Source organism: Melozone crissalis, unplaced genomic scaffold (assembly GCF_028551555.1).
Source record: "Melozone crissalis strain CALT ecotype California unplaced genomic scaffold, PUWL_Pcris_2 ptg000005l_1, whole genome shotgun sequence".
Taxonomy (NCBI): Eukaryota; Metazoa; Chordata; class Aves; order Passeriformes; family Passerellidae; genus Melozone; species Melozone crissalis.
Window position 1 is genome coordinate 46,037,735 of NW_026535783.1, and position 144,179 is coordinate 46,181,913.

Here is a 144,179-nt window from a genome sequence, read left to right on the forward strand (position 1 = left end):
TTCATCACTGTTTATTTTTAGTCAAAACTGAATGTTCTTCTGAAGATAGTGTTCTAGTTCTTTTGTCCTAAGTAGCTGATGGTGGCCTTAGCGTATAAAACATTTATATGTGTAGTTTTCCATAAAGAAAGAATGCTAACTTGCTATGACTTAACTTACTTTTGCTACTTAACTAGAAAATAAATCCCACCCATAGTCCTTATCGATAAGGAATTGTCTTTTTACTTTTTCTGCTTAAAACAAGGTTTACAAGTATAATTAATGTTCAGTGAACATGTTTTTTCCTCTTTTGTGAGCTGACAAAATAAGCCAGCTTGGATTGCAAGATACTAGGTTAAACACCAGCCTTCTTGACATAAAGTCAAACTGAATTTATGCTGAATAATTTGATTGGAAATCAGATCTAATTATCTTAAATTGGTCATTCCAGACTAACAGAGCAATAAAGGGCACTGTGTTTGTTGATGAATTTGACCCTGATATTACAGTCATGTCAAAACATGTAAGCACTGTAGTTCCAGCCTAATTCATACCCCACAGTGTCCTCCCAAATGCTGTGCTCAGAACAGAAGATAAAAGGGCTGTGCTCTTTCAAACATACAAAGTCTTTCTGATTGAAAGCAGAAAATGACTTCCAAATTTTGAATTGACAGAATTTAAAAAATTTTTTTGATCTCTAAGAATATGACTGTTACAAAAATTAGTATGTTCAAGACGTTTTCTTAACAAGGGGTGGTTTAATGTTTAAATATTGCCCAAAAAATAAAAGGAGAATTATAAGGAAAACAATGAAATTTTTCTACAGTTCCAATCCTCATGTACACCTAGAGCCAAAAGAAAGAGCTACACATCAAGAAATGATGTGTAACTCCTACTTCTCAAACTGTGCATAATGCTTCAGATCAATAATGTAGGCATAGTAAAACTGATGCAAAACAAAATATGTTGCTGGAGAGCTACTGGCCCTGCTTGGGAGTGGTGCCCCCCCAGTATTTCAACACTGATGATAGGCTTTAAATCAAAATAAGAGATGAAAGTCTGAATTTGATTCCTTGATTGTCTTCTCTATATGACTTCAAGACCTACACAAGAATTTCAAAGGATAAATAAAGACCTACATTCAATAGCAGGCCTGTCTTTCTTTAAAACCATATTTTATTAAGTATATTCATAGTAGTAAACATCATACAGGTTATTAATATGACATTGTCAAAGGGCAGTTTCCATTCCATGACATATTGGGGGGTCACATTTGATTTGTTTTGTTTTGTTTTGATTTATTTTGTTATTTGTGTTGCAAATCTTTCACTGGACTAATTCTGCACTGGTAACTTTTCAAATATTTTTTAAAAATTTGAAAAAAATTATATTGGAATTTTTCATAGTAGTTTCCAATGTAACATCTACTTTTGAGAACATAACCTGTAGGAATGTCTGTTTGTGAAGGGAGAGGTAACATAGGTAAGTGAGACAAAAGCAGAAAGGAAGAAAAACTGAACAAAACAGAATAAACCAAGTCTCTCAGCCTAGAACTATGTTACTGGGTCATAGCATAATTGGGAGTTGCAAATCATAAATCATCCCTAATAATCTTGTCTGTACTGAGGATGCAGTGAAGCAAATCAGAAAACTCGCTAAGCCTGAGTATGGAAATTTCCTAAAGAACCTGGGGTGTGCAAAGAGCATAGTCATCACCTTTCAGTGCACCACTTTTTTCAGACTTTTTAATTCCAAAGAGTATTGCAAATCCTATTAGTGTTCATATGCCAACAAAGGCAGGGTAGAAAGGAGCAGTGTTCAGTGTTTATCTGCACCACTGGATTTATTGAAAATGCCATTTCTTTAGATCATTACATATTTTGTTTCCAGATTACATCACAAAGCAGCAAAAAGTAGGTATCTTTTAGGATATCTTCAAAAATGGTGAAGAACACTGGAAAGCAGTATGACAAACAAAATGACCACAAACAGTGGTCATCTTCTGTGCCATCACTCAAAGGTAGTGTCAGAGCAGGAGGAAGTGTTCTCTCCCAAGGAGAACCAGTGCTGCATGAGTGACGGTCCTTGTCACTGCTCGGGCCCCATCCTCGCGGGTGCTCTCCTTGGCAGAAGTTCACTCGAAGCCACTATTCACTAGTACCTCTTGGCACTATTGCTCTGCACCCCAGCCTACCTGAGCTCCAGCCTGGGGGCTGCTACAACTATGAAATGCCAAAGATATAATGCAGTGGAGAGTGAAACCCTGCAAGAACCACCAGTGCTGTTACGTTTTTTAGGGTGGAGGCTAGGGTTGAGGCACTTTGCTGCTCCCCTACATGGCACCACTGTTACTTCTGTGAACTGTGAACTTTCCTTTCTGCTTTAACAAAAACAAAACCAACTAACCAATTAAAACAACGAAGGCAAGAAATTAGGGAGAGCCTTGCACACCTTTGTGAGCAAGGTGATGCAGCACGTAGCGCATGGGGCAGTCTTTGGTCAGGTGCAGGGTTAGGTGGATGCTCCCCCTGGAGCTGTGGCTGCACAGAGGGCCCAGGGCTTCACCTCTGCCAGGCCACCACTTCCATGGACAGCCACTGCTGAGGGCATCCCAGCCTCAGCGTGCAGCCAAACCAGGCCCAGCTGCACTGGCTGTGCCCAGTTACGGGCTCCGGAGGACAGGAGAGACATGGAGCTCCTGGAGCAGGTCTGACAGAGAGCAACTAAGGTAGCTAAAGAATTGGAGCATCTCTTTCATGAGGAAAGGCTGAGAGAGTTGGGCCTGTTCAGCCTCGAAAAAATATGTCTGTGAGATGGCCTTATCAACGTAAGTCTCTGAAGGGAGGGTGCGAAGAGGGTGGACCTGGCTCTTCTTAGCAGCTCTGAGCAACAGGACACGAGGGCAGGAGACAAGAGGACAATGGGCCGAAAATTATGCACAGGAGGTTACACCTGAGCGTGAGGAAGAAACCTGCATCTTTATAGTGCAGTTGACTGAGCACTGGAACAGACTGCCCAGAGAGGCTGTGGACTTTCCCTCATTAGGAATATTCAAGAACAGCATGGACAAATCCTGCGCCATGTGCCCGGGGATCACCCTGCTTGAGCAGGATGGATGCACCAGGTGCCTTGCAGTTGCCCTCTAACCCGACCGGCGCGGCGGCGCGGCGAGAGCAGCAGAGCGAGCGCCACCGCCGGGCCCTGCGCCGGGCCACGTGAGCGGCGGGCGGGGCCGGGCCGGGCCGCGCTCTGACCCTCGCCCGTGCCCGTACGGCGGCTGCGCGGCGGGCGGGAGGACGGCGCGGCCATGGAGCGCGGCAGCGACGCGGGCGGGTGGCGGCTCCGCGCCACCGCCGCACAGCGCGACCGCCGCCGGCCGCCGCCGCGAGAGGACGGCGACCCCGGCGCGGGCGGCAAGAAGCGGGGCGGGCGGCGGCCGCTGCTGCCGCTGCCCGAGGCGCGGGGGGCGCCGCTGGTGCTGCTGTACTTGCTGGGGCTGCGGGCGCTGGCGCAGGTGTCGCACCGGCAGCTGCTGAGCCGCCCGCCCGCCGCCGCCGGGCCCCGCGACTTCAGCGCCTCCCGCGCCAGGTACGGCGGGGCGCCGGGCGGGAGGCGGCCGGGGTGGGTGGCGGTCCCTGGCAGAGGGGTCGTGTCGCGCTGTGCCCTGGCGAGAGCTCGGAGCTGATGGAGCAGCGCCTCCCCATAGTTTAGTTCCAGTAGTTTCGTGTAGTGCTCAGTGTCTTCAAGTTTTCAGTTGTTATGTCACCGAGACGTCGGCAAGACTAAAACTATCACTTTAATTTCAGTTTTGGAGTGTTAGCGTCAGGTGTATATCTTGATAAAAGTGTGCTTTTTCAGACATTCGGAAAAAGACATATATGCATATACAGAACCTCGCTAAAGGTAAAGTCTTTAGCTTCTTCATTCACTCTTCTGTTTCTTTTTAAATTGATATGTTCAGATCAGAAAACCAATACCATGGCTTACTATCATGGTAAAAAGAGGGAGTCCTAATCAGGGCTATATTCCCATTACAAGTTATCATCTAACTGGCTTTAGTCTCTTCTGCCTACCTTGAGTTTTGAAATAGAACCGTCTACAAAAATGTTACAGTTGTAGATAAGTTACATACTAAATGTATTGATGCTTAAGTTTTAATTTATGTCTTACAGGGGATATCTGGACAACATTACAGCAATTGGGCCCAGAACAGTTGGAAGTCCAGAAAATGAAGTTCTTACAGTTAACTACCTCTTAGAACAAATCAGGGGAATAGAAAGAGAAAGCACGGATGCTCACAAGATATCTGTGGACATACAGAGGCCCACAGGCTCCTTCAGCATTGACTTTTTAGGGGGCTTTACTAGTTACTATGCAAACATAACCAATGTGGTAGTGAAGCTGGAACCTCGCAATGGAGCTGAGCATGCAGTGTTATCGAATTGTCACTTTGATTCCGTACCAAATACGCCAGGTAGGCTTGTGTGTTTGTTCCATGTTTCTGTGTGTGACATGAGCTGCAGGGCTTGGCTCATGAATTTCTCCTACCAAGTAGCCACCCTAGAATAATGCACGTGCCAGCTAGTCAGCTTGGTCTCAGTGAAACTCATTGTTTAGAGTGACAGATTGATCCTAGTTAAACTCAGGATTTCACTCTCATTTTCTGGTAGGCAGTGATTTACAGATGCTTATCTAGATTCCTGGGAAGTTTGGATATATCTGCCTTTCTTGTACTTCACTGCTTATGCATATTGTTTTTGTGCTGTTTCCACCCATCGTCCAGGTCTTTTCATATTTCTGTACTGATTTAATCCTGGTTTTCCTTTCACAGGATGCTTTGTGCCAGAGATTATGCCCACACACATTAATGAGTCTGTTTTCCCCTCCTTCTACTGGTATCTCAGATTTTCAGTCTGATATGCATAAAATATGCCAGGTTTTTTTTTCTTTCCACATTCAAAGCTTCTGTCTCAAAAGACTGTAGTGATCAAAGGCTAGAGTACTATTACCTTGATAGTGTGTATATGTTTTACTGCTAGTTTGATTGTCGTTTTTGCGTACTCTCTTATTCTTGTTCCTCTACATTTTTAAAATCTAATCCTTTAAAATTGTTGTTGCAGCAATGGTGTAAACTGCTTTGTAAATTTGTGGGTTTAACAAAGCCAGGAAGGTATGGATCTAAAACACAAAATCTGTTGTAACACTCAGCCACAGGTGTGTGGCTGTTATTACAGTTAAAAAACACCCACAGATGGCACTCACCAATGATACAGCTTTTACTGAAATTTCTTCATTTACATCCCATGCAATGTTTTATTGGTGATGAGCCTTCTGTTCTGTAGCACATGTGATTAGTCTTCATTATTAAGGGAACAGTTGAGTGTTAGCTAGAGAAACAAAGCTTTTGCTGGACTCCTTCTGCCTTTTTTCTGAACATAAATTGTGTATAGAACTTCTCTTTCTCAATCATATTTCTACAACATGAGCTTCTAAATTTAGCTTAATAAATGCATGATTATTATACATGCTGTGTGACTGAGGAACTGCAGAGATGCTAATTACTGCATGTATGTCTACCAAGACTTAGAGTATTTCACAAGCACAGTACTATGATAATTAAAACTTGTTTTCCAATTGATGTCCTATGTAAATTGTGTGTCGATTTCTGTGGATTATAAAATAGGATTATGTTTACATCAGTTATTTTCTTTACAGTTACTCAGACACTAAAATATTTCACCAGCCTTGCACGGAAGTGCCAAAAACATAGGAGTGGTTTGTATAGGATTTTAGAGAAAACTGCAGAGGAGCCAGAAATCATCCTGTGTGCTTGTTATTAATCACAAAGCAGCCTAGCCCTTTACAGCAGCAAGGAGCTGCTCTGCCTTTTGTTTTCTTAGTGTGTCATTTGCACATTACCTAAGCAAGAATTTTTTGGTTTTTTCCCATATTCTCTTAGCTATTTGCTTACAGCCCTTTTTTTCATTATCAGAAAGGTGGGCTTTTAACCAGAATCAGCATGACTCAAAGATCAGTGAGTAATACATTTGAAAATCAGGTAATAAAATATAATCTGCTTGTGGTGCTTATAGACACAAAATATGTGAAGCAAATCTCAGTAAATCATTTATTTAAAAAAAAAAAAACATAAACTTTGAAGTCCTAAAATATGTCTCTTTTTCTGATTCTACTGCTCTTCAGTTTATATGGCCTATTTGATTATTCTCTGATAAACTTGACAGCAAAAACGTTCTTGAAATATCGTTGCAGACATGATGTGGGTTTTCTTAGGCCGTAATTTCTGAGAAATAGGGTAGAGAATTGTGTATTGGAAAAATTTCAAATTTACTTATTCTATGCAATAAACTAAAGCTAAAACCTAGACTAAGATTTATGTTTATATTAGGAATATGTTGTTTTCATAGCAGATACTTCTTAAGTTTTGCCTGGTGATAAGCTTTGGAAAAGCTGCTCTTTTTTTTCTTTAGTGTGTAAATTGAACATTTTGAGCAGCTAGCAAGTGTACCTAAATATCATGCTGACTCCTGAACACACCATTGTTGGCATCTCAGTGCATGTCAGCAACATGCGTGCAACCCAGGCCCACAGGAATGAGGTTTATATTTCTGTTTTCTCCCAAGTTTTATTTATTAGAGCAGGATAGGGAGGTGCTACAGCCTGCACCAAAGTGAGGGAAGTGGGAAAATGGGAGGCCTTGACTAAAAGATGGCTGCTTAATCAAGATAAAAAACCAGTGGGGTGTGGGAGGTGTGAGATTGTAGTTGGATGAGAAACTCAAAGACAACAGAGATTAGAGTGAAAGGGGTTTCTGCAAAGAAAGAAGGGTGTTGAAAAGCATCTGATCATGAAAATCTTTTATTATAATGTATACCTTATGGAGATTTTAAAGGTGTGAATTCTGGTATTTACTTAGCTTTATTTTGCAGTCTTAGCTTTGTGTTACTTTGAGGTTTTGTCCTCCTAATTGAATGCATTGTAATAATGTAGAGCACTTCAGGGTGACTTTTGTGGGAATGTTTATTTCTTGAAATTTGAGAGTGCTGTCAATGAAAATGACATCCTTATTTGTTCATGTTGTATTTAGGAAAATAGATAATTATCACATTGCTTTCCTAGCAGCCTGGTTAGTCTGTTTCTCTTGAACAGTGGTGTTGAATCTGATATCTTGTCATTCACTTGCCCAACTTCTGAATTTATTTTTTCTTTCAGCTGTTGCTTTCAACTGGTGTAGACAGAGGGTACAAGCAGCACCAAAAATATTCTAAAGCTTAACACAATTGTACTGCAGTTATATTAAAACTGCAATAGCATAAACCATTTTCTCTCTCTTGTTTCTGTTACAAATCTGTGTGTTTGTTGTAAGCCTTATTATTTTGCTGATTATTTTAAGGTGCCAGCGATGATGCTGTTAGCTGTGCGGTGATGCTTGAAATACTTAACACACTTTCAAAGTCATCACAGTCCCTGCAGCATGCTGTCATATTCTTATTTAATGGTGCAGAAGAAAATATTTTACAGGTGAGAATGTGCCAGAATTAAAAATTATACATCAAAGCAGTATATTAAAGCTCTTAACAAATGAAAGATATAGCTTGTGTTTAATCTCTTGAAATATTCATTGATTACCTGTCTTTTCTGAGGAGAATGTGTATAATTTCAAAGGAAAGTATGCAGTTGGATTAAGGGTATTGTATATATTAGTTTAAATAGAAGACTTGCATTTTCTGCATCTGTTTGTGTTTTCTGCCTTGTGCCTTGAGTTATATGCCGTCTTGAATGATGGAAAATAACATTTAGGCTTGTCTGGTAGATGTTTGACCTATATATTTTTGTTTCCCCATCAAGGCTAGTCATGGCTTCATTACACAACATGAGTGGGCCAAGTCAATCAGAGCTTTTATTAACCTGGAGGCAGCAGGTGTAGGAGGAAAAGAACTTGTTTTTCAAACAGGTATGAACTTGCATTGTGTCCAATTTCTGCACTAGGATAATTTGATAATAAATTATGCAGACTTGAAGGAATATTGAAAATGACTCATAAGCAAAAGACAAGAGAACATCTGTGCCTTTTTCCCAGTCCTGTGCACCAGTTAAATTTTTCTTAGTCTTTAGGTAGTTACAGGCTAAAGCTCTGCCACAGAAGTTCCTTCGTAGGTGGGAAGCCTGTGGAGGGCAGAACAACAGAATTGTGTTTCTCTTTAACTTAAATATAAAAAGGAGAAAAGTGTTTTGGTAGTACATATATCTTAACACTCATACTTTCACATGTTCTATTTATTTTTCACAGAAGTTCTTGTAAAATCAGGAAGATGTTGGCATTAGAACTCCATTTCATGCTCAGGAAGCAGCAAAACTTCTGTGTTTTGTAGGCTACAGTTAGACCTGTACCCCATCCTAGCTGGACTGCAGACATTCTTGTCCTGATGAAGCCCTTAGGTGTTTGCTGGCTCTGAATGCTTTAGGGGGTCAGACTTTTTCTAAACAGCACTACTGATGTATGATACATGATGGATTGGAAGCTTGGCTAAAGGTTGTGACTTCTTCATTAACACTAGGTCTTTTTGGGACATGGCTTGTCTGCTCTGCCACTGTTGCTCTCCAACACGGGAGGCAACAGTGGCTTAGTTTTTTTCCCCTCAGGTGTAGCCAATTCTTTCTCTCAAGTGTGAGTCATTCATCCAACACAATTGTACTTACTATATGCTCTGCAGGGCAAGAGTGTTAAATCTCAGTGAGTTACTTTGTGTTATTTGTTACCATGAGAATGCATAGCCTAACTGAAGTTCAAAAAATATTTGTTGTGAGTTTTCTGCTCATCTTTTGTCAGGACCTGAGAATCCTTGGTTGGTACAAGCATATGTAGTTGCAGCCAAACATCCCTTTGCCTCTGTGGTGGCACAGGAAATATTTCAGAGTGGCATTATCCCGGCAGATACTGACTTCCGTATCTACAGGGATTTTGGCAATGTTCCAGGTATGTTATCAAAAGGCATGTCAATACACATTACATTTTTATAACAAGGACACTTGTCTCTGGTTGACTATGTGAACACTTTCACATTTGATCTGTCACACTGGGAGGGAATTTTCCTGTTCCTTTCCTAAGGAAAGAGTTTTTAGATTGTCATATAGTTGCTAAGGATGTTTTAGATGACTGGTGTTTTCCAGAAAGAAGCTTCATGGTAGAAAAGTTTCTGAAAATCAGGGAAATAATCCAGGAATTAACAGTACTCTATTAAATATTCTGGTTTGAAACATTTTGGTACATGATGTTAATAACCTACTTGCAGGAATGAAATGTCTGTATCTAATAGATTAAGCAAAATCGTCTTTAGAGATAGTGACATAGTCATTAATGTATTTAATTTTCCTTGGGTTTTGTTTGGTTGGGGATTTTTATTGTTGTTCTTGTTTTGTTTTGTTGTTGTTTTTGTTAGGTTGTTGTGGGTTGTTTTTTTCCTTATTGGTGGTGGTGTTTTGTTTGGGGAATTTGATTGTTGGTTTTTAGGGGGCTTTGGCGGGTTTTGTTTGTTTTTTTCCATAATCAAGGACTGGACAGAAGCTTTTTTGTTTTGCTAATCTGTTTACAGCTTGCTATCCTTTCTGTGGAGAATGAACAGTGGGAAAGAAATGTTAAATGTTCACTCAATGAACACAGTTCAAAAGACTGTAAACTTCTGTAAAGTCCTTGTTGTCCAGGACAGGTTGTCATTGGAGTCAAGAAAAGTGATATTTTTGAATTGATTATTGGTACAAAGCAGTTGTTCTGACATATTCTGTACTGTTCTGAAGTATGCTTCTAGTCTGAAAATAAAGTAGCTGATTTTGTACAATGTCTTCTTTGTTCAGAACCATACCTGGGTGGTAAATGATTTCTTACTGACCTCTGGGGATTTTTTTATAAACCAATAAAGAAATAATTAAATTTAACAATTGGTTTGTTCCTTAGAATTGAGACCTAATTTGCTAAAAACTGTGAGAATTCAGATTGCAGGTACCAGCTTTTTGCATATGCAGCTGAACAGGTGAATGGGATACGCTGAATGTATAACTTATTAAGCAGAGGGTTTAACCTTTGGGTTTTGGTAAATACTTTTGTGTACACGTTAGAAGTACAAAGAGCGCACCTGGTATTTTGAGGAGGTGCTCTGTAGTTTCACAGTGCTGCTTTTTATTACTTTTCAACATGAACATTTATTGAAGTGTTGCAAGTAAGCATTTGGCAAGCACCTTGTACATCTTGTACATGAGGCTGAGATGATCTGGTGTTTTTTATGTGTTCCTCTAGTTGGGTACAGATGTCCTGGGAATGGGTACATGCAAAATGACAGATACTTTAAAATATTTTAAAACTGTTCTCTTTTAAAGACACTGGAAGTCCAGTTAGTTTTCCTTCTGTAAAGAAGACTACTTTCTTCATCTCTAAGGATGATGGCTGGGTTACAAAGTAGAGCAGCATTTTCTGTAAAGAATATGGGAGGCTTTCATGTATTTGTTTTGGGGTTTTAGGATTGTATAGATTTTAAAAATGCTGCTTTTCTTTTTGTAGGAATAGATTTGGCTTTTATTGAAAATGGCTACATTTATCATACAAAATATGACACATCAGACAGAATTTTGACAGATTCCATTCAGAGAGCAGGTTGGTATTTTAAGGATTCAATAATTTACCAAAGAGTGGTATTGTAGCTGCTTTTTCATTTTGCTGTAGGACTGCTGTAGTATAAATTGATAATTTTAATGACACATTTAGTACATGTTGGTTGTGTTCTCAAGAACACAAAGAAAGAATTAACTGAATACATACATTTTAAATAATAAAAGAAATATATTTGGTCAGCTTGGGAAGATAAACTTCACCAGCATCCAGTGACGTTAGATTCCACAGTTGCTTTCAAATCAGAGTTATTGTCTCTCCATTGATACCTGATTATTCAGCATTCTGTGTTCCTTTTATCTCACTAAGTCCCAATATTGGTTAATGTTTTTCATCAGAAGCTTTTGAGTAGTTTGGTGGCATATAGACTGATCTACCAACAGAGAATTTTGGATTAGAATGGACCTCAGGCAAACTTATGTGGTAGTACACAGACTGGGTAAATAGGATTTATTTTCAACAACAGGTTGTGCTCATAGCGGGCTGTTTGACAGAATGCAGTAAAGAAAATGATGAAAACCTTTAATTTCCCAGGAAAATTAGCATAATCCTAAATGCCTCCAGGATTTTGACTATTTATTCTTCAAGTTTATACAAAAGCCAGCTTAGATGACCAGCATGAATTAGGGTTTTAAACACTTCCTTGCACCAATTTAGCTGCAGGACAGAAAGTAACGCTTTTAAATTCCTGTAGGAAAGATGATTTTACTGGTCATGATGGTTATATGTAGAACTTGTCCCATTAAATATATGACAGGTTAAAAAAAAAAAAAGACAAACTTTACAGCCAGTAAGCACTTCTAATGGTCTAATAAAAGCAAAATCAAAGTTTAGAATGATTGCTCTCATTGGGTTACCTGTGTTTTGACTGTACTGTGTAAAAGCAAAAGGTGATTGATTCCTGGAAGCTACAGAATAAAATAGTGGTCTTGTCTTTACAGTCATGTAGGGAAGGAAAGGCAGGTAATTCATAGTCATGGAAACCTGGAGGGGTCACTTAGTAGTGAGGAAAGGATGAAGATTAGGAAATTATAAACTCTTCCATGGGTTAGCCTTCAAGTCCAGTGTGAAATATCAGAAGTGAAGAAGAGTTTGTGGGCTGAAAGTCTGACTGTTGCCTTCACTGAGGTGATGTCTAAGTGCATGAGACTTCCCAGGTATACTTATTTTGACAGCTGGATAGAATAACTCATGAAGATACTATTTGTATACTGTCAAATACCTGTTTGAGTATAATCATTTGTGTATTCATGCCTTTGTTGAGGATATTTCTATACAATTTTTCAGAATGGTTATATTAAAAATGCTGTGTGATAATTTATTAACCTTGATATAATTATACTGTGCCTCTGCTCCTTTAATAGGTGACAATATTCTGGCTGTCCTAAAATACCTAGCTACATCAGAAAAGTTGGCTAAATCTTTTGAGTATCGACATGGAAATGTTGTGTTCTTTGATATACTTGGTTTATTTGTCCTGGCTTATCCTGCTCGTGTTGGCACAATTATGAACTATATTACATCAGCAATTGCTTTTTTTTATTTAAGCAAAAAAGTATTACAGCCAAAACCCAGAGGTAAGTCTAGGTGATTTTGGGGTGGGGTTTGTTTGTTTGTTTGTGTTTGGAGTTTTTTGGGTGTGGTTTTTTTTTTTAGCTTTTTTGTTTTTTTTAATTGCATTACTCTTTAACAAATAGTAATTACTCGATGCAAAAGTGCAGGTGAAAAAGTGTTCAGACCATTACAGCATCTGGTTAGTTGAACTTCAGAAATAAATTTTAGGTGTGCAGCATGCCATAGGAGTTGCTTTGTGCTTAAATCTTGCATCTGAATATTAATAATGGTGAAAGAATATGATAGGCCTAGATGTGTAGCATTTATGAATCATGATTTTGTCTCTTATCATTTCATGAAGGTTAAAATTTAATATTTTAAAGATTTGGAAATTGAAAAAAAATAGCCGAGTATCCATATTATGTTTTTTATTTTGTTAATTCAGATATGGTGTCAGAACCATGTTTCTATGACACCTGTCTGTAGACAGGAGCAAGTACGGAAAAAAATAGGGAAAATGACAGAAAAATTTAATAGAATGTAAACCAACTTAAATCTAGTTAGACCTTCTTAGGTCATGTGTAGGAGCATGCCTGTTTAAAAGAAATAAGGCTCAAGAAATCACGCCCATCTCAAAATCCAGAAAACATTTTTGGAGTAAGAAAATGTTACAAGAAAAGCAATTCAATTTTTTTGTTGTTCTTGGGGGGAACGAGGAGAGGGACTTGTGGGTGTTTTTGGTGGTTTGTTGGTTTTGTTTAGTTTTGTATTTTTTCAGGGGAGAGTTTTTATTTTGGTTTGGAGTTTTTGTGGTTCGTTTTTTGTTGGGTTTCTTGTTGGGCTTTTCTGTATGCTTAAAAGTGGAACCGTGGCTCCACTGGCCCCCTAGTAAAATTCTTGCTAGAAAATTAAGAAAGCTGTAATCTGCAAAATGCACCAGTATTCTGGGAATAAACATTGCAGCAGGGATGTGTGCAAAGAACATGCAAAGAATTAGGCTAAGAGATGCAAACTGTGCTGTTGAGATATCTTCACAGGGGATCCCTTTATTTTGGTCATTAAAGTAGTTACACTATGGGGTAATTAAAATGTTGATGATAGTCTGCAGTAGAATACACAAGTATTGAATGAAACTTCTTTTTTCTTCTTCATAGCTGTTCACAACCTGAAGAAGTTACTGACTGCATTCAGCTTAACGCTGACGAGCTGGGTGTGTGCACTGGTGGCAGTCCTCATGGTAGCAGTGTTTGTCTCCTTCATTGGACGGGCTCTTTCTTGGTACACCCATTTCTATGTTTCTGTGTCTCTCTATGGCACTGCAGCTGCAGCTAAGCTCATTCTTGTGCACATGCTAGCCAAGAAGTTCTTCTACAAGGTAGGCAAGGCTTTGTTGTTATTGTTGAAGGGCAATGAGGTGTTTAATCTGTGGAAGATAGATTTGAGCTGCTTAAAAAAAAAAGCAAAAAGTGTTTAGTATTTTAGGTGTCACTGTGAAAAATTGCTTCATCTAAACATAGAGATTGTTCTGCTAAACCAGAGAGGTAAGAGCTATGTGATTTAAGGCAGCTTTGACCTTTAGGAGATGTTTCGAAAAAAAGGCAGGAGCCTTTGTGACTTGGGTCACAGCAACCCCAGGCAGTGCCACAGGCTGGGGCAGAGTGGCTGCAAAGCTGCCACAGGAAAAGGCCCTGGGGGTGCTGGTGACAGCAGCTGAGCGTGAGCCAGCAGTGCCCAGGTGGCCAAGAAGGCCAATGGCATCCTGGCCTGTGCCAGCAATGGTGTGGCCAGCAGGGGCAGGGCAGGGACTGACCCCCTGTACTTGGCACTGCTGAGGCCACACCTCAAATCCTGCGCTCAGTTCTGGACCCCTCAGTACAAGAAAGTAACTTTGGTGCTGGAGCAGGTCCAGAGAAGGGCAGTGGAGCTGGGGAAGGGTCTGGAGCACAAGTTCTGTGAGGAGCAGCTGAGGGAGCTGAGGTTGTTTAGGCTGGTGAGAAGGAGGCTCAGGGGGATCTTTTGACTCTACAACTGCCTGAAAGGAGGGTATAGCCAGGTGAGATTTGGTCTTTTCTCCCAGACAACCAGCAACAGGACAAGAGGAAATGTTAAGTTATGCCAGGTTGGGTCACCATCCTTGGAGGTATTTAAAAGATGTGTAGATCTGGCACTTAGGGACATGGTTTACCAGTGGTCTTGGCAGTGCAAGGCTTAGATCAAATGATCTCAAAGGTATTTTCTAACTTAAAACAATTCTGTGATTATTCTGATTTATAGTTGTTTTGACCACAGCTGGAGATGTAACAGAGTTCTGTCTGTGTTCTTCTCTGCAATAGGTAAAAGTCATTTAGGCCCCTGCAAAGCTCAGTAAGGATTTGGTGTGTTACTTTTCCATTGCTGTAATTTGTCATGATTACTGTCTGTTTACCTGTTTTGCTTAGGATTCTTTTTATGGACTAATCAATGTGATTTAACATGTGTAATAATTTCATAATTATGGATTATAACAGTCTCATGTGATTTTGTGTTAAATATGAATAATCTTGAGGTATCTGATAGATATGACACTCCTCCAGGGCAGAAGTTGACTATTCAGGCCTGCTAGGTTGAGGTTTTAGGTGCAGTAATATTTAGTCATTCAGCTTGCTGTTACTTATATTATCTCAGCCACGTGGGTAGGTTTTGGACAAGGGAATTTAGGAAGCCTTAGTTGTCATCCAAATACAAATGTTTGGAAAAGTTTTAAGAACTTCATGCCATTTGATTGTATGAAAAGTTCTGAGTGGATCCATTGTGTCTTTCTCTGGAAGTAGGTTTTTTGAATGTTTTTAGGGAAGGGGAGCGTTAAGTGGTACGTGTATCTTACTGAATGTATGTATTTTGTGTTTTCCCTCTGTGGAAAAGATGAGCCATTTATTAAATAGATACAATGTTACCGTTTTCCAGTCGTCTGGATGAGCTGGTTGTTACTTTCATTAGCTGTTAGGACATTTCAGGCTCTAGATCTACATCATGGCTACTGATTGCCTAATCATCAGATTAACCATCTGAAAATCAGAAGTGTTGCATGCTGTAGCTTGCACCACGCTGTACAGTTAATGTTGCTTGCATTTGACTTAAAAGTTGCATAAAAATTTTGGAAGCCAGTTTCTTCCTTGGCTGTCAGAGGCAGATTCATGGCTCAACAACTTCTGAGTTGATAAGCTTTATGTTTTGAAATAGTTTGGCAACTTTTATGTTTCTTCACTCTCCTCTTTTTTTCTTCCTCACCCTGAAACTGAAGTAGGTGCTTTCTGATAACCATTGTTCATGCAAACAGTCCCTTGTGCTACTAGCAGGATTTGCAGTTAGGAATCGTGCCATGCATACAGTGCAGAATTGCCCATGTAATTTAAAAAAACCCCAAACCCAAAGCAAATAATATTTTTGATGGTTAAGTTTCTTCTTTCCGCCCCCACGCCCCCTGAAACATATCTGCTGTTGTCTCACATATTATGTCTTTTATTCAAAACAAGTAATATATTTTAATAAACAGACTTCTGAGGTGACAGCTTGTGGCATGACCTAAAGAGGGACCAATATAATATTTGTGCATTAATAAGAGTGCTTGTGTAAGAAGTTTGTTAATATGCTGTGTTACTTTTTTTAAAAAAAGACCCTATTTGCCTGAAACACTGGAAAATTGTGTGTATTCTTTGGTATTGTTATTTGTACATTGCCTTCCTCCTTCTTCCCCAGCCTATGTAATCTCTTTTTCAAGTTATGTCAGCAGATTTAGAAAAATAATAAAAAACATGTACGGTCATGGATAATTCTGTATGGTAAGAGGATGGTGAGATGATGCTATTCAAAATTGTTTTGCCCAAGGAAAACAATTGTTTACAAGGAATGTGGATTTTTTTATGTGTTCTCATGAGATGGGACCTATGGAATGTGCACAGTAATGAAATGTTTTTACTTCTTTTTATTACAGAATGTGAATGAGCAGTTCCTGGGAGATGTTTTTTTTGATGCCTCATTGATGATTTGGTCAATAGTATTGGCTGTGATGACTCAGATGGGCCTTTGTTCAGCATTCATTTGTACACTGTGGGTAGCATTTCCTTTACTCACTAAGCTGATGATCCACAAGGAATTCAGCCAAAAAGGTATGGATTTTGAGGGGTAGATATTGTGTTTCTAAACGTGTACCCCTACTCTTACTTAAGCAAAAGAAATCGCAAACATTGACTTTGAGTAATCAAATTAACTAAGTCACATTTTTGTCATGAAAAAAGTGTTCTTGAACTAAAGACAAGTTTGTAAGTGTGAGAAGCTTTAAAAAAATATGCTGAAAAACATCCCAGGTCTCAGGCTATAAGAACAGTAAGTGAGTATATTAATAAGTGATCAGAATTTTGATGAACAGTAAGATTCATAAAAATATAATAATATTTAAATGATGCTTGGGACAGTAAAGATGTTTCAGGTTTTTTTTTGTAGTACAAGATTAATTTTGTGGTGGTTTTGAAAATTATACTGGTGTTAGCTGTGCAAAATGAGATCTTCCCATATCCATGTTAGGGATGAGGACCAGTATTGTGTATTGGGACTTGCAGCAGTATATTCTTGTGGATATTTCAATAAAGCTGTGTGTTTATGTCCTTCTAAGCTTCTACTTTTTTGTCTTTTGTTTTTTCCTGTTCTGTATAGGTGCCACAATAAAGTTTATTGCGATGTACATGCTGGGGATGTTTGTTCCCTATTTGTATATGCTGTATCTTAGTTGGACTGTGTTTGAAATGTTTACACCTGTCATGGGACGAAGTGGTTCAGAAATTCCACCAGATATGGTGTTGGCAGGATTTATTGTCATCTTCACTGTGATCCTATCTTCCTATTTTGTAAGTAGAATTTGCAAATGTTGTTTAAAACCCTTAAGCTTTCCCTATAGTTTAGAATAAGATGTGGTTCTTGATTAATACTGGAAGTTAGTGATAATTTTACAGTCTCTTAAACATTACAGGAAAATTCTAGAACATATGTCAAAGATTCCACAGTTTGTGTTAGTCCAAGAAAGATCATTGAAGCAGAGCTTATATTGCTGTATGGTGGTGTAGTACAGGCTGATGTAAAATACAAAATGTAATGCTAAATTTTGAGTAGAGATGGAGTAGAGATTTGATTTAGGTTTAATATATGACTGAACAATACATATACAAACTTCAAAAAGAATACTCAGATTTGTGGGCTTTTTATGCTGCCATAGAACCTGGAAAAATTTGGTTTTTGGGTTTTTTTGTTGTTTTTGTTTTTGTTGGTTTTGTTTGTTTGTTTGTTTTGGCAGATGTTTTGAAAACAAGAAAATTTTGAAAGTTCCAGGAACTACTCATTTTGTTTCTTTTTAAAAAAGAAATCATCTTAAAAATACTAGTTCTAAATACTGAGATTAAAAAGACACAATTGCAAGTACCACCTCACACAAGACACTTCCTTTTAGTGTACCTTCAGTTCCATAATTGAATTTTAGAATTATACAAATAGTGTTTTATATTTATGTGTTGCAGTTTTATAACTGGACTGTTTTTTCATTCTCTAGATTAACTTCATTTACCTTGTCAAAAGTACCAAAACGACGCTAGTAACTTTAACTACTGTGTTTGTAGTCACTCTGATTCTCGTTTGTAGTGGAATCTTCTTTCCTTACAGTTCTGATGCAGCTAATCCAAAGCCTAAGCGAGTCTTTCTCCAGGTAAGAAAAGCTTTGCATGTTGTATGGCCTCTTTTGGTTGCAAGAATGTTTAGTTTTTTCAAGGCTTAATATCCCCTTTCTTTCTTGGTTTAAAAGCTCTAACGGTTATTCTTGGATTTGAAACAATTGATGTTTCCCTTGTTCACTCCCAGTGTTCAGCTCACCTGTGTCAGAAGAGCAGGGTGTTTTAGGGGGGTTTAAGCAGGTGAATTGTGTAACCAGTGGTAATTTAAAAAGTGAATGTGGTTTGAGGTGGGCTAAAACAGTCATCTTCTGATAGTGTTTTTATGATATGTTTTCATCTGAATAATTCTTGCATTTATATTCATAAATACTCAGATATGTGTTCAGTGCTGAAAAGCCTACTGAAAATGCAGTAGACCTTAAGGTATTTCAGACCTTAAGGATATTTCAGAATCACCTCTGACTCTTGCAAACTCCAGAGGCTCCATTATCTTTTTGTGTTTGTTGTTTTTTTTCCTTCTAGCATACGAGCAGAAGATTTCATGATCTAGATGGAAATGTGGTTAAAAGTGACTCTGGTATATGGATCAATGGGTTTGATTATAATGGAATATCTCACATAACTCCCCATGTACCTGAAATCAATGACACCATTAGAACTCCGTGTGAGGAGCAGGCTCCCTTCTGTGGCCTTCCTTGGATTCTGCCAGTCCATTTCATGTTCCGGTTTGTGTGAACTCTGCCTCACTTGAGCACTTTACTGCAAAGTACAGCAGTCGTTTATGCAATTTCACTTACATAAGGGAGGAAAAACTAAGGATAATCTTGGTCTAAAAGTACATAATCCTTCATCTGTGTCTTCTGCCATGGGTCTGCTGCAGGAGCTGTAGAAGTTGATGTGTGGAAATTAGATGTAGGCACCAGAGGAGAAAAAGGTGAAGGGGGGCCTTCTAAAGGGCAGTTCAGAAGAGGAGAATATATGTCTTCTCCCTTCTTCCCTTCCTTCACTGCAGCTGACAGCAGAGGATGTTTAGAGTAGGAGGTCTCTACAGAAGGAATCCAGCTGCTGTGGCTGTTTCTCACACCACAAGAATCTTGAGAGCCAAAGTTTATCTGTTTGAAGGTGAAAATGTTCTCACTTGTTTGTTTTGTAATTTAAGGCAGATGAAGGTAATGAATTGACACACTAGTGACAATTTTTCTATTAATATGCCCTTTAAATATTTGTCTGGCCAAAAGCTGATTTTTCCTGTCTCCTGCTAGAATCAGCATCTTTTGAATATTTCATGTAGCAGCAGCACAGTCAGCTGTGCTATGGAGAAACTTCTTGTCTTCTGACCTCAGGGTGTTGCATTGAAAATAACTTGAAACTTTTTTTTCTCCACAGGAAAAACTGGTATCTTCCTGCTCCAGAAGTTTTGCCAAGAAGCCCCATTCAGTTTAAACTTCTGTCCAAGAAGCTGATGCCTTGGAATTCTGTGAGGTTAAGCTTTGAAGTATCTGGTGAGTGACTGAAGCTTCTGGTTTATGATTTGTGTTTATTTTTATGCCCATAATAAATCAGGCTTTGACTCCAGTACTGCAGGTTGCAGTGCTGTTCCCAAGATAGTGAGCTTTCTGAGATTAGCATGAATTAATTCAGTTTCATAGCACACTAGAAGCTGTGAGTAGTGTCTTGCAGTTCTTATATCTGGGACTGGTAACTTCATCTGTCTTGAGTAAGTCTTGATTTTACAGAAGTTCCTTTCTAAGCTGGATCTTGTAGCATTTTATGTGTTAGTATGTAGAAGTATTTTTTATATTTATTATTATAAAATGTCCTGTGTTCCTCTGTTCCCTTAATATCACACTTATCCCAGTGCTTAGGAAAAATTGGAGCATCTTCTGTAGAGAAGACGTTTCTGTCGTGCTTTGGAAGACATGAATAGTAGCTCAAGGATGCCCTGCTGTTCCAAGGGACAGCAGGTGGTTCCTCTGCCTGTTGATCCATGTAGACACATCTCTGTCCCTGCAGGCCCGAGCCACATGTCCCTGTACGTGCGGCCGCGCGCGGGCTCCGCGCTGTCCCGCTGGTCCCTTGGGGATGGAATGCCGGTCGCCAGCCTGGGGGGAGACTACTTTGTGTTCTACTCCCGTGGGCTGCAGGCAGCTCCCTGGCACTTCTGGGTGGAACTGACGGTGAGTGCGGCACTGCTGGAAACTGGTGATGCCTTGGTCCACCCTCTTCCCACCATGGCTGCATTCCTGTGTGAAAAGTGTCACTGTAACTTCCTAATGCTTTGCTTTATTTGGTAGATCTTAATTCTAGTATCCTTCTTTTGATAGGTCAGCTTTATAGATCAGCTCCCATGTATTTCCCATGACAGTCCACCAACTTTCAAACAGCCAAGGGAAAAATACTTTTCTTGTCTGCATGGTCTTTGATCATAAGTTTTGATTTCTCTGATCTTCCCCTCACAGTTCCCGAAATCTTATCTTTACTACTGTTATTTCAGAGTTGATTTTTATTATTATGAGTAGTTCTCTTTCTCTTCTTTTGTTTGCTTGGTGTTGGGGAATTATAGAATCCTTGGTGGAAAATGTACCTGTCCTGAAGCTGAAGAGAGCTGTAAAAGCTTTGTTTTCTAAATTTTCTTTTGCATTATTATCAGCTAGAAGCAAGGCTTCCAGCCTTCCTGTTTGAGTGGGATTCAACTCAACAAATTATAGCTCTCATCCTATAACTTTCTTTATGCCCTGCCTCCACCTAAGCTTCTACTCAGCCTTCACCCTAAGCAGCCCAGGCCTAGCCTTCCACCAAACCCTCCTAATCTCAGCCCTACTATGTTTAGAGAGCATAATGCTGTCCATCTATTATCTGTCTGCCTCCCCACCTTCCAACTTGCAAAGGAATAATTTTTTGCAGACCCATATGTTTTTAGTATAAGTTTAGCAGTATGTTTTTACTATAGGTTAGTACTTATCCTATGAGTAAATATTACAAGTATCTTTGAAAAGTCAGAAAGCCCATTTTTCCTTCCTGCACCAGGCAGTCTAAACACAAATAATCCTCAAAGGGTACTCGATAAGGCAGATTGGAGTCTCAAGTGTGACAAGCCTTGCAAGTCTGATAGAGGCAAAGCTAGGCAGAATGGGATTTGCCGTAGAAGGATCAGTGTAAACACTGTGTTGGAGTCCGTATCTTGATTTGTCAGCAAAACGGGCAGATACTAACACTGAAGTAGGAGCACGTGGAAGTTGTGTAACACATCAGAGGCACTGTGATCCAAAAATGTGGTTGCCAGTTTGTTTCAAATTGAACTTGTCATGTAATCAGACTGATACGTTGAAGATAAGGGAGTGTTTTAACATAGAGAACAAAGAACTGCAGGACAGATACTGTCTGTAGAAAACTGCATCTGAATTGATGTATGTTCAAGTATCAGGAACAATCATAAAGACTGTGTTGTCCTTTTTTCATTTTCAGGCCCCAGAGAAGCATTCTGATGGGATAGTCTCCCTCGCCATAGCAGCACATTACTTTTTTGGGGAAGATCAAAAGTCACCTCAACTCTATGCCTTACTGGAGAGGTTTCCAAACTGGACGTTTTCTTCTGGCTGGTCCTGTACCTATGACCTTTTTGTCTTTTAATTTTTTCAGCAATGCTGCAGGGCTGATAGGGTTATCTCTGATGCAGCATGCCCTTATGGCAAGCACTTTCTAACAAGATGCCAGAGACTTCAACAAGAACTTAAAATACTTCAGCAAATGGTGTTTCTTTGGCAGTTTGACTGTTTAAAGACTACTGCTGTCTTGGGGATATAATGATACTTTTCTGAATGCAGTTCACCTTGGCTCTTCCACTGAAGTGGCAGTTTGGCTAGTGGGTTTGTTAAAATGAAAACTGCACTTGACGAGGTAATGTTAGTACAATAAATAGTGGCAATTGTAATGGGAGGGCTTTGTGGAATTATTTTGATACTGTGTAAAATACAACTGTATTGACTGATACATGGAGTATCACCCACCAATCCTATCCGTCCTATTCAAGTCTGATCTCCAGCTAGAAGGTGTTTGTTCCTGTGGGAGCACGGCAGAGGTGGCAAAGTCCCAGGCATTACTTTTGTCACTGGAGGAAGTCGCTGAAAGCTGTGGTACTCATGTTGGTTGCGTTGAGTCCTTGGCAAATGCACAATGCAGAGAAATCAATATTGTGATGGGACGTGGTAATTGTTTATCCAAATTGTATGTTTCTGTTAAAAAACTTAGTTCTACCCCTTTTCCTGTCTCTCTGGTGTTACAGCATGAGTGGCTAAGTTTAACCTAACTACCATCTTGTGGGCTTGTTCCTGTTGGGATCTTTCACTATCAGCACATGAGCATGTGACTTGCTCTCTCATACATAAGAGTGCTAAGTCCTTACTCCTTTAAGTGGATGTCTTATAATTAACCTACTCTAAATTTTTAGTTTCCTTCCAATTTATTAGAATTGGCTAATTTTGGTATCTCCTCTGGAGAAACTTTTGGTAGTGTGTCAGTATTGCACTTGCTAATACATTTTACTATTTCTTAAAATAAGGTTTCCTTTCCTTAAGGAAAAGCACCTAAAAGAGTAATCTTGAAAAGATGTCTAATATTCTGGATTGCTCTTATTTTATTTTCATAGGATGGATTTTTATAAATGTCTGTGTTTTAGAGTATCTTCCAATTTTAATTGGCAAGCTTTGAAATCAGAAGCTACTGACCTCTTTTTTTGTACTTACCATATTTTGGGGGTTTTTAGTGCAGTGGTTAATAGTTAAGGGTAATTTTTGAAATTCAAAGAGCTTGATATATCTAAAGGAATGTTTTTTTCCAAATTACATATAAAAAATTTGGCTATATCAATATCACACTACAAATTTAAATAGTTAATCTCATGAGTATTGCCTAATGTCATACAGAGCAGATTTTGTGCAGGCATCATCATTTCGAGTAGAAACATGCTAGTACTGGTAAGTTTGCAGAGCACATGAAAGAAAATTGTGTGACAGTTAATTTGTGTGAGCTGTGATGGATAACAGCTCTTCAGTCAGGTATTTTTCCTTTAGACTGTTCTGTAGTAGCGTGTAATAGTGGAAAGAACCAGTGTCATTGGTTGGCCAAGGGACATTAACAAAGATTGTCAACTCACTCATGGACTAGGGTAAGAGGTTTAACTACTGTAATCATAATGAACTGGCCATCAGTATCTTAAAACTTGGGGGTTTATACATTAATGTGCATTAATCATCACTTGATTGTATCTGATTTGAAAGTACAATCCCTATATTATTTAAAAGTGCTATTAATGATTTGAAAATCAGAGTTATGAACTAAAACTCCTGTGTCTTGAATCTCAACGAATGTTGTACTGTACTCTAGCTGATGCACAGCTAGTTAACTAAAGCTGCACTGATATTTACCATCTTTCTCAGTTTTGAGTTTTGTGTTTTGCTTATGATTTAAAGCTTTGGAAGTGCTGTGTGAAGAATTCATATGGGGAGCCAAAAATATAAAAATGCCTGTCGGCATAAGTGAAGCAATAACTTCTGCTGTCTCAGGATTTAATCCTTGTTAAATAAATTTATTATGAGGTATATCTGGTTTGTTGCAAGTTTCTGTCTTTGTAAATAAAAGCAAAACTTGATTGGTGACACTTGATTTTTAGCATGATTAAAGGCTATATATTTGAGTTCCATTCATTGCAGTAATGTTTTACTTGAATTTGGGGTAGAAATACTGCTAAGAGCAGTATAATACTGCTGGGTCAGACAGCTGGTGTTAGAGCTGTGTGGAAGATAAGCTTGGCCAAAGAATGCAAAAATCATCTGAGTTGAGAAAAGTCAGAATGGGAATTCTGGGTGGTTTCCTGGACAGGAGGGTGGTTTTTGAAGATGTGATACAGAGGAGTCACTGGTAGCCAAGCTAAGTATTCTTTGCAAAATTGATGGTTGAGACCAGTTTTATTGTTAATCTAAGACAAAAAAAAGGATGGAAAAATTCTTTGTTTGTGTCCATCTGCCTCCCTATTCAACTACAAGCAGATGAGTCTTCTGCTACTGTGGGTTACTATTTCTCCTAAAAAAAGCTATGTGTGATTTACTCTCTGAAATGTATTAAATGCAAGCAGCTAGTAACTTTAAGGATACAAGGGCATAGAGTAGAAACATTATTTATTCTTAATAGAGGCAGTAAACAGTTGGTTAAAATTACCTTATGCTCTTTGGAAACAATTTATATCCACAGCATTTTCTCAATTGCTTTCTTCTGGTTTTCCCCTCATTTTGATGGCATTGAGAATCTACTGTGTTTTCTATTAAAATATGTATTTCTGAAGCTGAGTACTAAGCACTTTATCAATTTTAGCAAAGGAGGCCCCTACATGTTGTTGTTATGTAATCTAGTGCATCCTTACAGTGTGTCACCATACCTTCAAGATTATCTTTCAAGTAGAAGCATGCAATTGAAGAAAGAAGTGTTGGGATAGGTGCAATGAACAGGAAAATTTCATACAGAATCATACACAAACTGTTGAGCTGACTGGGGCTGTTCTGTGCTAGTAAGGCCTGTCTTTGATGTCTGTCAGTCTGTGTTGGATTGCAGTTCTCCTGGAGAAACAATAATCAAATAGACAAGATCTAACAAGTCTGTACAGAGGTAGTTGTAGCAGGTGGGATGCAGCTGAAGAACAGTTTGTCTACATGGCAAAGCTGTTCCATACTTTTCTCCCTTGAGGGCTAAACATAATCTGACTTTCGATAATTGTCCGGAAGGGACCTGCAGGATGACCCATTTTAGAACTTGGTATGTGGTCTTGGTGGAGAATGGTAGGAAGACATGCAAGATCAGTAAACCTGCGTTCTGTGGTTAGTGTTAATTTATGTAACTGGCTTCCATTTTAAACACAGAACATTCATTCTCAACCTTCATGTAAATCCCTTTCAGTCTCGGGGAAATAAATTGATCCTAGAAATTAGCCAGGCTTTCCTGTTCACTGTGAAAGAGTTTCTGTTGGGCTGCAACTCTTCATGGTTCTGTCAAAGCTGTGGGTGCAGCTTAAGAACATGCTAAGCATTAAAGCAGAGTCTTGAGCAGGAAGTATAAGCCTGTTTAGGGAGATCTGTATTTCAAGCAGGGTGTCAAGCATCAGTGTTCCTCAGCAAACATGTTTTTAAAAAAATTCAGTTGCAGAAAGATGAAATAATCAGCCTTAAAACTAGCAGTGATTCATGTAAAAAGGAATAGTTCTTTCGATCTGTTCTGAGAATGGAACAAATAGAAGCTTCAAAGCCAATAAGTGCACAGGTGAATTTAAGTAACCATCTTAGAAGGCTGCCCATGCAGAGTTTATTTGGAGATGGTTTTTTCAAGGGAGAAGGCGGTGGTTTGTTCTGTTTGGGTGGTTTTGTTTTGTTTCGAGGTTTTTGTTTTGCATTGTTTGGTGAAGTTTTTTTTGTTTTATTCTTTTGTATTTGTTGGGGGTTTTTTTGGGGTTTGGATTTTTTTGGATAAAAAAGGAAAGAGTAGTTAGGTGCTTTGTGTCTGCTATGTAATAACTTTAGGCTCCAGCTTTGGACTCTTAAAGCCTTCTCTCAGTGCTCTCTGAATAAGTAAGCCCAAAGAATTTCCCATTTCAGGGGCCACATGATAAACAGAACACTCAACAAGTTTGTATCTCTGTTTTCTCTGCTTAAACACTGGGATGACTTACACCACTCACCCTGTGCTGCCATTCCTGTCCCTGCCTACTAGAGTACTTCAGCAGTGTTCAGCTCTAGGACAGGAGATGAAGCTGAAACAGTAGATTGTGTCAGTTGCCTTTATGTTCCCTCTTACTTGTGGGAAATCCATCCAGCTGAACTCAGCTTACCACCCTCAGCAAGTTACCCATCATCTTTTATAATATCATTATAGCCACACACAACTTCTCCCCTCAGTTTATTATGAAAAGGACCTCCTTTGTACAGCTTCTGGCTAGATTATGAATTCAGGTATTTCTGCTTACTTAACAGCAGGTCTCAAGCCTGTAGCTTAGAGACACCGCGGCTTGAAAACCATTTGAAATGGTTTCTTTGACCTAAAACATGCTGAGGAAAAATTAGCTTACTTGGGTTGACAAAAATGATAGTGAAAAATTACCTTCAGAAATGCAATTTGATTCAAGCAGTTTTGTAGGCATACCTGGTGTGAAAGGATCTAATAGCAAAGAATACAAAGCATTCCTGTTTTTCTGGGAGTTTTGCACAGGATGAGAAACAGATCAAGAAAACTTGATGATGTGCAAATTGTTGTGAAGGAGATCTTACATCAGCCAGTTTTATGTGAGCTGAATACACAAAGTGAAAAGAGTGTCAACATGTTGGAATTTCATAAAAAGATGTTTATCCTCAACTGTTTAAGTGGCCCATTTTTCCTATCTTTAGTTAAATAGTGCACATTTGTGGATGACTAGACCTTTTGTGGAGGGTTAACCCTGGGTAGCTGATGGGTACCTATCAAACAGCTGCCCCTCCCCTCAGCAGTCCAGGAGAAAATGGGATGAGAAAATTCATGGGTTGAGGCAGGGACATTACTCACTGGTACCCACAACAGATGAAACAAAATGGTCTTGGGAAAATTATTTTATTACCAATTAAAATTAAAATATAATAACCAAACACTTTCCCCCAACCTCCCCTTCCTTCCCAGATTCATTCTTCTGCCTTCTCTCTCACAGTGGTGTAGAAGAACTGGGTTAACTCAGTTAAGAGTCAGGTCATGGTCAGTCTGAAAAATTTCCTCTCTGCTTCTTTCCTTTCCTCACTATTGCCCTGCTCCAGCATGGGGTCCACTCCATGGGATACCATCTCTCATAAACTGCTTCAGAGTGGATTCTCCTCTTGCTGGGGTGGTCCTTCAGGAAGAGACTGTTCCAACATGGATCCCTGTGGGCCACAGTTACTGCCAGAAATGTGCTCTTGTGTGGGCTCTTTGGGCTGCAGCTTCCTTCAGGGTTCATCCATCCACCTGCTTAGTGTGGGTGCTCCAAGGCTGCCACTGTGGGTATCTGCTCCAGCATGCTCCACAGTGGGCTGCAGGTGTAGAGCCTCTTCCTCATCATTTAAAGGAATGAGCTGCTGAGCAGTACCACACCAGTAAGAGGCTAATTAGCAAGACTGTTAGTATATAATTTAATGTGTGTATTTACTTGCACTGAGCCACAGGCTGCAGGGAATCTCTGTTCCAGTGCCTGGACTATCTCCGCCTGCTCCTCCATTATGGGCCTGGCTGCCTGCAGGACTCTTCCTCACACATATTCCACAGCATTTTTACTCCTCATTAAATACATTATAGAGAGGAGGCACCAGCTTATGTTTGTTGGAACTGGCTCTGTCTGACACAGCCCTCCCTTGCCACCACACCCTTGCCACCTAAACCCACTACATCTCTCTTCACAGCAGCAGATGGATGTAACTTCAAAGATGCACTAATAAGGCAAAGGCTTGGTTCCTTCATCCTGTAAAAAACAAGCTGCAGGAGTATAAAAAACAATTTCATCAGGTGGTTTCTCTGAGAGCTTTGTCTCTCTCAGATGGCCTACCTGAATGGCTTGCAGTCAGAAATAGTTCTTTTTCACAGGAGTAACTTCAAGTAAAGTTGAATACATTTGTCTTTTAATTACAAGTATAACAGCAGTGAAATCAAAATACAAAATCAGCATGTAAGATTTGCATAGAGATAATTACTACTAAAGAAGTACAAACTTCTAAAATTTCACAACTAAAAAGATTTACCTGCTAAACAACAGTAGCACAGTAGTAAGATATGAATATTAAGAATGTTAATATATAAGTTAATGTTTTACTTGCACAGATCCAAAACCTGAACAGCACAACGCTGACCAGGATGGGCTTGGCTACATCATTACCACAGAGCCACAGAAAAATATTAACTTGAAGCACAGTTTTTATTTCTTTTAACATAGATTAAGCAGGTTTCTTTATAATAAAAAAAGCTTTAAGTATTATCCCCTTAAACAATAATGAATTTTGACGTCAGGTCACAACAGGCTTGTAGGTATGATAGACATTATCTGTAACCAGTAGCTACAATGCAGAATAAGCTTCATGCTGGAACTCAGACTGCATTTCTTTCATCTAACTTCAGTCTCAAGTTTAACCCTTAAAATGAAGTTCAAGTTGCATTCATTAATAGCTCCAGCTTTCCATGTAATACTCGCAATTATTGCACTTGTACTGGTTGTATTGGCTTAGAAAAGCCATTCTAAAGCAACAGTTTAATATCTGTACATTTTAAAGCACTTGATCTTATCTACAAAGGAAATAAAGATGATGAAACCACAATTCATTTAAAACTTAATTGTGAATAGTCTTTCAGGGTTTAAATGGATGTGCATTTAGTAACTACACTAGAAAAGCAACAGATGCTGTAACTAACTACAATGACTAGTTTGGTCCATGTCAGTAATCAAATGATGTTATAAAAAATAAACTAGTTTATCGTGTATAAAATGAGCAATGTTGCATTTTGTTCAGATTGCACAGTACAAACAAGCTAATATCTAAATTAATACTGTTACAGGTAGTTATTACATAGGGACAGCAGCTAGAAAAAATAAGTACCTCAAAGCAACAGACTTCTGCAGCCAGGTTTTCATAACATTGTATGAAAGTTAAATATGTCTTAGTTAGAAGTATGCATATTATAAAATGTTTGAAAAATGTTTAAGTATGAGCTGTTAAACTAGTTTTCCATAGTAAGAGTATATGATGATTATTTACATTTTAAAAATCCATTTATCAGAAAAGAATTTACAATTAAATAAATAACCTTCAGCAGTCCCTTAACCCAACTACAAGATCTGTTAAGTGGCAGTAAAAAAACAGGTAAGCCACCTTGTGTCAGTGTTAGGTCAGTAAAGTATGCCTCATCCAGAAAGAAGTGCAACTCTGCTTTAACTTTACTAGTCATCTAGAAACATGCAAACACACATAGGTACCTCCAAATATGGTACAGTCTTGAGTATTTGTACAAGATTATTCACAAAAACATACAATATATTTTACAGTCCTTTAATACAAAATACCGGTATCAAACCAATCTGAACTGCATTGATCAGACATTTATTAGGCAGGCAAGCTGCAAAGAAAACAGTTTTTATATTTAATCCCCTCTTCGCCTTTTAAACTCAAGCAAGATGTAAGTAGTTCATTCGGAACGTGTTGGTGACGTAAAGGTACTGATGAACATTGCCTGAATCTGTCTCCATGTGTGTTCACTCTCCAACACTATTTAAAGTATCAAAATGTAAAGCTGCAGTCTGGCCATTGCATCAAAAAAGAGTCATGCCTCCTTTTGAAATTATCTGATGAAACTGGTGTTTAGTTATCCCCACTAAAAATTTCAAAGATTGAAATATTAAAAAACTAAAACAAACAAACAAAATTAAAAAAAGAGTTCAAATCCAAAACACAGAAGCAGATCTAAGAGCTGGTTTGCTTCTTTTCACACCTGAACAAATGGAAGTTGTTCACCTTCCATTAAGACACAACACAGTCATAACTGCCTTCTTGGAATGAATCCTCATCCTCTGTCTTAGCCTTGTCCTCTTCATGTCTGCTTGCACTGCTGCTTCCAGCATCACTCTGAGGATTAGTGCCATGGCTAGATGAAGTCCTGCTTTCCTCAGCTCTTGGGTTTGCTTGTTCAGGAACCTTAGATGGATTCACTGGCTGAAATGCTTCTGGTTGTACTTGCTCTTCTACTATTTCATTTAGTTTCTGGATCTGTGGTTTGATGATACTTAGAAATGGCTTGTACCCAGGGCTAGGAGGAGAATGGGATGAAACACCACAAATGAATTAAAATTAGTACTTCTGTCATGTGCCTGAAAAGCAGAAATGTTTATAAATAAAGAGAAAAAGGCAACCCTGATCAAACAATAAAAGTTGGAAAGCTGGTTCCTCTGGGTTTGGTTTGGTTTGGTTTGTGTTTTGGGTATTTTTTTCCCAGTTTCATTATAACTCTCTGAAGTGAAGTTTCAGATAAGGCTAAGGTAATAACTTTTGTTACTTTTTAGGTAACAAAATATCTACAGCTCAAATGAAAATGAAAATAGAAAGTAACACTTACCAATCTGTAGAAGCCCACTTGTCAACAGCATCTAGGCCAGTCTTAATATTCTGACAGATTTCTCCATCAATATCAGAGGACTGCATGATACTGAAAACCTGGTTGATAACTGAAGATTCTCTGAGAATAAGGCCTATGACAACACACCAATCCAGACATCCTGCTTCCATGAAGATATGTAGCAAATACCTATGTGGAGAGAAAGGCTGTTTATTTTTCTACTCCCAAGAAAAAAATTGCAGTGTGATTGTGTAGATTGTTTCTTTCTCCAAATGCTGCAAGCCAGCAATTCTCAGTCTCAAAGGTGTCATTACTTACCGGAGCTGCACCTGTGACTTGTGTGGCCCTTTACTTGCCAGCTCTAGAGAGAGCTGCTCAAGCTCTGACTGAGTTAAACTTAGACTGGAGAAGTTTTCATCCACCATGGTCCAGTCTCCATCCACCATGGAACTTGTTTCAGTCAGGTCCGTTGCTGAACCAATGCTGCATTCATCACCTATCAAAAACACTCAGAAACATAAGGGAAAAAAGAAACTACTTACTTTAGTAAGATTCAGAATTTCTGAACTACTTCCTATAAAAATTGACAAAAATTGACAAAATGCTTTACGGTGCATCACAGTTACTTCAGGGATATTGTCCATCCCGCTTCAGCATTCTTCTTGTCACACTGGATGGTAGAACTAATGTTGCAGGAATGCAATAGTTTTTCTATCCAGTAAAAATAATTCAGGAGAATTATTATCAGTAAGGCATCCTAGGTATCTGCGGGCAGTCACCATAAAAGCACCAATACAGCATCTTGCATACTGCAGTCCTAGAATTAAGTCCAGGAAGGGTTACAGTCTGTCTAAAATTCTGCTTATTTAACTTTAAATTTTGCTAAAATGAAGTTTCAATATCAAATTATTTTCTTCACACAAAACCATGAAGATTTCAAATGTTTTGTAATGTAAATATTTACCAGCACAAAATACAAAAATAAGTATTTCCAGTAAAAACATGAAGAGCAGATGCAGTAACAGAATTTTCAGAGGAAAAGTAGCAAAGCTAAAAACATTACAGTGGTGAGTCATGAAGGCACCTACTCTTGAGAACTATTTCCATATTAAAGCATATGCATCTTTTCTTGGAAAAAGTTCAGGAAGTCAAAAGGTTATTTGATTATCTTCTTGCCCATAAATACCAGTGCTGGATTAGTAATTTATGAAATTTTTATTAGAATTGAGCTTGCAATGTTTTGAAGGCTATTAATTTAGTTTCTTTAGAAATAAACTGCTTCAAAACGTGTAGCAAAGTACATTCAACTCAAAGGTCTTCATCCAGCTCAGAAAAAACCCCTACATATACCTGTTTATATAAAGACCAGTAGTGGCAGACAGCAGTAAAGTCAATGCAATGAAAAAAGGTAACTATTTTCTTGCAGTCTCCAGATTTAAAAAACAAGAGAAATACGAGTGAAAATAAAATGAGACCATGCCCAAGCAGACAGAAAACATCTCCAAATGCCCTGAATCTCATAGAAGGCTCTACAGTTGTAAAAATTAAGGGAAAAAACTGCAGCTCACACTATGTACTCAGATCTTTGCCCTGTTGGAGTGGAAATCACATGATTTAGATACTGTTGAAAATGCTCTATGCTCAAGGACAAGAGGAAGTATACAAAATTTTAAAAAGACTACAATGGTCTAACAAACTTTTCCCATATCCTTCTGTGTTCAGAAAAAAGTATATACAAAGTACACTTTCTATTTTAGTAAGCTCATCATACATTGCACCTTTTAATAAGCAATTTACATAAAGCCTTAGGAAAAAATACAACTATGTGGATCTCTAATTTCCTCAACTTCCTCAATAAGTAATATATCTAATATCATTCTTAGGAAACCCAAAAGCACAAAGTTCATGCAATTAGAGCTGTTCCAACACCTGCAAGAGGCTGATTTATGCAAGAGACAAGAAAACAAAAAACCACAATGTAGGACACTCTTCCTATCCAGAGTGAAAAAATACTGAACTTCAAGTTATCACCACAGACAGAAAGTTCAGTAAATATCTATTCCACATTCAACTTCATGTACTTAGAGATGTACAACATGGGCATTACCTTTTTGTTGTAAAAAATTCAGTTCACTTTTCAGTAAGTCCCTTCTTTTTTTTTCCTGAATTTTTCTTATCAGTAGTTGAGAAGGGACAACACAACAGTGACACGCAAATATCAAAATATAACCATAGACTTCACATTGTCCCAATGAGCAGACAGAAGGAAGAGTGACTAACCTTTACTTAGCAAAGGAGAAAGGAATGCATCTTGCATGTGTGGTCCATGGGATGAAACAGTATCAATTTCTCTCTGAGAAGAGCTGATAGTACCAAGCCAGCTACGACTGCGAGGTGTGTTTGAAATCCCTGTGTCCATTTCCATGTTTACAAAGGTGTCTGTAGACTGAGATTTTAGTAGTTGTTCCCCCACAGCTAGAAAATCAAAACACACCATAGAAAAATCATGCAAGTATCCAGAAGGAAATTTAGACAGTTCTCTCCAGGCATTTCAGGAAGCTAAAACTTGCATCTAAGTCAATATTCAGGGGACCAATCAAATTCAAGGGAATGCAGCAAGTTTAGGCATTTCAGGAATTTCTGACCAGCTTTTTATGATAGCACTGGCATAAAAGAAGCATGATGTAATAAAGTGTTAGCATCAACAGAAGTAAATAAGGATGCTGTTACTAAAAAGAGGAAGACTTGGCAGCAATGTCAGCCTTGCCATATGGAGATATGGTAGCAAATGTCAACTTTGCTGTAAGGAGGTAAGGTAGTGAACTGAGAGACCAGTAACATAAAGGAGGCTTCAAAGTTCTTACCATCTAACTTTCAAATATTAGGAACATTACTATTTATTTTTTAAGAAGTTAATCAAAAGCTCATCCAGAGACTACAAAAGAATATTGATTTTAGTAATTTTCTGCAGCAGAATTTACACTGAAGTAATTTCCATGTTGAGTTCAACATCTACAGTGATGTCCAATTCAGTACACCTGAGAAAGCAGGAGATTTCAACAGAAATGGTAGTCACACGAGAGGTACCATCTATGCTAAACATAATCTCTTCAAAAAATACACTCTGTGTGAGAAAGCTGTGCAGGTGGCAAGCCTCAGCCTGTTCTTATCTTGGCTAAACAGGGGCAGAACAGACTGAGATTCACAGATGTAGCATTGCAGGAAGGAAATCTGAGTTTGAAATCTATCAAACTCAGATGCTACTGTACCTGTCTTGTACTTTCCATTCTTGAAAGGTGAATTAATGGATGAAGCTGGTATAACTGGAAATGGCCAGAGGAAATCCTTGTGTAGCTTTTTCAAAGCACACACAAAATCCTCCACACGGGCAGCTCTGGCTCGCTCCTTGCACAACCAGCCGATCAGCTCAAAGCCCAGCTGTGCAGCAAAGCAGCCAAGGTCTTTCAGCTTGATTTCCTCCAGCAGACGCCGAGCATGCCGCCAGAGCATCATGTCAATGTACATGTTCTCAGCACAGTCACTGTCTTTACTCCACCTACACACACAGCACAGAACAGCCTAGTGAACACTGATAAAGCTGAGTCACAAAGGCCACAACTGCAGAACATCAAGTCACCAGAGTAGTAGAAGGGGAGCTTTCTATAATACAGCAGAAGCAGTTTCCCTAGTTCCTTGCTGTTTATATTCTCTAAAAGATCCCACTGCCTCAACAGGTAGGTGAAATAAAGGATTTAACTTACAACAGCAGCAGTTTTTATAGAACATTAAACTATTAACAATGCAGAAAAAGTAAAGTAGGAGATAAAAGGCAGATGACATTGCAAAGTTTAGAGAAATAGTCAAGTATTGGCCCACAGTCCTTCCTATCCAAACCTTTAGGACAGTACTCTCTATTAAAAATTCCTAAATTCAGAATTTATACTAGGATGGTTTTAGAAATCAGGATGGGGAAAAATGCCAAAGCAAAGACAATAATTTCAATTCAATCCTACTTTTGAACTGTAATACCTATCAATATCAAGTCGGTATACAACAGCTTTAGAGGGGTTCACCCCAAGGCATAAAAGGTTCTATTTGTAGCTTGGAAACACAGTGCCAGATCAAGATGTGCATGGTAGCAGAGCAGTACACTGTGATGCTGTGAACTGTGAGCAGTTCAAAATGTATTTTTCAGAAAAACAGGTCCTTTAAATATGAGGCACGTGATCTCACTAGTCACTTAAATTACTACACATGCAATATGTACCACATCCAGTGGTTTCAGAGTCTTTGGGTCAGCAATATCCATATACCTGTGCATACATATAAACATAAATACATGTATTTACATGTGTGAGAATATATTTTCCCAAGAATGTTAGGAGACACAAATGGTACAAAAGTTGTGAAATTATAAATGCAAAAAATGTAGAAGGAGATTAGGATATATCCATCAAATAATTTTTTTCTATAACTTAAATTAGTAAGAAGTTAGTCCTCTACCTAATAAAGTGGGCAATGAGAAGACATTACCTTTTCCCAGATGGGCCAGAGGGCATACTCAGTGTTTTTGTCAGATTAAATTTGCTATGGAGATTCTCCGCTGATTGGGATAAACTAATGCTGCGATGCCTGAAGAATTCAAAACCACTACTTGAACTAGGTTCCTAAAAGCAAGAAAACCAAAACATACACTGAAAGGACCAAACATGATATGTAATATGAAGATTAATCATACAAGACTTGATGCACAGTATTTACTTTTCTCATCACAAACCTGAGTTGTTGGTGTAGCTGGGGGTGTTTCTGTTTCTCCAGAGCCAATGGCTTTAAGAAATCTAATCATATGACGACAGAGATCCCACTTTCCCTGCTCTAAGGCAGTATTAAACAGGAGAGTAGCGTGTTGTCTGCTAACTGCTGGAACTTCCATATTCTGCAAGCAACAAAGCATAATTAAGTGATTTACTTTTACTATAGAAGATCTGAAGTTCTAATAAGTCAAGTCACACTACTTCACATTCGAGTATACCAAAGATTATAAACAATAAATTTCATGCTATAATTTTCCCATTTAAAACAGTAAACTAACTACTTACACTGCATGATCTTACCACCCTTCATAACTGGACATAATATCAACAGGAAACTGTTACATTAAAGATCTATTGAACATGCATAACTTTGATATGACATTATTTTTAAAATACTGCAATATTAGTAAATATCAGTACTCTTGCAATATATCTGGTGCTGTTACCTGTAGGATAATAAGGTAAGAGGCAGCTGTGTCCAAGTCCTGGGCCATTAAGCACTCTTCAAATAAGTCCTTCGGGTTTCCAACAGCAGCAAAAAGGTAATTCCACAGGGCATATTCTGTCTTCCTAGCACAATGAACAACTGTCTGCAGGAAGAGGGGGAATTCTGTAATGAACTTCGCCACAGTGGGAAGGAGAGGGTCGGGAATAGGTTCCCGCGAGGTAGCTTCTTCTTCCAGCACTTCATGAAGCATCAGTTCTAGTACATGAGGGAAGTATGGTAATGTGGCACAGGAGTGGGCCAAAAGCAAGGCTTGTTCACCGAGGTTCCTAACCAAGAGCTGGCGTAAAATGTGATGGAGGTAGATCTGAGAGGTTCTCTCAACAATGGAGAACGGAAAGAGAACCTCTAAGTGTTCTCTAGCACTGGTTTGAGTGTATAAACAGTCATAGAGCACAGTGTCATTAACAGCACCAAGAACCAAGGCATCTTCAAACAAAACAGCCAATGGGTATATGTTGATGTGGAAAGGCAGCATGATCCGTCTTGACAGAAAGGAATGCGGTTTTCGATGATCTCTGGGAAACAGGGGAAGCCAGACTTTCATACCTGCCCCACCACAGCTGAGCCACAGAGCCTCCAGTAAGTGGCGTTTCTGTTTATTAATCCTGCAAGTAGTCCATACATTTTCAACAGACTGGGCTAGGACAACTGGAGCACAAAAAGGCAGCTATTTAAAATGAAAAAAAAAAAAGTATCCATTACTCCTTTTATTTTTACCCTATTCACAAGAACTCTATTTTTCAGCTAAGTACTATCTTCAAACATGTTATTCTTCTAACAAAGAAGAAACAAATTTGCTTTTCTCTGATCTGCACACTAGCATGTGACAAAACACCACTTAATACCTATATTAACTCAAGACACTTTTTTTTTTAACCTCCTTAATACTTAGTCAGGAAGCAGAGAGATAAGAATATAGGTGAAAAGTAAAAACCTGTTCTCTGCTTCTTCAGGTAGCCCCCAAGTCCAACCTAGAATTGACAAATCTATCTGAATTTTCCAAATTTCACTCTCCCAATGTGCTTGTTTCACATAGAATTGGTTTTCATCAGCTCAGAAGAATTGAGAGTTCAGTAATTGATTTCTATTGTTGTTATTGCCAAGAACTCTGTAAATATACTCTGCAAAAAATGGTAACGTTCCATAAGCATACAAAACAGTTCTGAACAGACTAGAGATTTTCTGTTATTGGTGCATATGAAATTTTGGGCAGTATCTTTACTCTTAAAACTTGTCTATTTCTTTTCAATATAACTAGTGAACACAAGCAAATGCTAATATACTTCCAGCCCACAATTTCGTCAGTAAGCATAAATACTGCCTTGCTTATAGTCTTATTCTCTTTATGTCTGGACCACTCTCTTGCACAGCTTCTTCCATCACTGCCATCTTTGAAGCCATACACAATACTCCACATATATGTACTCACATGCTTTCTTTGATTAGGATTGTTATCTTTATCTCGTATCTGGGGTCCAGATCGATCCCTTTGCAACATGATAAGTTGTCCTGCTAAGTTAAGCATAATACTTTCAGCTTCACAAGCCTAAGGACAGAAAGAATATTATGCAAATTATTTAAGCTTTTTGAATTATAATTTTACTCATAACCACATTAAAAACCCAGAAAAAATGTAAATTAAATGTCCCACTTTACAGAGATGACTAACAGCTGAATTCAATATAGAAGGACTCAGAAAAATCAAGAACAAGTTCTTGTGCAAAGGAGTAAATACTGGAAGGTTTCTTATTCACCAAACTCATTCCATGTGTTTAATATGGACTTTTTCCAACCATGTGTCTTAAAATGGGCAATCCACCAGCATTCTAAGAAAAATAAAACTCTGTATTCTTATCAGTATCATCACAGTATGATTGCCAGTATCTGACTGCAAAGACTACACTGGTACACAACCCAAGAGCTGAGCCAAAAAGAGCTGAGCCACACTTGTACAGCATCTTGAACTTTTATTTAGCTGCAGTTAGAGAAAAATTGTTTTAGTAAGGTGTGTCGAGAAAGCAAAGTATTCTGCTCAGTTAAGTCTACTCTGTTTTTATTTACAACAAAAATCCAAGTTCTCTTTGCATGTAGAAATTCTTTCAGTGCCCTGACAAAATTATGATGTTAAGACAGGGACCTTCACATCTTAAGTTATTGTTTGGCTGTTGCAGAATTGACAAAGAGTGCCTCATAGAGACATATGAGGCACAGAATGCCATCTTTTCATTTTTTCTATTTATTCTTTGAGTAATGGACATGTTGTTGCAAGAAAGGTAATTCCTGATGCCATGGATTGCTCTGGTTTTTGACTGTTAATACATGATAGAGCAACATACCCTTGATAGAGTTAAATTTAATTTGTTCACCAAGACTTGGTCTCAAACTTTGCAAGTTAAGAAGAGAGGGTATGAAATAAAATCTAAACTCTTATGTCTCTATCCACCCCCTTACCCCCAATTCCCACATAGCATGTCTACATAGTGAACTTCAGAAAAAACCACGTTCTGGATTTTACCATATACAAGAGTCATAGATTCATGACTGATTTATCAGCCATGTAACCTTTAAGGAGTAAGCTAACGAATTCAGGCACCAATTCTATCAAATTTCAAGATCTGTTACCTGCTGAGGCATCTTCAAGGTGATGCCAGTCTCTGTTCTCACTGATGTCAACGTAACAGATACTACAAGAAAAGGATGAGGAATGTACCGAGACATGGATACTTCTTGAAGAATTTGGATACTGGCAGTAGGATTAAGACTGAAAGGAAAATGACATTTAGACATTTTACAACAGTACTTAACACGAAATAACTACCTTAAAGTAAACCTAATGAAAATAAGCAACTTACCCTTAGCAAACAATTTACTCTATGGAACAAATGACATTCCTTTAATCAGGAATCAGCAGAAATGCCCACATATCTACTCTATATAAAGTTACCAAACAAACCTAAAATGGGCTACTGATCTCGATACTTTGGGAAATACAGATATGCGTGGATAGAAGACAATATCAGATCCTTCAGAATATGACTCTGTTGACCATTCAATGAGACAGTTTCCAGGTTTGGATTCTGCTGAGAGCTTTTTTAAAAGCATTAAAAATATTTTTCTCTGAAGTTCACCAACAACTTGCTTTTTTCTACCACAAAAAGGTCCTTTCTTGCTAAAAAGAAGATACCATAACTGTAAGAAACATCACCTACATAGGGACTTAAACCCCCAATCTCTGAATCTTCATCTCCTCCTTGGATTCACTAATCTTTATTGTCTGAAAGCACCTGGCATATTTTACATTGCTACTCCTTTTGTACTAAAACAATTCCTCAACACCTCACCAAGACCAAACCTTTTCATCTTTGCAAGCCTACTGCCACCTTCCCTTCAGTAATTAGTGCTTCTAATATCACAAACATGTTTTTATTTTAAAATATTCAAATATGTGGGTGTTTTTTAGTCCCTTTTTGTCCTATTCATATTCAGTTTTCAAGTTCCCACAATTTAGGAACATGTTTGCTCAGACAGCTGGAAATGTGCATACACCAGCCACTACCTACTTCTGCCTTGCACGGGCCTATCAGTATGTGTGCAAATGAAAACACTCATGAACTTGTGCATAAAGATAACATCACTCTGTATTTTAAAAATCTGACTCCACCAGCTATTAAATACCTTTGTATTATTGTAGGAATTTACTCAGACTGAAAGCAGGTCTACAGGTACCTTACTGCAAAAGCATTCAAATAGTGACACTCACCCCTCAGACCTTCTCTCAATACTGTAAAGGCAAATGGAACAATCTGCTCTGAACAATATCACAATGTCCCGGAAGACACTCAGTAGTAATGTGTTTGCCTGCACTTTGGTGATATGGGCAAACGCGTTGTCAAGGTTAGACGTTCGCAGGTAGATTCTCAGCTGCAAGGAAAAGGAGTAGTTTGTAAACATGTTCTGTTTACCAAGAAGGTAATAGTAATTCCACTTCTGGTTATTTTCTTTATTGTGGAATGGCTGTCAAGAATTTCTACCAAGACACACTACTGAGTTTTTATTTCATCAAGTATTTTATCCATTGCATCCATTTTATTATTACAACTGAAGCAGTTAAAGCACAGTATAGCCAAAGCTGAAGTACTGAACAGCAATCATAAGGAAGGAATTTTATTCACCAGTTTTAAAGAGCAAAGAGTAAGAAAATCTCCTCTGCCCATATAGTTTAAAAGCTTGCAAAATTGTCCCAAAACACTGTACACAAGTATCTCAGAACACACTTCATGCTAATATGCAAAAGTGTCACAAAGTTTTCAGAACAACAAGTAGATTCACTGTAGTCAGCAGTAAACAGTTTTTAATAACAACAACAAAAATTTTCTGCAAAGAATTATTTATATATTAACATATAAACTCTGAATGTAACCAAAAGCCACCAAAGTTTATCGTGTATAAACATGTTCACAATATCACAATAAATTTCATGCTTATAATACTATTGTCATACAGATCAGATAATTTAATCATTATATGTTTACTTTGAAGAAAAGTATCTCACCTCTTCCTGGTGATCATTTAAATTATAACATGCAAGAACAATGAAGTCATTCCACCATGCTAAGCCACCTGTTACCATCATAGTTTGCTCCTGAAAAGAAAAAAGCAAGCAGATGACATATAGATATGTATTTTTATACACTTACACACACAGACATGTACATTATATGGGTAATTTCTTAAAGCCATGCATTATCTCTATAAGCTTTATGCATAGTGCCAAGACTATGAATAAGAAGTTTTTAATGTTTAAAATAACCACAGTACTAAAGAGTAGTATGTGAAGGACAAACCTCATCCTACAAAATATAGTTCCATAGTTCTTCATGCTACTGGCATCCCTGGACTCTCTCAAATGTGTTTCTAGCCTGAATTTATAAGCTTTACATCCAAATCTACATCACATGAACTCTCAGATAAAACAAATGGAATTAAGTGACTGACTATACGCATGCAAAACTGGAACACTCTGCTAATATTCAGACACAAATTAGTGTGGCAAAACCACAAGACCTGTGTTTCAGACACTTTATGAGTAACACATGTATAACCAGCAAACCTAATCCCAAATGTGTCTACAAGCTGTTCCCTTGAAAATGATACTCTTTAATTTTCTCCAGGTCTCACATCCCAACAAATAAAATCTTCCCTGTGCACCAGAATAAAATTCCATAACCTCTCACCTGGGTAATGTTTCCAAACAGCTTCCATTTTTTGGTGAGTAAAGAATAATGTGCAAAACCAAACTTGCCAACAACAGCTACATTCTGTCCAAGCTTGTCAATAGCTGAAAACTGTAAAAAAGAAATAAAAGCCACCAGAACCTCAGATGGGAACTTATTTAAACTATATATCCTATCCAAATATGCACAAGGCAACAACATCAGACTCAAAATGTGTAAAGTATCTTCATGTTTCATACTTTACTAACACAGTTTTCTCTCTGTAATGTAAACTAATGATTTCATTTTCAGAGTTCAGTCAATCCTAAGGATAACCCTCCAATATCTTCAAATACGCATGAAGATATTCTTAAAATAACTCACCCTTATAGGCCAGTTGCTCTCTAGATATGTACTATGAATCTAAAAAATGAAAGAGAGAAAATGAAAACCACATGAGTATACCAACTACCATTAAAGTATCAATTAATTGCCACATCCTACAGGAATTTGGACAATGTCAGTGGTTTCTTTTCAAAACACTATCATAAAGGTATTTAATGTTGGAAATCTGTTTTCAAATAAAATTACTGCCCACACACCAAAAGTTACTGATGCCTAAATGTTACCCTGTTTTGAATACACAAAACATCGAAATGTACTGACAACATATACCAATGAATACTACATTACAAATCAATAGTCACGATTTGCTCATCTCTCCTCCCAGCTACTTCCCTCTCTAAGAGAATTTTTCAAGGAACATAAAGATTTTGATAAATACAGTCTTCAGACACGACTTTCAGTGTAGGGATGAAATTTCTAATCCTGTCACAAATACACACCAGCATATCCAAAAGCCTTCCTATGAGAGAACCTTACTGGAATATGTCAGATCAAATCTCAATCTGGTATTCTTCACCTCACATGGGATGATACAAAATCAGCCTAGAACTCCATTCTCCGATCTGACACAAGGCAGGCAGGTACTCTTGAGACCTAGGCACTGTCCTTTTTCAAGGATATGCTGCTCTGCACAGTAATTCTAATTGTTTCAGCTTTACTTTTACCAGAGAACAAAGATATCTCCTTCCTACACCCCAGTTTTAGAAGACAGAAGAGCTACTTGGCCAGCTAAAGTGGAAATCCAACAGTATCTAGAACCTGCCTGATATGCATAGAATCAAATACTTTTTAATACTACTGATTCATGTGCTATGTGAATAACAAAATACTGGGGATCTTTCAGAAATCTTGTTTTAAAAGTGTCACCAATTCAACCATCAAAGAATACACATCAGAATCACAGATTAAAATTTATCTTTTTATTTATATTACAGGAAAAATAGAAGTCCCATTACTACCCTGGAAACAACTTCTTCTTTGAAAGCCTGATATTGTGAAGTTTCAGTTATATGCTTAAATAGATGCCATTTTTTATGTTTGAAAATATAGATAGAGTCGGAAGACTATATACATCAGCTGAATATGGTTTAAAGCATTTTGCATAAATAACAAAACAAACACCTAAATTATTTCTTGCATGTTGCACTTATTCTCTCTTTCAAAGCCCAGGAAACTAATTAACTACTCCTTCCCAAAGTCATAAAAGCTTTAAGACTATTTATTGGCTAGGAGGCAAACCATACCCACAAGGCTGATAGGATCAACGCTGCTCTACCTTTTGTCAATGAGAAAAAGCTGTACCATGGCAAACCCCCGGAGACAATAAAAAGGCAATGATCTCATACCAGAGGAAAAAGGTCTGGCAGAGAGTGAGGAGATCAGCTGCATATTCTATTCCTACAAATTCTTGCAAGCACAAAGCACATATGGGCAACCAGGATCAATTACCTGCACAACATGCCAATGCCGGTGTCCTAGTAAAGTGCTTAAACCCTGAGAATCTAAACTGCCATCTGAAAAAGGGCCTCTTTCCCTGGTGTGGTTATGTTCAGAGTGTGCCAAAGTATTTCTGGGACTCTGAGTCTGTGCTGCATCTCCACAGTTCAAATATAAGCGATCTTCTCCTTGAAGGAGGACTTGCTCCTGGTTACTCTATATTAAAACCAAACAAAAACAAAACAAAAGAAAAAAAAGCAACTTTGAACTCCACATACAGAAGACAAAGGAAAAACACATGATCAATATATTAAGAGATTCTAAGTAAACAATATGAAATATTGCATAGCAATATTTTCATAGTACCATTTTAAAGGTTCTATGACAAAAAAGAAAGACAACTCTAATAGCAGCAGAACAGACTTAAAACCTGAGAGAACAACCCAGAGGTCACCTAAAACTGGAAGTATGATCTAAAATAAGGATATATTTATCAACAAATAAACTTACCATACAAGGATTAACAGTGAGTGCACTCTTGATGAACTGAAACTGCAGAATACCAAACTGCTGAGCTTCATTATTTGCATTTCTTTCAGGTTTCATGTTTGAAGAAGAACTCCCATCAATAACCCAGAGATGATACCCTTCTGATCCCCAGGTCTGAAGGTAAAAGAATAACAATAATAAAATTTGCAGCCCAACACTACATACACATATATAAATGTAATACTATATATTCTCATAAAACAAGAACTACAGAAACTTATTGCAACTGATCTTATGATATACATGAGCCTGGAAAAAAACCACACATTCTATTGTTCTAAACCATATCATTATAGGAATCAAACAGTAAAATTCACAAGGTACAGTAAGAATCTAGCTTGAATTATTTCCTGTCTTATGTTAAAAAAGTAATTATTAAATGAAGTGTAACTGTGCAAAGACACTCACATAAGTAATGAATACTGTTTAGTTCACAGTTTAGGGCAACAAACAAAAATTCAAACAAAGAGCCAGGTATGAAACAATCTTGATTTCCAAAATTACACTGGCTGCTGCTCATCAAATTCAATGATACCAGAATTTCAATTTTTGAAATTTTTTAAGAGGTAAATTTAAAAGGTACTGTCATTGCATATATGTACCTCCACTTGGGATGCATGTTTAGAATTGTCAATCTTCATAGCAACTATGTCATGATGAATAAACCAAATTGTTTTAGAAATACTGCAAAAAATTCATCATGGTTTGTACAATGTAGGATGTGTTTGAAATTTGTTCTAATTTAAAATTTACTCTAATTTATTCTATTTATTTATTGATTTCACAGACTAGCAGGATTGGATTTAATGTTAACTAGTTTGTATTAAAAAAAAGCAGTTCAGTTTCTCTGGAATTAATAATCTTAGTAAAGTTACTTTGAGCGTCAAAGGCCAGCTAGTAAATTTAGAGAAATAAGGGAGTCTACAATTAATGTTGATCTGTGTCTGATTGCACTTTGAAATATAGACCAGAGAAAAAAGCAAAATTAAGAAAAAATCGCAAGTGTTCACTCTTAATATTAAAAGCAAAGGCAAGAAAAGGCATGTCATGCATACTTCATGAAAAAAATTCATCAGTTATCCTTTTGTCCTTCAATAAAACATTGTAGTAAAGGCATCTTACTATAAAAACTAATTAGGCAAAAGAAAGACAGTTTGATTTTCTGAAAACCTGTTATACTGAAAACAATTAAAAACATTAAAAGTCATCCTATTACAGTGTTTTTACACTCCTGCTTACCATGGAACGGATTTTTAGAGGGTCCTTTTTGGCACCATCAGATTGATACCTTAAAAACAAAACAGAACAAGTTTGAGTTTGCAAATGACCTCATCAGAATAATAAATTAAATTCCTATCTTTGTGTTTTCATATGGTTCTACATTGAATCTCATCTCAAATGGTACAGCCTGTTTGATCCACGACACTACAAAAAAGGCAATGCAATTGTCAGATGTCTAGCATAAACTATTTGAAATACAGGCACTGAGGGAATTTTAATATTTGCTTGCTCAAGCTTGTTCCTAGAGTAATTTTCTTTCACAGACAAAAAGACCATTACAAAATAAAAATAATATCTTTTTCTTTATATTTAAATGATCCCCTCCTAAATATTTGCCAAGATATCTCAATATCTAAGAAATCATAAAGGAAAAAGACAATTTTAAAAAGCTAATTTAGTGAATTAATTTCTAATTAGATGTTTTCAATTATAAAAACAAACACTTCTAATACACTCTTTACAATGTAAATTAAAAATACTCACGCAAAATCGCCTCCTAAAGTACAGATAAGCTGAGCACCAAAAACACTCCATAAGGACAAACCTCCACATTCCCAAGTCACCATCACAACACAGCTATCGGGTGACCATCTGATTAGTTTAACGGGTCCTGTTTTATTCCAAATATCTGTTTAAAAGTAGACAACAAAGCAAGCAAAAACAGTGAAAGTCCTTCAACTGGTTTCACCATAAAATATAAACAAAAATATATGGAAGTAAATATTTGATTTTTCAATTAACTGATGCATTTATCAAACTGACCATCTCAACGTGAATAAGTAGCAAACAAAAAATAGTTCCTTTCCAATGCATGCTTGGTTTCATAAGAAACTAATAATACAGGAAAACGTGCCAGAAATACACTGCTATAAGACAACCACACAACCACAATTCTATTAAAATAACTTTTCGGACAATAGAGGCACTTAACACAACTGTAAAACTTACTTATGGACTTGTTTTTTAACTGAAAACCAATAGACACATATATTTTCAGTTGAGGATGCAATTTACCCACTTGGTATGCTCCTTACTCTTAAGCACAGAATACTACATGAAAAAATACACTGCAGTGCTGGAAGGAAGCTGCATTACTCAGTATTTTTCTGTACTCTGTATATCAGTCACTTCAAATTAATTCACACTTCTATTATACTCATTATCAGTTTTGGCAATAACCTTTAATTTCCTGAAGTAATTGAAAATTAATTTCAAGACTAAGAATTAGTTTAAAAACCCCACAAAAACACAAACCGGCCACCTGAACGCTCACATACACAAAACATATCCAAAAGTTAATTAAAAAGCAAGCTGCTAAAAGTGCAAAGACACAAGAGTTAATTATTATAAACAGACAGGAGTAAATACTATTCACATCAGTGATTATGCAAACAAACAGAGGTTAACTAGCCAATGATAAAAAATATAGCATAACCTAAAAGCAGCTGGAAAATTCTAGCAATAAAAGTAGCTCACCAGGATATTGTTTTGGTGTCAGTTCCAATTTATGAGAAAACTGCATGGCGCCAGTGGTGGTATCTATTGTATAAACCTGCACAGAGCCACTGGAAGACATTACACATGCTTTAGACTACGGATCATTTGGATTTCTTATCAGTTTCAAGAGGCTAAGAAAAGATGCTATTTCTCTCACCAGTAACAAATTTATCTAGAACAGAGATGTTGAATCAAGTAATAGTCGAAGAACTTTGTGAAACAAATTACTAAGATGCTTTCCAGAAAGCATCAGAGGACCCAAACCACCAGCCCTAGAATAATCCATGTACTGAAAAGACTTCATTCTCCCAAGATACATATGTACATACTGTCCACATACATTTATGGCTTCCAACTGCCAGACAATCCATGAGGGAAGGCAGTAGTTACTCAGTGCCACAGTTTCATCAGGGATGTACTAAGGCACACTATGATCAGTTAATCAAAGTAACTATTCCTGTTTCTGATGTATTGTTACTACAAACAAGAATACTAGTTCTTAAGAGGACAGATGAAAAATAAACCAGATTTTCAAAAATGTTATAAAACAAAACCTAAGTAAAATACAATCAAAGAAAATAAAAAGCTGCACTCTAAGTCCAGCTTAAGCACTATTATACAGGGGGGACTTGAAGGAGCAGTATGCAAAATACCACAACTAAAAGTACTTCCGCAACATTTAATTTACAAATATTCACAGTTACTCTAACAGGCAATGTTTTTCTTGACCAAATCATGACTGCACAGAGCATCTTCTCAGCTGACTGCCAAGTGCTGATTCTTGTCCAATATTACTATGACTAACTACTTAAAACTGACTTTATAATCCTGCTTTGACATTAGCTGGGATTGCAGCACTTTCCAATCCTTGCTACTGGTTGAGCCACCTTTTAATTTTTTTTCCCCGAGACCTGAACAGCAAACATAAATCTCAATTGCAGTTCAACCAAGCAACCATTTCTTTCCACCTCTCTCCTGACTCCTTGACAGCACATTATGTAATCTCCAGGCAGACTGATTATTTTCATCTTTACAGTTCCTGCAACCCAACTTAGTAAGAAGTAACTACTAATTCAGATTTATAATGAAACAATCTTCCCCTGCTCTGAACCAGCCTTAAAAAACTTACTTGGCACATCCAAATGCCATTAGCCTGTATTTGTTATTCACTGCCACACAAGTTCCATCAACTACATCTTGTGCCCAAACACCATGGAGTTGCTGTAGAGAAAGGAATTCAGAAGATTTTTTGTTAAACAGTGCTTTTATTAACAGCAGTCAGCTTCTATCCATGTCCACCATATTACACATCTGTCAGTTGACCTTTATGATCTCAACATTTCTATTAATGTCAAGATCAAATTACATGGCTCAAACAAATAAAATCCAGTAAATGCAAAACTGGTTTCATTCTTCTTAATATAAATTACAGAGAGATATCAGTATGTAAGAAAACTGTTTATAAGATCTCTTATTAACAAAATAAGTCAATACCTGTAAGGCAAAAAAGTTCCTAACTCTGCCTGGGGGAAAAAAAATTGGTAGATGGTACTAAGAATGAAGAAAGAAAGAAAAACATAAAAGTAAGTTTTCATCTGCAACAGCTGAGATCACAAGTGCTTTAAGTGGGTGAAGGAATCTGATATAGATCTACTCTTTTTGGTATTCTGTAATTAAAACACAGATATGTAACAACAAATTGTAATAGTATTTAGGCCAAATTACAGGTGAGAAAATTTGGAAAAGATTCCTGTTAAAGAAATTCTGAAGTATGCCTGTCACTATGAGAAAGAGATGGACTTGATAAGTACTAAGTCCTAGACATAGTACTTATATTTAGGAGATACCACTTCCTGTCATCCCACTTGTAACTTCTAACAGGAAGGCTGTTGGTCTGACACAATAAGACACAGTCTGTAATGACAATTTCAATGAATAAATGGAAGTTATTATCAATTATGGCCTCCCAGCGCTATCAACCCTATAAAAATCTAGCTCAAATTATGCTACAAAATGCAGCCTTGTTCTTATGTCATGTCTTAAGCAGATGTCAAATTTTAGTTTCTTTGTAGCTGAACAGAATTTAAAGTAAAAAGCCAACTGAAATGCAGAAACCAAGGAAAACACATTTATTGTGCATGATATAAATGCTAAAGGAAACATACCTCAGCAGTGAATCTACTTGACATCGGTGTAATGAAACCAACTCTGCCATCATTAAAAACAACAGCAAAGCCATCAAGCGTGGCACAGTATTCCATATCTCTGATGTAAACATCTTCAAATCCTGTAAGTGAACCTGCTGAGAAAGTATGAGTAATTTAAAAATAAGTGAACACAGAAATATTGCAAGCTAACAGACATTTCAGATGTTCACTTATTACCTCAATGAGAAAACCTAATTTAAACAGGCTATTTCATTCCCATTTACAAATGGCAAATTTTTCCCATCTCTGCTTAAGAACAGAGAATATTTTATATCAGATCGTATGTCACTAAGAAGTAACTGTTATAAGCAATAGAATCCCTAAAACCTACCTCGAGAAGACTGCAGATCTACAGAAAATGGAACTGTACATAGGTTGATGGCCTTCCTCCCATTGGTCATCCCATCCCAGTGAATGAGATGGAGAAATCCATCAGCAGTAGCAACAAGTAGATCTTCTAACATGGACTGCAAACTAATAGAAGATATTTGTTAATCCCTAAAAACACTTTGTATCAAATCAATGTCACAGAAGTATCAACTAATATCATAAACACTGTATTACTGCCTTTTGTACCAGCAACTGCATTGTAAAGTTACAAACATGTACCACGCTGACAAAATATGGTATACACCTCAACTTCTCTCCAGCAATCACGTTCATGAACAGGTCTGTACTGTTAGAGTAATTGCTTAACTGGGATACTAACTGCTGAAGATCTTTTCAATACTTTTGACTAACCATAAGACATTGCTGACAACAATCAATTATTCATCCATCCCAGAAAATTAACAATACTGCCTAGGCTGTAAATAATTCACAATACATTTTAATCTGTGGTTGGAATGAACTGGTGAAGGAGAAATTAGACTCCTCCTAAATCCTTTCTTAAACATTTCCCAACTCCTGACAACTACTGTTAATATACTTGCATACAAACCTTTTTCCAGTATATACTGCATTTCTTCCAACAGCCATTTTGTCCTAAGGAGCCTCTTCCCAAACTTCACTTTGTTACTTTCCCACCTCCTCAAATGCTATGAAGTTTCAGCAACTTTTCACGCATACTAATTTATCATGTTCAAAATTTCTTTACAGGACAGGCCATCACCACAAAAAAGCAAGAGGTAAAGAAAAAGGACAAAGGTGGACTCTCTGCAGGCATCTGGAGAAATGCTGGTATCCTGCATATAGTTTTTCTCTAACTGACCAACACCTCCATGAAATCTCTAATACACACTTGGATCTGAAGGACAAACTTATTTATAGTATTACACAGTAATACTGAGCATACTACATACTTCTGTATGCTGAAAATATCAGTACTGCCAAGCACAGAAAGAATTCTTAAACAGCAATTCACTTTTTCATCTCCTCAGACTTACTAGCTGCTAATAGTAACTTACTAATACTAGTCATTAGTATTAATAAGCGTAAAAACTTACTAGAAGCCTTTTCTTCCATCCGGTTTTCCCTTCACTTTTTAAAAAGTATCGATACATATGGAAAAATTCTCAAGACCCAATTAATGAGCATACCTTGTGATAGAGGCTTGCAAGTCCAGCACTTTCTTCATTTCTAGATTTAATGAAGGAGCACATTGCTCTTCCTTATAATGTGGGGTCCCCTTCAGATGAGGGCTTCCTCTAAAATACAAGAGAAATGTTTTAATTGAAACAGGTTGTCCTTCAAAAGACACAAGAGTTACGGACTTACATTCCTGTGGTCTTTTTTTCCCCATATTTATATGTGTGTGTATATATATGTATATCTATGTATACACCCACACCCCCACAACCAGCACTGAATATCTAGGATGTAATTTTGATGCTAAAAGTTTAGTCTAGTATGTAGACAAAATAAGACAATGAATAGAGAATGAACATTACAATAGCTGTGTGGCCTGCCTTAATACTCCTAAAATAAGGGATATGTATCAGTGAAAAATCTGATTTAATAAATTGTTATTCAACTGTTTACAGTAATTAAATTGCTGAATTATTAAGTATCTCCAATTTATTACTTTTCAAGATGCATTACAGGTATTACAGACTTCAAAATGTTTATGTTTCTTCCATTCCTTTTGCCGGATCAATGTTTATAATATAAATTCAGTAGGCATAATACAAGTAGACATCTATCACAGTATTTCATAGGAATATTTCTCCTTGAAGCAAATTAACTAGTTTTTAACCTAAGACCTACTAAGAAGAGCTGACCGAACACTGATTCCATCCCTTTAAACAGACCATTACAAAGTATCAACTTCTAGATGTAGAATTCCATTGATTACGTCACAACATCATTATACATGACCATACAGCATCATTAAGGTATTCCTTATTTATCTGGGTTATCAGACATGCCATGTGCTTTTTAAACTTTTTTTAAACTAACCTACAGTCATAAGTAACATGTCATTCAGCTCAGTTATCTAATGAGCATTATGGTAGTAAGCAAAGTAAACTATGAATGCAACAGGCATTGCAGACAAGTTAGAATTTGTAGTAACTTCAACAGTCAGAAACAATAGATAAGTACACAGATTCACGTAATCTTTACCTGTATTTTAACTGACAGAACATTTATTTTAATTTACATCAGGGTAGCAAATATAACTGCCTAAGACATGGCAGAAACTAAAGCAGATGCTTTGGAGAAGTTTAAAAGCACAAGGATGCATAAATCTCTTTCCTGTCTTTTTTATCTCAGTAGATATCAAGTTCCTTAATTCATTACCATTTTATAGCAATGCCATATTCATATCTGGTATTCTTCAATGGGGATTATACCTTTCCTTGTGTAGCAAGGACAAAGATATATGCCAGCTAAGGTAAGACCAAGGTAACTTTTGTCAATCTGGATTTAGCAGATGAAAGTAGTATCATTTTTCCAGAACGAAACTATGGTGGCTGTGAAGAATTACATCGAAAAATGAGAAAAAATTATTTTAAGGTTAGTTAATCCACCACCAAAAGATGTGCAACTTGTTCAAATTATTAGAATGTTTGGTTTGCATTTTGAACAAAAATTAATTCTAAAAGACAGCTGTCTTAGGAAAGATCTAGGCCTTCATGTAAGCTAGCTATCATGGACTGACAGGAACCCTGAAAAAAGCAGTAATTTCTCTTTTTAATAATACTAGCATGGTGGGGTTGTTGTGGTATTTTTTAAAATGCACAAAGCCCCAGGTGTTTGGAGATAGGCTTTTCAACACATGCGAACATACAGTTCCAGAAAGTATACTCCCAAACTAGATGAAATTACTCTGGTTTATCAACAATCAGTGGTACAACTGAATTGTGCAAGCAAGTGACTAAAACTGAGATGAAAGGGTTGAGAAATGTTGCTGTTAGGTAGGTATAAGATACAACTTAACATGTGTGTTTTAACTGACCGAAGTATATAACCAAGTGTAAACTCAGTGTTTCTGCACAGCACAAGCTACAAAGCCAGAATGGTAACAACATAGTTTACAAGACATGTTTTGCAGGAAGAAAAATTTCAAGTCTCCACGTAGGCTGGCTTTTTTTCCCTTCAACACCTTTGATAAAAAAATAGCTTGCAAGAATATTTGAATATTTTCAGTTTCACAAGCTAGTTTTAGTGAATTGGTCACCATCTGTGGTACCTTACCTTTTCCACTGGGGCACTATCATTCCTGTCCCAAAAAGGCTTCTTTTACCCACCTTGCAGGGCACAATCCACACAGAGTTGCGGTACATCACCTTGACTGAAACTCCAAAAATGCCGCTATTTCAACTCATTGCCTATGATTTTGTCTAATTTATCAATTCAAAAAGAAGCCCCTAGTATGGGTGCAAAGGAGGTGCTACTGAAAGTACACCATGTTCATACAGTCCACATCTGCATGAGTCAGCCTTACTGGCTGAGTTCCTTTGACCTTTAAACGAAGAATGTGCACAGATGACTGAAGCAGAAAAGAATGTTTGGTCTGGGTTGCCACATCAGCATCTGCTATGGCTGCAGCCAAACTTGAAGTTTTGAACAAGAATTGAGAGGAATATATTCCAGTGACTGACCAGCTGCATGTCAAATCAAATATAATCATTGCTATTTGCATGGCATCTGTTAATGTAACTAAGCCTGTGAATAAATATCTTAAAATTCAGAATTGAGGAAAATCTGCAACCCAATAAAAACTGAAACAGGGAAAGATTAGGGATGCAGTTTTTAAAAGCCCCAACACACCAAACTTAAAAGCATCCTAAATTCAAGAAAGAGGCAGCACCGTGCAAAAGCAGAGTCAGATAGCCTCTTCTGGTAGGAAGAATTTCTTGAAGTTTGTTATCTGAAATGGTGAGAAGTTCAGGGAGCAAACAGGACACCAGCCAGCTAATTTTTCTAGGTGCACAGTACTGCATTTATGGCCTCCACTAACTGCACAGCAGTTAAGTCATACAACGTGATGCACAGACAAATTTGTCACTGCTACCAAAAGTATCTAAGAAATACTTAAGAAGTTAATTATAGCAGAATCTGAAATGTAGAAACTTAGGGAGTTTCTTTATAATTGCAATTAAGATACGCAACACATATTATATTTAAGTCTGTTCTAGTATTTTAAAATAAAGTCCACTGCTTTCTGCTTAGTAATGGAGAATTCTAACTTGGAGACAGAATTAGCAATAAATTCATATTAAAGTTTCCACTGTACTATTTGGGGTAATCATAGTAATATAGTTGGCAGTTATTGTTGGATAATAATTTAGAAAAATTCAGAAACACTCTCAGAGTAAAAAAATACAGTACTTCAAAAAAATACTGTGGCTAATGGCAAACAATGTATTACTTAAAAAGCCAAACAAACAACAAACAAGGCAGTAGCATCCATTCTCACTAGCTAAACCGTGCAAGTAATGAGAAGTAATGGAGACATTTCACTGAAAAAAATAAGAAAGACTGCAGACACTTAAAAATCATTTCTAGAACAATTGTTTGATACAAACAAGGTAAAATACTTTTATACCAGTTTTGGGCTATGATCTTCTTAGTTGTTCCGGATAAAATTACTTCTTCAGTAGTACTTAGAGTGGGAAGGAAGGGACAAGAAGAAGATTGAAAATCATGATGGTTCATCTATTAACGGCAATATTCATAAGACAAAAGCAGGGCAATGTTTCTAAAACAATTTACAACACCAACAAGTTGTTCTTCTCAAAGTCAAGAAGGAAGAAACCTGACAACAGCCATTATCTTGGCATTAGCACAATTACACAATTTTCCTAACCATTTTGCAATGGTTCATGTGAACAGTTCAGTTAATGTTCACACTGAAAAGCTGAGGACTTCATTTTTTTTACACCTGATTCAAAAAGGCTGCATCATCACCTGTGAGATTTGGTTTTCATGCATCTAGCATCTTTCGACTCCTTAAACCTGCATCTCTGCACCACACACTGCAGGCAACCACCAGCTGAGGATTAAATACATCTGACTGGATGCAGAGATGTATTCATACAGACTGGCAATAGCTGCACCAACAAAATTAAAGTGAGTTTATGGTAACAACTATGAAGAACAAATGCTTAGAAAAGTAGTTCTTAGTATAGCCTTTACAATACAATTAGGTAGTAGCACATTTCTGCAGTTTAAGAAACAACTAGCTAGCATATTAATCAACTATACATATAAAAAGGCTAAATGGTTTACTAAATGATTATTTCTGTTGCAAAGATTTCTTAACAACAGTTACAGAACCACAAAATCACTGGGTTGGAAGAGACCTTTAAGATCATCGAATCCAGTCCATACCCTAACTAACCATGACACTGAGTGCCACATCTTTTTTACAACGCATCCAGGAATGGTGACTCCACCACCTCCATGGGCAGACCATTCCAGTACTTTATCACTCTTTCTGTAAAAAACTTTTTCCTGATATCCAACCTGTGTTTCCCTTTAATTAAAAGGTTAAAACATCTCAAACCACCATCAAGAGTTTGCAAGTGCCATAATGGTTAATAGAAGTTCCATATGGTTCCAATGGTTGCAAAGGTTAATAAAAGTTCTTCAGCTAATCTAGTTTTAAATACATATTTTTCAAACAGTCCTAAAATCTTACAGGGAAAACCACAATGGTAAAGTTCAGCAGAAGCTTAATGCTGAGCACAAATTACCTAGTAAGTTAATTCACTGTACACCTCACTTATTACCCTTGCAGAGTTTGAAGTTCAAAACCTTTGTACATAGTAATCTTCAGTCATTGAATCAGGAAGAAAATGTCCACTGATGAGGTAATTTATGGTACCTTTAAATCATCAGGCTATAGAAAAGGAGACAGATAGCTTTTAAAAATGCCAGAAAGACATGAGTAGAGTAACCAGGTATATAAGCAACAATACAGCTTTGAAAACCATCATATGAACTAGTTTCTTCAAAAATTCACACTGGTTAGATAACAACTAATTTTCAAAGCATTTTCAGAGACTTAATAACCTACACCATTGAGGTCTCATTCTAAATTTACACAACATTCTTATCACTCCCCAAATGCAGGCTCCACTTGAGGATATGAAGAAACCTGACACAAAACACTCTCCAATTACCACATTTAGTTAATTAGCCATGTGAAATTTTTAGATTTTGTCTTTTTTGAAAGGCAAAAATATCCTCAGCACTAAGTCATACATGCTCTTCAAGCAAAAAAACTTCAGTTACTCTCCTTGGCAAACCTCTAAACAGAAACAACAACCAGATCAGTACTAGAGAAGCCCCCACTCTGATGGTGTTACTCACCTCTTTACTGTCAAGCATAAGAATAACTATACAAATTCATTTGGAAAATCCTCAAAAAATTTCCACTGTACCTTGCCACAGCTTACAAAGCTGCAAATTTGCTTCTATGCACTGTTACTTTCCTTAAGCAATCAAAGACAGAGATGAATTTTATTTTAAAATGCTACAATCTTACCTTATTTACAATATTTTTCATTTTTTGTCTTGTAGTTACCTTAGGAATTGGTGGTAAAACCAGACCGAACTAATTGAAGCAGGACTTTGTACTTGTGCTCACTGTAAGAAAATACCCCAGAATGTGGGCTAATGGCCAATACTGATTCTCTTCCAAATCTGTTCTGAACTGGAGCAAAGCATCCAAGAGCTGGAATAAAACTGCAGGGTACTCTGGCTCAATTTTAAAAAACTAAATACCATACAATTACTGCTTTCTTCCCCCTGTTTTCAGTCTCACAAATTAAGCAGGATACTGTAAGTTTTCATTAAGCATGAATGACAGTTCACTCCAAGAACAGACTGGCAATTCCTAGCAAAACAGCAACAGTGCCAGAAAAATTTTCTTTGACAGAAAAACTACATTCCTAAAATATCACGATATGACAAAAAAACCCAATAGATTCCAGCAAGAAAAATGAAAAATTTACTTTTTTATATATAAATACTCATATCTTGCACTTATGGCATGAGCACCTGTTTTATCATGTAAGTCTAGTAATAGGTTTTTACATATAATATGCATAATACTGAACAGGTTAGTTGACTAACTCTTACCATACCTACATGAGTAGATTTCATATAGATTAAATCTCTAAAGGTATAAAATAGTGTTTAAGAAGTATTTCCCACTAAACCTTCTTTAAGTATTTAACATATTCTAAATTTCGTAAGAGATATTGTCCTCAGTTACTAATACAACAAGCTTCAACAGATTTGTGGGCTCCAGCAACAAATTTTAATTTTGGATTTTAGTACTTCCATTAAAACACTGGATTTCAGAATATAAAGACCATTACAACTGGGTGATTTGAAAAGGAGACAATCATGTGAAATGTGCATTTTTAAACAGGAAATCAATTTTCCTAGGCTCTGATTCCGTCTGGTTTAATACAAACAACAGCAGGGTGCAAGAGAAGTTCACTCAACCTTACTTTCCAAAATCTCTGTATTTCATAACACTGAAAGATAAGGAAAAGCAAAGACTCTGGTATTCAAACAGGATGGCATCTTAGCCTCAATTCACACTTTAGCTCTTTTACTAAACGTGTGCTGATTAGAGTGAGAAAAAAAGAGAGACTTGGCCCTGAAAAAAAATCATGCTGCGCTTAGACATACTAGAACGCATACTGAGCTACAAACAGCCCAAGTGTTTCTGTCACTTCTCATAGAGTTTTGTTTTGCTTTCCACCTTGAAGCATTTTGTTTGAGCTGGACCAATAAAAATCTTTCATAAATGCAATTACAGTTTACACAACAGCTGCATGCTAGAATAGCTGCTAACACACCAGACACAGGCAAGCTCTTCTGGTCCATGTTGCTCAAAGGCTACATACAGTAACAACTCTGTATAAAAGTAACTATCAATTGGAGGAACATTTTCTCCACAAACATCCCTCTCCCATACAGATAACTGATGAGCAATTTTGACTTTCAGCAACTCATTTGATCCTTTTCTTCAAATCAAAGCTAAACCATTATCAAGCAAATTTTAAAGCAGTTATTTAAAATGTACCAATACCACATGACGTTACTTTACTTCAGTGTCCCAATCTTGCAAAAAACTACTGAAATCAAGAAATGATCTACCATATACCCAGTACCTCCTTTTCTGACTAACCACTTTTTCTTTCATTTATGGTAAAATATGCACAGTTTGTTTAAACGAGAGCTAAGCTGACAAAAGGATCTAAACACAACCATTCTCAGTATTTTCACCTGCATGTTAACAAACCTAGGTGCAATTTCAACTTCAGGATATTGAATAAACTAGGAAATTTTGCACTAGACCAGTATTTTGGAGCAGCTGAGGATTTTACTGGTGTGTATTCCCAGCGCACAACCATCTTGTTACATTGACATGCACAGCTTAAGAAATCTGTTCAAGAAAAAGTTGTATTAAGAGGGTATCCCTTTCTCATTGTAGTCATGACAGTGAAGTTTTGTATTTCTGCCAGAACTGGCCACTATTATTTAAAGAAAGGCTACTGAAGAACAGGCTTCATTCTGTTTACAAAAAGTTAGTAGATATGGGCACTTAATAAACATCAACAATTAGTAATAATAAAGTACAACATGACTGAACATTCATCTCAGTTTTTACTAACTAGTTTGCAGCAGATGTCACTTCACTAATGCAAGGATTCCCTCATACTTTTTCCAAAAGTAATCGCCCTCTCTCACTTTGCCTGGCATAGGTAAATAACCACACAAGACAGAGCTGGAAGAGTCCTAATTAATATCACCATGACTGCCAAAATGTTCCGAGCAATTGCTTTACCATGAATCATAAGACTTAAACAAGCATCACTGAACAGTCACTTCATGCTTTTCAACTTCCAGTGTAGCTACTCAGTGTACTACTTCAAAGTCACCATTTTCTAATGCCAGCCTTTTATTAAATGCCAACTTGCAAAATAAGCTACTAGAATCCAGGGCAGGGGACAGGGAGAGTTAAAAAAGGGAGATAGGCAGGTTTAGTTTCCCCATCAGGTCAACAACCCGACTTTACTTAAGGCACAGCTGCATAATCACTGCTGCCAACACAGAGGAAGGAGCCAAGAACACACTGTTACAGGGGGAGAAAACAGTAAGACATCCCCTTTCAAGCATGAGGCAAGCCACATACAAGGCCCTTCACTGATCTGTAAGGGCTTCAAAGTGAAGAAAACTAATTTGGTATTGTTCAGCCCAGCATGTGAAATCCAACCATTTCAATTAAATAATGCCTTTGGAAAATAAATATATGCCAAAAGAAAGATAAAAGTTTCAATTCTAGCTTTTGGTCCCATTTGTCTGTTTGTTCATTTTAGATTGGAGGGTTTTTGTTTGATTAACCCCTGCCAAGTATTTGCTCTACAATGTAAATTAGTGAGAATGCCTACGGGCAGCACACTGTATCTGCACCTGCAAACGAAGTTCATTCAATCTCAATAACTTAAAGAATCATTTTACATTAATCACAGGAGGCACAATTCACTCACAAATACCTGTGTCTTTCTTTTGATCTAATATAATCAGAGCAGTAGTAGTTTAGGTTTTCAAAATTGAGGGTTAAGTATAGACAAGCTAGTAATCCCAGTGAATTCAGTGAGATCATTCATCTTCTTAAAGGTAAGCACACACAATAAATAGTCTTAGGAGACTGTAAGCAACCTATTATAAACACACAAACACCTTGTTCTACTGAACAGAATTTGCATTATAGTCCTTTTTGTGCTATACAAATGTATTTTAAAACCCTGATTGGTCAACACACAACTAACAACTAAAACATGCATTTTCAGGTCAACAATTCATATCAATTACTAAACTTTTATAAAAGTTTTATGTAAGTTTATAAAAGTTAGACAGGTTAGTCACTGATGGCTTAATAGGTATTTTCAAGCCTTCCTACAAGTTATATTCTAAGCAAACTTGACAAAGCTTCTTTTTCAACTTTTATTGTGTGTTTTATATATATTTCCGTAAGTTTTCAGATTTTGCCAATTAAAACACCCCCCAAACTTTTCAAAAAGAACAAGAAAAACTCACAATAAACTACTGCTTAGTTTTCTGCATTATGTAATGTACAGACAAGGATCTACTATTCCTTTATTTATTTGGACAAGTTGCAGCAGCAGGCTGTCTGCCTGCTCCCCTGAAGACAGTAAGCCACATGTGAAGAGTCAGTTTGAAAACTGCTATTCAGTTCTTCAAAGAGGCAAGTAAAGTAATATAACTTGTCTACATTAGTCTTAAGTTTCTGGAAAAAAGAAAAGTAAATATCAACAATAAATTCCAGTTAATTCCAGAGCTTTGAGTGCTATTTCACAGGTCAAAAGATGGACTACAGCCATAACACACAAAAAATTTTCTAGTCAATAAAGGAATTTTCAGTTTTAAATCATTTACTACCTGCTAAGTAATTTCTTCCTACACATATTTGTGAAAGAAGACAGATTTTGAATTTAAGTACTTTTGAAAACCCCCTTTCTTTCCTTTTAATGTTCATGGTTTAACAGTTACACTGAAAAGAAAAAGAAGTCAAAATATATTTCTCTTATATGACATCTTAGGTATTCCAATACTCCTCAGAGATGACCATGTGGAGAGATCCATGACTCAACTTTAACTCTTTTTATGAATGTGAAAAAAAAATAAAATAAACTGACTAGTACTATCATAATGATGAAGATATATAGAGAGATATATTAAAAAAAAAGAAAAAGTTTCTAGCCAATTAGAAATTGAGAGTGTGCTATTACGTGCATGGACAAATTCAATCCAACCCATGATTACAGATTCTGCCTATCTAAACACACAGACACGTACACATATACTCCTTGAAGTTTTAATTTGTCCTGGGCATTTCCCAATTTTGTAAAATCCAAAATCAACTAATCCAAAATCAACTACAAACACACCCAAAATACATTCGCAATTTAAATGCATAAGATGTATTCTGTCATTCACAATAAGGAAAATAAGATGAAGCTGACAACATAACATACTGCACCAAAAATACTTGCACACTCTTACTAAAAAGTATCCATTTGCTTTCAAAAATACTGGGATTTTATTCCCCATTTCTTTTAAAAAATCCCTCTGAGTTATGAAAACATAGGATCTATTTTTGAATTGTACCTTAACAGTTCCTAAGACATCATTTTTTCAACTGAGTTATTCAAAAGGCATCATTAAATCTTGTTGCAGATCATGAACACAACATACTACCTCAAATTATAAAATTAGACTATACCTGCTATTAAGGCTTTTGAGAGCTTGTAAGAAGGACTTAAGGAATCACACCAGCACACAGCAATCTACTTGAACTGACTCTGACTCTACCCTACACTGACTCTAACTCATAGGAATGATGGTTCATATACTCATCAAGTGTTAAAACATACTCTGTAATGAAGTATCTTTTGTCATAAAAACTGCTTAGAAGTTGTCTAGTCAGATTTTTTCACACTGTGAGGATCCAAAGTTTAAAATACTTACTTAGGATATATTGGCTCATAAAGATACTTGTCTCTTGCTGATGGGATTTCAAAAAATAAGATGTATCCATTTGCAGTCTGAAAGAGAAATACTGATAAGATAAATATCTAGTCTCAGCGTGAGTAAAATCTGCTAGTCTTATGTGATTTCCATGTATGTCTCATATATTGAACTCAAATATACATTAATTCAGACATTTAAAATACTGTGTGTTTATATTAATTCCAGATAAAATCCATACCTACCCTTAAAGTCAAGTGAATAGATTAGGCAGGAGATCAAAAAACGGAAAAACAATCCTGTTTATGCATCAGTCCATCAGAAATTTTCCTCCAACTAATACAAATCTATAAAACCTGACAACTATTTCAGATAGGTAGAAATATCTGAATATTTCTAAATAATTCCTATCAACTACATGAATTAGTGTAGAAAACAAAGTAGAAGGTGGGAAGTACCTGAATAAACTCTCCAAGTGCTTGAACACAAACGGACACTACTGAATGCAAAGAGTTTAGCACTGCCTCTCAGTGTTGGTCATCCAGGTAGTTTTCAAAAATCCTCATATCACTTATCTTTAGCTACCACAAAACCTGTAATAATTCAATCCCAAGCCATGTTCTGTCATTCTGGAAGAATGACTTCATACTATATACAGGGAACAAATAATTTAGTTACCTGATGTTCCAGTCATACCAGAAGCTGCTTGCATAAGCTTGAAACAAGTAGATGACCAATAATGTTATGTGTTCAAAGTGTCATTTGTTTACAGCATGAATTTATTTTCTGGGCAAACTGGTAAACGCATTTTGGTTAAATAGCATTTCCATCCAATTATTTTAATATGGGCTGGGCATGTATCCAAAGCACTGGAGACAAAAAGCACTGAAATGAATGGTTTCACATTTCTTGGCAAGATTGGTTTCCTTTTCTTTGAATAAAGCAACGCTCTTGTTAGCTTAGTGTATCATTTCATAGATGATATTCACATTTCAGTCAAACATTTTGCTTTAGAAAATTTGTGTTTTGGCTTTGAATTCCAAGAAATACTATTATTCTCATTCAAAGTGAGTATATTTTTCAAGCAAGAATAAAATCTGAACAATAATAGTGAGCTTGAGACAGGGTAGCAATAAATGGAAGCTTTTCTGTGTGCTGTAATATCATGTTCAGGTATTATGTGGTAAAGAACCGTCTTCATTTCTAACATCTTTACAGGCTCGTTCCATTACATCATTAAATATTTAACCCTTAAGTTACCTTATCCTGGAAAGAAGAGTAAAACAATACTGTGAAGTATCTTTATACTGATATTAAGGTACAAAGGGCCTTACTGAACACTATTCAAAGCACAAAGTTGCTATTGTTACAGGTTCATTTCTAAATAGAACCTCAAATTCCATGAAGAGGGGGAAGAAGTGTAGAAGCATTCAAGCACAGAATTCTGGCAAATGGATCATATTCATTTACAGAGGTTTCATTGCTTTAAAAACATTTGAGTGAAACTTACTAAATAAGTAACCATCACTGTCATCCATTCCCTGATCATTCTAATCTTTGACAGTCAGAAGTACAAACACTGGGAATCTTGCCAGGAATTTCATAACATGGTTTCTTGCTACCATGTTTAATAAAGCTCTGCCTTATCTATGGGAATGCATGCTGAAGAGCAGTCTGTATTGAAGGACTGCCTGTAACATGGGAGGGACCAAAATGCCTCCTATACTTCTCCATAATGAAGCATCTTGACCCAATTCCCAAGTTGGATTTACTACTAGAATTAGCTACCTGGATATATGTACTAATCCAAACAAGAAAAAGTATTTCCCAGTAACACTGGAAAAATCACAAAGGCAGCAATATGAAAGAAGAAACCACAAAACATAAGGGGCAAAAATAAGATCTGTCTAGGAAATGTGCCAACAGTTTAACAACAGAAGCCACTAGCGGAAAAAGAAGTTACAATTTCTAGGGGATGGTGACACTGAAAATTGCTTAAGCTTGTTTAACTACCTGCTTCTACAGTTACTTGAGGTATGTTATAAAGCTTGATATGCTGGCCCAAAGTCTGCCTGCAGTACAAATAAAATTTACCTCAAAGCATATGCTGTTAAGTGATTTGTTTTCATAAAAATACTTTGAATATTTGGGCTGTCAGAAACAAAAAACATGGTATATCACTGTTAGGGTGAACATAAAATTCAGACTACATTCCATAGATGATGTCATTTAAAAAAAAAAAGGAAAAAAAAGAAAGAATGTACCACTTCACTAATAAGTATGTACTAAGCCTTATTTCACCTTCTTAAAAACAAAGATTTATTACAGAAAATTACTACAACCAAGTACTCATGATCGCAGGTAGTAATGGGTGATAAACATCACCTAACTCAGCTTTCAAACTGAAGTGTTCAGGTGTTGCACAGGACTTCAGTAATTAAGTGATGCTAATTCAGTTCAAAATCACTGGGTTTTTCATTAAAAACTTGCTTTGCCATTGCTCCTTCATTTGACTGTGTTAGTTAAGAAAAAAGAGAAAACTATTCACTTGGACAGAATTCTTCTTGGGGTTGAGAGTATCACACATCTGCAGGAACACCTTCTTCATTAAAGCTCCAAAAACTGACTTTCTGTCCTGTCTCACTACAACAAAACCAGCAATACTATAAATGTGGTCTTTCAGTAGGACTCCATAACTGTTCCAAATAAAACTATATCCTTTTTTTAAAGTATACTGCAAAACAGCTTATGTTAAGACCACCATAACAAACATGCTTGACTATATAATTTGTATACATACACCCAGGGATGAAATATCATCCTATGAAACACAAAGAATATTAGAAATCTTATTACACTCATTATTTCATAAACTATGTTAATTTAGAATTTTAATTCACAGAACTTTAGCTTACAAAATGAGACTTTATGCGCATTTACATTCTGACACTATCTGCCAAAAAGAGCACTGTACTTTAGTTGCAGAAAAACTTTAAAGTTCAGTACTGAAGTGGGAAAAACTAAAGCTAATCTGACAGCTGAACCACAAGGTCTCTAGAGCAAATGGATCACAACATCTCAGAAAAAAACCCCCATGATATGCAAAGTAATTAAATATAAGAATTCAAATTTCCTCTGAACCACTACATAAAGGTTTAATTAAAATGTGTTTGGTGCAATATAAAATTGAAGAATTCTTTTTGATCCACAACAAAAATTACAGAAATCTTTCTGACTTTATTGATAATTATTAGTACTCGCGGAGAATATAATCTGCCACTAACAGAAATACTTAACTTCATTGATTTCATAAGATACTTCTAGGCCATTTTAATATTTTAGACTAACTATTTACTTGCATTAACTTGCATTATGCAACAGAAAACCGGACCATGGGAAGCTTAGCTGATTTATGATTATCATGATATTGCTAGAGAGAATAACTACTCCATAAATCATCTGGTGTTTTCCACTAAGATAACAATATCTAATTTAAGATCTGGTCATAATGTTAAGACCTGACCAAAAGACACCAAGAGGATTATCCCATATTGCAACTCTTATAAACTGCACTCCCACCTTTCTTGTGTTCACCTTGCACCTCAAACTTCAAATACTGCTGCTGAAATAGTCCAAAGTACTGTGAACACAGCAGCAGCTATGAAACAAGACTTTATTTCCATATGAGACAAGATCTCATCTCTAAGATTCCAAACAGAAGAGTTCACATATCACTTGTCACAGCCCTTGTTTCTGTGTTCTCAGTGACTTGCAATATTTTTGAACCACCAAAAGCCAGTAATAAGTTTCATCTCTTAAGACTCACCTTTAAACTCTATTTATCAAGTTAAACATAATTATGTTACATAAGTCCACAACTATTTCTTTCATTCACATAACTTTACATTACTGTACTATGTTACCAGATTACTAAAGTAATAAGGTGTTGTATCACCCCCTGCCAATACATCTAACCACTGTTTTAAGACAAAGAACTGCAGTTCATTCTCACAAGGAAAAATTAATGAATACTATAAAAGAAAGCTTCTATTGTCTAAACAGTCATTGGTATCATTATATATTTTCACAAGACAAGTATCAATTAAAAGTATTTACAGTCTGCAAGGTTCTATAAGCACAGAAATTGGTAACACAAACTTTTGTTTGCAATAGTTTACCCAGAGCAAGAAGGAAAAATTCTACTTACCGAAACAGCTATCATTGAGCTGTCAGGCCGCCATTCTGCTTGTTTGTAAGGTCCAAACTGAGAAGCTGCTTTTGGAAGTTCCTTGTAGCTTACGATTAATACACTTGGCTGGAGGAAAAAAAATTAAATAATTATATCTCCTATCTAGTAGGAATGGAATGCTTTATATGTTGCGCTATACCTGTAAAGAACTATGTCTCCTTAAACAGCTACAACATGTTTCCCTTGAAGGAGGTTAAAAAGGAACTTAAAAGAAACTTCATGGAGAACTGTTGCCACACTGTCATTCCTAATCTCACTCTTTCATATCCAGGACGTTTGAATAAAATACTTAATTGCACAGTAAGGAGTCATTACAGAATACAGCAATAGTTTCAATTTAGATAAAAGGTAACTGATGCTTAAGATGAACAGATACACCTCAAACACACTCCTATAACGACATGGACTGTCAAATGAATTAGGATGAAATATTCTATAGAATATTTGCTACAGACAATTTTCTTAGTTTCTACTAAATGGGCAGGCCGTTGTATTAAAGAGAATGATAATCAGGAAATTTGTTTTCTAGAACAGGTAGTCAGAACCTGCTGAAAATCCACCTCTACAGTTAGCTGGAAGGATTTTGCAAGTAATGAGGTGCCCCCATTAGCACCTTTCCTTCTGGGAAGGGAGAAAAGCTTTGGGGTGATGAAGACCAGACAAAGCTACCATGGGCACTAAGCCTTCATTCCCTTTCATGAATGCAGCGGAGAGCTGCAACACAAAAAACCTAATGCAAAGTTGCCCTTCCTTGCTCTAGTGCTTAGAAATGTTCATTCTCCTTAAATATATTGCGCAACTGTTTCTATTTTCTTGTTCTTGAATCAGTAATAGTTTTCAGCTTAGATGGGTATTTCTCTTTCCATTATCCTCCAGCACTTAAAGGACACAAAAGTTAACTTAAGCAGGATGTACTTTTTGTTTTGTCAAAGAAGTTACCCCTCATCTTCATACCTAACTTTATCAATTTCAGTTGTCATTCAGATTTGGAGCATCAAACATTGTACCAAAAAAGTACACTGAAAAGGAACCAAGAGGGTACAGAATAACCACTCATTTTACTGAAATTTACCACAATACCACTAAGCAAAGCTCCCCATTACAACCAGAGGTGACAGAAGTTTAGTACTGTTCTTTGCTTACTTGATGGACCAGCAGAATCAGTACAATAAATACAACACATTCATTCTATCCACAAATCTTGTGAGTGTCCATCACTCCAGAATTTGGTAATCCTAGTTAGAATTCCATCCTATTTGAAATCACTTCCTTCAGTTTCCTTTCAGAAAAAGTAGAGTTGCAAACAACCTAATTTTAAAGTATGAATGTTAATTTTAAAGAGTATAAAACAAAGCAATGAAATGTTATCCTCATGCATGTAAACAACAAGCTGAATTAGTGTCACATGGGCAGCCTTAGCCTTTGTAAATTCACAGTATGACTCAGTGTGCCACTAATTGCATTATTCTTTAAATTTCATACCCACACAGAACTGAATTATCACAAATAAACTCAAACATTTATGAAGTATAACAAGCACATTAATCTTTACCCTAAGAACTATTTGAACCAGCTTTTTCAATTTGAGTGGCTTCTTTTGCCTCAAATTATTTAACATTGAATAGATAACTAATTATTCTTACTAGCAGATTCTAGTTGATTGTACTACACAGCCTTTCATGATTGTCTTAGAACCACCCTAACTGCCTTAGATATACTGAGAAAAATCAGTGCCTTGGTAATCTGCATCATTACTGCAAACCTGGAGATCATTCTTAAAGCACTTCCATGCCTGAAGCATTTTAGCTGCTGGCCAAATTAGCAACTCAGTAATACACAATTTTCTTTCTGTATTACTATTCTTACAGAATATAATTTCAGTATTTATAGTGTAGAATTCTTGTGACACTAATTCACAAGAAAGCTGCTATTACAGCTTTAATAGCAGCTGGAAGAACATTCTATATACACACCAGCTACAGGATATATACAAATTTATTTTTAGACTTTGTGACTCACAGATGAGGACTTAAGCAGTTAAAAATTATTGCTTGCACTCAAACTGTAATCTTTTTGTAGTTTAAGTAGCTTCTTGTTAGAAAGCAGACTCACTTCGAATTAAATAGGTCACAAATGCTACCTAGTGAGAGGTCAAATGAGGAAATATAGCACTAATACTATTAATTTACACATACTCCAGAATTCAAAAGCATGAATTCAGACATGAAGAAAATTCTAACCCTGTTTAAAAGCTTTCCACAGAGGTGTGAATGCTCTGGATTAACAAAGATAGAAGGAGAGCTCAAGATCCTGCTCTTCTTATGCATGAGAAACAGTAATTTTACATCTGAAGTCATTTATTATATCTAAAGTGACTGAAAACGTATATTGGCACAGGAATATTTCTGTAAACAGGAATATATGTCAACCTAACTACTTGACCCAAGCACAGCAAGCCACTGAACATTCATTTTGACAAATAAAACCAAAACCAAAGCAAACAAAAACAAAACAAAAAAACCCCACCAAAAAACACAAAAAAATAAAAGTAGGGGGGAAGGGTAGTTAGTTAGATACTCTCCTCTTTTTAGTTTTATATATTTAATTCATACCCTGTATAGAAATAGTACGGGTTTAGATTAATTAGAATTTTTCCTAAATCTTTACCTTTTTCCTGTTAAAAAAACCCCCATATCTCCATATAAGCTTCATTACAATTCCAGGTCTTTTGCTCTTCTCACTTCTGCATGCAGCTACTAACATTATGAAGCTATGTAGTTAAGCTCAACTAACAAATTATGCCCACTGTCTCAAAAAAATCAATATAATAATCCTTCTTCTTTAAAATGCTTAAAATCCACTTGCTGGAATATTAATGGTAGAGCCACAGCTTTGGGAGAAACTGGATTCTAGAAAATAGCAAAGGACCCAACAAATAAAGACTTGTTTAAAAAGAAGTAAAAAATTTATTTAGAGGAAGAAGTAAACACCTTCAGTTGTTAAGGAAGAAAGAAGTGAGTAAGCAAGTCATAGTTGCAATTTAACATTAAAAAAAGCTTCCCAAAATAGATAAGAAGCATATCTACCATTTTAAAATCTGCTGCAAAGAAAATCTAGCATTTTGATATGGTACTTTTGTCTCTCAGGAGGAATGTAAGGTCAGGCAAAACAGAAGCTGACACTAATTTACAAAAGGAACTGTGGCAGTGGATGTTTACAGGATAACAAAAATGGTGAAAAGAAAAATAAGAAATGCAATCTTAAAAACAATATAGCACTACTATTACTAACGTGTAAACAAACTCTCCAGTACACTAGTTAACAATACTGAAAATAAAGAGAACTTGTTGTTCTCACAGCTAAACTTTATCTCCTTCCATCAGTCAGCTACCTTGGCTATCACTTGACAAGAACATGTTCCACAGTTCTTACTCAGAAGTTTTCATGCTTCACAACAATGTCTTTCTAGAATTAAACATGCCTCTTTTTACTGGTGTGTGATTAGAACATGAAAGCAAATCTGGTTTGCATTACCAGAAATTAATTGCACTATTTAGTAAAACAGCAAGGTAGCAAGAAAGCTCCATCCACAAAGCCACCTAAATTCAAACTACCTAAAAACTCACAGGCGCTTTATTGTCAGTTGTACATTAAAAATCCCTCTGGACTTTCCACTATGAAATACAAGCTCTGTATCAACATCTATGCAAGCAATTAAAAAAACTACAACATAAAACACCACAGCCAAACCCATGATGAAATAATCCCTAATTGTTACTGTTTAACTTAATTCTACCTGACCTAATACAGCAGCTTGCTCACTTACCAAGTATTAGCACCACAATCCATGTCAGAACATTTAGCCATGTATAACATTATTTTTATTAAAAAATCTGTTAAGGTATACAAACCCTGCAGCAAATTCTCTCAGCAAGTTTAGATATGGGAAATTACCAATTCACTTACCTTAACACAAGCATTCTACAACATTTGATGAAAATGCAAATCAAACTGACATGAACCAACTGGAAAAAGGTACAATCATTTGACAGAATATAAAGTAACGAAAAAAATTAGTTTCCTTAAACCAGATTCTCTGGTTTGACTGCAGGTTCATGACAAACTGTGTGTATTGTTGATTTTACTAGTAGGTCGGCAAATACAGTAGAAAACTATTAAGTCCAAAAAGCAAACACATGGCCTGACAGCACATATGCAACATGGTCTTATGTACAAGTTTGGGTTTCTTAATGTAACTTCAATCCAAGAACCTGCATGGCTCCGGATAATTGTTAAAACCTAATATTCTCATCCCCCGACCATGTATTACTCTAGACATCAAAAATCCATCCCATCGAGGGTAAAGAAGCCATTTCTTTGACAAACACCAATGTTCTGTTTAGTTTTATATGGCAAACGCTTTAACGCTTCATTAGGCTGTAGTCATGAGACAAAAATCAAAAATGCTGTTCAGATGAGCTTATGATCTAAGTGACAAAGATAAGGCTGGGAGAAAACAACAACACAACAGAATGAAAGTCTGGTGACACTGTGCACTTTATTTTGTCACTATATGGTCTGTGCTTTGCTTTAAATCCTGAAGCTTTCTAAAATTACAAACTAATAAAACAGAAAGGTTATATGGAGAAAAGCAAGCATGTGCACATAAGAAAAATTTGTATAAATAGACCACAAAAGGCCATTTTGTCAGTAACAGAATGGTACCTGACAAATGGAGGTGACAAATGAATTTCTAAAAGCAATGCTAATTATAAAATCATAACTCCTTTAATTTAATTTTGAAAGTATTTGGAAAGCTTAGAATCAACAGAAGATCTACCCAACAGAGCAGACACAGCTTCCAATCATGTGTTTCATGGCTATTGTGAAATAATTCAGAAAAACAAAGTGCAGAATTGTCAACCACTACCTCTCCCAAATGAAAGTTTTCAGCTAACCTACTTCTCAAAAATGCTGCCAAGAAGCAAAGGCATATTCTATACATCTTTGGTTTTCTCTTACATGCAACTAACTGGACACTGAAAAGTCATAACTGAAAATGCATTTTCCCATCATGCATGTAATTAGGACACCACTTTCAGGGGTCATATATTTTATAACACAGGAGAAAGTGAAAGCCTGTAAATCCCACTAAATAACCACATGACAATTTTGGATTTCATCAGACAAATTCATCAATGCAATATTTTTTTCCTTATGTAACAACAAGTTTATCTTTTTAATAGAAGCTACAGCACAACTGTTACTGTTGCTGACAAATAAAAAGAAATCCCCTTCTCAGACAAGCGTCTAAAGGGTCTAAATAAGAGATCAGCATTTTGGGGGTTAAACTACTAAGGAAGAAAACACAGTAGAAGGGGTAGGATATCTTAACTTGTACTGATGCTATCTGTATCATATCGTTCACAACACACAGCCAACACAACCACTTATATCAAGACATCTGTTGTCCCATTCTGCAGTCAAATTCTAGACAAAAAACCTCCAGAGGTTGCATCCAATTCTATTAAGAAAAAGCCACACACAATAATTCTGTAAATTATTCTGCTTACAGTTCTGAGATGAAAACATAAACTTGAAAGCATAGTGAAAACATTTCTTTTTAACAGCCCTCATGAGTAAAAAAACACTACAGAAACAACTGCAGACAATTTTAATGTATTTATTAATATATCTTAAGAACTTCACACACTGTGCCACAAGTAACTCCCTTTATAGTGTGGCAAAATTCCAGGTTACAGAGATCACCTCCCCGTCAGAAGCCCTGTTTTAGCCTATTGTATGCTTAGATTTAAAGCACACATTGACTTCCACTCTAATATGGCAACAGCTAGAGACTGAAGAGCACATTTGACAGAGCTGTGAGAGCTCTCTGAACATCAACTTACACAGCACTTAAAATTAATACCAACTATTTAACAATTTAGGATTCTGACATGCACGCTTTCTCAAAAGCTTATTATAGTTCATTTAGGCGCTCAGACTCAGTATCAGATCATTAGAAAAAAAGAAACCCAAAAAGGAAGAAAAACAAGAGTAAATGTCAATCACAAGTGGAGAAGCATACAGGTAATCAAGAATTCTCCTCTGAATGAGCAGATGGGACAAACTACTCTTAGATTGAAAGGGCTCACAAAACTGGTTTTGACTGACGAGAGTCATAGCAGATAGTCCAACAACCTACAGGAGATTTCATTAAATATTCAAGGCCAGTACTTATTCCTGTCTTTGTCACAAGTTTGTTAACACTAAAGAAAGGAAATGCTGAACGATATTTATATGTACAACTACATCAGCAGACTATTCTTGCTGTACACTTGTCAAGGGTTAGGCAGGGAGCTCCACTCATCTATGACACCTTCTTCCTCAGCTACTTTACCTTGTCTCTTAATACCTGGAGCCCTATGGGTGAATTTCCAGAATTCAAAAGATAACTAAACCAATTTAAAATTAAAGCCACAACTGTCAAAGGAGTAACACTTTCACAGGGCCAACTATAATGTTCCTTTCATTCTTTCATCAACTAAATGAACAGGCTTCTATTTGTACATTAAGCTTAACAGCCCTGTAAAACAACATCACTAGTCCATCACAAGCTCCATTAAAATTGAGGTGCAAGCAGGAAAGATGATGACACACAGGACTGCACAGCTGCCTTGTGAAACCTCATCTTCAGTTCCCAAGTCAATCTATCAAACAGCAATTATCTAATTACACCATTTCAGAAAGGTTCTATAACTTGCTGATGTTTCTAATTTCAAGCATCCAACTACTTAAACTACCAGAATGAAAATGTTTGACAAGCTTTTCCATGCTATCAATGAAAATAGTTAAGATGGCCCTTAAGTATCAAGGTATTACCTACAGTAGACCTAAAACTTCTGATGTAAAGAAAATGTTTGGAGCAGAGGTCTCCACAGTGGCGTGTATTTAACAGAATCCAATGGGGAGCAAGAAAGGATTTTTTTTATACCACTAAAAAATAAAATAAATAAAAATTTTAAAATGTGTTCATTTTGGTATTACCCCATTCTTTCTTTTTTCTTTTCAAGCCTACTAGTGTATAAGAGCATTTGAATAATGTTCTCAATAACATGATTTAACTTCTGGTCGCCCAGAATTGGTCAGGCAGTTGGATTAGGTGACCAATGTATCTCCCTTCTAAACAGAGGAAAAATTATATGCATGTGCTACTGTACTGGCATACACATTATCAAGCACACACAATGTAGTCTGTACACAAACTACATGGTGTATGCTTGATAATGTGTAGACCAGTACAGTAGCACACGCATATCATTCATAAGTAAATGTCAACATATCTGGGGGCTGTGTTCAACAACCTTTCACCAATACTGGTGCATGATCAAAATCATTCACCTGAGTGGTCTTCTCTGTCTACAACCCAATCTCTCCTAACGTGTAAAAAGTCAAGAACTTTTTGGTTCAAAAACACTAGGAGAATTCCATCTGGTTTTTTTCAACACCAGTTACCCTGTTTTGAATCTTAATACCTACAACAGGAAACAATCCACACTTTGGGATCAACTTTCCTTAGTTCCACTAGTTCTTAGTGCACAGTAGGTGAAAAGGAGTTTTAAACATGACTATGTCACCTTAAAAATACACATACTGAATGTAAACTCACACACCTGGAAGCGCTTCAAAGAGCTCTGTTTCTGAAAATTTCAAACAGAACTTTCCCACTCTCATCATCTCATTCTTAAATGAAACCTTTGATACATAGCTGAGATAGTAACAAGTCTAAACAAGAACACCAGCCAGAAGGCTTTTCTGTGACAAGAAATCAAGTTAGTGCAACCTGGGAGAATTTATCCTTGTTCCAAAAACTGTACTTCTGACCAATGAAAACATCTTCTAGAATGCAATAATTAAATTGAAAAAAAGAAAAGCCTGGGGGGGAAAAACCCAACAAACCACATTCAGGACCACAGCTAAAAATAATGCAAGAAATTCTCTTTTAAAATGACCTTGACCAAAACATTTATTCTTCCAGGTTTCTGATAACAGGCAGTTTTCCACAGAGGCCTTGAGATTGTAACACGTTTTTCAGTTTAGGATCAGTCAGCGGGTAAGGCCTGGTGCCTGTCAGCACCTTCCTCAAAAGCACCCATTACAAACAGAATCAAAATCTATTTAAAAAATATTAATGACCTGTAAGTTTAGTCAACTCCTCTGCACCAAGTGAATTCTTCTAGCGCTGTTTGTAGCAAGTCTTACAATGTTTAACATTTCAAAACAAGTCTAAGGATGCAAGATAATGAACCTCATCCTTGAAAACAGACCATGATGTAAACGACTTTCTAGACAACAGGGCACATCTTGTGAAGCATTTCATGAGACCGTTGTTTTCTATGTCTTTCCACAAAAAAGATCAGTTCTGCTGTGCTGACAGACTACAACTACAGATTCAACAACTACAGGCAAAAACTAAGGAGCGTATACTTTATAATCACTGTGTGCCACAAACCCAAGAAAACAGAGGCCAGATGATGATGGTCACACAGCAAAGTTATGGGCTGATTATGTGCTAGCTGGATACCTGTCTAGGGTCAAAAAACAGCATGAGCACACCAGCCAGGAACTACTGAACAGCCTTACTGAACACAATAAAATATAACATGATGAAATTGCTGCATAACTTAAAACAAGATTTTAAGGCTATGACTGTCATTTGACATCTTTCAGTATCAGCTTTCTAAAACTGGATTGTTGGTTTTCTCTGGTAATCTGAGATGAACTCTATAAACCACCTGGATCTAGAGATATTTATAGACAGATTTAGGGTCTAATCTAGGCAGTATTTAAAAGGATCCAGCACCAAAATTTAAAGTCAGTATCACAGTTTTCATTGACTACATCAAATCAAACTGACAAATAAGCACTTTGCTACCAGACTAATACAATGTGAATTAAGAGCAAGGTGCTTAATATCAATCATTCACACAGTTTCAAACTAGATTTAGCTAAACCAGCACTTTCCATGGAAAAACCATGACAAGTCTGCTTTTAGAGCCACAAAACTTTTAAACTTTCCATAAAAAGAAAACTTAGTGAACTTCAATGCCACAACATTCTGGGTAATGATAGCGTTTGTTCGGTGTTTTACAAAGAATGTTTCATACGTTCTACATTCATATGTTCGTTTATATAAAACACAGAAAACACAAAGGTGAAAGACATGAAACATATAGGCAAAAAACCCTACACTGCTACACTCTTTATATTAAGTACAAGCTGAATGTACAGTCTCAAAAAGAAAAGTTGCTTGGAAGTCTCATTTTTTAGGAGAAACCAGTGTTAACTGTAAGCAGATTGGTGTTGCACATTTTCTTAAGACTATACTGCTTTCACTCAACACCGTGGATAACCCCTCAGCTTCACAAATACCTGTGAATATCCTGTGAAGTTAGCATCAAATTTTACAGCCGTTTCTGGAAGAAAAAAAATTAGCAGACGACAGGTCTTTTCAGCTGGTAGAGCAGCGTCCGAGAGCTTATAAAACGATGGATACTTACTCTGCAGTACCAGATGCTTAGCTGCGATGGGAACAAAACGGCGAAGAAAGCTCTCTGGGGATCCGTCTGGATGTGAAGCGGTCGCTCCAGGGACTCCAGAGGACACAAGAGCCTCTTGGGCCAGCCGCTGAGGAAATACATGGCTGAAGATTTCCAGAGGAGCTGGCGCTCAGCCTGCTCTAGCCTAGGCGGGGGAACAGCGGGGCATCAGCGGAAGGACAGATACAGCGTCCGCGGCAAGCCACGCATAATCACCGGCACACCGACGGGACCCCTGGGCTCAGCACCACTGGGGACGGGGGGCTGAGACCGCCCCGGCGCGGGGACGAGAGAGCGCCGCAGCCGCCGGGGCCGGAGGCGGACGCGGGCTGGGCAAGGGCCGGGCGGCCTGCGGGAGGCGGCGGCGAGGGGGACGCGGCCGGGCAGTCACTGCTCCGAGCAGGCGCCGGGTCGCTGCGGCGGCGGCAGCGGCGGCTCCGCCCTCCCGCGGGTGTCTCGCCCACCCGCACTCCGGATCGGTGTCGTCGCCGTCGCCGAGGCCCCGGCCGCCATCTCCTCCCCCTTCCGCTTCCGCTCCTCTTCCTCCTCCTCCTTCTTCCGCTCCTCCTCTTTCTTCCGCTCCTCCCCCTCCGTTCTCTCGTTCCCTTGCCTTTCCTTTTCCTCCTCCTCTTCTTTCTGCCCCTGCTTCTTCTCCTTCTTCTTCTCCCCCTCCTCTCCCTCCCCTCGCTCCGGTGTCCGAGGCCCCGAGGGGCGGTGGCGGCGCGGGGGGGCGGGCCCGAGCGAGCGGAAGTGACGTCATAGAGCGCCCGCGTCACTGCTCCGGGCGGAGAAGGCGCGACTGGCTTTGGGGCTGAGGGGCTGCGCGCGAGTGCGGGCCGGGAAGGGAGGGGACAGAGAGCCGGAGCCGGCAGGATAAGAAGAAGTGTGTTGAAACTTAAAGAGAGTGGCTTTGGAGTAGATCTGAGGAGGAAGTTATTTGCTGTGAGGGGGATGAGGCTCTGGCGCAGGTTGCCCCGCGAGTCTGTGGATGCTCCGTCTCTGGAAGTGTTCAAGGCCAGGCTGCATGGGGGTCTGAGCGACCTGGCCTCGTGGCAGGGGGCTTGGAACTAGATGACCTTTGAAGTTGTTTCCTACCTAGCCGTTCTATGGTTCTGTGATGAAATCCATCTGGGAAGCCTTGCGAGTGTCCGGTGTGAACGTTGCCTCTGAGGTGGTTTTGGGGACAAGGATGAGCGCAGGGCACAGTTGCTCACACAGTGAGTGTGCTGCATCTTGGGTTTGGCTTCAGGCTTCTGACAGGTGCTACCACAACCTTCTCTCCCAGCTGATGTGTTGGACTGAGCATCCACACTGTGTTATTTTTACCCGAGACCTGTTTGTTAATCTTGTTTCCATCATTGCCCAGATGCTTTTATTCACACACTGTGGAGAGAGCAGGAGCATGTGGTATGAAGAATGGAAAGTCGGGAGCTGTAGCTTTAGAGGTAGTAAATGAGGCTTGTTAGTCTTTTTCTATAACTGGAAGATAAAAGGGAATAGAAGAGAACTAAAGGTAAGATCTCCTTGCCATTGCAGGGGCAGTGCCTCTGTTGGAAAGAAATGGCTATGGGTAGAAATAATCAGAAGAGTTTTATGAACCAGTCCCCTGGCACTGCCTGTTAGAGGAGTTTGTCTGGACTGAGCTGTCTGGTGACTGGTCTTACTGCACAAATTACCCAGTGCTCTTCAAAGAACATAGGTTGTCTGCACACCTAGGGCCTTCTCTCTTCCTGCAGCTTTCTGGTTACATTACCACTTGAATTTTTGTTACCATCTGAATACCATTTTCCAGCTGAAGTATTTTCATCTGAACACAAGAACAAAAAGAGAAGGGAGTTAAGAGGACACGTATTAGAATCCTAACAAAGCCGTAATATAACTTGGAAAAAAATAGTAGTAATGGAACAAAATACCCAGATGTTTCATACCTTTGGCTTTTAACTGGGCTAGTTGGAAATGCCTTAAAATCAAATTTACCACTCTCAAATATGTGCCAACCAGTGCTTTATGCTACAAATACCCTCGTTGCTTTAGTCTTATCTCTGAATCTTTTTGATCTGTGTTTTTGACTGCTAGCCTTTTTAATTAGGAAATAGAAGTTATGTTAGGAGTGTGGCATCATCCATTTTACTGTCTCTCCTGTTCCTCAGGTTATGAAATAAATGGTACAAAATACACACTGAAGAATAGTTACAACTATAGAATCATCTTTCTGGATTACTTGCATTTAGAGCCGAGTTCATTTTACTTGAAAGTAAGGAGAGATTTGTCAAAGAAATTCCATTAAGCAGTTAGTAAGAGACCTGCATGTTCCTTGTTTGTAGCTTCCTTAGTTAATGCTGCAGCATCCTAAGATGGCTGTGTAAGAAGCAAACATACTTCAGATCGTGCTGCTCATGCTGTGTGCCAAGACCAGCATTAATGAAGAAAACAGCTACTGCTTTTAATAGCCACTACATGGTAGGATTTTGTGGTAACTATACAAAAACTACAGGTTTTCGGAAAAAGTTGAGACTGAAGCCTTTGCAACTTTTGGATTGCTGCTATTGTTCTTTTCTCTGTGGACAGACACAAGAAACATATTTGAAGTTAGAAATCATGAAGATTGCTCTGTGTTGTTAAAAGTGTGACTACTGAAATCCTCACACCAATAATACAATTGTGATCCAAAGTATGTAATGGTTTTGGTACTTTTTTGTAGACTGAATCAAAAACAAATGTAGATGCCTAGGATGGTAAAACAACAGTGATCAACTTTTTCTAATGATAGTCTGTTTGTAGTTGGCTAGAAAAGCATTTCTGAGTGTTGCAGAATGGGAGTGTAACTCATAATACTCAAGGATGCGAAAGTTGTGCGGAAATTAAATGTGTGCAGTGGGCCAAGCTCAGAGAGTTTCTTGTACAGCTCTGGCAGTGGATGCCAAGGCGCAATTACAGGAGATAGTGGCAACAATAGGATAACAAAGCTCAAGAGAATTGTGAAAGCCCCTTACACACAAAGGTCTGCTTGTCAGTTGTCATCAACTTCATCAAGTTGAAAATAAGTCTTGATTGCAGCTGCCTATTTAGTGACAGTCATGTGGTTTTAGAAACCACACTCCTGAGACGATTGTGTCCTGGCAAGGAAGAGCTCATGCAGAGCTGTGGGAACATGCAGGGACATTGAAATGTCATTAGTTTGGATATTAGCAGGCTAGTGAAAGGAAGGAGGAGATACTGCTGGTGACAAGGCAGGTCTGGAATAAAAATGTTGGATGAGGATAGCTGTTCTGTGTAGTTGCTTCTGTTAAGATGTGCAGGTGTTTCCCTGAGCTGTCCCTTAGATTGTGCAGCTAGCTCTCACCTAATGTGTCTGCAGCTCTTGCATGAGCAGTAACAGTATTAGTTCCTGCATGTTAAATTTAAAAAGAACAATTACTTCTCCCCCTGCTTTTGTCACTGCTAGCAATATAGCTCAGAGTAAAAGAAGAAAACTCAGAAAGACTGAGGCACAATCAGAGTCAGTGTCATAAAGTTTTTGCCATGCTGCTTACACATGCAGGCATTGTGTCATATAAAACACACTAAGTGTGTGACAATGAGTGAGCATCTGTGTTATGTACATAAAAATGTCTTCATTTAGTCATCTTCACTTAAACTGGTTGTGGAACAAATGAGTCTTTTACCTTGCAGATTTCTGCTGATGGAATGTGAAGATTGCCATAGATTAACCTGTTGTTTAAACTGCCCATGTTGTTAGTCATCCACTGATCCACTAAATGGACATTTACATTGAAAACAGTTCCAGATTAACCGGATGAGGTAGGACAAATATTCAAACCATTTTCCCACAGACCATCCACAGAGGTGTTCTCGGAGGGTGAGTTATAATGGTTGTTATCACCCTTAAAGATGAAATCTAAAATATAATAATAATAATATCAGAAAATTTAAAAAAACCCAAACACTCCAAAACCAACCCAGTAAAACGGAAGTGATTTCTTGTAACACCACAAGAAAATCTTGCATATTTTAAAAGTAAAAGGAAGAAAAGCAAACAAACAGTGGGTTAGATGCTAAGGCTAGTCAGTTGCAATTAGTAAAGAGGAAAGTCACTGTGATTATTTCAGACAATTTCTGAAATCAGCCGAGAGAGCTGGAAGGAGTATTCCTGTGAAGAGACTGCTAGGAAGAAGGGAAGAAGTTTATTATATTGTTACTACTCAATGCAGCAATTGAGTAGTAATTTGTGCTTAGGTACAGTGGGTGACCTGAAGTACTGGGACAAAAACCAATAATTCTGGTGCAGAATACAGTACAGTTCTTAATCCTAATGTTTAGAGTTACATTCTGACAATTTTTCAAAGATGTTTACTATATCCAGCTACTTTTAAATACACTAAAAAGCTAATTTTGAGCTAAGGAAGTGCAACTAATAAAATCAATTAGAGAAATTCTAGCTGATTTTTCTAGCAGTCACTCACAAATGGTCACAAATTTATTTACCTTTTGATAATTTATAAATTAATGCAATTAATAGTGATTGGTTTGAGATCATTCTCTGATTATATGTAATATGCTGCCATCCATTTTATAGTGTATTTTGTACACATCACACAGTACCATTTCAGTTTTTGACTGAACAATTTATGTCACCAGCAGTATAAAACAGTAGCACTAGAACCCACTTTCCTGAGTTTTTCAGCAGTGTGTTGCAGCAATGTTTTGGTTTGGGTTTTTTTTTTTTCCCAGTCGATAAACCAAACAACTGACAAAGTTGTATTCTAAATTTCTTAAATGTATATAGTATTGAAAAGTGGCTTTCACCAAGCCCAAAGCTTCAAGTGGCTTTCAAGAGCCCAAAGCTAAAATTTTCAAGCTTACTAGTGAATTTTAGAGTGGGTAAAGTTATGGTTAGGATTTAGTTAGGTTAGAAATCAAATAAATTTGGGCTCAAAATACTTTCTTTTGTTTACTTATCTCTGAGAAAATAGAATAGGAAATCATGACAGAGCTTGGTCCATGCATTAACAACCATACCAATTTATAAAGCCAGACAAAAAGGGAGACAAGTATTTCAAAGTTTTTGAATGCCAAAACCATGGTCTATCAGATTTAACATACCTAGCACAACATTTGCAGAAAATCTGGGTTCTTCAGATTATTTAGCCCTGAGGAATTCAGTTTGGTTTTCATAACTGCTGTAAGTTCAGTGGAGAGTATTTAAAAAAAAAAGTTTTCTGCATCAGTAAAAATATCCCTAGAAATACAGTCTGTTCTTTCAGACTTTATTGTCTGGGTTTCAATGACTGGTGAATATGCTCTTGGTTTCGTGAATAGCTTACCACTGAAGTATTTGCTTTGTGTACACAATTACTTTGCCAAAAGCCATTGTGGTTTCTGAACTGCGTTCCTTTAATATTTGATGCTTGGAAGATGAAACATCCAGAATCGCAGATCATTTTTGAAATCTCAGCTTTAGAAAATAATTAAATTCTTTCAGATTGTGGAACACACAGTGCTGCCTCCTATGCAAATCACCGACATAATGAACTGCAGGTCATTTAATTGCATTAAGTCACTGCTGCTCAATAAAGAGTCTGTATATAAACTATATATGACTTTGCAAGAGGAAAAAGGGATTGTAGAAGGAGCTAACTGACTTGGGTGTGCATTTACTAACATAATTTTCAGTATGAACCAGTGCTGGAAAGACATTTTATATTCACTGTAAATAAACTGGCCGAAGAACCATGCAAGCTGCAGTATGTAGAAGGAAATTAATGAAACTTTTTTGGGGTGAGAACTGCGTGTTTTTACCAGGTAATACCACCTACATGAACTACAGGCTGCACAGTAGGGTTAGAGTGTATTAGATGGATATGGGAGTAGCAGACAAAAGAGTTGGAGAGGTAGTAGCTCTTGCATATGGAAGCATTGGTAGATAGGATGGCCTAGACTTGCCATGTATTATATGTTTAAATTACTATTTTTACTAGGTGTTTCTGAAATTTAGTGAGCATCTGCTTTATTGTATAATCTGTATAATCTGAAATTCAAAGGAAGTGCACTTGAATTATATTGCTATACATAATATAGCCATACATGTTATCTGTGACGCATGTGTAATACAGTGTTACCTGTAATAGATCATGCCTCAACTCTGCTGATGAATTTGAATGTTTTTGGTCTGAAGGTGAACAGTAAAGGACAACAGATGCTGGAGGCAGGAGTCTGATCTGCTGGTCTGTTGAACATCCTCTGCAGCTTGGATCACAGTCTATATCCAAGAGGCAGGGCCCTGACTTTCAGGTGACAGGATGTAAAACACATCCACAGATTTCCTCTTGAGTAGATATAAGGAACAAGTAAAAACAAGAAAGAAAACACTGGGATTTTCTCATATAATCTTTGTGGATCTTAACCTTGTCTTCTATGTCTCCTCGTTGTGGGCACTTATTTGGAGTGAGATGTGTATTAAATAATCTCTAAAAGTATGTTAAGATGCCAGTGTTTAGCAGTGCCCTCTGCAGGCTTTTTTCTTGGTGGTTAGAGAGAGATGTAGTAGCTCCACTCTGTCTTGATTATGTGTTTGTAGGGTTGAGCAGGTTCTTTTTAAATATTTTCCTAGCTGAGCATCAGCTGAACTTTGGAATTTTATTCCCAAGCTGCATGGAAAAATGCACTGTGTGCTGTAAGTGATTCATGAAATGGCACACAAATTACATGCTTGTTTCAAGAGCCTGGTTTCTTATTAGTTTTTGTGTTACAACCACATAGAGTTCTGAGTAACAGGAATTCCAAGTCCCCTCTGCCTTTCCCCTCCAAGCTTATTTCTGTCTATACTGACCTGGCTGTTTCTAAAAAAAAAAGGTGATCAATTCAGCTTTTAGTTCTTTGTGAACAATGATTACACTGAAAAAAATATCAATTTTTTTTTAAAGGTCTTTTGTCCCTTTCAGCTAAGTTGATACTGAAATAGAACTGTCCAAACTTCCCTAGAATACAGCTGCAAATACAATGGAAATTGACAGTATCAGAGAAGGCACCATATTTTGAGCTGTTTCCTGTAGAAGTCCAATGTAAAAGAAATTATATACAATTCTTTTTTTACCTATTTGTTAATAATCTATGTATTGTGGCTTAAAGTACTTTCCAGTTGCAGGACAGAACTTGGAAATAATTCCTGTCTTGGTAAATTGCATAAAAATTGATTGCTCGTTCCAAATCATCATTGATTAAATAGTAACCCTTTCAGTGCAAAAATATCATCACATAAAATAGAGCCTTTTCATTACTGTATTTATTAGTAAATTGCTCTCATTCCTGACTGTGCCCTGCACATTAAGCAAAATATGTTTTCTAATTAGGAGGCTCAGAACAATGAGGACAGTTACAAGCCAAGAGTCTGTCTTCTAGTCTGAGATTGTGCAGGGACATCTTTGTGGTCTCTAGGATATCATCAAAGTCTTTGTTGCTAAAATCTTACTAAGAATGTGTGCATCACCACACTTAAGTGTGTCAATTATTTAAGGAGACAGATTGGAAGCTTTTGTCAAGCAGAAGCTCATACTTCAGCAGAAACTGGAGATCTGAAGTGGCAAAAGATGTAACATCAGGACTAGCTGAAAATACACACAGAAAATGTGAATGCTGTTAGTTATATTCTTAGATGGACCTGAAAATATTCAATAACCTAAATTAAGAATAAAACCATTAAATAAGAATGCACTTGAAAAATTATAGAAAGTTAGTTGACTTTATCCACATTTAGAAAAATTTGTAGGTATTCTGTAGCCTGTTCAGAGGTGTGATGTTGGCAAGTCAACACTGCGTGGAGCTGTAGAGCTTGTTCTTCAGTAGATTTAAATTTGCATCAAACAGCAAAGCGAAAGGAGAAGTGCTACGTGAACTTCTGCTTTTAGGCTATACTGCAGTAATTACATTTTTTCAGTCACTGAATCATGCCAACCTTTTAGCAGTTCCTTGACAGAGTTAAGTAGATATTTTCCTAATTGTAATCAAAGCTCTCATTTGCAGTTAATAAAAAAAAGAGGAGCATTTCAGCTTTTGTAGACCATACCCACAAAAATATGAAGTGGGAAGCAAACTGGCTGACATGCTGGCAGAAGAAAATACAATTCTGTACACCAAAGCTTACTAGTTTTGAAAACTGTTAATTTATCATTGGATGCCATTTTTTCAGCTTGGGTACTGCTTTATGACTTGGCTTATTACTTAGTTATAGTAAATAAATAAGAGCATGCAGAAAACTTCCCATTATTTATCTCTTTAGGCATCATACGATGAAACATAGCCCCAGTTGTTCTCAAATAATCCTGGGGAACGCAAGTCTTGGAGTGACTGGATTACAGTCTTATTAAGAGGATCTACCAGATTTTATTAAGAATACTATACTGTCATATTAAGTGTTATTTTTCTCTTTTACTTATTTAGGACAGGGAAAAATTTTGACCAACCCTGAATATGTTGAAATTATCTCTGTGATGGATATGTAGATGCAGGTAGGAAGATGTTTTGTCAGATGACTCATTTAGCAAGCAGGTGCTTTGAGTGCCTTGGCAACTCACATTGGCTTCAGTAGTATGTAAATAGATTCAACTGTTTAGCTATAGTTTTTTGTGTGACATACTGTACTGATAAGAGGTTCATATTTATAAGTTAAAAATCACTGGAACATACTTCTAATGCACTGCTAATATCAGCTTTTAAACCCTTTTTTAGTCACTGATGTTTTGCCCTAACAAATGTCAGCTCAATATTACTTTACTGATAGTAATAAGAACATTATTTTGTCAGTAAGCTCAAAGTGGTCTTGTCACATGAACACAGTGGGCTGTTTTCACCTTTTGATGTCAACAAGGGCAACAAGAAATGATTAAAGGCGTCAGAACTGCAGGCTGCTGAGCAGGATATGACCAAGGGTTAAATTCATTGAAAAGAAATGTGAAAAAATATTGTACATGACATGAAAAGGACTGCAAAGGTGAATGTACCTTTGACATATGTGAGAGAGGACCTGTATATATGTTGATCAACCAGAGAGGAGGAACAGAATCAGGCCACCTGTGTGCCCATGCTTATGTGAGTTCAGATCTGTTTGAATGGGAGACACAGAATGAAGAGATGAGGGGGAAACATTGGAAAATCTGTCAAACTAGTGATATGAGCAAGGACTGGTATTCACTGTCCTTTCCAGTATAAGACCTAGGAAGTATCCAGTGAAATTTACATTTGGTTAGGTACTAAATAAGCAGAAGGGCGAATTCGGTGTGTTCACTTCTTGAGTAGGCTGTTCCATTGCAGGTATGTGTTTTCTCACCATTTTATAATTTTTTTCCAAAATCAGTTCATCAGCCGGTATGTATTGTTACTTGGTAAGGATGAACAAGATTGCCTAAAGGTTAAAAATCATAATGCCCAGAATGAAAATCACTGTCATTCCTGTGTTGCCTCTATTTGGAGTGCACATAATTCACAAGCATTCCCCAGTATTAAATGGGGTAAAACTTTAACCCTTCAGTCACAGTATACAATGGTCTTCCTTCAGCTTTACTCAGGCAACACATTTCAGAAGGGCATGTTTTATTCTTTGATAGAGTATCCATTTTGAAACCTTGTACAAATAGAATTCTGGTTAATCTCTGTTGACATTAAAAAAGCAGAACCTCAGTGACTCACCAATTACAAATTATTTTTAATGGATGGATTTGCAAATTTTTTTTTTGTTTAATTTCCTCTAATGGACATCTGAGAGCTTATAAGAAGGCATACAGGCAAAACTGCTCTTGCAACCTTGATTTATCAGCTGGAAGAATTTACCAACTTGCAAAGTTTGTAAGCAAGCACAGGACATTGATAACTGAAGTCAGTAGAAAAATTAGGTTTATAGATCTAGTCCTGCAACAGTTTTGGAGCTGCTGTTGAACGTAGATCCTTGTGACAGCACACCTCAGGATTTAGCTTTGTGTAAGCATGGGAAAAGCGGGTATGCCATTGATATTCAAAATCTGAAGAAATGCTGTATTTAAAAGAAGTCTTGTCTTAAATCAGGTGACATGTGAGACTTTTATGTAGTCCTTGAAATACTGAGATTTCATTCCTTCTTTCTTCTACTCCCACTAAGAAGTAAATTTCAAATTAATATTCCTCTTGCTGAGGCAGCAAACTAAAATTCCCACGTTACAGGCAGAGTCCTGTGCTTTGCTGTAAAGGTCTCAAGAGAAATTTCCAAATGTGACATGCAAATTAGAATTAAGGAGCTGAAAACTCAGCTTCTGCCAGTAGAATAATGGAGGTGCAGTAATACTGGTTTTTGCACAAGAAGAGAACATTATAATTTCGATATTGACAAACCCAGTGAAAATACTAGCAATCTGGTGTTTCAAGATGTAAATGACAGGTAAAACAGAAACCTCTCTCATGCTGATAGCACTGTTTGGCCTCTTTGACCAGGGCTAGGTGTCACTAAAAATGTAGGAACACCAGACCTAGATTCCAAAGTTCTCTTGTTACAAAGTACATACTAGCATGCACACATTGCTTCTAGTGCACAGCAAATATTCTTAAAAGAGGAAAAAACACAGCAAGAATTTTTTTTAAAGTAGAAGAAAGATAACCAGATTTCTCAGTGATATTGTTGTTTTCCGTCACTGTTTCTATGATAAGCGACTTGAGCTGTACTTCTCATGGCATACAGAATCAGCCCTCGCATGCCTACAACATCCATGTACAGAGCACAGTGTTTGGGCATCAGACAGCTTCTCTGGTTGTATTTAAAATTCTGATTTGAAATGGCATCTTAGTCAAACAGCATAAAATATTCAGATCTCTGTATTAGTAAAATAAAGTCTTTGGAGACTTACTAGCAAGAAAGGGATTATTTGAAACATCAGCCAGACAGTGGTGCTCTGACTTGGTGCTAGTTATATATGTAAAAATGTTAACAAATACATTGTCTTCTCTTTTTTTTTTTTTTTTCTTGTGGCTATTGGCACATACTGCTCAAGAGAAATTTAAAATATGAAATATGCAGAGGAAGGCAGCAGGAGAGGAGAAGGACCAGGCAGCAAATAGGACTAAAAACCATTACAGTAGCATACAAAAAACCTTTACTGATTTAACTATCAAATTCCTGATTAAAGATACCCATTAGAATCCTTTGGCTGTTTGAGGCACACAGTATGCCAGCACAGCAGTTAAATAACTGCATATCAGCACAGTTTGCTTAGCTATTTAACTATTTTCTTTTCACATCCTCAGGGCTGCTTTACTCAAACTTGTTTCAGATTTTTAGCAGTGTATTCCCTGTTGGAGTGGTGGAGATGATGCAGGAAAGTATCAGTTATTTTTGTCATTTTCTTTTTTTTAATAGTACTTGCTTTGTTCTTGCATTTTGCAGTTTGTTTTCTTTTCCTTAGTTGGTGAGATCTTATTATGAGATATTTATTGTAATTCTCCATTACTCTGCTTGGAAATAGGTTTGTGGTCAACTGTGGTCAACTGTGCTGATGATTTATTCAGCTGAAAATCACTTGGCTCTGTACTCTGTGATACCTTGTATAACACTATCTTTTAATTTAAAGGCCTTGTCTGAACATGATTATTCAGTAAAGGCAGAACTACTGCAAAGAAGATCTCTAGCACTTGCTATTGCATTATCAAGCCCTACAAGTCTTTTGGTCTGCTGACTTGTGAGAAGCAGCAAAATTGCAAAGTCACACTATGTGTCTGTCAGAAGCAGATGTCAGATGACATTTCCTTAAATATAACCAAGTTTCTTTTGAAAAAGAGAGAATAGGTCACTAAAGCATGTAACCAATCCTCCTAACTTGAGATAAGATCTGTCAGCAGCATTGTGGTCAGTTCAGCAGAACTTAGTGGTAAGAGAAGCTGGGACAAGGTTTTTTCCTTGATTAAAACTTTCAGAAAAAAGAAATCTTGAGTGAGTGCAGGGATCATGTCAGCTAAACTTCTGCTCAGAGTTTTCCAAAGCTCTGCTGAGATCTCAAACTGTTCTGAATTTCACAAGGAAAGAAGTAGTGCTGCCATGCAATGAAGAATTTACTGACTTAACTTTTGTTTACAGACATTTAGATGCAAATATGAATAAATATATTTGAGCATATGGGTTTCTTTATTGCAAAAGAAACTCCAAGCCCTTTAATATTTAAAAATGGCAATACGCAGGGCAGTGGCTAAATACTACAGTTAAAGCAGAAGGAATATGATTACTCCAGAAGTGTCTGCTTGAAAAACAGGACTTATAGGAGTCATCCTACTCTAACACAAAGATGATTGCTATTAAAACTAGGAATAATGAACACAAGATGTGTTATAGAAGGCAATGTTCTCCTCCTTGTTGCGTGGCTATGTCTAACAGAGGGCTTTAGCTACCCTGGCCAGACTCTCTGGTGACCCCAGCAGTGCATCCTCTGCCCATGGGCCCACAAACCCCCTTTAAGTTCATGTCAGGCACCCAAGCATTGCCTGAGCCAAGCTGTAGGTAGGTCTGTGCCCACCTCTATCCCCTGGCATCCCAACTTGCTGCTTTTCCTGACTGGGCCATTGGTGCATGCTTTGTAGATTGTCCTGTGTACAGGTGTGGCTGGCTGTGCCCAGTCAGGACTCCTGGGTGGGTTTTGAACTTGACTCAATCACCTTGACTGGAAAGGGGTTGTTTAGAGATGTGTTACCAACCTTTGTTCTACTTAACCTTGGTGTCAAGCCTTGCTGGGAAGGATGTGGTGCTGAGATTGCCCTCTGTTCCTGGCTCATAGCCCCTCATGGGGCAACCCTACTCTTGAAGCTCACTGATAGTTTACCTTGCAAGGATTGTAACACTAGTTACATGAAGACTGTAATGAAACTTCAGAGATGTGACACTTATTTCTTTGATCTCCTTCCGTTTGCTTTTATTAAGGTACATACTTACCTTCTCCATCAGTAAAATACATTTGGAAAACATTTCTAGATTCTCAGATAGGAGATATTGCTGCTTCACTTAAGAAACAGGGAGGCAGCTAATTAAATCCCTTTTAAAGGAAATTCTTACTTCTTGTGAAATAGATCAGATGACAAATAGCAAGATTCAGTACAAAAAAGTAGTCCCTTTCTCAGGTCTTCTTTGGAGAACTCACACCAAAGATAGAAAATGGGGCCAAACCTTATTGCTTCTGAAAGCAGTCATCTGAGTTCTCAATGTAATTACTCTCTCTTTTTAAGAAAAATAGTCAGCTACTTTCCTGCTACTTTTACCTGCAACTGTTTCCCAAATTTTAAATAAATATAGTTCTGTGATGGTAGGCTGTATGGCCTGCTCTTGGGCAGACGCTTAATGGAAGCAGACTGGGTTTTATAGGGTAAAGTGACTATCAGGCAAATGTCTCTAGGCCAGCTGTGTCAAGTCGGCAACTTTAGATAAGTTACCAGTAATATAACTGATTCCTTTATTAGGAGCCTTGTATCACCATAGCCAGTTTGCCAGGAAACATTGTTTTTCCCTAGAATGTTTAAAGTTCAGAATTGATGAGTCAGGCTAGTTTCAGCATTCTGCAATAGCAAAAGCAGTGTGCACCCTGTCCTCCGTCCATTGCTGGTGAGTTGTTCAAATAGAGTATTGTTCAAGCTGGGTATTGTCCATTCTAGGACAGAGTGGACAATACCCAATACAGAGCATTCTGCTGCAGTACCTGAGGCATATTAGTTAATGAATGAAGCTCAAAACATGCATGTCAACAAAAGATGCATGACTTGTATCAATACCTAGCACACAGCAGATGCATAGATGATGACCTTTGACTGGAGAATATCCTTGGCCTTTTCTCCATGGTCCTGGGATCCTGTCTGTCTGGTTGATTTTTGTAATCACTTCCTATCATTCTTCACAGCTTTCCATATTTGAGTCAAAAAACTTTTAGCTTCTACCCATGAGCAATTCTCCTGTCAGGCCAAATTGACAACTAAACTGGTTTTAGACAATAACCAGTCACCTTGAAGCACTAGGAGTGTTACATTATCCTAGTGCACAGTATGGCTTCCAGAATAGTGATGTCTGCAGTATTAGAGACCAGACAGTCGGCAGTGACTATCTGTGAGCAGAGTTGGCCTGTGCCCTGAACTGGCTTCCACAGTATGTCTTGTTCAAGTCTGCCTTGGCTGAAGAAAAGAAAATTCTTCCCAGCCTTGGACTGTTTTCACCCATCTCTTTGCAGTCTCATATTGGAATATGATCCCAATATTACCAGGTAGATTGTGCCTGGGCTCATCTGACCCTTGCTGCTGGGCCTAAGGCGGCAACTGTGGTGTTTCACCCCAGAGACACTTTTGGCAGGCTGGGTGTTGCAGCTGGGCACTGAAACAAGTCCAGGCTTGTAGAAACTCAGTTTACCTCAGGTGGAAGGCTTCAGGCTAGAGCGAGGAGGAAAAGGAGACGGATTCTGCCGGAGGGTTAATATCCAGAGTTTTATTCCATGGTCACAGACCTCTGAATCTTAGGTAACAGCTCCAACAGAATACCAAGCACATGGTCCTGGCTCAATTTAAGCCCAGGGACAGGGGGAGGGGAAGGGGCAGATGAGCACCAACCAGGTGGGAGGAGGAGGGTGTCAGGGACAAGGGACACCTAGACAGGCCAATGACCCCAGGCCTGAAGGGCATCCTTTGAACTTGACCAATCACACAAGGCCTTGCTGGAATGTTAAGCCTGATTGACAGAACTCACTCAGCAAGGGGGTGAGGCAGAAGGGAGAGAGGTATTGCCGCACCTGGGAAGGGACTGGGAGGTAAAACAGGAAATTGCAACACACTGCAACAGTCTCGGATACAATTGTACAACTCAGCATTGTGGAAATCCTGGGAGTACCCAACCCAACTTCCTCCAGTGGAGGTTCTAGGAGGACAGGGGCTCTAACCTTTTGTCCTCTTGCAGCAGTTGACAAAAGCAGTTTTAGTTTTGGAAAACTGAACATCTCTGTGGAAAAGAAGTTTGAGACTTTTTATAAAGGACACAAACAGTTCTTCATACACTCTAAGATAGTGGCAATTAAAACAATGGAGTGAGTAGTCTCTTCTGAAGTTAAACCTATATTAAGAGAAGAATGTATGGGACAGTAGAAATCATTCCAAGTCACAACATATACTAATTTTCATCCATCTCTGTGAAATTTCATTTAAATAAGCTTCACAGATGGGAATTCACCAGATTCTTCATTTCTTAGGTTTGGTGAATTAGATTCTGTGCCTGGTTTTGAGCATTTAACTAGAGCAGAAGCAGGCTCTAACCCCTGACATCTTTCCCAGAATCTCAGCAAGGTCTACTCTCTTGCATTTTACTTCACAACTCTTTAGGAGCATAAAGTGCATGCATGGCAAACACAGAGAAAATCAAAGACTTTGCTTGGAGGTATAAAATGTTGCTTCTGCTCTATAGATTTTTCAGAAAGCTGTCTTGCTTTCTCAGTTTTCTTAGTCTGAGGGAGATCTGTGCACTAGGACTGCAATATTTTGTGGTTGTACAGAAGCGTGGCTCAGCAGTTATAACTTATATGAACTGGGAAGTTCTTTGAACTCATAGTGCTTCATCTGACTTTATTATTTTCACAAACATTCTGTGTCCCTCTTGAAAAATAAAAAGTTGACCTTCTCCTGTTCCCTATTCTCACCAACAGCTTCTCCTTTCTTAGTGACTTTCTCAAGTTTATACATCTATTCACTGATACTAGCCTCTGTTTCACCAGGTTTGCATAGTTAAGACTGACAATTATCTATTTTACTTCTGTAAGGATTATGTTCATTGTATGACCTGAAAAAGGTTAATTTCCTACACAAATACTGTTGTCCAGTAGCACAGAAATCCTCTTGCTAGCAATATTGTGATTAGAACACCAGATTTCTGACTAGATAGGTTCCTCCCCTCACAAGTGAAAGCACCACCTTCACCAGCAGAGACTCAGATAATCATCTCACCTTACTGCCTGAAAAACACCTGTAAGGAATGAGCTTAAGCCCACTGTGCAAATTTCTACTGCATCATTCTTTATGTAAAGTGGTTTCTAACACAGACTTTGCATAAAAGATGTTTCACTTCTCACTTGGAAAAGCCCATTAAGGAAATGTGCTTGTGAGTAAACAAACATTAGCTGCTGAAAATTGCATTGAAAATAAACCCAGGAGTGAACTCAGTAGTTCATTAAAGTCAGCTTTTAACAATATTTGTACAGTGCACTTACCTGTTTCAGCTACTTTTTACCGTATGGCTGTGTATTGAGTTTGTGAATATTAATATTTCATACAAGTGAAATATTAACAAGCACTGGCTATAAAAAAGTATTACACAGCATGCTTGACATATGGTGAGGAGAACCAGGATATCTTGTTGAACCACATCATAGTCATTGATCTAAGGCTATATTTAAGGCCACGTGTTCATCAGAGTAAAAGAAAAATCAGATAAGTACAAAGGATGTGGAAGGTAATTTGAGCAACAAGTTTACAGTCAAAGGTCATTTTGGGTTAGAAGGGACTTCTAAGATTGCTTAGTTGATCCCCATCCCCACAGAAGGAAAAGACAAATTAGACTTATTCCTGTCACAGTGACCCTCACTGTATAGAGGTGGTTTATAAAACCTATCTCTGTAACTATTTTGTGGAGTAGGTAAGTATTGGTTTTGGTGGTAAACTGTATGGTTCTGTCAGATGAAAGAAATTCTCTAAGAAAAGATGACTGCAGTATTTCTTAAGAAAGAATAGGGGTTTCTTGATGTCCAAAATTCTAAAAGGCATTTCCAATTGCTCCCATAGTCAGAATCAGCTGCTGGTTTTCTAGGATGCAGACTTAAGTCTTGTAAGGCATTTCAGTTGGCTATTAGAATATCTCTTCTGCTTCAGTCTTCTTCCAGAGATATTAACCTTCTTGATGATAGCAGTTGCTTTCAGACATGTCTGTGGTAATGGGAATCAAGAAAATAGTAGGAGTTTATGCTGCCCGTATGAAAGTGAACTTGGTACAAACAGCTAATCTTATTCTGCTCTATGCTCTTAATCACAGATCAAGCTGCAGTTCACAGCTACTGAAAATGTTGTGGTTGTAGAAAAGCTGAAATAAACCTACTGTAAGCTCTTAAAATCTCTGGTCGATAGCAGAGGTGAGGAATTAACAGAAAGACTAATCACCCTGTTTGCCATTTGCTCCTGTGCTAAAATGGCATGTACCTCACTCATACATAGTAAAGCAGGTCAGTGGATTGGAAACGTAGATTTTCCTTAGCCATACCAGAAAAATTCAATACTGACAACAAACTCTCTACTTGCTTGTGAAAAATGGTCATTAACATTCAGTGAGCTATGTTTTAGGTGACTATAAACCACTGAATAGATTCTTTGCACAGGTTTTCACAAACATTCCACCGACTTCAGTTGAATCCCTACCTTTTTCCAGTACACTAAGATGCTATTGCTTATGACATGCACCTAGTTGAGAAAAATGTATGGAGATGAATAGAGGCAGTATATATCAGAAAGGGTAAGAGTATCTTATTATGCAAGGTATCCTCTGTGCTGTTCAAAAATGTCAGATGACAGTACAATTAAGTCAAACTTTAAAAATACCAAATAGTTTTATGGTCTAACAACATCATGACCCACAGTCAAGTTGAAAACTATTAAAAAAAACCAAAAACAACTCCACCAAACAAACAAAAGCCCCCAACAACCCCAATTTTTTAAAAAACTCAACAAACAAACAAAACAACAACAACAAAAACCACAGAGAGAACACCACAGACAAACAGAACACAAACCCTTCAAACATTTTGCAGGCAGTATGTATGTGAGAGCTCACTTCAGCTGTTTGGGGATAACAGCATGTAAAACAGTAGGTGAAGCAGAAAGAACAGAGACTCATCATGTCACACGTGTATCATATGCTCAGTGGTTTACAGTAAAAGACAAGTCTTGCATGAATTCATAGACATATATAGACTGCCAAGCTGCTGACAAGGTAACTTTCACATACTCAGATGTGACAGTCAGCTTCATAAGCATCCAGCAAGAGCTGGTGAAAATAGAAACTCATGAGCCAAAATGCTTTTCTAGATATTCTTATAGTTATTGCAGTAAACAGTGCTATTGTTCCATTCATAATGAAATAGAGTGGATAGGTCGTAGGAGTGTTGTGGAAAGCTGAGCTGCCTCTGCCTAGGGATGCCAGGTGAAACCTTTCAGTGTACAATCCAGTAAGAGGGAAAGCAGGGCAGTGTTTGCCTTGCCTGAAAAATGGGCAGGAAATGCTACCCACACTTGTTCTTTGCTGCTCACACCAAGGCAGCATTTACTCACCAGTATAAAGTAATGACAAGATGACTTCCATTTCAGCAAGGAACAATGATAATCACTAATTGCAAAGACTGCAGTGTAGTATTTATGTCCATCCACATAAATTCATTTTTATTACTTCGATTTCATTTTCATGAGGAAAAAATAAACAGAAAAATGCAAAATTAACTCTTTCCAGGAACACAGTGGGTTAGATTTCACCACGGCTGACAGAAGAGCAAGGGCTCATAGTTCCCAGCAGAGTACAAATCTGGAATAGAGAGAAATTGCTTGACCTTATGTACTGACCCTTAAATATTGCTAAATGGTGCAAGCCAGGGCAGTTCCCAAGCTGCTATTCCATATTAAGGTAACCAATGCTTTAAGAAGCTGCCTCTGATTGTCTGACATGTGCCAGATTTGCCATGTCAGCAAGGACATAGGACACCGCAAGCCTAGTGTGGATTTGTCTCAGCTGAATCCAGTGGCTACAAATGGGTAATTAAATGTGCAATACAAAGATATTAAATTACAGATGATGTCAGAGAGAGATTAGTTTTTCTCCTCCAAAGTAAAATCAATGGCAGTCTTGCTTTTTAAAACCACCTATCCTGGTGAAGCAAGAGAGGGTCTGATATTCTGGTCTCATAGCAGCACTGGAGGTCCACTTTTTGCTGGAATAAATAGCTGCAAAGTGACACTGGAGAAGCAGTTCCCATCCAAATTCAGAGCAAGTGCTATGCAAAAACTTCTATCAGTGGAATTCTTCTAAGAGCAAGGTCATAGCAGAAGTGGCTTCCATGTGAACACCTTTCTTCAATCTTGTTACATCTATTTGAGTAGAAAACACAGCTTACCAAAGCCACTGGTCTTTCAACACAATATGACAGATCTTACCCAGTGCCCTTGCTTCACTATCGCATGACTGACTAAGAGGAAAAGGTGTTTCATTTTGGATGTTTTCCCAAATCTGGCATTCCAGTATTAGGAAGAAAAGCAGCCTGGCATGGAAAAGACTCACTTCTTCATCTGAACAAAGGCAAAATTACTGTTTAAAAATAACCAGTGCAGAAATCTATCTGAGCTTCATTTTCACTTTTGCTTCCAAATTCCTCCTAAAGAAAATTCTGTTGAATAATCAGTTCAAATTTGAAATGTTTTATGTTCATGTTTTTTTACCTGACTTACTTGTGAGGTTTTATATAGACATTAAAATTCTCTTATGCAACATAATGTTGACGTATTGCTACTATTGGGTTGGTTTGGGTTTTTTTATTTATTTGTCCTTTGATTTAATTTCAACCTCTTATTGCTCTTGTGATATGAAATATCTTCTAGCTGTTGCAATGATACAAGTTTTATACAAATGCATACAATGATGCAAGAGGATACTTCTGGTAATACGCAGTTTATTGTGTTAGAAAATTTGGAAATGGCATATGGGCTTGTGATGATGTTTCCACCAGAAAGACAATTGACATAAGGTAGCATTTACAGCTTTTATTCAAATTCCACAAGAGTTTTTTACTCCAAACACCATTCCTGAGACTGGAACAGTTGATAAAGGCATTCTTATAGAAAAATCCCTTGAGCAACAGTAAGTCCAAAAGTAAAGTGTATCAGATGCACTCAGCTGACCTCTCCACAGTGGTAAACCACATTTCGTGACAGCATAGTTCTCAGTAACTTCAAGATACAGTATCTGAGGAGGCACAGCTTTCCATCGCGGCAGTGTAAATACATCCCCATGAGTCCACTTTCTATCCTAAGGCTAAAGTGCTGTAATTTTCCTTTGAAGTCCCCAAAAACTGATGGGAAAAGTGCAAATTATGGAATGTAGATGAAGAATTTTCACAGACCCACACTCCCACTGTCTCTTGAAACTCTGGCAGTTGACAAGTATAAAGCCTCAGTCTGAGAGTTAAAATCATCACCTTAAAGAAAGAAAATGCAATAGTATTAGTTTAAAAATCTGCAGTGATTTAAGAATAAAAAGCCTGATTTTAACAACTGAGTGATAAAGAGTGAAAGCCAAGTCTCCTGGTTGTCAGGGGACTATCATGCTGAAGTTACAATGGCTCCTTAAAGCTGTTATAATTCACAAGAACATCTACTGTAATCTTTTCTGAGGAAAGAATTATGTCTTTCATCTGTAGTCCAAATTCTGAGTTTTCTATTGCAACAAAGCTATCACTCATTTTCAGCCTTTTAAATGAAATAACAAAACTGAAATCTGTTTAGAGAGCATCCATGGTAATGATTGTCAGTAAATATGTGCATGTGATTAAAAGTGTGCAGAACTGGGACTTCAGTGATGAGTTTAAGTGTCCTATATATTCAGTTCTGATATAGCTTGAGCTGTTAGTTAAAGCTGGTAACATTAACAGTCCTTGTTACTGTAACCAGGACTGTATGGGTCATTTCCAAGGCACTGTGGTAAAGTATCTGTGGCTTTATGCTTCAACTACCTACTCATCATGGAAAAAAGGTTCTTTCCAGGGTTTCTTAAAAACATCCAATGCTGAGAAATATAAATGTTTGTCATCTGACTTACTGCATGTTGCAAGTAAGACAAAGTTTTTTTGTCATTAAAATGAAGAAGTAAAACCACAAAGAATGGCCTTGTCTCCTTTAATTTCTTCATTTCACTAAGTGCACAGAAAAGGCTACAAAGGGGAAAAATACAAAAGTAATACAAAAAGCCGGGGGAAGCCAAGCTATGCTCGGACAATATGCCCTGGAAAGATGTCCGGGCATGCACCAACGCTGTTCTCCAGAATGCTGCTTGCCTTGAGCTTGTGTTCATTAGTGCATGGCATGATGCCACTAAAGTTTCACACTATCACATGAAAAATAAGAATGAGACTTTGCCTGCAGCAAGGTTTCTGGAAGGTGAAAGTGTCTTTCTGAAAGTGTTGTTTCAATTGTAATATCTACTGATGGCAGTGGATCAAATGCATACAGTTAAAATGCACACATGACAACCTGAGGTGATTTGGAAATCAGTGAATTCATGCCCTCTTCACCCAATCTCTACATATCAACTACAAAATTTATTTTTTAAGCTGATGACTTCTTAAGGTATTTTTTTAGCAGTGAGAAATATGGGTGGATTCTCAAAAAAATCCTGTACTTGGAAAAGCCCTAAGTTGTCTCTGTGTTCACTTGGTTAGCTGCATCACAGTATTACTCCATTTGTCCTCGTTGGCAGCCTCAGGGCTGACCTCAATACACTATGTGAGGGTCTGCTCTGACACCAAGGGAATTATGGCTGAACCAAGTACCTCTGTACCTAACACTGGCCACAGCCTCTCACCTCACAGTGCATTAGCCTGTCAAACCGTTATCTTTAGGTAACAAAATTGATTTATGTCAGTAGGTATATTACGACTTTTCTTGTCATATTGATTTATGGTTTTTCTATGGTCATATCTTTTTTTTTTTTTCAGTTCAGTTTTAGTATGGAACAGTTAGATACAACCTGACAGTTTTTTAGGTATTGTCTTTCCTCTGAAATGTAAAAATTTCTGGATGTCTCAGCAAGTCAGATTCTCATAAGAGAAGAAGTAGCCTAGGAGATGATATAATATTCCAGATAAATGAGGTATCATTTTATTTGTTGTTAAAACCTGTAGCCTGATTTAAATGTATAAGACTATTGCCACAAATCTTGATGCTATCCAAAACAACCAGCTTTCTGTGAGTATCCTTCTCAGCCAAGACTACTAGAACCCCAGCTAGTATACAGAGGCGTGTGATGAGTTGTATATGAAAGGTACTGGTACCTCAGTGAAAGGGAACCAATATTTATAAATTTTTACATTGCCCAAGAGAAAGTCAAAACTTTAGAAACTGCATTTTTAAAAACTCAAGAATAAAAGAATTTAAACTCAAAAGTACTCTCTGTTTTGATGTAACATTATTTAGGTTTCAATCTACATATTTTTTAAGATTTTAGATGTAAGAAAGAAAAATCTGTAAATGTATATTTTAAAAATTGCCTATGACTTACTTTTCTCATCCTTTGCATTAGGGTTCAGTTTTCTTTTCCTGCCTGTTAAAGTAAATATATACAAAATTAGCATAAACATTTCTAGATTTGAAAGAAACTATATTGTAACTATAACTATTCAACAAATCTTTAAACTGAGCTGTAAGTGCAGTTGTTATTAAATCATATCAAATAAATAACTTCTCTACATTTCTTTTACAAAACTTGAATCAAAAACTACAAAACTTGAATCAAATTCTGAAGTCATAATGTTAAGACTCTCCTTTCATGACTATAAATACATATAGTCTGGTTTACTAGAGTCTGTTCATGTGCAAGAAAACACTAGAATAACAGTCTGTTTGCTTTATTAGTTTTGTACTACTGCACATGCACACAAGGAAGGAAATACTGCAGTAGTCCTGTATCACACCATTTTAGTTGTAGAGCCATAATGGAGTTAAAAAATAAAGGTTCTGTGTAATATACTGTAGCCACAGTGTCTTTGTAGCTATGAAGAAAACACTGTTCAAACTATGCTTTTACAGTCCTCACACAAGGCAAAGTTTGTGCTCTGTGCAGAATACTAACTGGTCAGCTTAAAAAATGTATCTTTCCATACACCTTGTCTCACATACGTAACACAGTGAGGAAAATAAAACCCAACTCAAATTATCCAAGATCTCATATTCTACCCTCTTGTCATCTAGAAAAGAAATGTGACTGAAGTAATGCAAGTGTGCCTTATTGAAATTTCCTCAAGGTTGTTCACAGGAAAAAGTAAAGAAATAGTGAAAAGTTTCACCATCTGAAGTAAAATGTACCTTTTTTGGGTTGCTCATTCTTGAATGATTTTCTCTTCTGAAATATTATTAGTGCAGAGAGAAGGACAGCTACAGTCACACATGTGGGGATGATTAAAGAGATCAGGAATTTTTGTCCACTATACTGTGTATTCATTAAAGCTGTTAAAAACATTAAAGGAGAGTAAATTTATAACTTACAAAACAGGCATTGTTTATCAAGTTATTGGTTCTGTTTCTCCAAAGTCTTGCACTGACTGAACAAAGGATTTTTTAAATTTATCAACATAGTGATTTACACTCATAATATCAATAATTTGGTCTGAATTATTACTGTGAAAAGCCTTTAAAAAAGCCAGTCAAATCTTTCATTTGTATGGTGTTTGAGTCTGTCACCATCCTATTGGCATCTGCCTTTGAAATATTTCTATATATTGATGAGACCTCCTCTCAGTCTTCTCCAAGAAGAAGACACTAAACAGTGTCTCCTCATAAGAGAGATGCTTCAGACCCCTCATCATCCTTGTGGCCATTGCTGAACCCTCTCCAGTACCTTCTCTCTCTCGTGTCCTGAGGAGCCCAGAACTGGGCACAGCACTGGGCACAGCACTCCAGATGTGGCCTCAATACTGCTGAGTAAAGGGGCAGGGTCATCTGCCTCAACCTGCTGGCAATGTCCTTCCTAATGTGCCCCAGGATACCATTAGCTTTCTTGGCTGGCTCATGGAGAGCTCTTTGTCTGCCAGGACTCCTAGGTCCTTCTCTGCAGAACCACTTCACAGATGTGAGCCCCAGCCTGTGCTGGCACATGAGGCAATTCCTCCCCAGGTGCAGGACCTTAGACTCCATTCAACCTCACTAGATTTCTCTCTGCCCAACCCTCCAGCTAATCAAGGTCCATGGAATGGCAGCAGAGCTTTCAGGTGGGTCAGCCACTGCACTCAGTTTAGTGTCACCAGCAAACCTGTGGAGAGTGCCTTTGATTCCTTTATCTGGGTTGTTGATAAATTGAATAAGACTGGACCCAGTATTGATCCTTAGGGAATGCCACTGACAGCAGGCTTCCATCTGGATTCTATTCCTCTGATCATGACCTTGTGGACTCTGTAATTTACCAGTTCTTGATCCTGTTCATCTAACCCACATTTCCTGAGCTTAGCCATGAGGATATTAGGGGTGACAGTGTCAAAAGCCTTGCTGAAGTCAAGGTAGACAGCTAGATAGAACAATTAAGTAGGAGACTATCAGGGAAGATGCCCATGCAGCTGAAAAAATTCCCTCTGTATTGGCAGGAAAATAAGGAAAGCTACTCTAAAATAAAAATATACAGAAAAATACAGACTGGTTTGTTGGAGTGGAAGCTAGCTGAGACTTCAAAGACACAAATAATACTGACTTGTTCAGTTTACCAAGAATCAATATTACACTGATTTCTGGAACTGAACTCCAGTGACGGAGCATAGCACATGATGTATGTGTGAACAGTGCCATGAACAAGTTCAAGGTCATACAAACCTAAAGTGGAAAAGTGAGCTGAAGTTTCTCCATTCAGTTCTTTATTCCAGAAGACACACGTGTAGTTCTCACTCATATTTGGTTTGAATGCCAGGATGCTGGTGACATTGTAGAGACCATCTGCAGTCAGTGTATAGGTGGTATTTGCAGATCCGCTGAGATTGAAGTTCTCATTTTGCCAGAAAACCTCTGCCAGAGGAAAGCCTTCTGACTGGCACATAAAAACAAACTTGTCTTCACCTGGTATTCTCATTACTTGAGTATTTATTCTCTTGTAAGATGCTGCATGAGAAGTTGTTGAGTGAAATTGTTGAATGCAACAACGTGATTTTCCCACTTCACTTTCCCTGCTTCCTTTTAATCCTATGCATTGTCTCTGGCTATATCTGTGGAACACTTATTTAAAATTATGAAGAATGTTTTGTAGAACAATGCAAAATGGATTATTCAATCCTTACCATGCTTACAGCAAAAGAACACACTTCAGTACTTTATGCAGGGCAGCAGTTGGCACTAAATTTATGATTTATTAAGACAGAAGAGACAAGTGGAATCTTATGGTACTCTTATTTTCACATTTGGAATATGCCATTTTCAGAAAGCCTGATTTCATGTTTGTTTTACCGTAGCTTATAAACAGTGTAATATTTTCATCATATTAGAAAAAAATTGACTTTTCATATGAACTAATGTGGGTCTTAAGAATGTCTGTGTCCATTTTGCATTTGATAAATATTTTTATTTAAATATCTGGGTGGGAAATGAATGCTGCCTTGCATCACACAGCCATGCAACTAGTGGGAAACACCAAAAATCTTTCAAAGATCTAGTCTGTCTTACTTTCCATAACATATACGTTTATTACTAATGCCCATTGGGCTTCAGTGGACACAGAAAATCACATGTCCTTGCTCTGGGAAATGCAGTCACTTGGGGAATCCCCTGCCACTTGGGTCATTGCAGCAGGATTCATAAGTGTATCAGAGCATCTCTGAGAAACTTTTTGGAATGACCAGAGGGTGGCCCAACAAGGGGATCAAAGGAGAGGAGGGAGGTGGTGGCACTGGAGAAGAAGGCTGTAGAAAGAAGGACAGAAGGACAACAGATGGTGTCTGTCCCCTGCAGCAGGTGCCCCGGGAGGAGCTCAGCTGTTGAAATGCTAGCCACCACTAAGACAACTGTTTTGGTTCAGCTGGGGGCTGAGCACAAAGTCTTAGTGGGACAACTAGCAACAAATTCCTTCAGATTAACCAATTTCTACAAGCCTGTGGGAATTTAGTAGAGACATCTCAATGAGTATACAATTACATTTAATTTAACCACTCACCTCTTACTTCCAAAGCAATGTACTTGTAGTCCACGCCCTGGTAGTCAATGAGACAAAGGTATGATCCTGCATCTGTGATCTTAACATTGGTGACCTGGAGGATGGCTCGTCCCAGCTCCAGTTCACTGTGCAGAAGTGATGCTCTTCCTACGTAATCAGGATGTTGAGACGGATGGAGTGTGTTCCCATTGCGGAATGTGTACACCTCTTTTGATTTCAACAAGCCCTGCTTTTTCTGCTCCCAAACAACAGTCAGAAGTCTTAGATCCACTGAGCCATTCACAGGGAATCTGCATTCCATGGTCACGTTGCTCCCATACTCCGCAATGTAGAGCTGTTGAGGAACTTCAACTGTAAATAAAGCTATGTATGGAAAAGAGAACAGTTTCATTTGTTTCATGAAAACATGTTCTGACTTTTTTTAAAGTTGGGCAAAACTGTGTCACATAGTCAGGAGTATATGGCTACTGATTTGACTAAAAGTTTTAAGCATTTTTTTGTTCATATTCACACTAATATTTTTACCATATAGTAATAATAGCAAACCATCTATATTCCGTATTGATTACGGAATCTGAAAGATGAGGTCAGAGTGAACAAGTTTTTGGTGGTGAGTTTTGTTTGTTTTTGGGGTTTTTTGCATTTTTTGAGTAACTTAAGGCTAGGCCAGTGGTTACACAGGGACCATTTTTATCAAACTCTGATATGGTCTCTTACATGTTCTAAGGTTGTAGTAAAAGCAACAATTAATTGTGGAAATTGTAAATCTAATTTCTCTATCCTTTACAAAAAGGAATGCCAGTGTAGTTCCTGTTAAACAGAGTTCCACTGGATAAATGTGTATAGCTCAAAATTGCTATGTAGCAATTACAGTCTCCACAAACCTGGAACCATGTGAGTATCATTTGATCTCACGCATTTTCTCAGATACGTGCAACAGTATTACAGAAAATATATCAAAATAATCTCAGCCATTCACCCAATCTGAAATTAATATTGTTATCAATAGGTTGCTATTTTAAAGTGAACTTGATATGGTTATTTCTAATACCTCATTCAAAATACTTTGTTACTACTTTCATACTGGATGTGCTGTGTATTGGTAGACAATTCAGGAGCACTTGGAAGGGTTGGTAGTGACACTGCGAAGAAAAGTCCATGCAACTGTAGCAAGGGAGAAAATTATGTGAAAAACTGCCAAGCTCCTTCTGGGTTTTAGCCGAGCTGCTTCTGTTACAGGCATGGACAAGGGAACACAAATGATTATACTTTATGCCATCTCACACTTCCCAGTGGGCATTGGTTGCTTTGGTCATTCTCCTTCTCACAGCCATGCCACTGATGCTGGACATCTCAGCTGCCAATACACAATATGTTAAAGAACCCTGACTCTGGAAAGTGACAGACACCTGTCCTGTGCTCAGTCAGTGCCTGTGCCTTCTATAACATGGAAAGCAGAGGCTCCAGACATTACTGACCATTCATGCAAGTATTGCTGGAGGTGCTGAAGCCCACATACTAAAAGCTGCATTAGTTCTGTTAGTGGAACTGAAAAGCAGTTTCTCTCTTACCTGAAACCATGGAGATCTGTGTTTCCAGCAAGAGTATTGTGAGGATTTGGAACATTTTCTCAGGTAGATCTGAAATAAAAGTAGAATTGCATTAGAACATGCAACAACTACCTTCTGCTGAGGCAGATCAGAGCCATGCTAGCCTTTAAAATCCATCACAGCTCATAAACAGCAAAAAAAGAAACAAACTCCAGGCTACCAGCAGAAACTAGGAGAATCTGTATTAGAGCAACTCATGCACACACAAAGAACATGAACCAAGGGCAATGAAACAGTGGCAATAAAGAGAAATGAAACAATTCCACAACTTCAGTCATGACATTTTCAGGATCTGTAGCTTGCAGGCAGCTTCAAATAGTCTGACAGGGAAATGCTTTAATATGTTTTACTCTCCACAAATAATAATCAATTGCAATTGACTTCGCCCATGTAGGAGAGACTCATGAACAAACACAAGCAGATGTTATAACTGTCCATACTTACATATGACCTAGTTTACAAGATTTTTAACCCTGCTTTTGTTTCAGCTTTGCCTCACATGGGGTATTTTGCGGTTTCCTATTGCCTTAAACCTAAAGACCAGGAAATATCTGGAACACGTTGTTAGGCAGTGGAAATCTCAGGATGGGTAAATTGAAGTTTGCTTCAGAAAGGATTAGAATGAAGACTTACTGCTGCTATTCTTTCATTTTACATATGGCAATGTCTGATGTGTACAAATTGCCTTGTATTACTGATAGTAAACCATCATCCCTGGAATAATGCAAAAGGAGAAAGTACAGTTTTAGAGTGAATGTATTTGTGTTCCAGTAGCAAGCAGACTATCACATAATTTTTATACTATTGTATACAGATCAACATAACTAAAAAAAGAGGAAAAACACCAAACAGCAAAGAGGCACCAGAGGCAAAAATCAAAACAAAACTAATGAGATAATAGAAAAGACAGAAGAATTACTTTGAATAAAGCTTGTTAACATGTAGTATAATCTGAAAAGAAATAGTGAATAAGATCCAGAAATAAGCTACAAGGAAGTAAAGAAGAGAAGGAGCAATTTTAGACTTCCCCAGAGCTAGGCTTACTGGAGGAGGGGTTTTATTTTACTTCCCTATTCTTTTGTGAGCTCAGCTTGAAACATTCTGGTTCCAATTTTCTCAGGTGCTGCATTTCTCTCATTGTTTCTACCCTTGAGCTTTCAGTATCTTGGAAAGCGAGGCTCAAAGTGTAGCAAATTAGCAGCCAAAATTATGGGACTTTTTGATGTGATGTAACAAATAAAGGTTTATATGCAAACTACTGTAAGCAGACTTACTATATGTAAATGAAAGCTAGTTACCTTTATCAGAGGCATTTAATACATGATGAATCATAATTACTATGGCTGTGTGAGAAAGGAGATAATAAACACCATCAGTATCTCTATATTCCAGATGCAGAAGTAAAGACTGTTACTATTTACCATCCTCAGTCTCCTACTACACTCACTTCTCCACACAGCTTACCTATTAGAAGATGGACATAAGGGAAAGAACTGAATGAAGAATGAAACTATTTCTCATCCATATTTAGATCCTTGGATTAACCTTATGTGAGACATTTTAGGTATTCTGCTCTCTTTTTATCATCTACAGTACATTGAAAATGCAGAGATGTTTATTTTTTAATGTAGGAGATAGTATTTTAAAAAATACACATATTACTGATAGTAAAAATAAGATACACAATCTGCCCCAGCAGATAATCATAATTATTACATATCAAGAAAATCTTGTCTGACCAGAGGGATTAGTTTTAGAAAAGCATTACACATAATACAAATACAGAAAAGAAACCAAATATTAGAACATTTTAACTTGGGATACTGAAAGCAGTCATAGAAAGCTTGTGGGAAGGAGGAAGGATCTGTATTAAAAAGGTCAAAGATCTATTAGCACAGATGTGTATTAGAAAGATCAAGGATTTGTCAGCAAGGATCTGTATTAGAAGGCATCCTTCTTTATTTCCATAATCTCACAAGCAGACATCAAGCTGTTGTGCAATCTCAGTGCAATTTACCCATGCAACTTCATCATGTGGCTCTGACACACTTCCATAGAAAAGCCTGCACCAGCATCTAGAGGGTGATTTCTTCTGAGCTTGCATTCATGATGTTACAGAATAGCCCTCATGTTCTCCCTACTCTTCATAAAACATATGTCATGCCCTGCTCTTCAACAGTCCTTGTACACAATTATCCTAACTTATCCTAAGCTTATGCAAAAGTCTTTTGTTTTTCTGCTAAGAAAAAGGCCACTTCTAAAATGTAGTCATCATATGCTTGTTACAAATTCACAGGGATAAAAGAAGGAACACCGTGCCATAAAAATTAGTACTTAATGCATCTTACAGCAAAGTGAGGAAAATACACTTCTGAGAACAGTATGAAGTAGCATGACATTTCAAGAGCAATTCAGATGGAGTCAGTAAATTGATTTCCCAGACCAATCTGCAGAAGAAAAAGCAAGTTATCACACAGTGCTCTGTGATTATGAGAGTTAAGTAAAAAAAACCTTGGATAATTGCGGTGGTAAAAAGCATCACATCAAACATCTAAAGATCATCATGGCTTTTTAAGAGTTGTAATAATTTCAGTGAAGATTTGGGGCCCAAGACAAAAAGTTTGAACATGTCAATGAAAACAAAAGTATGAAAATGATCAGGGAAAATGAGGAATATAATATTTTCTTTTTGTGCAGCTTTTTTGCTTTTACTGAAAGCATATAAAGTTGAAACCCATAATTGACTTCATTGGGCCACAAGCAATATATTATGGTAAATTTTCTTAGTGAATGCTGACTGAAATCCAGATGGTAATGATAATAAATTGCTGAAGTTCCATCAAAGATGGAAATTATACCAAGTATTATTTTTCTCCTCTTGATTCATTCAGTTGATCATGCCTGTAACTTTAAGCCTGGTCCCAGCTCACTAATCCAGAGGGTTTATAACACTTGTCTAAAAAAAATTGGGTAATTTTTGGCCTTACTTCGTACAAAATCTTTAGTGGTAGTCCAAAATCCTTCTCTAAGGAGTGAGAAGGGTATTTCTTGTTCCTTTGGAAAATTTAGACTCCCATTTCAAACTGTACAAGCTCTAAGCTCCATACAACTATATGATTAAATTTTCAAAATACTGTATAGACTTTATTCCATTCTACAGACAGAAGTGAAAAGGTGCTTATCTTGACTGGATGTTACAAGGATGCTCTCAGGAACTGAAACAGGTGGCAAAATATGAACATCAATCTGCTACACGCTTAAACTGTTGAGCTCCTGAGCAAAAGCTTGGGTAGCTCATTTAAGTAGCTGTGCTTTGTATAGACCTCTTTGGTATGTGTTTATTGTTATTTACTGGATCCTATTTTCAGAAAACTCTCCTGTGTGTTTTCACCACAGTGCGTTGGGAACTGAGGTTCGCACCAGTCTGGTGGTAAGAGTAAGGACTGATTTGGCATTAGTGACAACTCTCACAAGGTTCATAATGTTAAGTTTACAAGAAGTATTTTAAGCAAAGGAACATGAAGATCATGGAATATTTTGCAATCTACTCCTCTGTAATAGTGGTTGAAACCCACACCTGAGTAATGTAAATTAAATCCTACTGTTTTCATCCATGAAAGGTCATAATGCTTTTCTTAAGTAAAAGAAGCATCTTAATGTAAGATCCTCTACCTTTGATTAGTACCCTTGCTATGATTGCTCCTGCACATGGCAGGGGGGTTGGAGTAGATCACCTTTAAAGTTTCCTTCCAACTCAAATCATTCTATGGTTCTATAGTTCTATGATTATTCTCAACACAAGTTTAACAAAGGATCCTGAATATCCTGAGAATCTGTGCTGTTCACTAAACAAAACAACCAGAGACACGGTCACTGACACAGGGACCTTATAGTCTAATAAATAATGGGAAACACTTTCCCGGAAACATTGCTTCAGCTATTAAAATATTTGTTTTCTGGCAAATGGATGATTTAGAACAGTAAACACATTTGGTGTCTATATAATGAAATTTAGCAGCATTAAGCAAGGTGAGGTTTTTAGACCCATAGCTTCTACTTGAATAATCAGACCAGCTGGAAAAGTTAAACAAGCTTTCAAGCACACTGGCTTTCCTCCAGGTTTAAAGCAGGAGTCAAATCAACACAGAAGTTCACAATAATCTCTCAGATTTCACTCTGGAATACCAAACTATTAAAGGACTAAGGAAGGAGTACTTGGTTCTTTTTAAGTGGCTATGGTAGACAGACCCTTCTTTGAATCATATTTCCCTGAGACCAAGGTGTCCCATTGGCAGCGCTTTTGATGTGATCCTGCTGGGTTGTAGCAGGTAAAATACAGTTGTTTTTACAACATAGAGGGAAGTGGGGACATTGAACTCCACAGCTGGGAGCTGGGAGGATGGAAATGTCACCAGGCTGGCCAGTTGGCCTGTGCTCACCTCCACACAAACTGCCTTGTACACTTCTGCAAAGAAGGTTTTGCTACCAGTCTTGCAACCTGAGACATCTTGAGCTGGTAGACTTTGTTACAGATTTGAAATACAAATATTGCAGTTGATCTGTTCACTCCTACATTCAATGTTTTTGTTCCTCTGCTGACAGACTCTGCAACATTAGTGAGCCTAGATCAGCTATGTTTTCCTAATGACTATGCTTTTCCTAATCCCTCTCCTTCTGCACTCTCTGTCTTATTGTACTGCAAAGCTAGTACCCATACTAAGCACAGGACAGTGCCTTCTGGAAATAATCCAAAATTACAAACTCATCTTAATCAAAAGCAATCAAGCTGTGTTAACAGGCATCTGACTTGGCTCCATTTGACCCTCCTTGTGTGAAATGGAGTTATTTTGCTCAAAGCGACTATCTTCTCATGCACCTATGTACACAGCAAAAGATTATATAGTCCCAGTCCCAGTTTCTTTTGTCTTTTTCTGTTACTGAAACTCTCCTGCCTTCTGTACATTTTGCAAAAACTTGCATGGAAGCAAGTTTTTCAACAGCTTTCCTCTAACACTCTCACATGTGTAAAAAGACATAACTTTTTGACATCTTCATGAAATGGCTAAACTGATTTTACTTTCTGTGGAAGGATCTAGTTTAAAAAAAAAGAAAGAAACAAAAAAATTAAAGAAAAAAGTTTAAAAATACTAGGTCAGAAAATAAACAAGAGAATAAACAAAAAACAAGCATTAGATACTCATACAAACTACAACTGTTCTGTATCTCACCATCAGAAAGAAGGCACTTTTTTTCTATTTCAGGAATTTAATAAAAAATCCTAACCATGCATATTAAAATTTGTTCAAAGGCCATTTCTTCAGCCTGTCTCAGTATATTTTGTGGACATAATCTCTTGTTCTTATTTTCTCAAACCTGCCTTATCCAAATACCACCTCACCTGCCATTCTTCTTGTCTTTTGCACACTTGTCGCAGTCCCTTACTGCCCACCTCCCCACACGGGCAATTTATTGTTGGGACAATTGGTTTGTCCCTGATGTTTACACGTGACAGCATATTTGCATAATTTCAGTCTGCTCTCCATCTTCCTTCAGCCTTCAGATGAAGATATATAATTTCTCACTTCCTCCTTTGCTCACATTATCTGCGAATTCTCACTTTCCCTGCATTGTTTAACTGTCACCTGTTGAATATTTTCCACTGTCAGTTTTCTGTTCCATGACAAATATAATCATTCTAATACAGCTGAATTTTTTTTTCTGTAGATACTAGGATAGAATTGGGGTGAAATTTTGTTACATTTAAAAAGCAGTTCTGTATATCATAGAACTTTTCAGAGCCTTTCCACTCTTAGCAGCATTACTGAATACAGACTGACATTTTGGCATGATACACTGCATATTTTCTTTTGTATCTCTAGCTTCTACAGAAAGAAAGACTTCTTAGAGAGGCACAAGAACTTCTCCTCTTCATAGCCTATGCTTTTTCTGGGATGCAGAAGGTGAAAGTCTCCAGACTTGCTGTACAATCAAAACAACCTGCAGGTAGTATGTTAGTAACAACTGAAAGAAAGTAAATAGGAATATATAGATGCAAATATATACAGAGGTTTTTTTCTCCATTCAAATCCTCCCTGAAATTCAGGATGAAATATTTACTAAGAGCTACATCCTCATGTACAAGCTGAAGAGGCTCACCTGCACCACTCCTCTGCCTTTGCCTATGAGAGAAGATAGAGTTGTAAGAGAGTTTCAACTTCTAAAAACATCAGGGTTAGAAATTTATATGGACCTGTGTTTTAAGATCTGGAACTTATCCAGTCTTTCATTCACAATCAGATTCTGTATCCCAGTAATAATTTGAAAATAAATTAAGTAAATCTTAAGAATCTAGGAAAAAACCCTCAATCCATCAGCCAGAAATACAGGAAAAATCAATTTGCATTTTATCAGTGTTATACTCACATCAGATCTTTACGCAGGTCATTGCAATCTGATTCATGTAACAGCAAAGATTCCCAAAACTCTATCCTATTTGCACAATAGCAGAAACTACCCAAGTCGTATGACAGTGTATAACATGCACCAATAGCACAGCTTGTAGGCTGATCTTATTCAGCTTGTAGGCTGATCTTTATGTCATAAAAAACCTGACTGTGTTGAAAGGACTTTTCTCAGGACATTGTTAGTTTCAGTTTCATGCTGAATGTACACTGAGCTCATTTCTCTGCATTGCTGAGAATGTGCACGCATCCAACAAAATTATACAAATCACTCTGTAAAATCTATGTGCTCAAATTCTGCTTTTGATTATACCCATGATTTTCGGTGGGTTTATAACCATTTAAAGCAGTGTACAGCATTGGCATCTGAACTTGCATTTACTAGGACTGTTGTACCTTCATCAAGTTACAGTTTCTTACTTTCATCAGATTAATTTTACAAGAATTCGTCAAGCAATTACCTAATATTTGCAGAATCTATTTCCTCTTAATTTTTATCTAGGTTGATGTTATTACAAAAAAAAAAAAAATCACTATGAGGCTAATCAAACACTTCAGTGACGTTGTGAATCTCCATGCTTACAAATGCACCAAACTTTACAAGACAAAGCCTGTGCAATTGTTTTTACGATGTCATTGCTTTGAGTGGAAGATTTGATTAGGTGACTGATAGATCTCCTTCTGATATAAAAGTATTTTTTTCTATCAAACAGTTTTATCAATGGACACATCTTTTCATTTTTCATCACTCTATCTTTTAATTTATGATGACATAATGAGTGAATTTTAATTTATGATGTCATAATGAGTGAGAGACATAAAAGAGATACAGATGTGTTTGTGCTACACATTCTCTTTTGTCTCCTATTAGATTCTCACTGCTTGCAAGAATTGTGCTCTACCTCAACACAAAAAATGATTGTGGCTTTACTCCTGCAAATCCTAGCTGGTTTGGGAAGATGTATGATGATTGCCTGCCTCACAGTTCCTGACTGATTTATGAAATTATGTCTCCTGCTGCCTAGTGCAGAGCAAACTAGCTCAACAAAACCACTGTTACATTACTTTATTCTTCTTCAGTAAGCTTATCATGTGTAGCCCTGTCACACAAAGTAATTCACGAGTAGTCTCACCTTTTCCCGGAAGAGCTCCAATGACTTCTTTGGCAGAAGTCAATGATTTGGATGACAGAAAAGAAACACCAAAGTTACTTCACAATCACCATCACCATCTTCTGCTCATTCTGAGCTAGTTCTGCCTACAGTATGTTTTCTTCATGTGTTCCCGTACTGGAACAAGGAACAAGCTCAGTGAAATCGCCCAAGAATCAGTGACTTGCCTTGGGCATCACAAGAACCCAATAGCATCTGACTTGCCTGGCACAATCATATACTTGCAGAGCCAGAAAAATATGGAGAGAGAGAGAGACAGTGAATCTGGGACAACATGCTGAAAAAACAGAAGTCCTACTGTTAAGGTCTGCAAAAGCAGAAATTCCACTCTTAACGCCTCTGTTGTTTTCCTGTCTAGCCCATGCTTGAATGATGCACCATTGGAATTTTTTTAACCAAAGGGGAAAAGGGACACAGTCAAAAGTCCTGCAGTTCTGCTCCATGAAAAGCTGTGCAGGTCAACAGCAATTATTCTATTTTTCATATTATTAGATCTTTATTGGAATTGTAATTGTAAATAGCTTTCATATTCTACAACATTAAATGCCACATCACAAAGCAGGCCACCACACCGGTTCATAGTTACATTTGTAAAATAAATGAGTCCTGAACTGAAATAGCAATAAGCCAATTTTGATTGTGCACATGAACCAGGCTTTTCTGAGCACTTTTGAAAATCTAATAATGCTTGGGTACTAGGAAGTAAAATGCAGCTTACTGAAGCTAAGTCTGCTCCTGCTTGCTGCTGTATTTTGTCTTCCAGATATCCGAAAACACTGAAGCATCATGCAAATGTTTTTAATGGAAGGAAAAAAATGTTATTACACATATAGTGTTTAACTACATTTTTTGTCTTAGGATAGGAAGGATTTCCACTTACCTAGTTCTCATGAACTAAATCCTCTATTTTCACTTTGATGTGTATTATCCCTGCGTAATGAGCAGAAAATACTTTACCTGAAACCACTTATGGCATTGAAGGACAAACATGTGGGCCTGTCTCCCTGTATTCATAAAAGTGAAGCCACAAAACTTAAATTCTACTAAAAGCTTAATTTCTAAAATAAGATTAGACAAGTTCAGCCTTGTATTTCAGAGAAGTATAAAAGAGAGCTTATTTAGTAAGGGCAGAGCTTTTTGCTTTACCTGTTATTCGCCTCATGTCCTGCTTTTCTAAAGAAGTAGCAAAATTTTATGCTTCCCATCAACCACTCAGGAATTCAAGCACTGTCATTTTAGAAGTTAGGGTTCAGCTAAAGAATTTCTATTTTTATCCCCTCATTTCATTATCTTACTCATCTGATATACAGCACTTTCAACAGTAACTTGCCCTTTCTCCTACTGGGAAAAGAGAAATGTAACAGTTCTTGTTGTAGAGTACAGTTTGATAAAGACATTAACTTCAGTTCCGTAACACTAAGCAAGCACTGCTTTGCAAAGGCTTATAAGAACTAACAAGAGGAGACTTCTTCACTTTTACTGTAATATGCACACAACTGTCCAGTCCCAAACAGGAAGTAGAAAGTGAAAAGGTTATCTTGTCTGGAAAGGGAATTATTTATGTGGTGATATGATTCTATATTTTTGTGCTGAGTCAGTACTTTGTCTACAAATGGTCCTGATATTTCAAAAACCTCTCTGTAGATAATTAAAATCTGGCTATCACCTTCAATGACACCTAGATTCAAAATGCATGTTGGGAAGCAGGAGGAGATATTCAAGTTCACATGGTAATCTTGAAGAGTCAAATGGGAATAATCAGTATCAGAATACACGAGGTCTGCAATGAATCAGGGAAATGACTCTGTAGTAACTATTTTACTGAACTGTGGTTGACCAACCCCATTATGATTCTTACAGACATTTCTCTATTCTACTAAAGAGGACAGCTTTCTCAGATTATTAAACACAACCTTGCATTAGCTACTTTGAATACTGCCAGCAGAGAAGCCCTGGCATTCACAAATGAGGACTGTGTCCACATTCTTGGGACTGCACAATACATTATTTATTTTCAAATGAAAAATAAAATCTGAGTCCAATGAGATTCCAGTTCTCTGCCATCTGTTCTTTGTGGGAGCCATTAGAGGAAGGTCATGGCTGTAGACTCTCTCCTACACCTAAACTTTAGATACTGTTTTTTCTCAGAAATATGCAAATAGAGCTTACACTACTTGCTGACAGGTTAAGGAAAGCAGGAAAAACCACAAGAAAAGCAAAACATGTTTTATTAAAAAAATACAATTGTGAATACCATTGTAATACATTTTTTTCACCTGTGTATGATCCCCCCCACAAAAAGCTAAGCACTTAGCAAAATGTAGACAACAATAACTTGTGAAACGGGAACCAAGAACAGGTTTCTTCAGCATTTCTATGTAATCACATGTGCAGTTATTTCATGTCCTAGAAGTAAGAATGTTTTCCTTTTCCCATTCCCAAGAAAACAAAATGATAATCTAAAGCAAGGGCTGTTTTTCCTAAATGTCCAAAGAATTGTATTATCCCCAGACTGTAAATCAGAAGACAGTGAGCAGCAACCAAGTAGTGCCAGCAATATCATGAGGAAATTAAATGCCCACAATGCTTTTCAAAGAAAAGCTTAGTATTATTTAATTTCCAAACCATAGTTACCAAGAATTTTAAATCATCTTTTTCAGGCTTAGCTGAGAGCATCTGGTATTTTAATACTGAAAATGCCCTCCATGTATGGCAATTCGTGTTGTTGCACCTTTTATGAGGATCAAAGTATTGAAAAGATTCTTTAAACTATGGAAAACCAGTTATGTGCAGGAAATTGTGAGCTCTGGTGAAGAAGGAAGAAAAAAAGGTTCAGAAGATGACCTATCAAGAGCTAGCTATGAAATTCATGATGGTCATAGACCTAAAGTGCTTTACCTGAAAGATACATTTAATTAAATGAAATCTTTGAAAGATACATTTGCCTAAACTTGAGAAGGTAGAAACTTTGATGTTTAAATAAATACCTCACAATCTCGTCACATATACAGAATCTATTCAATATTTTTTATGCTATAATAATTTTTTTAACTTCCTTAAATTTTTCCTGTGTTACAACAATATAGAAGATTGCCATCCCACAATAAATACAAAAAAATAATATCCCCTTCAATATATAGAACACAGAACATTTGAGCTGACAAATCTTCACAATAGAGGGAAAAAGTCTTCCCCTGTTCTCTCTAGGTCTTCTCAATTTGCATATCTGTAACAGGAAGAATTATATGAAAAAATTATCAAATTACAAAATGATGAAGGCACAGAACACTTCACAGTTTTGCACCCCTTTCCTAGAGTATGAAGGTACCAAAAAGTTTCCTTCATCTAAAATTAAATTAATTAAAAGATCAAACAGGAAAAGATGGTCATGGGAGTAAATAAAAGCGGTAGTTCAAACATACAACAGTGTGGGAAGTGCTCTTTAGCAAATACAGTGAGATTGCTGTTGCTCAGGTCCCCCTTTCTTTCAAAACCTTTTAAAATTCTTTTAAATACATTTAGTGCTCCCTCTGTCAGTATTCCCAGCGGCATATCCCCAGACCCTAACTCTTGTGCTTGGAGATCTACACCTGCAGGACCAGCAGGCTTACCTGTAAGTTTACTGTAGTAAAGTGTAGCAGGGAGGGATTTGGGATGCAATTAATTGAAGTGCTTTAGAAGTCAGCAAGAAAGTGAGAGAAAAACTTCAATAATTTCACCCTCCTGTTCCACACCATAGGATGTTTCACAGATTTGAGATATTTGATTCATATATTTTCTTGCTTTGTTGAGAGCGAATCACACAGCTTGAGACCTGCTCAAGTAGCTGTGACAGGTTCCTGTCCCCTCCTTCACTGCCACCACCACCCTTACAGATATGCATGAACAACTCTTTCTATAGCAAAAGTGCAAGCTGGGAAAAGCGACTGGTTTGGGGTTTTATAAATCTCCACATCATATTTTCCTTCATATATCTTTCTATTTTAAAAACTAGATTCATTCTTTGATGTAACGAACAGTACACAATGAGTTATGATGGTGAGTTTGTAAGACACAGAATGCAAAGCTGTATTATCTCTTGAAGGCTCTGTCTGTTGAAACAAGAGGCTAAATAAACCAGTCCTTAATCAATGCTCCAGTGACCAGGATGGTTTATGCTGTGTAAAATTTGCTACTAATTTTTCCTTCATCATTTATACTTACATTTCAGCTCTCTGTCTTCAAAAGAAGCATCTCTGCAGTTGTGTGTATCCTTATCTTTTGCAAGTTCTGTAAGCAAAGGACATATATACACGCAGCAGTGAGCATAGCTTAAACTTTTCCTATAGTGATAGATCTGTGTTAGAAACTGCCACCTCAGGCCACTCAGGATCTAGAGTGACTTGAATGTAGAGCAAGGGATGAGATTAGCAGCAAATGCTGTTTCTGTTTGAGCAAGTACTCTCAAGAGAGCTTTTCTTCAGAAAAATGCCAATAGCCAGCATGAACCAATTTTCACACAGCAATTTAATTTGTGGTGGTCTCCAAATACCCATACCACAACTTAAAAGTAAGTCAGCCAGTAACCATCTTGACAGGCATCAAAAGGATTTTAATCTCTTCTCTCCTGATGTAAATGTTAAGTCTCTTTTCTTCATTTCCTTCAATAGCACCTGTCATGGTGGTGCTGGCCTTCCACTAAGCTTTGCTCATAGTAAATAGCATCAATATCAACACAGAAACTAAAGCTTCCCTGAGTTTCTCTCAACGGGGCCAAACTCTCTGTCACGAATGTTGTGACAAAGACCCCCAAACGCATGCTATGATACTGGAAAAAACAGAGGAATGTGCCAACACAGTTCAAATTGCAGCAAAAAATCTGCACATCAGGATGTGATGCCATTCTGAGCTATTACGTTCCAGGGAGCCTGTCCCATCCTATTGCAGACTTTCCAAAACACAATATACTGCTCTGTCCTTTTCTTGTGCATATCAGGAGTGCATCAGTTCCTGGAACAAGTATGCTTTTCATTCCTTTTGAAAGGATGACACAGTCATGAAAAGCCATTCTTCAATTGTAATTTATAGTTGTTATGTAAATGAAATGTAGAAAGCATTATAAAATAGAATTTAAATCTCCATTTGGTTGTCACCATTACAAAGTTAATTCTCAAGCAAGAGAATTTCTTATTTCCACAAGAATCACACTCTGCTAGATTTATGTCGTATGTACATACTTGCTATTGATGGACTCGCCACAGGTGTTCTGTTGCCCCTATTTGCTCTAGCTGAAACAAAACAAAACAAAACAATTTAAAAACAACCCAAAATACTTGCCTTAGATCTATTGAGGAGCTTAAACACATTGGTGGGAGGGGAACACATTACATAGCCCATTACATTACAAATGTAATAACACATTACATTTGTTCTTAAAATACTAATTTTCTTCCAAAACTCTAAAATAAATTCTTCAGTACTCCCAATCTGTTGGTTTCCTTTCCAACCTCCTTATCTTGTTTCTAAGCTCTGGAACTCCATTGATACTATGAACTAACATCACTAGAAAATACTTGTTCAAATGGTTTCCCACTGCATCTTTTCACCCAGAATTTGAACATATCAGAAAACAGGGAACAGAAAGGGGATCATCTTCTCAGTGCTTTTTGAGGGGAAAAATGCTCACATTCTGGGAAGATTCTGTTCTGAAACAATCACTTGCCCAGTAACCCAGGGCAGCTTAGGATTCAAGATAAAAACTTATTGTCAGTTACAGTGCAAACTTACAGTTTAGCTTTTGAATCAACTTGTAGTTTATCAAACACACACACACTCACACGTGTATGTGTGTATAGATAGATATGAAAGCTAATGTGATGTGCATTATCACACACACACACAAACAATAAATCTTAGTCAAGCAACCTAGGAAACTTCTGACCTTTAATGAAATCCCCAGTGGGATTCTTTTGAGCAGTCAAGGATTTTGCTGTCCCTTCTTCCACTTTCATGTTCTGCTCCTATTCCTATTATGTTCTTAGGGCAAGTATATTCTTATACTTGCAGGATTATCTGCAGTCCTCTTGCAGCCTGTTAGAATCACCTGCAAGCCTGTTAAGCTTATGAATACTTTTCTCAGGACTTTTCCATAGCCACCCCCCTCCCCCACCCAACCTATGAAAGAAAAAGAAATTGACAGTACTTCTTTCAGTTTAAGTAACAAGTTTAAAACTTTTTTTCCTTTATTTTATTTTGGGTGCTAGCTCTAGTCTTTTCATACTCAGACAACCTACAAATTATTTCTTCAAGTTTTTCTTTTGTTAGCTAGCAAGTGAAAACAAATTATTGCCAAACGCTTTAGCTTTTGTACATACTGTGATGCTGAAAATATCCAATATTAATTCAGGAAGTGAACTGAGAAAGCTCAAAACTTAGTAAGGAAATCAATGAAATATTCACTTAAAAAAACAGGTGCTCTCACAGTTCAGTAAAATTCTCTATTTCAGAGAATGCAGAATAAGAACCACTAAAAAACCTCCAGTATCCTGTGTGCTACCAGCATTCTGGTCCCCAGTCAAAAAGGAAGACACAGGAAGAACAGGAACCTTCAATTACCAGTAGGTAAAAAATAAGAGCTTTGATGATGCAATAGGTTAGACACTAATCTTACTATTTACATCCTTACCTATAAGAAAGATTAACAAACATACATGGCTAAGTGGGGTTTGTGAGGGGTTGATAACCTGTTTCCCTCCGTCAACTTGCTAGTATCTACTCAAGCCCAGTAAAGAAAGAGAAATAAGTTATATGGTAAAAAACTGTCTCATTCCACTCGGTGAGGATGAATTAACAAAGCAGATTGATAATAACTGAGACACTCTAAAGTAAATAATTTGCGTACCTTTTCTTATGCAGAGCAGAAATAGAAGCACTGATCCAACAAAAGCAGTTGCAATGAGAGTTGCTCCAACAAAGCGTCTGCTCTTAGTCTGGAGAACGCCATCAGTTGAATCTTCAAGAAAAACAGGTGGGAGATAAGACATTACATAATTGCCTAGGATCCTCCCTTTGCCTTTCATTTTCATTGTATTATTTTTGCTATGAGCAATTAAGACATAATAACAACTTCATAGATTGTGTCTAAGGTCAGGTGTTAATGGTGTACATAACACTTTTTTTAAATAAGGCGGGGGGAAGATAGAACATATTAATATTTTTCTCTGTTCTCTGCATTCCATGTGATAGTGCCTTTGATCCCATCAGAATCCTGCTTGTCAAAGTGTTACATCTGGCTTAGTTTCCCATCAGGATTACACGAAAAAGGTAATTGAGAAAGAGGACACAGGTCCTTTCATCTGGTAATGATTGCTCCAGATGGAAAGGGTAAGTGGTCTCCTTGAATCCCAGATATTTTTCTTGTTAAAATCAGACTTGCCCATTGAAAGAATTACTTGGTTTTCTCACTCTAAACATGGCTGTTTCAAACCCTTGTCGTGTCCAAAAAGCATGACTGCACAGGTGTTCTTAAAACTAGATGGTGAACTGCATCAGGGAAATGACCTCAGTAACAGTCTGACAAAGAGAAATACTGTTTTTGAGTTGGATTGGGTCTCCTGTCTGGTTGAAAACATATCAGGCTACAATGCAGAAAAGAATAATCAAAAGCAAAAGCAGAAGAGGAGCTGCCCAGTTAAAAGTTTAATTAGGAATTGTATTGGTCTTGTCCATTTAGGAGTTTTCCTTTAATTCTGACTTTATGAGGGAAAAAAAATCTGTATACAAGTACTTAAATTTAAATATGCTCAAAGCAAAGGCTGTACTGGCAGGAAAAGACCATATTGTTTAAGTTTATGTGACAGTAATCATCAACAAACTAGAATAATCTTGAAAGATGGAAGGATTTAATTTTCAGATGCTGAGTTAAATGTCTTCCAAATAATGGAACTTTTAAAAGATTTAGACTCAATTTCCAGATACCTGCAGGTCACACAAAATTCCTGTCTTTTAATTCTGACCATACATGCATGATGAACATGTTAGTATGGTGAAAGAATACATTAATAACAAAACTTAATGACACAGGTATTTCTGTCTAGCCTCTTCAAAATTTGGAAAAAGAAACAAATCATAGCTAATTCGACTGGGATAAAATTACATTAGCACCTTGAAGTGTATTACCATAAATGAAATTCTGAAGTGTTACCTGCTAGGTGTAAAATGGCAGTTGTATTTTCTTGCAGCTCTTTATTCCAGAATATACAGTAAAAAATGTCATCAATTCCACTTTTGATTGTGAGGGTACTTGTCACACGGTACAACTGGTCATTTGCAGTTTCAAATTTTGTGTTTGCCTTATAAGTCAAATCTTCGTAGTTTCTATTTTGCCATATCACTTCAGCTGCTGGGTATCCTTCTGACTGACATGTCAACTTCCATTCGTTGTGTCCTGTGCTCACCACACCTTGGTTTATAATTCTGTAAGGAGCTAAACAATTGGGGAAAAAAATCATTACCAATAGGAAGCTAGAAGAACAGCCTGTATTAAAGGAAAGACACCTTTTCTTTTTCCCCAGCCCCCAGGGTCAAGTTTCAGCTTGGATTTTGACAGGAAAGGTAAGTAACACTATTGAGTCTGTAACTGGAGGTACCGGATTTATTACAAATTTGATGTGGCTTAGAAAGCTCATTAGGCTTTATGGTCTTTGTACTCTACACATGATTTGCAACCTGATTCCTTACATGTCATGGCAGGTTTAAAGGACAGAACACGGATTCAACCTAAACAGAAGCCTAAGTTACACAGCTGTGCAAGCACCATCAGACAGCTCCTGTCTCCAATTAGGTTTCTTTAACTGCTAATCCAGATATATCTTACTTCAGGATCGCCTCTGAAATCTTTTAAGAGTATCACAATATTGAACCTCTGATAGTAGCATACTCACCCTTAACTTGAAGGTGGATTGTCTTGTAGTCAGCTCCCCCATAGGCAACAACACAGCGGTAAATTCCTGCATCTCTGAGCTTCACGTCAGTGATCTGAAGGACAGACTGTCCCAAGTTCAGATTCTCTTTCAACAATTTTATTCTTCCCTTAAAGTCATTGTGCTGATTTTTGAGGTCTTCCTCTCCTTTGCGAAGTACATAAACCTGCTTCAACTCATCTTTCTTATCCCAGCTGACACTTAAATCTCTAAACTCTAACTTCCCATTCACTGGAAATGTGCATTCCATGGTCACATTGTTCCCGCGTTCCACAATGCAGAGTGACTGAGGAGCTTCAACTGTGAATAAAGCTGAAAAACAAAATTTGGAAGAAAACTTAGTTTTTAAATAAGACACCTAATCTTTAAAGTCATGTCTTACCATATCCATAGGAAATTTTAAGGACCAAAGTACATTCTCTGTTCTGAAAAGTTAAACATTTTGGTATGTAGTTGTCCAAGTACGTGATAAAACACAAGACCTCTGCTGTATACACACACAATGAGCACTCATATCTGCAGACACCTGCTTTGTGTACACACACAGTGCGATGCTGTACTAAAAACAGTGAACTGTATATGCCATCAACTGTTGCTTTGAGAAAACTCTGTTGTGGTAACAGGCAAACGTTAGCAATGGGAATGTTCTTTTTATATAAATGCCAATTGTTTTTTACGCACAATGTTAAAGAATACACAACATTTCCCAAGTCTGATAGAGTCTAGAAAACCTTTGGTGTAATGCTAATGGTACCTTGTTTGAAAAGGTGCCTCTGCTGGAACACTGACAGGGATTTTAACCTGGCCCCATATCAAAATACATGCATCTGGTTTAATGTAAAGCTATGCTTAGACCTTTTCACTTAAAGCATTAAGGGAAAAAACCTCAAATGCTAGCAGCTGAAGGAAAACTGGAGAAATTAACATTTCTGTGCTTATACATGGAAAGAAAACACACCAAAATAGTTCTACTGCTTTTTACGGCTTCTTACCATTTAGGAAATGCCAGTAGAATAAAAATACATACAAAAACAAAGGCCTTCCCATGATGCAGATGGAACCTAAACCAATAAAAAAATAAGACAAATATAAATAAATACTCATTTTCTGAGTTGCACTGTCAAATACACTTCATAGCAATCCACACAAAGAATTGGACAGGAGACACTGGATCCCACCCTATTTAAGAACAGGATGAAACTGCACCCAGTAGATAATCAGGCAGAAATCTTCCTGAATGGGTGGGTCCAGGAAAAACATCTTACTTTATTTGCTTTAAACATCTGTTCTTGACAGATGGCTAAATAAATCCTTTATCATTATCTGTTGATAAGTGAATAAGTACTCACAAATACCCAGTTGTAGCCTAACTATAGCAGGGAATGTTGCTCCCATTAGGAGAATGAAAGAATTTTCTATACTGTCAGTGCAGGAAATAGAACTTGGTTCTTCCCCACCTGTTCATTTTATTTTAACATACTGTGAATACACCCTGCTTTTTTACCCTAGTCCCACAGTACATACCAGAAGGCTCACAAAGTTACATATATTGTGAAAACAATTCATGAGGTGGTTCATTTCATAACATGTATTTACGCAGTAACAACTCTGAATCAACCGTTCACACAGTAGTGCCTTTGTAAAACAGTGACAAAGCCAGTCAATCTACAAGCAGAATCTATTGCATTGAATTTCTGCTGCTTTACATCTGAATACAAAAGTCATTTCACTTTTCTGTCAGAAGTTTTTCCCCTCTTTACTGACATAGGCTTTATAGTCCTACACAACATTTTAACATTTTAAAATGCTTATTAATATTGACTCATACATTTAATCTTAACACACCCACTGCTTTTGGTAAGTCTGTATTTTAAGCCATAAACGCAGAAAATGGTAATTTTTTTCTAAATAAAGTTCTAATTTTGGACCCACAAACATTCACCAAAATAAGGAAGGATTGCCTTTAGCTATTTTCTAGTGGTAGTTTCAGAATCTGTATAAGAAATTAGACAACTGTAATGCTCATGACACTTCCTAACTGATGAAACTCTATCTTGACTGCCATTCTTCACAATTTTTATGTTTCATCCTTCCTTCTCTGATTGTCAACTTTAAGATGACAGTGAAAAAACAATTTTGTCTTGAATTCATAAGACACATGTGCCCTTACTGTGCTGTGGCTTAAGGGAACTAGACTCCTTATAACAATTTGATTCAAATTACTTCTTTTCCTCAGACTGCTGCTGCCTGATCCCAATCCCAACAGCTGATTTGCAGCAAGCACTGCATATGGAGCTGAGAAAGGAAGGCAATCCATTACATTGTTAACAATGTAAGCATAATCTAAAAATAGGCACAGGAAAAATTCAAAGAAGACTCTCAGGGCGCAAGATCTGATTAATTGATAAATCCTAGGCTTCAAAAAGTAGTTAGGTACCAGACTTACTCCTTAGCCACAAGTGATGTCCTTGAAAGCACTAGAAAATTGCAGCCCAATCCTGTGGGTCCCCAAGAGTTTCTCTGAATGTGTATGCATCAGTATGCCTCCATCATGATTCCCCTGCTAGAGTAACAAGCACTCCAGACCACCAACTAAGCTCCAACGTAAAGCTTCTCCAACGAGATAGAGGTATACCCATCACACAAAAGTACCATAATCACCCTTACTCTGGAGACAAGCCTACCACTGAGACTGACTGGGTATTGTGCACTCCCCCTATCAGAATGACCAGAGTTGCAGCACACTCAGACTCAAAATACTTTCTTTTTTTTTTTTTTTTTTTCTTTGTTTTAAAGTAGTGGCTGTAGACTGCTCATAACAAAGCAGACTGCTTGAACTAGTACACTGCTTGGAACAAACAGTATGTGCTCTACAGTCAGGAAAGATACCCATACTCCTGCCTGCAACCCCTATCCACCTTTTTAAGGTGGAAAACTTCACCTTAAAAATCACAGGAAAACTAAGTACTGGCATGATGTCCAGGAGGGGTGCTCTGATTAACTCCTGGAAGACAGACAGCAAGTTATAGTCCCAAGACCCATGTTTATGTCCTACAATTGCTGACACTTATTAGAATGCCTTCTCCCACTGTAGAGGAAAACAAGCTTTACAATACACAAAAGAAGTATGACTATTACTTACAAATTTCCTCAAGACTGAGAAAGTTTGCAGCTGTATTCAATTTTTCACTTTCAGAGGGGAAAAAATGCAGGTCCAGGTCAAATCCAGGTGCACATGCAAAAAGAAAACCACTTCAATAACCATTATAGAACCTTCTCTTGTTTTACCCTGCGCAGAAGAATCCTCTGGATAGTCTGAGACCTTGACATCAATCAAAGTCCTTTACTAAAGCTTGCTATTTTTCTTACAGTACCTACCACAGTGTCTTTTCTGTCCTCCTGCCAGCTTCCAACATCTGTGGAAGTTTTTTAAAAGCAAATTATATTCTAAACTGTACAAATTGCTCCTCAGTACTGCTGCTGCACGTTTCTGCCACAATCAAATAAAAATGACAGGAAAAACCAGAACTATCTGTCAAAAGACTTCATGTGACAACTTAAATGTTGATGTAAGTACACCTACTTCTTTAGGAAACTTCCCCATTATTGGAAAGTTCCCCAGCAGGGAAAATTCTGTATTGCTAACAGTGGTTCACTGTAACCAAACAGACAAATGCTGCAAAAATTTGAACATAAAATGCCATGGGCATTTTAAAAACACATAATCTAATCAAAGCTATGTGTAAGTACTAGTCCTTGGAATACCAATTGCAGGTGGTCATCCGTCTACACATACTCAGGGTCCCTAGATTATAAATCTCAAGCCACGCCAAAAAGCTGCTAACAATTAGAACTTTCCACACAATTTTTTCATGTCCGTAAAGGTCATAGGAATAGAAATAACGTAGGAATAACAGGAAAAGCATTTCCTACCCTCCTCTTGTAAAGACAGATATTCTCTTCCCAAGATTTGGACACAGTGAAGGCCACTTGCCTTGCTACTGTGTAGTGAAAAAAGAGTTCTTAATCCTATGTACTATGCTAGCAAAAAATAGAGAGTACTGTCTTTTTCATTTTCTTGATTCTAGAAGTCCTTTAATAACACAGAACCCCCCTCCCCACTCAAGCATTAGAAGCAAAAGGATGAACTCACATTAACTTGTAGACTGTAGAGGCAGAAACGAGTCAACAGCACAAAATACAACTCTAACCATATGTTTCAGTGTAAATTCCTTCTCTTAAGTTGTCTTCACATACATCAGAAAAAGGTTGAAATTCTCAGAGTTAAAATACTGTAAAATGAATGCTCTAAAAATTTTCACTGTTTTCTTCTTTCCACTTGACAGCCTGCTCACAGTATCTGTCATGGAAGAAAAAACACGTAATGTACAAAACTGATAAGGTTCATGGTTTTACTTGATGTGTGAGATGAATGTGGAAACCGTGGTATATAAAATAGCTGAATGTAACATTTAGGTTGTAACAACTTGAAACTACCTTAGGAGATTGAGGAGGTGGATATTCGCAGTAGGTGAGACCGATAAATGTTAATTTCCACTGGTTTTTTGCTGCTGTTAAAAACAGGCTAAATTATATTGAATCAGTAAAGGAAAAAAAAAAAAAAAAGGTGTAACAGAAAGAAACTGAAACACATTTATTAAATACCGTGAGATCACAGAAGCCACCTTTCAATGTAGTGACCTTTCAATGTCAGGAAATTCAGGAAATTAGTTACTGCTTTTTCACTGCTTACCTTGAGGTCACAGGGTTGCATTTTTCATGTAAATTTTTAGCAGCAAATAAATGACCAGGACAGGTGGTGTTTTGTTTTGTTAAGTTTCTTTTTGTTCTTATTGTTTATTTTTGTTGTCTATACACATATACTCCTATATATATACAATACACACACATATACACATCTACATGCACACAAGCACATTTTACTGCACAGTTCCATACTGCTGTGGTGGAGTTTGAGTTTTGGGGGTTTTTCACCTGTTTTGCCGAACTTCCCAGACACCTATCTCACTCAGTCCTGCCTGCCACCGGGCATTCCCAAGCAGACGCCTCCAGGGAGCACGCCCCCGGGCAGGCTCGGGTGGCCGCCGGTGCCGTGCTCACCTCAGGCTGGGATGAGGCCGGTGCAGCACCGGGACGGGCTCGGGCCGCCGGCAGCCCCGCGCCCCGCACTGCCGCCGTTCGGCTCCTCCCTGCCTGGGGCTCTCTCCGCGGCCGCCGCAGCTCTGCGGAGCGTCTCCCGCCCCATCTCGGCCAGGCCTCTGTCGGACCAGGTGTGCTACGCCCCGGCCCCGGCCCCGGCCCCGGCCCCGGCCCCGGCCCCGGCCCCGGCCCCGGCCCCGGCCCCGGCCCCGGCCCCGGCCCCCCCGCTACGGCTGCGCCGGGCGCGGCAGTGCCGGGAAGTGCTCCCCGCCGCGGCCCTTCGCGGAAGGCCGTGCCGAAAACCCCCGCGCCGTGCTCCTGCGCCTCACCTTTCCCAGCGCTTCAGCTGTGGCGGAGCAGGGAGTTCTCTAGGCAACTTCTCTGTTCCTGAGAGCCGTGAGCTCTAAACAACAAAACCAAAAGCGACATCAGTACTGCCTCACCCTGCGTCTGTTGCCTGTCCTTAATCCTTTCTTTTTCAACATGGTGAGATCATTTATTGTAAACGGATCGCTTGCACTTTCTGAACGAATGCATTTCCATTATTCATGCGGAGGACTGGAAATGACACAGTGTCCAGGATATCCATGAATTCCCGGAGCTATGTCCTGCTTCTCTAGAGAAAAAGAAGTAATTTATTTTAATAGCTCTGTTCCCTGCCACTTAAAGAGCCTTCTGGGAAACAACCTCCAATTTAATGATAATACAATCTGGACATTCAGTGTTGTGTATAGTTTTTATGCTGCGATAATGTTTCTTATGTTATGAAACATAACAAGATCAGCCATAACTTTTCTGCGAGAAAGCAACCCTGAAATAAGAATATTACTCTGGACATTACCAAAGAACCAAAGAGTGGTTATGAGAGTGTTTTATTAATGAGTGTATTTACAGGGTAAAATATAAGTCAAATACAAAATTGTGATACATGGTAGCATACACGTCTAAGAAATGTGTACTGAAGGAGGGGAAGGACACTGAAACCCCTGTGCTCTCTATACCCTAAGCATCAGGTACTGCCACCTGCAGTATGAAGTTAATGGTTTTGTGGGCCATAAGCCAGCAGGTGTTTGAGAAACCACAAGAATCCCTACCTGGAAGCCATTGGGTTTTCTGTTGATACAGCACATTGATGTGGAGGTTTTTAACAGCAATCGGTTTAATTGTGTTCAAATCTTCCAAAAACACATAACATGAGTCCCTCAGAAAGGAGAATGTAGATATTAGGTTATGCAATAAAAACTCCTCTGCACATCCCTCACACAGACAGACAAAGACTGCTGTCCCTGCTGCTTCCAGGCCCTTCCCATGGGCTATCAGCCCAACAGAGACATATATCCACAAGCACAGAGAAGCACAGAGGTCTCAAGGCAGGTAGGATCCCAAACAGATGACTTAGAGGAAGCTCATATTTTAAGAAGCTTCAAATTGTTTAGCAATAAACATGTAAAGGGCAAATTTACTTACACAACTATGTGGTGTACATGAGTTACAAAAGAGTCATAAAACCAGACAAAATAATCGTAAGCCAAGCTATGAAGTTTCTTTTCAGTAAGAACAAAAAATGACTGCAAAAACATTCCCAGAATGAAGTGGAAGCTTCTAGTTTATGATAAATGCTTTAAGTTAACTAAGAAGACCAGTAACATAGGGACTTCCCCTACAACAAACAAAAAATGCTGTGTCAAAGCTACAGGCTTATCTTAGTTCTGTGTAGCTGCTAGGATTTTCCTTCACACCGTTTCTATTTTCAAAAGTCAAAGAGTAAAACAAAAAAATAGGTAAAAATCTACAAGGTTGCAATAATCTTTCTTCATTAATGTAAAATATTAGAAGTCTGGATTGTTTTGCTGAACATTCATTCCTAAAATGTAAAAGGAAAAGTTACTCTTACAAGTTAAATAATTAGTTATTATGGGGTTAAAATGTCTTATGGTCATCTATGTTTACAGTCAGTACACTTCTGACATACTTAAGTAAATATACTGTAAAACAAGGAAATTGGCTTGCTAAATACTACAAATTCAGGACATTGGTCTTCAATTTATTTCTTCAGTTTCTTTCAAACCTACTGTTTTGATTGATAAATTTTGGAATTCAATTTTGTAGATAATCTTTCAATTTCAATTAAATCAGTCTGGCAGACTGATATAGATACAGCCTACTTTCCAGATACTAGCTCTGCAAGCTCTCTCTAGCATAATATGTTTCCTTCTCAATCTGGATTATATAATTGAAGAGAATAATGAATTGTTTAATATTCAAGTCATTATGGTAGAATTCAAACTGATTCACCCATGTGCATTACATATAAAGATAAGAGGAAGAACACTTGCTTTCTTTCAAATATTTCTTCTAGTTCTAATTCTGTGTTCCTCTTTCTTCCTTATCATGTAAAAATCACAAATAAATTACCTAATAAATATCTGCATCAGCTCAAATTATAACTATTTCAGTTTTTACTTGACTCTTTTTTTTTTTAAATTAGGTATCACAGTCAGCATTTCCAAGGTTCAATCATTTTTGGACCAGCTCTTTGTGGAGAAAATACGCCTTATAATTTAAATATTATTTTTAAAAATATGATAAGAACAAGGGAGACATGACTGCCTGTCTAATGGATACCAGATTTGTGTTACTTTGAAATGTCTTTATCACTTTGCGTGGCTCTTTTTTAATGGCAGCAATACCTGTTGCTTTCTGGACTAGAGAAATACTGCCTACCTCCAGAAATGCTGACAATCTAACAGCACCATGCAATATATGATGCTGTCTGATTTTTAACTCTCCATACCATGACCTGACAGACTGAGAATTAGAACAGGAGAGGCTATATTCCCCAGTGTGGTGCCATGAATATTTATAATATCAGTGAAATCACATAATTCAAGCCACAAGTGGTACCAACCAAGAGAGGCAAGAGCTGCAGCCCCTGCTGCAAGTGGGCTCCTGCCAGTGTTTGAAGTCTGATGTAGCTCAAGCCAGTCTTCCTTCCACAGGCAAGAATCACAATGGTTTCTTATGCCCTATGGAAACTAATCTCCATTCTCCATGCTACTTCTTAAGTCCTAGATCCTTTCTTCAGAAACCTGTACTGTTTTTCCAGCAAAAAGTCACAGTTCTGCTCCTCCACCTCTCCCTTATCTATTCCTGTATTATCGAAATCTGCTGCCCCATCGTGCTAACCCCTCCATAGAAAGCAGATCTCTGTGACACAGAGGTTTGCCAGGGCTGCACTACAGAGGTCTACTGTACTCTGAAACTCCTTTCTCCTCAAGGAAAGATTTGGACAGACCAAAGTGGTTTGCTTGGTTGCAAGGGGCTCGGTGGGTGAAGTGGATGGTATCTTTGGTAAGCTGCTTTGAAAGAATGTTATAGTCTCACAAATTTATCAATCACAATTCTCTCTGATGAAGTCTTGTTAAATACCTGTCAGTGGCTGCCAGTGCAGTAGTGCCATCTTGAGTGGAGCTGGAGTATACCAACAAGTTTCTCCCCTGGATCTCTGCTGCATCAGAGATCTAGGAGAGAAATTAAATACTTGTTGAATACTTCAAAAAGTCACAGACATTTTCAAAATATCACTACAATAATTCAAGTTCTTGGAAGTTCTTTACTTCAAATTTTTACTTCAAGTAAAAATGCTAAGCAAGTTTCCACAAGAGAAAAATATTTTTTCCTTACTTTTTTGTCATTTTTGCTCTACCAGTAAAAAAACAAAAGGAAAAATGGAAAGACAGCTGTCTTCTTAGTATTTTTTAAACCAAGCTATTTGGAAAATGCCTGAATTTAGAAAATAAATATCGTCAAAAACAGCATTTGCAAATCAAGATATCAGCAAATTGAAGGTGTAGACAGTTTCTGGAAAAATATTAATTCTTGCAATAAGACAAGATGTCAAATTGCACTGTGAGGTGGTGTTCAAAGTGCTGTGTATCCTCACAGACTCAAGTTGGAAAACTGAACGAGATACTCTTTAGTGCCAAAAGAATTCTGGATATTAGAGCATGCTGTTAATATTATCAGGGCTGTAGATTTGATCTCCATATTGGCCATTCACTTAAGAGTCAGACTTGATTATCCTTGTGGGTCTCTTCCAACTCAGAATATTCTGTGATTTTATAATTCTAGCACTTATTTGTATTACTGTTTTAAAGGCCAAGTGACAGATCATAATTTCTGACTCAGTATTTTTAAGTATGAAAATTTAGTTAAAAATACTGAGTCAGAAATTTAAGTATGAAAAGTATGAAAATTTAGTTTCTTTGGATTTCAAAGCCAGCCTGTAATTACGGATGATGATGTCATGAAAACATTCTGACACATGATGAAAGGTGGAGCAAGATAAGAAGCGTTAAGCACCAAGTTAATGGGAGTTCATTCTTTTGCTTCTAATGCTTGAGGGAGGAGGGGGGAAGCTTGGAAACCTACTTTGAAAAGTACATTTATGTTGAAGTTGAGCTGTGTTACTGAGCTGTTCTTAACACTGCAGTGTTAAGAAACATGTATATGTTAAAGTGAATATGTTATAATGGAGTTGCTAAAACATGGATCTTATACTCTTAAAATATATGAGTTAAATATGTTTCAACTCTCCCACCATTAAAAAATCTTTTGAACAGTTCTTTCTTTAAGTTCAATCTGGTAGCTGCAGCTGAATTTTTCTAGAAACCTCAGAATAGGGCATGGGGATGTTTTATTCCCACTCATAAAATAAGAAAATAACTACAGAGAAAAAGGAAAACCATTTTGATTAGGGCTCAGAAAGTTGTGCTGAACAGACATACAGTATAGCACTAGCTTTCTGATTTATTGTTAAATATCTTGTAACTTACTCATAATATTTATATGCCAAGTGCTGGAATGCAATCTGCAGGATTTAACTGGAGTCCGTTCCTTTAGTTTTGCATTTAAATTGAACACAAGTATAATTTTCTAGAATGTTTCAAGTAGTGATGGATGAACTTCCAATTTACTAAATTGCCAGTAGATGGCGTATTCTAGTTTATAAAGCAGTGTGCAGTAGTAGGTTTTGTAGGATCACAAGTAAACTCTGAACGTGACCTAAGAAGAAGAAACATAGCATCAAGAAAGATTATATAATAAAAGAGTGGATAACTCTTAAGTGTTCAACGAAGAGCAACCGTTTGCATGACTTGAAGACATAATTTTCTGTCTGTGCTGTGTTACATGTTTCTTAGATGCAACCACAAGTTTTGTGTTCAATTTTTTTCCCCCCTCCTGCAGAGAGGTGCTCCTCCCACCCCCAAGGTTTTTGGAAATCCAGATAACAGCAAGATTTTCAGTTTGACAGATTGATAGTGAAATTACAGTGGAAGCTTGCTTCACAAACTGCTTCTCTGTTGGATAAGTAAAGTTGAGGAAAGTGCTTGAATTCAAGCTAACATTTGTAGAGGTAGCTGCAGAGTTTGAATGTCAGTCTTTGCCTTGGCTAGTTCTAGCTCAAATGCTCAGGCATTTATAAAAAACAAACTTTGAAAGCATTTACAAAAATGGCATTTCAAAAATATACATAAATGTCCAAAATTTTAGCAAGTTGTTCTTCAGGAACTTCTCCTCCACTGTATTTCTTCTTTTTGACAATAGTTATGCTGAGAATAGTATATTTCTTTCTAGCACTACAAACACCTGATCATCTCCGATTCCTACTGTGTTTGCAGACACATCTGCCATGTTAGAAAACCCCCATCTTTTGAAAATGCATGAAGTGTACAGCTGAATTGGGTGTAAAAGATTCAGTGGGGGCAGGGAAGAGAACTAAATTTCATGTGATTAGGGGATGGAAGAATGTAGCCCTGCTTCAAACTTGGGGAGAGTGTAGGGAAGAGGCAAGATTGCCATTTGTCTTTTCCATATGTGACTAAAACCTGTGATGTGGAGTTTCAAGCTATTTGTAGAAAATTATATAACCTGATTTATTTGCTTTAGACAAAATTGTGACTAGAAATGCTTGGAGAAGTTAGGTCATGCTAGGACCAGAATGAAACAGCTTAACTTAAAGCATTTATATATATTCTTAAGGTGAAATACTGGGACGTGGATGCTATCAGTTCACCCATCTTTCTCTGAAAACCATCATATTTATTAATAAAGTAGAAGCTTACACTTGAAGCAATATGATGTACTTATACAATACGATCTTTTATAAGATATTTAAAAATAGTGATTTGTTTTAAATGTAAATTGACCCCAAACCAACATGTGGGATCCAAACTTCTCAGAGCTTTTCATAGCTTCTGAACATTCTTAAAGAGTCCCATGATTAAGATGTTAAAGGAATAGGTAAAATTGTCACTCCAAGCTAATTGATATGGATCAAGAAGTCATCAAAATTGTTTCACCTAGAATGCTTGCCCTAGTATCAGTGATGTTGTGACACTGCACAGAAATGAGCTAGTTACTCTTTGGGTAGACCTGGAATGAAACACAGTAGGTATTGGTGAGAGAGTCAGAGATTTCTGTTCTATTAATTTCTATGACAGAACATTTTTTTTTTTTTTTAAGAAAACAATCCCAAATAGGTGTATGCTCTCTTCTAAAGACAGAGAAAATGCAAAGTTGTTTAGTGATTGACTTATTTCATGTGGAAGATTGTAGAATTGAAAGAGACAGTTGCAAAAATAAGAAGACAATAACATGACAGAAGTTGATAAAGATTTCTCCACATCACAAACTGTGATGCATGCTAAAGCTCAGTCAGTTTTAGAGTAATTCTGATATGTGCTGGACAACCAAACCAGCTTGACTATTTTAGCATAAGACAATATTAAAAGATGTTGTGCATGGGTTTTTTCTTTATGCCTTTCTTGGTATGCCTTTCTGGAAAGGAGGCATTATGGCCTTGTAAATTGTATCTTAATGCTTTTTGGAAGAATAATAAAACCTCAACTGTTTGCCTTGATGTTGAAGGACTTGCCAGTTGTTTGTTTTGTCTTTGTGTGGCTCCAGAATGAAATACCAGTCTGTGTCAAGTGGACACTGTTTGTGGTAGAAGTTTGTTGAGGCTTCGTTTTTATCAGGAGCCTGCTCCTTAAAGTGTAGTTTGCAAAATTATTTTCAAACACTTTACTATCTCAGATCTACAGCTCAAGACTAGTATATGGCCTTGCAGAGTGCTTTTAGTGAGGCTGAATAGGCTAGAGCAGGTCTCTGCTCCAGGCCACAGAGCAGTTATAGCAGATTTTTTTTTTTTTATTAGTTCTGTGTGTCCTCTTAACACAATTAAATGTGGGAATTGCATGTATTTCTTTAGTCAAAGTGTTATGTTCCGTACTTTCTGTTCTAGTCCTCTTCTATTCCTTGTCTTTTTTTTAAATCCCAAATGTATACCTTAAGAAATCTATTACAATAACTATTTATTAAGAAAACCATTTAAGATGTACAAGGCAGCCTGGAAAAAGATGCATATCTGAAAGTAGCAAGTAAGAACGCAGAAATGTTTGTGGCCTACTATGCTTTCCTCAATATGGATCAGAACACTTTAAATATTTCTTATTAATATTTCTAGACAGTGATCTTACTGGCTAGAACTAGGTGTCAAGAAGCCAGACACCTTTTTAAATAAAAAGGTTGCTTTATAAATAAGAAATTGTCTGACTTCACATACTATGAAGATATATTGAAGATACTTCCTAAAGACTTTATTGTGATGAGAGAGACTTAAGTTTGGTTAAATGCATAATACAAGTGTATTGTCTTCAAATAATATTAAAAATACAAAAACAATCTTGTATACTCTGTGTAGTGTTATTTAGAATGATAAGAAGCAAAATCATGGTAGAATATCACAGCACAGTACAGATTTAAATTTTAATTTACTGCCAATTAATTTGATTCTAGGACTGCATAAAGTAGAGCTTACTAACTTTGCATCTCAGAGTAGTATTTTTGCAGTGATGTGTAAAAGATAGTCTAAGCACAATTCAAAAGGCTTTTGATTTAGGGGCCTCACATAGAAAAGCCCAAGTTCTCCTGCCAAATTTTAGCCAGATTTCCTAATACATATAGAGGAATCAAAAATTCTCTCTTTAATTTTGAACAGAACCCCACCAAGTCTGTACTATGCCATTACCTCCTGTGACACCCCACTCCACTCGGCCAGTTAGATTTTAGTTTATGTTCTGCTGTTATTTTTATACTGCTTTTGGCGCTAAAAAGTTGCTTTTCCTTTCTTTCCTTGGGAAGCACTACTCAGGGGAAATTTATTAATATCCCATTTTTCCTGTATATAGCATGTCTGCACTACTTGAAAGGTAACCCTACATAGGAGAAAGCTGAGATTTTGTTTTAATAACAGGGATTTTGTTTATTTTTCCAGTGGTATTATAAGAAGATGAAGATATCTTGATGTGTATAGGAATAGTACTGCATAGTAAGCAGTAGTTTTTAGTCCATACAACTAAAAAAACTAAGTCCTAGTAGCATTTAAAATCCTTCATGACTGTTTTCAGGTATATTCTCAGTGTGTAAGTATTCTATTACTTCATTAGAAGAATTTTTTTCATTGGAACTCCACAAATAATTGGTGATACACTGAATCCTTTAGTGACTGACCTTTTTTACTGTTTCTCATATAAGCTTCATCTTTAATAATGAGATCTGAATTAAGGAGTACTTTATAATTTTGTTATATCACTCTTTTCTCTGTTATGAGATGACAGATGGAAAGGCATGGATGAAAAGACTGATTTGCTTTAATGTCTTTATATATAACAATCAGACCTAGGGTTTAAGTGCGTCTCTTGATGTTGTCAAGCCATTGAAGTTTTCACCTAGATGCTTTTCTGGGAAAAATTTACAAAAAAGCAGTGAGGAGAGAAGCAGTGATTCAGAGTCAGAGAAAGGAAGAGACAATTGTGTTGCATAAGGGCTTGCTTAGAGAAGTGAATAGAGTAGTAAATGGAGCACAAAGAATTCTCTAAGCTGTTGCAGAGCACCTTACTCTGGTTTTGAATTCCTGGTGTTTGCATCAAACCCCAGGACATGAAAAACCTCTGTGTTTTCTCCAAATAAAAAAATTTTTTAAAAAGGCGTTTCTACTACAGCAGCACATCAGGAGCATTCTGCTGTTGCAGTAGATATTAAATAAAGAAGCCTAGAATGTATCTAGTCCTGGCAGAAGCTTTTATGAGACAGTGCACTGGGATTTTCTGCAGTGTTGATGGTTCTGGAGAAGGGAAGGCTGTACATGCTCAAGCACAGATGTACACGGCCTGAGACACAAGCACGAAGAACAAGAGCTGTCTCTGGTCACAGTACTGCAACATCATGGGAATAACTGAGATATGGCAGGACAGTTCATGCACCTTGAAATCTCTAACAGAGAGGTACTAGCTCTATAGGAAAGAAAGACAAGTAGTAGTGATGCCCATGATGAGAAGGTGTAGTGTGTGAGTTAAGGTCAAAGGAGAGTCCACAAAACGTGGCACTCTGGAGGGAGCGTGCTGCAGGTCATCAATCAGAATGACAAAATACATGAAGAAACAAGTTGTTCTTTTAAACAACTGAAGAAAGTCTCTGGATTACTAACCGATTCTCATGAGACTGTGGTCTCCCTAAAATCTGCTGAATATCTGCTGAAAATCTGCCATAAATAGGAAGACATAAACAATTGGGTGCATTCTGCAAAATGTGAGTAATAACTGCTTGATACAGGTGTGTATGTACTAGATTGGCCATCCAAGAGCCATCATGCACAGCTGAATTTGTTATTTACAAATGAGGGAGAACTATAATATTACAGTCAGGCTTGATTGTAGCAAGATGAGTTGCAGACCCTGGACACTGGGAGAAAGGATTTAATCTTGCTTGGGGAACTGGCAGGCGAGGTGCCATAGGAGCTTTGAAGGATAGAAGAGTTCAGGAAAGCTGACATGATTTAAGTGTCAGCTAAGTGTCCTTGGCCACAACACAGACTGAGAGCTGAAAAATGGGAGCAATTCTGTAGAGATGAGGGGACACTGGAAAACAGCAACTAGGGCATAAGTCAGCAGTGTACCCTGACAGAAGAGAGAGTCAAAAGGACAAATGAGGGCTTTTTAAGCTATAGTGAAGCTAGTAGATTGACAAAATTTTCTGTTGTCTTCTGTTCAGTGCTTTGTTAAATCCATTTAAATACTGCATCCACTTTTTGCCCCCCTTCTTCCCCAGTGCAAGAATAACATAAGTGAAAAAGAGCGGCTTTTGCAGCAGACCACCAAGATGGCCAAGGGCAGGAGCACTTCTTGCAAGGAGGCCAAGTGCACTGTGCTTACTTAGCCTGAAATGAGATGCCTTCTGGGAAGCAGGACCTGAGGGCAGCCTCCCACCAACCGCGAGTAATCAAGAAAGTACGGCCAGAAAGTGCAAGAGGTAACGGGTGTACATTGAAACAGGATTTGGGGAACAGTGCAGACTGAGTGTAAGGAGAAACCTTTTCCCCTGCAAGGCAATCCAGCAGTGGAGCAAAGGCTCAGTGATACTTCCATCTTTGGAGGTTTTCAAGAGCTGGCAGGATGAAAGCCCTCAGCAGCCTGGTCTCCTGGTCTGATAGCTGTTCTGAGTAAGACAGCTGAGGTTGAACCCAAGTTATTTTATGATTCTCTAACACCCACAGAAGCAGGCTGTGGCTCGCCGTATTTTTTGGATCCTGTGAGGGAGGATTTTCTTACCTCTCTTTCTTCCCAGACTGAGAATTATGAGCAGTTACTGTTTGATGTCTGCACTTGTACTGGGCACCACATGCACAGCAGCAGTCTGTTGAAACAAGATGTGACTTGGTCTAACTTTTAACTGACAGCTGTCAGACAGACTTTAGAGGTATGTTAAGTGATAATGACACAGAAATAACATGACAAGGGATGGAGAAGGGAATTGGGAATTAAAGCCTCCATGTGCCCTGCCTGTCAGAGTGCAAAAACAAAGCAAAAATCTTGTTTGTAGAAATAATTTACCTGGAAAAGAATTGTTCAATCTCCTGTATATTTTTGAAGTTTTGTAATATATATTGCTGTATTAGCAGATACATTTCTCCTACACTGCATGTGGAATTATATATCCAGTATTAGCACATACATAAGTCAGTTGAAATCAGAAATTTCAGTACAAGGTTATAATCATTATTTAAGCAAAACACATTAGAAAAGTATTGCTTTGAGATTACAGCAGGTCAGCTCTGCCAGTCTTTCAGGCTCAGACTGGAGGATTGAAACTCTTGAGAAGTGTAGCTTTTGAGAATAAGTTATACAGGAGGAGCCAAGAATCATTGAAAGTCCTGGAAACAAAAAAAAACTAGTTGCTGCTTATGGCATGTAATTGTTTTATTGGTTTTTGGGAGTTGCAGTTGGAGTGATTTGGAGGATTTTTTTGGTAGACTTTTGGGGTTTTTTTCTTTCTTAGCAGGAGGATTTCTTACCAAACAAAAAGATATTCTTCTCAGTGGGAAAACATCATTGCTTTCAGGAGTCAAATACAGTCTCCTAAATTAATCTTTGATGGGAGCCACTAAACTTGTAAGAAAATAAACATGCTAGAAAAATAATATACTTCTGACAGATCTTGTATTTTCCAATAATAAAAATGTTTTATTATAACCTTTCTACAGCATGAATCTCTGGATAGTCTCAATCCCAACTTGCTGCTGTCCTTCCTCTCTCTCTGTTTTATTATGTCAGACTCTAAAGTGCATTCTTTTCTCCAGGTAATATTGGATAGCCAGGAAACAGTCATAGATCTGCTTTCATAGCAGTTATTCTTTGAGAGTTTATAGACTTGCTCCCTGTATCCTCCTGTGTGGGCATGGAAAAGATTCTATATTCTTGGTTAAAAAAAAAGTCAAGATCAAGTAAATCTAGAAAAGTAAGGGCTTATTTTTCTTTGTTTTGACAATGCTGTGGTAGTACTTTTTATTTCCTTCTCTTTTTTTCTTTTTTTCTTTTTTCCCCTGTTTTTTAAATCTTCCCTTGGTTTTTTAAATCTTTCCTTGTTTTTTTTTAAATATTTTTTTCTTTTGGTGTCACTAACATCATCTAGGTTTATTTTGAGTCATGATAAAACTTCATTGTCCTATTTTAATTAGGACCAGATGATGGTATGGAAAATCCCCTATAGTTCTGTATCTCAGTGGATACTTTTGCCCGCCCCCCCTCCCCTTCCCCCACCCCACTTTGTTTTAACAGCTTCTTTTGAAGTTTTGGCAGTGATGCAAATTAATAAAGGAAATAAAAACAAAAGGCATTTCTTCCTCAGTTAGTTAAAACTGTGGAGTAAGTGGGCAGATAGTATAAAACATTGCTAGGGAAACTCATCCTCTAGTTCAGTAAGGCATAGTCTGCTTTTTCATACATACAAATTTTACAGCATCTTCTTCTGTAAGTGAAATTTTCTTTTTACACAACATGGAAATGCCAAACATATTTATCTCTTGCAGAAAAAAAACCTTATTTAGTTCATTCAAATTATAAATCGTTAGATTTCTATTTCTGAAAATGGTATTCAAGTGTTCTGTGCTTTCATCTGTTCTTCAGCTCTTGCCTGTGGAGAAATATCTATGCATTGCACACTGTATGCACAAGCCATGTCACATGCATTCACAAATCGGCTTGAAGTAAACTGCTGGTGAGTGTTTGCTATATCTACAAATGGCACTAAAGCTCTCAGTTTTGTAAGAAAATGCTTCGGGATATTATTTCATCATATATATTACACATACTAATGTGTAAATATTAATATCATTAGAATGTAATTTAATGTTACAAAAGGTGTGTGACAAAAGCATCTGGTTTTGGAGAAATATATGAAAAACTCACTGAAACCATAGATAAATGCAACTTAATATCATATGTTTTCTTTCCTTTACACTGTCAGCTCTTAGTTAGGGGCAGACCATAGAATGATTGCTTTACCTTCCTGCCAGGATTGTATTGCCTTAAGAGGTTTGCTTTGAATGGCAATAAATGAAAGTAACAAGGCAGTTTTCTATTCATGTTTAACAGTTTTTCCTTAAATCTGAAATGAAAGAAGTACCCCATAGATGCTTATTAATTGGCCATATCTTTTTGACTAAATTATATCAAATTTTTTTCTGAAATAAAAATGTAAAAACAATTGAAAAATATAGATCCGTTATAAGATATGGAACAGGACTACATTTCAGTTTATATACAGACACTCATGTGTATCTCAAAACAAGATGTTGTAACTGCAGTAATACAGCTATTTATTACTGCTGTTTGCTTTTCTTCTCAATGTATTGTACATTTTTTTCTCAATGTATGTTCTCTTTGTAATTTTGAAAGTATACAAAGAAGGTGTAACATTTGTGTTTGCCAAGTAAGAAATAAGTTTGAACCTTCCAGCAGGAGTTTTAAGTTTGTTTCTTATTGGATTCTGTTTGATAATCTAGGTAACCCTCTAGTGGTTTTTGAAGTTCTTACTTCTGAAGAAATTTCTAGTGAAGTTGCTATGCTAAAATGCGACAGGATGTATATAGTAAAAGAGACAAATGAAGCATTTTAAACATATCTTCAAGTGAAAAATGAGATTACACATTTAGCAGAGATAAAGTACAAGCAGTATTTGTACCTGCATATTTAAGAAGATAATGTTTCTGTACAAATAAGTAACTTCCTTAAGTTATTGGTTTTGTGATATTTGAACTGAATCATGGATTCTACACATAGCACTTTGCTGGACTTCCTTTACTACAGATACTGAGAATTTTGGAGTGAGAGATAAGGAAGACCTGATTTATCAGGCAGCTCATGGGTCTCCTCTGATCTCCTCTCCTCAGTTTGTTTTAAATTCCTTAGAATTAAAAATATATTAAGAATGTATAGATAATATTAATATAGATCAGTAGAGGTTTTATGCAAAACTAGACACTCAACTACATTCTTAAAGACAAATGCAAAATGTTAATGGAAATTAGATGAGGAAAAACCGAAACTTGAAAAACAAAAACATTAAAGTCTTTTTGACACCTAGTAGGCTCAGTCTTGGTACTCCATCTTAAACAGGTACAAGGAATTCATAGAATCATAGAATATGCTGAGTGAAAGGGAGACATCAGGATCATCATGTCCAACTCCTGGCCCTGCACCTCGTAAGCCTATTGTTTGTTCTTGGTAGGGACTTACATCTGGCACATGTCCTGGTCCTTTATTCTGGAACTCTTTTTGAGTAATGAGCTATAAGTAGAAATGGAAAAGAGAGTATGAGAAAGTGTGAGTAAGGGCAGGGGGGAGATGACATCTCTTTCATTTAAAGAGGATTATATTTACAATACAATTTTGGGGTTCGGTTGTTTATTTTATTTCCTTAATAAATTCAATTAACTCATTACTCAGTCAAAATGCTATCAATTATTTATCAGTTGATCTTGAAATGGTGCTTAAAATGCATGTGTGCACTATGTTTTGACTCTTGGCAGGAAACATGGCTAGTGTTAAAATGCCAGTGAGTTTCTGAACAAGAAAATTTTCTTCATGCTTCTTCTCTTTCATTGATAAAAAAGGAAAGTACTGACACAGGTTTCTGCAGTTCTTCCTGAGCCTAATAAAACTTTTTGTGATGACATTTTTCCATCTATAGATTTGTCACCTTATCTTTGTTAGTAAAAGATCAACCACCTCTATGATGATGCCTGAAAAATTTAATTTCTCTTAATGTCTCAGACACTGAGTCATTTTCTTCAGGGTCATGAAAATCCCTAACCTTTTCCTCCCCAAAGTTTTCGGTGAAATTTAGTCAAAAAGACTTTTTTTTAGTTCTAGTAAAATGAAACCAATTGTTCCCGTTCTTTCTTGTGAAGTAAAATGTAAACAAGTTTTGCCTTTCCAGATTACTACCATCTGTTTCCCTTTGGGGTGGGAAATAGCTAGATTTGTTTTCTATTGACAAGATACTAGTAGCGCTTACGACATCACTAATGCATTTGTCTTGAAGCGTTACATAAATTGTTTTACCCCTTAGGTGATCTGGGCTTAATTCTGGGAAATAAATGCTCTCTGGTAACAATTCTATATCCTTATTAGTTTCTCCTCATGAAATGGAACAGAACAAGATAAATGATACCTGTACTGAGGAAGATTAGAACCATCTGTCTTGCAGGGAAAAAGCCAGTTTGGTTGGTATTAGCTGACAAATTGTGTACTCTGCCTGATCACTGTAAAGAAGCAAATGAAGTGGTTAACAAAGAGCAAATTTTAATAGCTATTTCTAATATGTAATGACTACCAACAAAAGATGAAAAACAGACTGGTTGCTGCACTAGTAGTGAAACAAATATTAATTAAATTTATTCAGTTGAATCAATTATACCAGCATTTTTTGGGGAAATATCTGTGGCTAGTACATATCATTGTGAATACAGCTTGCAAATTTTGTCTTGCTTGGAAGTGCACCTCCAGCTTACCTTTATATGTTTAGTCTCAATTTGTTGGAGGAATTTAACTGACTTCAAAGAAAAAATGCCTTCTTAAACTGCTTCCTGTGATACAACAAATTTACCATAGTTCCTTTCCTCTTAATAGAGCAAACCTGTCGTTCTAGTCTTTTGTTAAGTCCACTGAAGTAAAATTTAGTCTTTTACTTGCTTTCTATAGAATACTATTTCCTGAATGTTAAGTTTGGGAGGGTGGGGGAAAGCTCTTACTCAGCTATTAGTCAGATATATAAATTACTTGATTTTGTAATATTAACTCTATGTTTTATATGTTTTGATCTATTTTACTATCCCTTCAACATTGATACCAGCTTTTACATAACTGGCTATTCAATTACTTTGGTTTGTCTCTATAAAGCTCGTATAAAACTTCTAATTCTGAATGCTGGTAACAGTACCTTAAAATTTTGCATTTAATAATCTTATCTTAACAAATACTTTTGTTGATAAGATTATTAAATGCAGGTGGTGTATGCCCTTCTGCACTCTACTGCATGTTTGTTGCCTAAAAGCCACATAGAAGAAAAATAAGAATGCTGGGTTAGTGCCAAGAAATTTTACCTTCATGCTTTGCCCATTAAATTGAGTCTGTCCTTTGTGCAGCACAAAATCTCACATGGATTTAAGGGCTTTTGATATTATTTCTTCTTTATAAAGAGTGTAATTTCAGCACCTTATTGACAAAAAAAAAGGAATATAAAGGATTTGGTGCTAATAATATGAAGGCCATGGGTTCAATCCGTGACCCTTCAGATAAGGGTTGGGACTCGATCCTGGTGGGTCCCTTCCAACTCAGAATAATTTGTGATTCTGTGTGATTTTTTTTTTCAGTGCAGTTTATATTCTGGCTTGTGGCTAATATTGTGAGACCCTTTTCTTTTTCTGATAACTCTTTGCTTGTAAATAATTTCTAATCTGTCTTTGCGTGGGGAAGCCTTAAAAATTAAGTTTTCTTTTTAAAGTGCAGTTACTTGCAGTGCCAATAATTTTAATTGCTGTGTGTACTTGATGTGAAAAATATCTGCAAACAAGCTTTGAAGCAGCAGGATAAAACATTTAGGTCTGGTTTATTTTAACTGTTTGATCTAGAGGCCCATTTCCTGAGATGTCTGTGGGCATGCTGATCATAGAATCAAGCAGACACTGCATAATTATTTTAAGTTGTCATCTCTGTATTGCACTCTGGTGGCTTACAATGGAGGTGTAGAGATAGGTATCACTATTCTATTTTTCATTTATTTTTGCCAAAGAACCATTTGCAGCAGCTTCTTGTTTTACCTATTGATTAGAAAGAAGGACACCAAGGATAAGTCACGTGAGCTTTTAGTCTTTCATCTACTGGTGAAATGCCACATATAGCTGTACTACCTGCACACTAACTTTCATACATATTTTGGAAGGGATTTGCAGATTTTTTTTATGTGTGACTGTCACTTTTTTATATAATTTAAGCCTTATTTTTCATTACAGCTCTCAGTCCTCAGAAGTTAGAAGTTAGTACTTTTTAAAAGAATGCTTTCAGAGTGTCTGAACACTGAAAAACTGTAAGTGAAAATAACCTATTATAGGCAGAGTAGCCATGGCCTCTAACAGATGTATTAACCTGTGACAAAACTGGAGAGCTCTTTTACATGAGTGTAAGGGAATCCCAAAAGTTTCTTAAAGTTTCAGTTTTCTTACATTTATATACTGGGTTTCAGAACATAAGTAAAATTTGTGTTGATGTGATTATTTCTTTTAAGGTAGTTAATTCCTTTCCTGTCCAAATATCTGTTTACCTGGACATCAGTATAATTATGTCAATGATAGTGACATGAAATATGTTCTCTACAGATTTACTGCCATGACTGCTCTCAAGCTAAGTGTTTGTTCAGCCCAGTATTTTAGATAGATTGGGTAAAAGAGCATATCTCCCAGGAGAGCCATTAAGCATATTGGGTTGCAAATTGACTCTTTATTGAGGGGTGATTACTGTCTCTTCCTCTGCATAGACACTTAGACACACAAAATACACCATTGAAGTAATATTTAATACATGTGGGCAGTGAAGAAGAGAGCATTTCACACTGGCTCTCCTTTTAATTTCTATTGAGTATTTGTACACCACCTTCCATCCCATTTGGGGGTACAAAACCAAAGTAGCATCCATTCCATCTACACATGGAAGAAAGAAAACAAGCTAAGAGTCTAAAGTATGAGAAATTTCTAGTCAAGTGAAGATGTGACTTGTAATCCAGAGAAAGGTTTTTTTGCAAGTTGTCAAAGTCGATTAAATTATTTCAGATGAGAATTTTCTCCCACTGGATTTTAATCAATCAAATGATGGTATAAATGCTCTTTTGTGTGGTTTGACATCATTGTGGCAGTCTGAAGAATAATCAGTAGAAATGATAAGGATGGTTACCACTGACTAGTTTATTAGCATTATCAGTTTCCCAGTAACTGACCTTTTCCCTCTGTGCCTCACTTCTCTTCATCTGTCATGATTCATTTTGTAACATTGATTTCCTTTTACTCTAACAGTTTCTGTGTGACAGACTTCAAAATCCCAATCACCCCTTACAGTTGCTCACACAGTGTTGAGAAACTACTAGCTGTATTTAAAGAAAAAATGGGAAAGTTATTTCTAATTGGGCCCTCTTGAGAGTGTTATAAAATTTAAAATGTCACTTGCTACTGGTACCCATTTATTTTGAAATACTATACTTAATTTTTAAAATTATGCAATCAATATTTTTGCCAATATAGAAGTTGCTATTGCCACTTTTTTATTATTTTATTAACTGTGTCTATAAAATCACGGTCTGATTGTTACAGGATACAAGTAATTGAAAAGCATGCTGGGATGTGCACCCATGTATCCACACTACAGCTTCAGGTCTCTTGTGCTATGCACAACAACCTGACTAGGAAAATTACAGTATCTCTCTTCCTCCTGTTCTAAAGCTACACTTCAGATCCTTTATCTGTTGTTTTTAGTACAAATTTAGTCATGTAAATCATTCCTATGGAAGTTTTTATGGCTATGTAGATGGGCCATTTGTGTACTTAAAATGAAGGAGAATTTGTTCCCTAAGACAATGGCACTTGGATGGTTGTTCACCTGATAAGTGTGATGTGCACCTGTGGCTTGTTTTCTCAATAATCAGCTTCTCCCATCAGTAAGACTTTTCTAAATAAAATACAGCCCACCTCTGCTAAGTCTGAATGACATACTTTTTTTTTGTCTTGTTACCTATGAAATTCTATAAAATGTTTTGCAGTAAAAATCAATACCTACTATTCTTAATTCTTACTTCTGTTCTGTCATAATGAGAAATAAGTAATCTTAAAAATTGTTGTAAAGTAAGTCCTAAGATAGTAGGACATTTTTTCCTAAAATCTGCATGTTAATAGATCAAAAGTCTTTCACTATCCCAGTGTGACTGACATTTTCAACAGAACACATGTGGAGGAAAATAAGACACAATTACTAGGAAATAAACAGCTGAAAATGGAATATTGATTTGAACTGCAGTCAAACATGGTTTGGTTTTCTTTCATCTAATTTCAAGTAATTTTTTTGTGGTAGACTTCTGATTATTTTCCTATATACATATGTTTTCAAATCCTCACTGCCTTAAGGTCTTAAGGCAGTTGCTTAAGGCACTGTTTTTTTGCCTTAAGGTCTACCACCATCTAGTTATTCACCAGTTTAAAACCAGCACATCAGGATATCTTGGTCATTCAAAACTACTCAAGCTCCAGATATTCATTTAATATCGGCATGTTAAATGGATAGGCATAAGGATATTGCACAGGAATTGTTTTAATTTTTAAAAGAGTAGTTTAGAGGAGTTGCCTGAGTGCACATGTAGGTGTTTCATTTTGATACTTAGAGCATCCAAAATTTATTGAAAGGTATATATGCTTTTACAGTCAAGAATTGATTTTAAACCTATTTAACTGATCAGATGTCAGGTCCGGAAATGCTAAAGCAGTATTTGATTGCACAGGATAGGCAGGTGCCCTGCCTTTTGTCTGCTTTGTCAGAATATGCCAGAGAGGTGTTCCCTGCTATGCTGCACAGTAGCTACAGAGCTCCCTGAAAAGAGCTCAGGTGTACTCCAAACTGGTTTTTCTACAGTTATTCTGCTAAGTTTAAGTCATGTGATGAAACAGTATTTAGTAAGACTACTTTGGCCATAATTGTTGCTCAGTTTTTCCTTCTCCTTAAGGAGAGTTTGAAATCCAGTGGAGTCAGTGTGGAATTACCCTGGAACACTTAGAGCACTTAGACTAAATCTCTTAATTACTCAGATTCCTGTTGTAATCCTAACAACTACAGCACTGTAGTCTTTTGTTTTGCAAGATGAAACTATGACAAAGTAACAAAACTGATCTTGAAAACAGAAAGCGTGAATGAAGATTTTTGTTGAAATAACGGAGTACAGAACAAAGGGAACTTCTGGCATTTGAGAGACATAATCCTGGGTTTGGCATAAAACCACATAGGTTTTGGAGGGGTCTTGGAGCATGTATTTGAATTTTCAAAGGGGTTTTGGAGCATGTATTGAAGTATTGTTACTAAGCTTTCTCTGTATAAATTGTGACTAAATAAAAATTGGTTTACAAATCTCAGCATCAGTACTATATCTTACTTAGGATCCCCAAACTCATCTCAGGGCCTTCTTGGGGCTACACTGTGCTATCTTGTAAACTATTCATTGTAAAAACATAAACCTTCAGTAATAGCAAGATTTAAATTATTATTTTAGCCAAATGTCACTGTACCTGCTTTTTACTGCCTTTTCTGGATTAGTATTCCTCTGAAATAATTGTTTCTTGGCTGTCACATTTCATCATGTACAAAGAGAATGTTCATTTCTAAGATTTGTAATTCCAAAACTTCCCTTCAATATATATATTTTTTTTAAGAAATTAATTTAAATACAGTATTGTGTTTCATCTGCTTTAAATTTTACATCTACATAGAACAAGTTTGCTCAAAGAAAAGAAATTATAGGCATTTTTCTATGCATTTCATTCCACCATTTGTTTTTGGATGGAGAAAGTTGAGGGTTATTTCACTCAAGTGAAAGAAAAAAGATCTAGTTAGAAAAGAATATGAAAAATGTTTGATAATGTTATCTGGCTGCTGTCTATAATATAGAAAACAAGTTGTTTTCAATTATCATAAGTTATTTATATGAACTACTTGTAGATATACATGGAAGTACCCTTGGACTTCTGGAATTTGATATGACAGTCTCCTGCAGCATGATGTTTGTTTGACTTTATTGTTTGTGACTTATCTTTTTCTTTCAGCACAAGAGCTGTCAGAGTATAACAAGTATGAGGGGTTTTTTTGTTGGGGTTTTTGGGGGTTTAGTGTGTGTGTGTGTGTGTATTTGTTTTTAAAGAAATCATGTTAGGATCCTTTACTTTACTTTTCTAAGTTTGAACTTACAGCCTTCTTTTTATCCCATACTTACTTCTTTCTAAACACTGTGCATGTTAAACTGTCTGTTTTTCTTCTTCTCCATTGTTCCCTTTTAGCAAGACCTGTATTTCATCAGCATATCCTTGTCCCACTTCCTTACCATGTGCTTCTTCAAATTGAAGCTCATTTAGGGTAATACTATGCATCTTGGAAGCACAGGTCCTTATCTGTGCTGACAGGCAAACAAAGGG

The 144,179-nt window shown here is 37.3% G+C and overlaps 5 protein-coding genes across 8 annotated transcripts in view; 2 read left to right on the forward strand and 3 right to left on the reverse strand.

The window, feature by feature from the left end:
• The first annotated feature begins 3,286 nt into the window (after nt 1–3,286).
• On the forward strand, nt 3,287–23,429 carry ERMP1 (endoplasmic reticulum metallopeptidase 1). Its single transcript, XM_054287431.1, has 15 exons — nt 3,287–3,567; nt 4,152–4,453; nt 7,391–7,518; nt 7,846–7,951; nt 8,828–8,974; nt 10,550–10,642; nt 12,022–12,234; nt 13,366–13,586; nt 16,182–16,356; nt 16,901–17,091; nt 17,787–17,939; nt 18,427–18,629; nt 19,291–19,406; nt 19,918–20,081; nt 21,370–23,429. Exons 1-15 carry the CDS (start codon nt 3,287–3,289, stop codon nt 21,532–21,534), a joined length of 2,658 nt encoding a protein of 885 aa, XP_054143406.1. The 3' UTR covers nt 21,535–23,429.
• A 3,145-nt stretch (nt 23,430–26,574) lies between these two features.
• On the reverse strand, nt 26,575–74,071 carry RIC1 (RIC1 homolog, RAB6A GEF complex partner 1). Of its 3 annotated transcripts, none has more exons than XM_054284793.1 (26): nt 73,715–74,071; nt 64,113–64,220; nt 59,906–59,982; nt 49,486–49,593; nt 48,279–48,421; nt 47,906–48,039; nt 46,870–46,961; nt 45,720–45,808; nt 44,727–44,871; nt 44,202–44,250; nt 42,924–43,076; nt 42,426–42,629; nt 40,956–40,994; nt 40,593–40,703; nt 39,911–40,000; nt 39,119–39,279; nt 37,981–38,119; nt 36,788–36,904; nt 35,297–36,025; nt 34,814–34,972; nt 34,570–34,703; nt 33,306–33,592; nt 32,317–32,511; nt 30,355–30,532; nt 30,037–30,225; nt 26,575–29,730 (listed from the first exon to the last, which is right to left on the reverse strand). In XM_054284793.1, exons 1-26 carry the CDS (start codon nt 73,853–73,855, stop codon nt 29,445–29,447), a joined length of 4,257 nt encoding a protein of 1,418 aa, XP_054140768.1. In that variant the 5' UTR covers nt 73,856–74,071; the 3' UTR covers nt 26,575–29,444. The 3 variants fall into 3 exon arrangements, with proteins under 3 accessions (XP_054140768.1, XP_054140760.1, XP_054140777.1); XM_054284785.1 differs by having other exon boundaries at nt 47,906–48,042; XM_054284802.1 differs by lacking the exons at nt 26,575–29,730; nt 30,037–30,225 and having other exon boundaries at nt 30,448–30,570; nt 47,906–48,042.
• Nucleotides 74,072–93,916: 19,845 nt separating this feature from the next.
• Nucleotides 93,917–101,327, reverse strand: LOC128945385 (programmed cell death 1 ligand 2-like). Its single transcript, XM_054289135.1, has 6 exons — nt 101,273–101,327; nt 99,702–100,064; nt 98,375–98,656; nt 96,881–97,021; nt 96,078–96,119; nt 93,917–93,999 (listed from the first exon to the last, which is right to left on the reverse strand). Exons 1-6 carry the CDS (start codon nt 101,325–101,327, stop codon nt 93,917–93,919), a joined length of 966 nt encoding a protein of 321 aa, XP_054145110.1.
• A 10,243-nt stretch (nt 101,328–111,570) lies between these two features.
• On the reverse strand, nt 111,571–122,141 carry LOC128943611 (programmed cell death 1 ligand 1-like). Of its 2 annotated transcripts, XM_054286510.1 has the most exons (9): nt 122,058–122,141; nt 121,047–121,093; nt 118,897–118,965; nt 117,866–118,216; nt 117,127–117,408; nt 115,825–115,935; nt 114,161–114,211; nt 113,148–113,213; nt 111,571–112,170 (listed from the first exon to the last, which is right to left on the reverse strand). In XM_054286510.1, exons 3-9 carry the CDS (start codon nt 118,949–118,951, stop codon nt 112,148–112,150), a joined length of 939 nt encoding a protein of 312 aa, XP_054142485.1. In that variant the 5' UTR covers nt 118,952–118,965; nt 121,047–121,093; nt 122,058–122,141; the 3' UTR covers nt 111,571–112,147. The 2 variants fall into 2 exon arrangements, with proteins under 2 accessions (XP_054142485.1, XP_054142490.1); XM_054286515.1 differs by lacking the exon at nt 122,058–122,141 and having other exon boundaries at nt 121,047–121,108.
• Nucleotides 122,142–123,036: 895 nt separating this feature from the next.
• The window catches only part of PLGRKT (plasminogen receptor with a C-terminal lysine), a 28,587-nt gene continuing 7,444 nt past the window's right edge, over nt 123,037–144,179 (forward strand). The window contains 1 exon segment of the mRNA XM_054289551.1: nt 123,037–123,195. Within this exon segment, the coding sequence (XP_054145526.1) occupies nt 123,037–123,195 (159 nt within the window).

What these genes read in the sequence shown, in the direction of transcription:
- RIC1 (XM_054284785.1), bottom strand. Translation starts at nt 73,855, where the DNA reads ATGTATTTCCTCAGCGGCTGGCCCAAGAGGCTCTTGTGTCCTCTGGAG. An exon ending in AGAGCAACTGGCCTATAAGG is followed by an intron (nt 40,704 to 40,955) that starts GTGAGTTATTTT and finishes TCTTTTTTACAG; the next exon opens with TTTTCAGCTATTGACAAGCT. An exon ending in TGTTTGGAAACATTACCCAG is followed by an intron (nt 40,001 to 40,592) that starts GTGAGAGGTTAT and finishes TTTTCTTTTCAG; the next exon opens with GAGCAAACTATGATGGTAAC.
- LOC128943611 (XM_054286510.1), bottom strand. Translation starts at nt 118,951, where the DNA reads ATGGGAAGGCCTTTGTTTTTGTATGTATTTTTATTCTACTGGCATTTC. An exon ending in AATCCACCTTCAAGTTAAGG is followed by an intron (nt 117,409 to 117,865) that starts GTGAGTATGCTA and finishes CCAATTGTTTAG; the next exon opens with CTCCTTACAGAATTATAAAC. An exon ending in TGAAGACAGAGAGCTGAAAT is followed by an intron (nt 112,171 to 113,147) that starts GTAAGTATAAAT and finishes TTCCTGTTACAG; the next exon opens with ATATGCAAATTGAGAAGACC.
- ERMP1 (XM_054287431.1), top strand. Translation starts at nt 3,287, where the DNA reads ATGGAGCGCGGCAGCGACGCGGGCGGGTGGCGGCTCCGCGCCACCGCC. An exon ending in CAAGGAATTCAGCCAAAAAG is followed by an intron (nt 16,357 to 16,900) that starts GTATGGATTTTG and finishes TGTTCTGTATAG; the next exon opens with GTGCCACAATAAAGTTTATT. An exon ending in ACTTCTGGGTGGAACTGACG is followed by an intron (nt 20,082 to 21,369) that starts GTGAGTGCGGCA and finishes TTTCATTTTCAG; the next exon opens with GCCCCAGAGAAGCATTCTGA.
- LOC128945385 (XM_054289135.1), bottom strand. Translation starts at nt 101,327, where the DNA reads ATGTTCCAAATCCTCACAATACTCTTGCTGGAAACACAGATCTCCATG. An exon ending in CATTGCTTTGGAAGTAAGAG is followed by an intron (nt 98,657 to 99,701) that starts GTGAGTGGTTAA and finishes CTTCTCATGCAG; the next exon opens with CATCTTACAAGAGAATAAAT. An exon ending in GAATGAGCAACCCAAAAAAG is followed by an intron (nt 96,120 to 96,880) that starts GTACATTTTACT and finishes TTACTTTAACAG; the next exon opens with GCAGGAAAAGAAAACTGAAC.